Genomic DNA, 144,179 nt, shown 5'->3' on the forward strand with positions numbered 1-144,179 from the left:
ATAATAATAATAATAATAATAATAATAATAATAATAATAATAATAATAATAATAATAATAATTTTTATTTATATAGTGCCAACATGTTTTGCATCACTTTACAATTCTGGGGGTAAATACATGGACAAAAATACGACATACACAAATAGCCATCAAGTCAAAGATGAGGAGTGAGGGCCCTGTATGCTAGAGCTTACAGACTAAGAGGAGAGGGTTTAAAGGAGAAGTCTAGCCACAAACATTTCATACCAAACAGCAGGGGCACAGAGGGAACATAACAAACAATTCTAACTCACGAACTTCTCCTTTAAGTGTATCTTCTTCATCATTTTCCCATACCTCACTTTGAAAGCCATTTATGAATACAATTCCTACAGTGGCCAGTAAATATGCAGCTCTGACAAGCACAAGCAAAGCGGATGCATGCTCATTCTGACTGGTCATGTATGAGTTGTTCTAGGCCTAGAGTTCTTACAGTATATATCTTATCTTTACATTTTCCAAGCTCTATCATCACTGGTGTCCTGTTAGCATCTGGTAAATTATGTGATGACTGGAATTTCCCATGTTTTTTTCAAAAATAAGACCCAGCTTCCTTTTACAGACTTTTTGGAGTTGGCTTAATATATAAGCTGACCAGAGCATCAGCCAGTCAGTGCCAAACTTGTTATGCTTTGGCCCCACCTGCTCAACACGAGTGGTAAGAAGATGGGTGGATGGATAGTGTGTGGGCCAACTACAGAGGGGGGAAGGTATAAAGAATGGGGACTATCTGCAGAGGGGGATGTATGCAGTATGGGGTAAGAACTACAGAGGGGTGCAGGAGGTGTACAGTAGGGAGCCCTAACTACAGGATAACCTACAGTATAGGAGCCTAACATCAGTGGTAAAGCAGTAAAGCAGTGACATGCTATACAGCAAGACTCATGGACATAGACAACAATAGACAGAGTCTGTCCCCTTGAGATGAATGTGAAGATTTACTGAGCGTACTTTGTAAACTGTGAAGAGGTAATTCTACAAGGAGCTGCTAATGTCTTACACTAATGCTATCTACTGGTGTCATGTCACTGTAATGCTTTACAGATCACTTAACAGCAGCTTCCTCTTAGCTTACTTTTAGCCCCAGTGAGAATGAAAACTGCAAGATTTCTCGATTATTTTATAATATATAGAAAAATGGAAAAAGCACCCTTAAATTACTTAAATAATAAGTCATTTTCTGATTCCCTTTAAAGGTTTTGATTACGCCCCCACCCCTTTCCCTTTTTTCCCTCTAGACTATACAGATTAAGATTATCAAGTCTTTCCTGATATGTTTTATGCTTTAGACCGTCCACCATTTTTGTAGCCTGTCCTTTGACCCATTCTATTTTATCAATATTTTTTTGTAGGTGAGGTCTCCAGAACTGGGCACAGTATTCCAGATGTGATGTCACTAGAGCTCCATACAGCAGTTTTACAATCTCCATCTTCCTACTGGTTATACCTCTAGTTATACAGCCCAGCATATGATTAGCTTTCTTTACTGCCTGGTTAGACTGGTGACTCATTTTTGGGCTGTCAGAAACTACTTCCCCTAAATCATTCTCTTCTGAAGTCTTTTCTAACACAGACCAACCAAATTAAAGCAGCTGTTTATCAAGTTTGATCACACAGTTTTGTACTTATATACTACTGTGCATTATTCCTGTAGTATTGCAGTATAAGGCTCACTTCCATGGCAGACCTTGGGGCCATTGGAAGGCCATCTACTGCCATGGCAACCCATCACACACTGCAGTTGCTTTGCATTTAAAGAGATTTGCCCTCTTTTAAGTGCTGTAAGTAGTTAAAAAAAAGTTAAACTTTAAATGACTTAAAAGAAAGTGTGGGACTCCTCAGCTTTCTCTGCAAAATATTCTCTGCCCCTGTGTACACAATACAAGCCAAAAAGTGATCTCTATAGAACAGGTAGTGTTAGCCTATTGTGGGGTCTCAGTAGTCTTGTGAAACAACATATAGACAACAGGTAGATTATTTTCAGGTCTAAAACTGTACATAAAGCAAGCAGAATAAGTGCACTGAAAACATATTCATAAATCATTTCTCCTAGGTATTAGTATGCTGTCTACAATAGACTCTGTTTTGCTCAGGTTTTGAAATAACGTACACATAATAATAGCATTTTTTTTGCTTCCTGTAACACATCCATGTAATATGGTACATTCATTTTATGTGGCCAGAGTGTTGATGGGACATTAAAAGTAGTGTAGTGTGGAAGTGAAATTGCTCAAACCATGTAAAAGCACATTTTATTTGGCTATATAATCTCCTTTTTGGCAGGCTCACATCTCCGTCCAGCCTTTAGATCACATACATTAAAGCCTATCCAAATTTTGTATGACTCCCAAAACTTACAGCTGGGGAAATCACAACCTAAACTGTTCACACAAGGTAGTCAGTGACCAATATCCTCAATATTGCTTGTCAAAAAGTCTTTTTAGCGCAGAATCATGTTTGACTTGCTCTGGGTGTGAGGGAGGATAAACATAACGTTAAAAATGATGCTTTCCTCACACTTGCATTAAATAGTGGCAAGCTCTTCTTTATTTATATGCTACATAAACACCATTTAGTGCCGTTTATTTTGCCTGAGCTTTTGCACATTGGAAAGGTTTGCTAAATAAGGTTAGTAATTTAATGTAAGAAAGCGGAGCAGGAGCTAAGAGCCCAAACAGAAATCTGTGTATACAGAGACTTGTTCTCCTGTAATGAATTTATATTTAAAGTCTATAAATAAATCCCCATGGTGAAATTAATATATATTGAATGTAGAAATGAAAAGAACAAGAAAAACAACTGGTTACTTGGATACAGGGAATGTGTAAGCTGTGTATGACCCCTTTAATCTGCATCTATTCCAGGCTTCATTATTTGCATTGAAAATATATAGTGTGACCTGTGGAATTTGAGGTTTCCCTGAATTAAAGATTGTAAACTAGATGTGGTATCATTGCTGTCGGAATCTAAGAGCAATTGATTCTGGAATTTCTGCCCCATATTAGTATGTGTGCATTCACAATATCACATGCTTTCATTGTTATGTTTTGTTTCATAGTGCTGAAACTGGATAGTGGAAACAATGTTAATAACAGGACATGTACATAGGTGGCAAAAATTTGGCAAACCACTAAATACAGTGAAAATGTTAGGAATCATGTATCAAGAGAGTTACGTAATGCCAAATTTATTTTGTATTTTGTATGCATGCATAGTCATTTTTTTTACATATCCATTCTAGAAATAAGACAACAGTACACCTCTATCAGAATGTGTCACAACAATGACATCACTTAAAGGGGTTATCTCGCACTTACATTTTTTAAATATGTTGCTGTCCTATAATAAAACATAACAAACATCTCATCCTTATCTATCCGTGCACCCCCCAGGGTCCTGCTGGGGCATCTCCAGTGTCGTCCACCGACCACAGCCACTTCTGAGACTAAGGGCCCTATTACAGGGACGATTACGGTGCAAAAAAAATTGTTATATCGTTCGAATTTAAATGATAATCGTTTTGTGGCATTGCAGGCAACGATCGAAAAATCGTTCATATGTCGTTGATCGTTGATTTAGATCTGAACCTAAAATTATTGTTAATTGTTCGCTAATCGTTCACTGTAATTCCACATTTGTTCGCTTAAGTTCTGCATTTTTTTACTAATCGTTCAGTGTAATTGCACATTGCCCATTGTTTTGCTGGGATCAGAAGGAATAAACGATCATAGTAACAACCAACGTTCTGTGTAATATGGTGAATGATTTCAGGTTAACGATAAACAATCTTGTTTGCGATCGTTTATCGTTAGTCGTTACTTCAAAATCGTTAAAAATCGCTCTGTGTAATAGGACCCTAAGGGGGGTATTACACGGGACGATTATCGTCCGAAAAATCGTTAGATCGTTCAGATTTGAACAATAATAGTTTTGTGTAATAGCAGACAACAATTAAACAATCAACAAGAAATCGTTAGTCTATTTTTATCTTTGATCATTTGCAAATCATTCGCATGTAATAAGACATCTTTCGCAGTAGCGACAACAGGACGACCGCAAAAACATAAGTAACGATCATCATTCTGTGTAATTGGGTGAATGATTTCAGGTCGTTCGCCATAGGGGTTGTTTGAGATCGTTTATCGTTGATTGTCAAAAAAAATCGCTATGTGGAATAGTACCCTAACTTGTCTCGGGAGTAACAGCCTGCTCAGTGGAAGTGGTAATGTCCCGCCTCAGTCAGTGATTGATATATTAGACACTTTAGGAGTCATGTATTAATGCAATAATGCCAGGTAAAGGGGTTAGCCTGAGAGTTGAGCAATTCTGGTTAATCAACTTGAGCATACTCAATGTTTGCTCGAATCTAGGTACCCAGGATTAGAAAAAACACAGATACTTTCTCATAAAAACAGCCACATCCCTGTCCCTGTGCGTTATTGCAGTTAGGCCCCATTCACTTTAGTGGAAATGAGCTTCAAAATCCAGACCCAAACTGAGGATAGGAGAGGTACTGTTTCTTGAAGAAAGTGGCCGTGTTTTCCATAACCTGGATAACCCCTTTAACACAAAATAAAAATCTCACTGCCACTATACCACGCCACATACTCTCCAAAGAATGGCTTAGAAAGTTGCAGCTAATGCATGAGTCTTACTCTAATTACCAGTGCTTATGCACAGAACTTGCTGGGTGGGGGATGGCTGCCTCAGCAACCCAATCTTTCGGTCTGGAAAGTTATTTTCTTATTCCCACCATCTTCAGGTCTTTTGGACCATTGCAACATAAATAAAGGAATCTAACAACAAGTTTAAACACTTTCATAATTCTTCTTCTTTTTCTTCTTTCTTCTTTTTCTTCTCCTCTAGGGAGCCCATAGGAGATAGCGGCGGTCTGCTGCCGCAGCTCCTTTTCCGCGGAGTGGTGGCCAGCAGACTGTCGTTATCATTGAAAAATTTCTATACATTTTGAACGTCAAGGATCAGTCAACATTGTGTATGTCCGCTGACCTGCCTTTTAACAGCAGCTATTACACTGAATGATTATTGGCCATAACGGACGATAATCGTCAGGATGCGGCCGATAATCACTTAGTTGTAGTGACAGGAATAATCTGTAAATTTAGACACTATTCTCCATGTAGTGGTAATTAAAAATATATGTGTGGAAGTAGGGAGAGAAAACTGAGAGGTGGCATGAACATTCTCTAACCATCTATCTCACATGTTTAGCTGGACATAGTCTTCATATTAAGTGGTTTTATTAAGGTCAAAACGCTAAGGGTGGTATTACATGGGCCGAGCAGGGCCCGATAATACCTGTAAACGAGCAGCGATCTGCTAGATCGTTGCTCGTTTACTGGGCCTATTACAAGGCCCGATAATCGTTTGACAAGAGCTGCAAGGACATCGTTACCGATGTCCTTGCAGCCCTTGCTAAACTGGCATACATTACCCATCCACATTCCAGGGCTGCTCCTGCTGTCCGCTTCACCCCGGGTCCCGTGCGCGCTCTAGCTTCACAGCGGCCTGTCAGCTGGTAGGCCGCTCAGCCAATCACAGGCCGGGACCGCCGCGGCCTGTGATTGGTTGAGCGGCCTATCAGCTGACAGGCCTCTGTGAAGCTAGAGCGCGCACGGGACCCCGGGAGAAGCGGACGGCAGGAGCAGCCCTGGAACGTGGATGGGTAATGTATATCGTTAGTCGCCGTCCACGCACCGCTATTACACGCAGCGGTGCGCGGTCGGCGCCCGACGAAAATAGGGTCTAACCTATATCAACGATCAGCCGATGATCGTTGTCATCGGCTGATCGTTGCATTTATTACACGGAGCGATAATCGGCCGAATCGGGCCAATTCGGCCGATTATCATTCCGTGTAATAGTACCCTTAGAGTGCTAGACTAGTTTACACATACAGAGATATTCCAGAGGTTACAGAGCTGATGCAATACATGGAGGCATTAGTAATACACAAGTGGCTTATCTGCTTGTAATACAGAGCTGCACATCCTATAATATTCAAAATAGGTGACATAATGTTAAAAATCCCAGCAACACTGCCTCCTGAGAGCCAAGTTGTCTTTGGAGAATCAACTATATTTTCCCTTCAAAAGAAGAACAATTGTTTGGAATAAAGTATTTACATGTTATAAGCATTTAATGCAGATTTTAGAAAAAGATGTATCCACAGCCAGAAAGATCAAAGAGTGCTACATCCAATGTATGGATCACAGATGTTTTTAGTATGTTTCCCAACCAAAATCTGTTTTTATAGAAATGTTTATGCTTATAATAGTGTGATAAGTAGACTATATGTTGCTCTAACTTCTTACATGAAGACTGGCTGGGGAGGTTTACTGGAATATGCTACATGAAATATCTGAGTGTACGATTTGAAAACATAACAATTACACTGTTTTTTTAATAGAAAATGACAAGTACTGAGCCTTGTGCCTAAAAAGCCTAAAGGTGGTTAGATTTTAATATGAAATGGGAAAAAGTATAGGTCCGGCACTCCAAAAATGAATTAAAAATTATAAATTTTATTAATCCATGTTAAAAAACAGCAGAGCAACCTGTGCTGTGTGGCCCAGTGGATTGACGCGATTCACGCATGCGCGCTTAGTCATAATCTCAATTATGACTAAGCGCGCATGCGAGAAACGCGTCAATCCACTGGGCCACACAGCACAGGTTGCTCTGCTGTTTTTTAACATGGATTAATAAAATTTATAATTTTTAATTCATTTTTGGAGTGCCGGACCTATACTTTTCTCATTTCATTTGTCTACTGACGGCTAGCCCCCGTTTGGAACCGTGCACCCTCTCGAATGCATTGAAGTCCAAACAACACAACACCAAGGTGAGCTGATTTCCATTTTTTACTTTTCCATAGATTTTAATATGGTCATCTTGCATTGCAATCTTAGATAATGTTAAAGGAGAAGTCCGGCCAAAAGTATTTTTTAATATGTTATTACTTATGGAAAGTTAGACAAATTTCTAATGTACATTAACTATGGGAAATGCACATATACTGCTATTTCCCTTAATTTATTAGATCATGGAGTGTTAGAATTCTCTCAGAAACCGTGACGTCACGACAAAGAGTGTAATTCCTATGGAGAGTCCAGCAGGGGGCGCACTATATATAGAAGTCAATGAGTACCATTGACTTCTATATATAGTGCGCCCCTGCTGGACACTCTGTTAAATCAATGGATGTGTATGTAAATGTTACAGTGGGGAAAAAAACAATATAATCAGTCACCAATAGTGCAAGTTCCACCACTTGATGAGAGAGGCCTGTAATTGACACCATATGTAGACCTCAACTATGGGAGACAAAATGAGAAAACAAATCCAGAAAATCACATTGTCTGATTTTGTAAGAATTTATTTGCAAATTATGGTGGGAAATAAGTATTTGGTCAGTAACAAAATTTCATCTCAATACTTTGTTATATATTCTTTGTTGGCAATGACAGAGGCCAAACATTTTCTGTAAGTTTTCACAAAGTTGGCACACACTGTTGTTGGTATGTTGGCCCATTCCTCCATGCAGATCTCCTCTAGAGCAGTGATGTTTTGGGGCTGTCGCTTGGCAACACGGACTTTTAACTCCCTCCAAAGGTTTTCTATAGGGTTGAGATCTGGAGACTGGCTAGGCCACTCCAGGACCTTGAAATGCTTCTTGGGAAGCCACTCCTTTGTTGCCCTGGCGGTGTGCTTTGGATCATTGTCATGTTGAAAGACCCAGCCACGTTTTATCTTCAATGCCCTTGCTGATGGAATTTTGCATTCAAAATCTCACGATACATGGCCCCATTCATTCTTTCATGTACCTGGATCAGTCGTCCTGGCCCCTTTGCACAGAAATAGCCCCAAAGCATGATGTTTCCACCCCCATGCTTTACAGTAGGTATGGTGTTTGATGGATGCAACTCAGTATTCTTTTTCCTCCAAACACGACAAGTTGTGTTTCTACCAAACAGTTCCACTTTGGTTTCATCAGACCATAGGACATTCTCCCAATACTCTTCTGGATCATCCAAACGCTCTCTAGCAAACTTCAGACGGGCCCGGACATGTACTGGCTTAAGCAGTGGGACACGTCTGGCACTGCAGGATCTGAGTCCCTGTATGTTACTGATGGTAGGCTTTGTTACATTGGTCCCAGCTCTCTGCAGTTCATGCACTAGGTCCCCCCGCGTGGTTCTGGGATTTTTGCTCACCGTTCTTGTGATCATTTTGACCCCAGGGGGATGAGAGCTCCAGATCGAGGGAAATTATCATTGGTCTTGTATGTCTTCCATTTTCTAATTATTGCTCCCACAGTTGATTTCTTCACTCCAAGCTGGTTGCCTATTGCAGATTCAGTCTTCCCAGCCTGGTGCAGGGCTACAATTTTGTTTCTGGTGTCCTTTGACAGCTCTTTGGTCTTCACCATAGTGGAGTTTGGAGTCTTACTGTTTGAGGGTGTGCACAGGTGTCTTTTTATACTGATAACAAGTTTAAACAGGTGCCATTACTACAGGTAATGAGTGGAGGAAAGAGGAGACTCTTAACCCCTAGACGACCCAGGGCGTATAGTTACGCCATGGAAGTCTGTCCCCAGACGACCTAGGGCGTAACTGTACGCCCTGGGTGTTTCTCCCGCTATGAAGCGTGCTCCGGAGCGGAGCGCGCTTCATAGCAGGTGGGGGCCGGCTGCAATCAGCAGCCGGGACCTCACCGGCAATGACACGCTGCAGCGATCGCGCTGCCGCGTGTCATTAACTCCTTAAACGCCGCGATCGCGGCGCGATCGCGGCGCGACCGCGGCGTTTAAGTGTAAGTGACAGGGGGAGTCCCCAGTCACTTACCGATCGGGACCCCCGCAGTGTGAATGCGGGGGTCCCGATCGGTAAAACGGGCCGCCGAAGGTCTCTCACCTGCCTCCGTGCGGTCCGATTGGCGATCTGCTACACTGAGCCTGCACAGGCAGGCTCAATGAGCAGATCGCCGATAACACTGATCAATGCTATGCCTATGGCATAGCATTCATCAGTGTAAAAATCAAACTAATCTATGTACAAGTCCCCCAAAGGGACTTCAAATGTGTAAAAAAAAAAAAGTTATAAACACTAACACACTACCCCAAAACCCCTCCAATAAAAGTTGAAATCACCCCCCTTTCCCATTATATAAATAAAACATATAAAAATAAATAAACAAATAAACATATAATATACCGTAGCGTGCGTAATTGTCCGATCTATGAAAATATAACAAGCGTCATTGCGAACGGTAAACGGCGTACACGAAAAGAGGGAAAAAAGTGCGTGGATTACCGATTTTATGTTACATTATATATAAAAAAAAATTAATAAAAAGTGATCAAAACGTCCGATCTTCACACATATGGTATTAATAAAAACTAGAGATCATGGCGGAAAAAATGACACCCCATACAGCCCCGTAGGTGAAAAAATAAAACCGTTATAAGCGTCACAATAGGCCCATTTTATTTATAATTAATTGCCAAAAAAAAGGATTTCATTTTAAAAAAATATATAACATTAGAGAATCTGTGTAACCTGCATATGGTTGTGTTCGGGCTGACCTATAGAATAATAGTATCATGTCGCTGTTACCATATAGTGCATTACGTAGACACAGGAACCCCCCAAACGTTACCATATTGCATTCTTTTTTGCGATTTCACCAATTTATATCTTCATAAATAATATATTTGGAATTCCATCATACATGTTATGGTAAAATGAATGACGCCATTACAAAGTACAACTATTCCTGTAACAAATAAGCCCTTACATGGCCTTGTAGATAAAAAACTGAAAGTGCTAGAGCTCTTAGAAGGGGAGGAGGGAAAAACGGAAACACTAAGATCAAAATTTGCGCGGTCCACTGGGTCATTTTGGGCCTGGTCCTCAAAGGGTTAAAGAAGAAGTTACAGGTCTGTGAGAGCCAGAAATCTTGATTGTTTGTAGGTGACCAAATACTTATTTTTCACCATAATTTGCAAATAAATTCTTACAAAATCAGACAATGTGATTTTCGGGATTTGTTTTCTCATTTTGTCTCTCATAGTTGAGGTCTACCTATGATGTAAATTACAGACGCCTCTCATCTTTTAAAGTGGGAGAACTTGCACTATTGGTGACTGACTAAGACCCTATTCACACATCCTGTTCCTGTCCGCAATTGCGGATCCGCAATAATATAGGACCAATGTATTTCAATGGACCTATACACACATCCGTGTTGTGTACTGGGCTGCAATCCGTTCCGCAAAAAAAAAAGGACAGACCCTAGTACGGACAGTAACTGACACATCCAATACAACTCTATGGGGTCTGTATTTTACTGAAGCAATACGGATGCAATACGGATGCAATACGGATGCAATACGGACTGAATTTGCGGATTGTATACTGACTGAAATTTGCGGATTGGAAAAATATACTGACGTGTGAATAGACCCTAAATACTTTTTTCTCCACTGTATGTACTGTACGTTTTGATCGAATACATTTATGGAATACTTTGGGGAGCAAGTGTCCTTTCTCCCCAAAGTATCCCATAAATGTATTCAATGAATACATTTGGAGGACACTGAGCAGGGAGGGAGAGAGGTGCCTATACATCTACCTCCCCCCTACCTCCCTGCTCGGTGTTGGGCACATATACACAATACTACTCCTCCCATCCTCTGCTCATAGTATGAGCAGAGGATGGGAGGAGTAGTACCTGTGCTATCCCCAGCACATCACTGCTGCCACCCACGCCGCTCCTCACACAAGGGGTCGCTTCATCATGCACTGCATGCCGGCCACGTCAGCCCTCCAGATATGCCCTCCAGATATGATGGACAATTATTATATAACTTATTATTATTATACAATTACAATTATTATATTACTTAAATAACTTAATTGTATAGGTTGTTACAGCAATAACAAAATGTAAATATTTTTACTGTTTATGGCTCACACTAAGTTTATGTTCACACTAAGTAAAAATAAAAAGTCTGCTTTTTCTTTTTATAATAACATCCTTTATTGCTGCATTTTAATTGATGTCAATGGAATGCACTGAGGAGAATAGAAGGACGGCCGCCCATTCCACATAGTGTATTAAATAACGCACGTTGTTTGCGCGGATAACAAAATAATGATCATGATAGTTCTTTTCTGACGTCTTTTGCAACCACCGGACGTTATTTTTTAGTTGTTCGCACACAGTTTTTTTTTTCCCTTGTCCTTTCACTGTCTGTAAATTCAATGGACTTTTCAATTAAAGACACAGCCAAGGGCAATCAGTGCACTTGAACTATAATAATTGACCAACGGTCGTCATTGTAATGACATTGGTCCAAAACATGTAATGACTGATGTCATTTTAAAACAAATAAATGGAAAGGAAAAAATGTCATGTGAACATAGCCTAAAACTGACTTTTTTCAAACATAAATACATATATAGTTTATTCTATTTTTCTTTACTCTCTTTTTTTGGCTACATTATAGCCACATAAGTCCCATTAGTGGACTTTAACATGGAAATGTTATTTTTACTGGCATACTTCTACATGCTAGTACATTATTCCTCTGACTAATAATATTGCAAAGGCAGCTGTTAGGGCAAAACCAAATCTTGAGGCCATACTACTTAAGGATTATGAGCTCAACATCTGATCTTTGCCAGGTGCAGCGTGCTCATAAAGACTTTCTATGGTTTAAATCATGTAATACCGTATACCTTGTCTATATATACATTACTGTGCAAAAATTTTAGGCAGGTGTGGAAAAAATTTTGCAAAGTAAGACACCACCCATCGAGGAGGCATCTGATGGGCTGCAAATATTTATTCTGCCAAAACAACCCCAAACATAAAGTCAATCTTATTAAGGACTAAATTTAGCATGAAAAAGTACAAAAAGTCTATCTGGAACTACATAAAGAAACAGAAGGACCTCAGCAGCAACATTGACAGAAGACCTGAGATCTTGAAACAACCTTTTTCAAGTGATCATATTTCAACAAAGAAGAGGGAGTTTTACAAAACAACTGTAAATTACAGCTGTATTTTCATCTCCAAATGACAGTCGTCCAAAAAGATGGTTGTAAAATGGCCAAAAAAGATGTTGTGGGAACATAGCATTAATGTGCTTTCGGGTGACTTTTCACAATAAGCTGTTGTCTGGCATTCTCTGCAAGTTTTTTCCATTGCAGGCTTCATCACTAAAAAAACACAACTCATGATGGTTGTAGCCTTGCTGCTATTATGTCTCCTACAACAACCAGAGAGAAGAGCAGATCATACGTCCGTATCTCTACAGCATGCTTTCAGAGGCAGCAGCATGGAGGACATTACAGAGTAGTACTTATAAGTGAAAGCTGTAAATTCAGTGGTGGAGTACAATGGAACACTTACCACAAACAGCAACTGTCTTTCTCTCTCCAGCCACTACATCTCGCTACTACCCCTCCCCTCCTCCCAGGCTACTGGCTACCTAACCGGGGGGGAGACGACACTTACTATACCTATTGGGCAGACCTTCTTCTCTCCCCCTTCAAATAGTAGTATTACTGTTTTGGGCACTATAGATGGGGAAAGGTAAGGAGCCTAAGATGTTTGTTAAGCAGGTTCTGAAAAAATAAGTTGGGCTGAAAAAAAATCATCCTTACTGTCACTGTCTGAGCTGGATGGACATGCAAACGAGAAGGTCAATGATCAAAAAAGATGACACATAGGAGAATTAGTATCTACCACCATGGGCATTGTATGGGGGGGGGGGACTTAATCTGTATATAGTCTTCTTTAATGTAGTAACAGTATGATCATCATGATGTGGAAGAATTATTGTTCTTTTAAACAACCCCCCACCCCCTATAGAAAATGCTGTGTACTCTTTTGCTTGAGCCTAGGCAACTACCGCTGCTGTGTAATGAAGATGGTGGAAAGCCCATAGATTAATAAATGCTATAGAATATCCTTCACGGTCGTCCCACATACTATGAATGTGGCAGTGTTATTGTTACTGCAGAAATAAGGTTATATTATAAGAAGTAGGTTGGGAAATTTTGTACTACTTGTATTACTTTGAAGTTCTCTTCTATGTATGTGCATATACTTTCCTCCATTAATCAGCACAGAAATGTATGTCTAGCTTGCCTCATCAATTCTCTGGCTAGACACCAAGGAGAATACTTATGAGAAGGTGAGTCTTTTTGATGCAGTGGTTTTCTTTTCTAATGAGCTGTCTACAGATTTGTGTTTTAGGTTAATTTAAAGGAACTGTAGAAGCTATGTAGATTACTGCTAATAATATATTTATGAGAAAAGACCTAGTCTTATGGTCCGCGTAAGAGGCTGGGTGGGGTTCCACAGGAGAAATGTAGAGAGAATGTAGAGATAGACACCCAATGTTTTACTACCAAACCATGAAACAGTTTGATAATACAAATAGTTAATGCATACATATATACTGTATAAATGTAGAGTTAATTTGAATGTACCATCAGTTCACTGATTCAAACGGTGCCCTTGATTATCAAAACCACTGCTCAGTTCCCGAGATATATCAGATGTGGTAAATATGCTAATTGCATCAATGGGAGTAGAAACTAGTGCACTGGGGCATTGGGGCCACCTCCAGTGCACCAGACTAGCTAACTAGAATGTTTTTCTCTGAAACTGGCCAACGGTTTTAATAATGAAGGGCGCTGTTGGAATCAGTGCTATAGAACCAACCAGGTAAGGATAAAAAAAACAGCAACTTAATTTAAACAAGCTGATGGTACATTCACTTTCAGCAGGTCTGATTTATGTTTAATAACCTTAACCCGTTAAAGACCGTGGTAATTTGGTTTTTGTGTTTTCATTTTTAACTCCTTGTGTATATAAGGCCATAGCAGTTGCATTTTTACACCTACGGACCCACATGAGCCCTTATTTTTTGCGTCACTAATTGTACTTTGCAATGACAGGCTGAATTTTTGCATAAAATATGCTGTGAAACCATAAAATAATATATGCGCTGTGAAATTGAAGAAATAACGATATGCAACATGTATAACTTTTATATTAATATATAGTAAAAAAATAAAACCTTTAAAGGAAAATAAACATTTCTTAAAATCGCTCTATTCCCAGGCTTAGAGCACTTTTATCCTTTGGTCTATGGGGCAGTGTGAGGTGTCATTTTTTGCACCACGATCTGTACTTTCGGTATCTTGATTGCACATATGCGACTTGATTGCACATATGCGCAATTTTGCACTTTGGAATTTTTGGAACGCTTATGCCGTTTACTGTGCGAGATCAGGAATGCAGCGATACCAAACATGTTTATTTATTTATTTATTTTTATTTATAAAATGGAAAAAGAGGGGTGATTTGGACTTTTATTAGGGGAGGGGGTTATTTATTAATAAAACACTTTCCGAACCTGCTGAGGTTCGGGTTCGTACGAACCCGGACTCTCGGCAATGATTCCCGCTGTCTTAAACCTCCGTGCAGAGGGTGAATAGAGCGGGAAGACCGCCTGGAAAACTGGGATACAGCCTATGGCTACATCGGATCGGTGCTCTATTATAATGGTCTGCTGCAGACCACATACATGGATTGCCGAGCCGGGATCAGCATCATTGCGACGCTGAACCTCGGCCGGCTCATTAGAACTGATCTCCCCTCCGCGATCGCATCCACTAGACACCAGGGACAGGGGCCACATACACTATTCAAATGCAGCTGTCAACTTTGACAGCTGCATTTGAATAGTTAATTAGCCGGCCGCGGCGGCTAAGACCTGCGGTCCCCAGCTGCACATAGCAACCTCCACGGGACAACGGGCTGCAGAGAGGGCTCACGTTGGGAGCCCTCTCTTATCCCCCTTAACGGCCGCATGATGGGTATACTTGTCATGCGTCGTTAAGGGGTTAAAGGGCTATTCCCGCATCAGGTCAAAAATAAACATGCTGCAGAAGCATATAGCTTTGTGTACCTGTCCACCCCAGTTCCCAAAACCCACACAATTCCAGTACTGCAAGTCCCTGAATGCATTGCTCTCCCTTAGCTCTTTAGCACAGTCCTCCCACTCTGCCTACTGCCCTCCTTTATCACTCCTGCCAGTTCCCTTCCCAAAGTTGCTGCAGAACATCTAATTTAACTGCAGACTACTGCACATCAGTGAAGTTGCTTCTTTCACTCCTTGCCTGCTCAGGGAGATGGTGATGTAGGCTAGAGGGGCTAGTCAGAGATGATAACATCACTAAGGGGACAGGGCTAGAGCTCAGAGACCAGACCCAGCCAAGCCTACTGTGACATCAGAGCCTAATGCGTAGTCATGGGTGAGAGGGAGGAGTCCTTCTGCAGTATTTTCCATTTCCTGTCAGTTGTAAAGCATGAAACAGTCACTGAAGCCAGTACTATTAGTGATGACACAATATTAGTAAGCCACCCGCTCAGTTGTCCCCCTTTCAGGATCCCCAGAAGCTTCGGCCAAGCAGCTTATAGGGATGCACCACCGCTGTAATGTTCAACACGCTCGCTGCAGGGTGAGCGGGCTGGACATCAGTAACAGAATAGAGCAGCAGGACCTGTCAGCGCCCCCTGCTGCTCTATTCATTGTCATAGGCTTTGGACACCCTTTGCCTGCAGCCTGTCAGCAGCCGGGATGTGATCTCTCCAGCAGATGCAATGATATGATGTCATTGCGCCTGCTGGAAGATCTGTCCCGCGGCTCATAGACTGGAGGTCAGAGGATGGAGAAAAACTGCTCCATGCTTAGAAAAGGTGAGTATGTATTTTTTTATGTTGGAACACAAGAGGAAGGGGGAGGGGAGCACTGTATACAGCAGGGGGCATCAATCACTATGGGAGGCTGTATACAGCAGGGGGCATTGTTACTATGGGGGGTGGTCACAACAGGTGGCATTATTACTCCGGGGGGTGTTTACAACAGGGGGCATTATTACTAATTACTATGGGAGCACAACAGGAGGCATTATTATGGGGGCACAATATGAGGCGTTATTACTATGGGGGCAGGCACATTTTTTGCACAGGGGCCCTGTGCAGTCTGTGTCCGCCCCTGTAGTTAGTTATATATTTTGGGTGATAGTTTAATTTTTAAATATCGGAGTACCCCTTTAAGTGTACCAAAAAGTTTATACTCCTTAAAGGGGTTGGCCACTTTATAGTAAAATTGCTCAGTGTACAGTATTAGTCAGTGTACTCACTGCATATACTGACAGCAGCTCCCTGTGTACCTCATAGAGCTAAAATCAGAGTCCCCTGCTCTGCCCTGCTCTGTGGTGTTTTGGTCCATAAGATTGCTAACATGGAGGACCATGTGACCAGGCCCCGCCACCTAGTGTCCACAGGGGACAGGGCATAGTACATGCTCCTCCATGTCGGCCATTTTATCGACTGAAACTAAACAGAGCAGGGCAGTACAGCCTGGTAAAGGGGGCTCTATGAGGTACACAGGGAGTTGCTGTCAGTATATACATTGAGCAAACTTACTAATACTTTGTACTGACCTATTTTACTATAAAGTGGCCAACCCCTTTAACCCATAGCTGCACCAGGACGTTATTGAACGTCCTCGTGCCGCTATGGGAGTTCAGAGGGGGGTCGCGCGGCGACCACCCTCTGAACTGCCGCGATCCCGGGTGCCGCGTGTAGCCCGGGCTCGCGGCTATTAGCGGGCACGGTCCGATCGCCGTGCCCGCTAATTAAGTACTTAGAAGCAGCTGTCAAAGTTGACAGCTGCTTCTAAATACTTCTTCAAACGCATACCTGGTGGTCTAGTGGGGGGATCGCCCCCCTGCGGCGCGATTGCGGGGGGGCGATCCCCGCATCCATCCCGGGCCGGGGTCTGCTCCGTAATGGCGCTGATCCCGGCTCGGCATTCTATTGCATTTGGCTGCAGCAGCCAAAAGCAATAGAACACCGATCTCATGGATTCATGCAGTATAACTATACTGCATGGATCTCTATGAGAGATCAGAGTACATATACTAGAAGTCCCCCAGGGGGGCTTCTAGTATATGTGTAAAGTAAAAGAAAAATGTATTTTTAATAACACAAAACCCCCTCCCCTAATAAAAGTCTGAATCACCCCCCTTTCCCCATTTTATAAATAAAAATAAATTAATTAATTAATAAACAAACATGTTTGCTATCGCCGCGTACGTAATCGCCCAAACTATTAATTAATCACATTCCTGATCTCACACGGTAAACGGCGTCAGCGCAAAAAAATCCCAAAGTGCAAAATTGCGCAATTTCTGTCGCATCAAATCCAGAATAATTGTAATAAAAAGCGATCAAAAAGTCATATATGCGCAATCAAGGTACCGATAGAAAGAACACATCATGGCGCAAAAAATGACACCTCACACAGACCCATAGACCAAAGGATAAAAGCGCTATAAGCCTGGGAATGGAGCCATTTTAAGTGACGTATATTTGTTAACAACGGTTTGAATTTTTTACAGGCCATCAGATACAATATAAGTTATACATGTTACATATCGTTTTAATCGTAACAACTTGAGGAACATGCATAACAAGTCAGTTTTACCCCAGGGTGAATGGCGTAAAAACACATTTCCCCCAAATAAAAGAAATGCGTTTTTTTTTTCAATTTCACCACACTTTGAATTTTTTTCTGGTTTCCCGGCACATTTTAGGCAAAAATTACATCTGCCATAGCAAAGTACAATTAGTTGCGCAAAAAATAAGGGCTCACTTGGGTCTCTAGGTGGAAAAATGCAGGCGCTATGGCCTTATATACACGAGGAGGGAAAAACAAAAATGCAAAAATGAAAACTGGCTGTGTCCCCTAAGGGTTAAATAAGGTGGGGACACTAGTGATGGGGGAAGAAACAAATGAAAGGAGGCAGTTGAAAAAGAGAGTCAGTTTCTGGCTAGTACAGATAATATTTATGCCCTCAACGCCTGGATACACAATACAACTGCACGGGGTACTATTTCTAATGAAAAAGAGCAAGATAATGGTTAGAAAAGAATGATACAATTGGTTATTGGAACTCATTTGGGCTGGGAAGTTGAAGTAAAAGGCTATTATGTGCCCAATAGCTGCCATCCCCCTCCAAATCCTAATAGGTGTTAGGGGGGGGGGGGGGATCAGAGGAATAGTTCTCAGAATCAACTGATAAAAGACACGAGGGCCTCCTTGGTCCTGGCCTGTGATGTCACTGACAAGGTCTTATCTTGCCTCATATCTTGTCTCAGATCTCATTAGAGTATAGTTCTATATTGAGACTAATAGATAATTTTGTTAGTTGATACCGATGAGGCTGATCTTTCCCGAGCTTAAAGCCCCTATTACACAGGGTGATACAGAGGAGCAAATGAGCACTGTCAGCACTCGCTTGCTTCTTGTTCCCCGCTCGCTGCCGTTGCTATTACAGGTGTCGGCAGCAAGTGGGTAGGAGCAGGGGGGGCTGCAGGGAGCTGCGGGGCGGGACCCAGGTGATCTCTAGATCATCCGGGTAGCCCATAGAAGCTAGCAGAGTTCTGCTGGTGCCGCTCCTATTCCACAGAGCAAGAATATGTTAAAAGACATTGACAGACAATGACCAGCTGACAACGCTCACGTCAGCTGATCATTGTCTTCTATTACACAATACGGCTGATAATCTTTTTGTGTAATAGGGCCTTAAGAAGAACTGTGACTTTGGCAGAGAGGGATTGCCATGTAAATGTGTGCATGTGAAGAAAACAGTAGTTTAAAAAAAAAATATTATAAAATTGTGCATAATGGCCATCAAGTCCTTTTGCTCATTATCTTTGATGGCATTTTGTATATCCACTAGTGTAAAGTCAGATTTCAGCTTGTCTATCCATTTTTGAGATATTTATATGATAACTTATTTTCCCTAAGGTATGCAGAAATTTTGGGGTGAAAGAAGAAAGTTCTTTGAAGTACAAGTAAGAATAAAACTTTTTAAAATTCCCTAAGTACTATCTCATTTGCTTTTGGTAGAGGAGGACATTTGCATAATTTGAGTCGTGGCTAGCCAGGTGTGCAGGGCGCGAGACAATCATGCGGCACTTTTGTGCCAAATTCATAAAATCTCCATGAAGGTTATCCCTTAGGCAGCTGAAGAACTTAAAGTCTGAATAAATTCCAGTAAATATTTTCTCTGCCACCTATAAAGATTCTCCTTTTTGTTGGGTAAGCATTGTGATTGTCTTACTGTTTTGCCTAGTAGGATGCACTGGTAAGTATTTGGCTACAGGAATATCCACACATTTCATACATCATACATAATGAGTCTTTTCTTTTTGCATTCTCATATTTTCATGATTTACTATAGTCAGTTTGGGGTGTTAATAAAGGCTCTGTACTTGAGCTTACTGATGTAACCATCAATAAACAGAGTGATATGAGTTACTAGAGGCTGAATCCTACATAATGAAAAGCTACATAATTATATCATTTTTGAATGTGGGTTTTGTAGTTTCTTCTCATGTTCTGCCAACATTTTTTTCTTATTTAAATAGCCATAAATTTACATCATGAACAGATTTGTGGCGTCTATAGTGTACTAGATTAACTGACATTAAAGTGTTTCCTACATTTGATGCAGACAAAAGGAAAATAAGGAAACCCAGATACCGTGAACTGTACTTTTTCTGTAATTACTCAATGGGTGATGGTATTTTCTCATAAGATTGCAGGTACAAATCTACACAATGTGATATCTACAAAACACACAAAACATGTCAATGTAGTTTATATTGGAGGCTCAAATTTAATGAACTTAAGGTGAACCAACACTTACATGTTCAATCTAATAGAATTTAATTCCATAAAGATTTCTACTGTATAATCAGAATAATTCCCTTTCTCAGCCAGTCAATCCAAAGATATAACATGGCAGCAGTGGGACACTCAACTGTTTTCTTGATAAAATGTCGAAAGAATGTCTCATGCTGTCGTCTTTGTCTTTTGAAGGTCTAAAAGGAGGTATTTTGGTAAAAGTTTTAGGTCCTTATGCTATTTATGTATTTTCACCAAAATAACCCCCAAAAATCACAAATAAACACAAAACTTTAATTTTCCTTTTTTTTTAATTTAAATAATTCTGTATAGTTAAAACGTATTAAAAAATGTATACCAGTTACATTCCACAACTCAAAAAGTAAAGAAAGTGACCAATAAGTAGGGCATAGATTGTGCCCTCAATAATTTTGGACTCTAAGGCTATGTTCACGCATTATGAAACACCGGCCGTTCTGTGACCCAGCTGGGTCACAGAACGGCCGGTGTTAGTGAAGATCATCCTGGCCGGTACTGCAGTACCAGCCGGATGATCTTCATTTGTGCTGAATTGGGATTCGGGCACATCCATGTGCGCCTGCATCCCAATTCACCATTGAACACAATGCCAGAGCCGCACTCTCCACTGTGTTACCTGTCAGGGATGTGCGGCCACTATTCAATGAATAGCGGCTGCACAAAACTAACATGTCAGTTTTCTGTACGTCCACTAGCGGTCCTGTCCGAAGTGTGTACAGTGTGTATACACTCTGGCCGGGATTCCCTCTTAATGTAGTGCATGTAAGTTGTGGCAACAATGGCCACGAGACCACGCATCAGAGACAAGTACAATCAGTCAGTTAAATCTACCTTTGGTTGGTATTTGGAAATTATGAACAGAAAGAATTTGTAAAAAAAAAAAAAAAAAGAGAAAAAGTAAGAAAATTCTAAACTTGGTTGACTATCTACTAACCCCCCAAAAACTACAGGTAAAAATCTGCTAAGTTGACCAACATTTATCTATGATGTCTATGATTAGTTTTAGGTAAATGGGAAGGGCAATATTGTTACGTGCTAATTCATATAACTCTAGAAGATGAATCAAAAATATTTTGCTCAATTTAAACAGAATGATTATATAGCAGCAAATCAATGAAAGGTCACCCAGGAACGAGGAAAAGGAATCTATATTGTATCCATTAGTAAATCTATTCCATTCCATTGTTAATATTTGATATCACTTAGCGGCTCATATGTGACCTATTTTCATTTCCCTATTTCTAAGGCTAGTTGTGAGGGGACATGCTATCAGTTCTAAGACATACAGCATGTCTCGCACCACTTCAAACGCGGTCTGAACTCCCATTTATAATAGCAGACTGTGATCTCATTCAGAGAAAGAGAGAATGATCACATATGTTTTATGTCCTATGCTGTGGCTCAATGTAGCAGGGCGATAGTAGAAATGTAGTTGCAGGCCTTTTCCACACTCTATTCCCCATGTATACCACCATCCACTCAATGCATATACAAAATGTATTTACAGTGAAATGTACTGAAAAGTGATGACATTTTAATACAGCTTATAAAATAAAAATAAAAGTGTATATTTGCAGACTCTACTACCAGAGTATTAGTAATGATAACTAACTCAGCATTGGGGACAAGTTTTAGAAATGATCCATCAAGCATGCAATGTATACTGTACACTTAGAAGTAGTGTAAAAGGAGGGAGGGGAAGAAAGACATACCCCCACCCCTCCCAAAAAGGAGCCTCCAGACAAAGGGGGACTTAATCTGACCAAAACATGGTTAACTGAAGCATGAGAACTTGATAAAGAACAGTGCTGCCCTGTCAATGACGGTACACACATGTAAATAAACCAAAATGAGGAACACATTCTCTTGCATGAAAGAAATTACGTAGAGCAGCTGAGCAGGGAAGAAAAATATGCGGTTGAGAATATGTATAACTGTATTTTACTGTAACAACATTTTGTTAAGAGAATAAGCTCTATTCATTTTTTATTATTATGGTGTCATGGATTTACATTAAATAATAAGATTTATTACATCAGCTGTAAAAGTTTGAAAACATGAGGAAACAACAGTTTATGTATGTTCCGAGCTTGTTTACACAGGGATATATTATGGGATAAGCTCGGGCCGGTGTCCTTTTTCAAACATGGTCATTTGGAAACCAAATATAAATATTCTCGGTCTTGTGCTTCATATAAATATTTAGTGGTTTGATTAAATAATTAGACAACAAAGTAGTGAATAAAAATCATTATGAAATATCTTCTGTAAAGAGAAATATCATTAATGTTTTATTATTTTGGCTTCTTGTTAGAACAAAACACAAAAGCTATTTTTTACGAGAACTTTTCTTACAGTAGAACAATGGTTAGGCTGGCCTTCAGAGCAGTTTTTTTGTAATGTTATTAGACTACATTGTCATCTAATATCTATGCCTAACATTCAGTTTTATTTATATGGTTTTATATATATATTTATATTTATTCATCTGTATTGTCATAGTTTGTTTGTTGCATGGTGTTATAGATAAATGTCCTTAAACATAGAAAAAGTAGATGTGATGCATATGATATTCACGACAAAACTATGTCTTTGGGGTAAAAAAAACCCTGTATCTAAAAATAAAAATGCTAAATAATTCTAACATTCTCCCATTATGCTTCAGAGTACACTGTGACATTTGAGAAGTCTGCACTGGTGATATTATACAAACAGATATATGCTCTTTTTTTGGTTGCCAGTCCACAGCATTTGTCATTCTTCAGGGTGGCGGAATCTAGAATCCTTCAACATCTGCAGAAGGTGTCAGTGGAACACAGGCATCAACTCTCTGCTCGGCTCTGATCTTCAGCTCCTATAACATTTAACACAGTTTTATGTTTCATGGATGAAGAACGTGCTGGTAGCTAATGATATCCAGTTGTCCTTGAGCCCAAAAGTTTTTGGACAGGATAAACTAATGATTGGGTCTGATGAAGCCAAGTTACTTAGAATAAAAAAGTGACAATAGCGTTTGCTGTATTCTAGGGTTGTCTGGGAAAAATAAAAAATATGCTGGGCCACAGGAGGGGATATAAACAGAAGTGACACTCAACCATCCTGGCCCAGCACATCACCACTCTGTTTCCCATTGGTATTCTCTGTGTCCGAAGTTCTTGTGATGTCATGACCCTACAGGAACTGTTCGCTTTGGCTGGGTTCTTTGGGTTTTTGCTGTCCATTTAATGGATCCATTGTATGGAAAAAACAGATGAAAAAGCAGACGCATTTGTGTGCATCCATTTTGATGTATTATCCATTGACTTCCATTTAAAAAAATGACCAAACACGCCCTTTTTTTTCACGTACACAAAAACGACAATGTTTTTGTGTCGGCTAAAAATAACGGATGCTTTTTGATCCTTTTTTATAATGATAGTCAATGGAAAAACAGATCAAAATGGATGCACGCAAAGGCGTACGCTTTTTCCATTAAACATTTGTTTAATGCAGCAACGTAACGGAGTGAATAAAGTGCTGCAGAATCTGTTGGCGCTATACAAATAAATATTATTATTATAATAAAGTGGAAGGGACTGAACTAGTGTTGAGCGAGCACTTGAATGCTCGAGTTGAGCATTTTTTGAGTACTCGAGTAATAAACCCCATTCAAAACAATGGCAGGCTTGAACATTTCTTTAACCTGAGAAACAGGAAAAACTGGTAAAAGTACATGAAACTCAAGGTAGACTATCAAGCTCGGCATTTTGGTAAACAGAAGGAGACAGAAGGACATAACACAGCCTACGCTTACAGAAGATCTGGGGTAAGGGCCCTACCTAGCAAGCGAGCGCCAACCTGTAACTTCAGTGCTCGTTTGACGCGCTGACAACGAGTGGATGAGGACAGGGGGGAGGGGGTCATGGGGAGTTGTGGGAGGGGCTCCCTAGATGATCTTTCGATCATCCGGGGAACCACTACTACTAAATGGTGCAACGGCCAGCAGACCATCGCTATTGTTCTATTATTTTTCAACATATTGAAAGACAAGGATCAGCCGAAATCATGCATGTCGGCTTATCAATGCCTTTTAACAGGAGCCATTACACCAAGTGCTTATTAGCCGTAACGGCCGATAATTGGCCACGTATGGCCGAGAATCACTTGGTGTAACGATGTCAGTGCTTGCTTGCTCCTCGTTCCCCGCTCACTGACGGCGCTATTACGCGCGTTGGCAGTGAGCAGGTGAGTGCAGGGGGGCTGCCCAGGTGATCGCTGGATTGTCATAGAAGATAGCAGCGGTCTGCTGCCGCCGCTCCTATTCCAACATGTTGGATGACGACAGACAATCAGTTGTCTTCTATTACACCAGACGATTATCGGCTGTAACGGCCAATAATCGATTTGTGTAATAGGGCCTTAAGTCTTCAAACATTTAATTTGTGGAATGCTGGGAGATGGACCCCCTCTGATCTAAACTTAATGGCCTACCTTGATAACATACCCTCAATTTTAAAAGACTGGATAAGTCTAAAACCTGGAATGTTAGGAACCAGTGTAACGGTCTGGGTAGTATGTTCCAGAATGGTTGTGACACTGCTGCTGGTATAATTATAAAACAATTTGTTTTAAATTCCAGTCATTATACTTGCTTCTTCAGAATTACTTCTCTCTCTCTCTCTCTCTCTCTCTCTCTCTTAGGGAGGGGGCTCCCTAGATGATCTTTCGATCATCCGGGGAACCACTACTACTAAATGGTGCAACGGCCAGCAGACCATCGCTATTGTTCTATTATTTTTCAACATATTGAAAGACAAGGATCAGCCGAAATCATGCATGTCGGCTTATCAATGCCTTTTAACAGGAGCCATTACACCAAGTGCTTATTAGCCGTAACGGCCGATAATTGGCCACGTATGGCCGAGAATCACTTGGTGTAACGATGTCAGTGCTTGCTTGCTCCTCGTTCCCCGCTCACTGACGGCGCTATTACGCGCGTTGGCAGTGAGCAGGTGAGTGCAGGGGGGCTGCCCAGGTGATCGCTGGATTGTCATAGAAGATAGCAGCGGTCTGCTGCCGCCGCTCCTATTCCAACATGTTGGATGACGACAGACAATCAGTTGTCTTCTATTACACCAGACGATTATCGGCTGTAACGGCCAATAATCGATTTGTGTAATAGGGCCTTAAGTCTTCAAACATTTAATTTGTGGAATGCTGGGAGATGGACCCCCTCTGATCTAAACTTAATGGCCTACCTTGATAACATACCCTCAATTTTAAAAGACTGGATAAGTCTAAAACCTGGAATGTTAGGAACCAGTGTAACGGTCTGGGTAGTATGTTCCAGAATGGTTGTGACACTGCTGCTGGTATAATTATAAAACAATTTGTTTTAAATTCCAGTCATTATACTTGCTTCTTCAGAATTACTTCTCTCTCTCTCTCTCTCTCTCTCTCTCTCTCTTAGTTCCCCAACAATTTTATTTAAAAAATACAGTTCTACATTTAATATTCAGTAAGGTTTTCCAGTGTGTGCCCATGTTTGCCTGCTTCTCCTCCATGTTGAATGACTTTATTTCATCTTCATCTTTGTGCTTGTCACAATGCTTCCACATGCTCTTCAGCCAATAAAATTAATATAGTAAACAAAAACATGTGGCATATTAAAACAAAATTTAATGTTTTTGATTCTTCCTTCTATTTGTCAAAAGCAATTTGCTAATTGTATCTCATTCTTTTTCCACATGATCCTTGAGGGTTCTCTGAGCATACGAAGTTCATACAGAATAATGTGTTTACGCAGATTAAGCAATTCTTCTGCAGGCAAGTAATTTAATTATGTGTCTTCCAAATGAGGAACAAGTTGTTATTTTACCGGGAAACAGATGAAGCTTATATTTAATGTTTACTGATATTTGGAAGCTCTGGAGATACAATTGATACACTGATTACCTAATGGAAAATAATAATAATATTGAGACAACACAGCATTTGTGACAAAAAGACATGTTTATATTGTGTTGGTCTAAATGCATTTTACTTGTTTGTTAACTGTAACTTTTATTTTATAAATAGATGGCATTGCATGTATATGCAGTAGAGCAGAATTTAATCTCAGAGACATTCAAGTTAGAAAGAACTGTCTGTTGCCAACATATAAATAGCATTCAGGTTCATAGGGTGCAGTTCTTCAAATGATTTCAATGAAGCAATGTCAGAAGTATGCATCACCTAATGGTTCAGACATCTGAGTTATATAAGAGTACCTGTGGTGAACTAAAAGTATATTCTGGTATGAGAAACTTGTGTTTCAATAAAACCTAGATACAAAACTTACTAATATAGTGTTATCACAAACTGCAAGTTTCTCTGTGCTTTTGTGTGATTCAACCCTAACAGGAAGTTTAAAGGGGAACTTCAGGTAGAGGTTAAAAAAATGAAACTTCTGCAGAAGCATAATGCATTACTTACCTAACTATCCCAGTTTTGAAACTACCAAAAATCCATTTGTTTTGGGGTTTTGTTCTGTATTGTGTTTCTGTACTTCCTGGTTGAGCAGTTGTACACAGTACTACAGGTTCCAGAATGCAATGCTTTCCATCAGCAATTTATCACAGTCCTCCATTTTGCCCATTCCCCGACCAGATCTGGTGCAGAACAACTAGGCTGTGTTCACACATTACAGTTTCATTGTGTTACTGCATTATTTGCCGTACTTCATCATTTCTATGTGGTCCCACCCACACAGCACACTGTATTCTCTACCTGTAACACCACACAGCACGCTGTATTCTCTACCTGTAACACCACACAGCACACTGTATTCTCTACCTGTAACACCACACAGCACACTGTATTCTCTGCCTGTAACACCACACAGTGCTGTATTCTCTACCTGTAACAGCACACAGCACGCGGTATTCTCTACCTGTAACACCACACAGCACACTGTATTCTCTACCTGTAACACCACATAGTGTGCTGTATTCTCTACCTGTAACACCACACAGCACGCTGTATTCTCTACCTGTAACACCACACAGCACGCTGTATTCTCTACCTGTAACACCACACAGCACGCGGTATTCTCTACCTGTAACACCACACAGCACACTGTATTCTCTACCTGTAACACCACATAGTGTGCTGTATTCTCTACCTGTAACACCACACAGCATGCTGTATTCTCTACCTGTAACACCACACAGCACGCTGTATTCTCTACCTGTAACACCACACAGAACGCTGTATTCTCTACCTGTAACACCACAAAGCACCCTGTATTCTCTACCTCTAACACCTCACAGCATGCTGTATTCTGTGCCTGTAACACCACAGAGCACACTGTATTCTCTACCTGTAACACCACACAGCACACTGTATTCTCTACCTGTAACACCACAGAGCACGCTGTATTCTCTGCCTGTAACACCCCACAGCACACTGTATTCTCTACCTGTAACACCCCACAGCACGCTGTATTCTCTACCTGTAACACCACACAGCACTCTGTATTCTCTACCTGTAACACCACACAGCACACTGTATTCTCTACCTGTAACACCACGCAGCATGCTATATTCTCTACCTCTAACACCACACAGCACACTGTATTCTCTACCTGTAACACCACACAGCACACTGTATTCGCTACCTGTAACACCACACAGCACACTGTATTCTCTACCTGTAACACCACACAGCACGCTGTATTCTATACCGGTAACACCACACAGCACGCTGTATTCTCTACCTGTAACACCACACAGCACACTGTATTCTCTACCTGTAACACCACACAGCACACTGTACTCTCTACCTGTAACACCACACAGCACACTGTATTCTCTACCTGTAACACCACACAGCACACTGTATTCTCTACCTGTAACACCACACAGCACACTGTATTCTCTGCCTGTAACACCACACAGTGCTGTATTCTCTACCTGTAACAGCACACAGCACGCGGTATTCTCTACCTGTAACACCACACAGCACACTGTATTCTCTACCTGTAACACCACATAGTGTGCTGTATTCTCTACCTGTAACACCACACAGCACGCTGTATTCTCTACCTGTAACACCACACAGCACGCTGTATTCTCTACCTGTAACACCACACAGAACGCTGTATTCTCTACCTGTAACACCACAAAGCACACTGTATTCTCTACCTGTAACACCTCACAGCACGCTGTATTCTCTACCTGTAACACCACAAAGCACACTGTATTCTCTACCTGTAACACCTCACAGCATGCTGTATTCTCTACCTGTAACACCACACAGCACACTGTTAATATCTGTAACACCACACAGCACACTATATTCTCTACCTGTAACACCACACTGTATTCTGTACCTGTAACACCACAAAGCACACTGTATTCTCTACGTGTAACACCACACAGCATGCTGTATTCTCTACCTGTAACACCACACTGTTAATATCTGTAACACCACACAGCACACTATATTCTCTACCTGTAACACCACACAGCACGCTGTATTCTCTACCTGTAACACCACACAGCACACTGTATTCTCTACCTGTAACACCACACAGCATGCTGTATTTTCTACCTGTAACCAGGGCTGTATTAACAGCTGCTGCTGCCCTAGGCACTAAACCTGAAGACACCCCATCTTCACGCACCTATTGGCGATACCAGACCTGACCAATACCACCATACCCCCCACCCCCCTCGAAAAGACACCAGATTTACTGGCAAGTCTGAACGGGAGGAGGGAAACTAAAGAAATAAAAACAAAAAAATTAGTTTTTTCTGTCCCCCTGCTCCCTGGTGCTGCCCCCCTGCAAGGTTCTGCCCTAGGCACCGGACCACGGGTGCCTAGTGGTAAATACGGCCCTGCCTGTAATGCTGATATTGGAATAAAGTAAAGAACTTTTTGAATTTATTTTTTTTTCTTTTCATTTCCACGCACATATTATGATCTAGCATCTTTTTTCTTTGAGGTTGAGCCTCACAATAAGGACTTTACCCGCTACTATCTTACATGGGATATACTGTTTATGCCTTGTTTTTTGCCCAGGTGGGATTGGCAGTGCCAGCTCTGATCCTCTCTGCCGTTTAGCATCATTTACTTGTGTTACTGCATCATTTTTGTGAAGACGCTGCATTACTGCAATGACATTCCAACACTATTATTACTATTGTTAAAACTGAGTAACTGTCACGTCCGTAGGGGAACAGTGAGCCCTAACTGAACCCAACCCACTGTCCCTACCTACTTGGACGTACTGCCCTAGGTGACAGACCCCAACTGGACGGCAGTCCCTACGCTGCTAAGTGCAGGGCCAGACAAGGAGAAAAGTCAGCAGTCCAAGTCAAACCAGCCAGGTACGTATAAACCACAAATCAGAATCAAAATCATAGTCAGAGAACAAGCCAGAGGACAAATCCAAGATAGCAAAACAGTATAAAATCACAATACAAAAGGAATACCGATTAAACAGGCCAAGGTCAGAAACACTGTCAGGAGCGAGGTACAAAATCAGATAACAAGCCAAAGTCAGGTAACAAATGCAGAGGTCAGGAACATAGGGAGTCAGAACACAGAGTAATGCTGGTGAAGTAAAGCAAGGCAAAACTATCACTGGCAGCTATGGAGCAGCAGCTGCTCGTTTAAATCCACCGCCCCTGATTTGCATGGAGCGCCTGGCAGCTTGTGATTGGCTCTGTGCTCCGGCATAGCTTCGCTCCTGCCCCCAATTGCTGATAGGCTGCTTATCTGCAGCATCAGCCGGCTGGGCGTGTATGGGAATGTCAGCCTGCCTCTGCCTCTGCAGCGCTGCAGAGCAACCAGGTAAATACATGACAGTAACTCTTAAATATGTGACCCTGTTCGCACTGGGTACAAAGTGAAAAATATACAGAACTGAGAGAGTCCTCAAGGAAAAAACATACTATGACCAAAATTTTATAATAAATTATATTTTAAACTAGCATATGTAGAACATAATAGTGTGTGTATAATTAGCAAAAGTAAAACGTCAATAGGGTCATCAGCGCGAGAAGCTGGGAGCCTTCCTGTCTCAAGATGCTTGGTGTAATGTCAAACCCCTTCTTATTTGTAAAAGTGGGGCTGATGTTCCGCAAAATATATTATTAATACATGTATTGTGTTTACATATTGCTTATATAGTGCCAGTAAAGTCTGCAGCAATGACCTCAAACCGATAGGGTTGACAGCCTTATCTTCCAATCTAAGACAAATTGCTACACAAGAAATTTTATAACAAATTTACTAAGCTGCCAGTGTGTACGGCAGCATGGGCTGTATGCTTTATATAATTTTTTAACACTTACATCTGTAGTCTTATGAAATGGTAGAAAAGCAAGCTTTGGGCTGCAGAAAGTGTAAATCCGGGTCATGACCTTTTTTTTTTTTTATCAAGTAAGTATATTCATTCAACTGTAAAATCAGTCTGGATTCTGAGTAAATTCTTTCCTCTGAGACCCAGAATATCTTGTGTTTCTCTGAAAACCAGAGGAGCAGGATTATGTGTATTACATAGATTACAGGTTTAAGTAGTTGACAAAAGCAAGATTTGTTAAAATACAAAGCAAACTGTCTGTAAAATAAGAATGATACCAGTAGTCTTAGGACAACTTTAAACCAGATAATCTTTAATAAAATACTGTATTTCCACATAAGTATGTAAGCTGCTTCTGCTTTGTAACGTTTGTGATTTATTGCTATCTGGTCTGTCATTGATACAATGCTACAATCTTTCTCACTTTTGCTCACATGTACAAATAGTACTGTGTTAGTTTCCAGATTTGGCAAAGGGCAGGAACACAATAGATACCTACGTATTAAAAGGGGTAAATTTAAAGGGGTACTTTGGGGAAGATGCTTAGAGAAAACTCAGGTCCCCCTGTACCTGACTTCTGGGGTTAGGGTTGGTGCTTGGAACTGCCCACCTTAGCCAATGAATGGCTGATCAGGCAATTCCACATGCCATACCTAAGCCTTCAAGGGCTATATGGTAGGATTGGAGGTCCGGTGGTGGGAGGAGCAAGAAAGGTAAGAATAGGTTTTTGTTATGTGTTAGTGCGGTGCTGGAGGGAGTTTAGGTGGAGGACTCTGCCGGGTCAACTGGTACAGTGGTGTGGTAGCTGAGTGGGTCTAGGGTCACTTGGGCGCTTGTCATGGTAGCCTGGAGTGGTATAGGACCCACACCGGACAGTTGAGCACTGCGGTAAGTGAGTCCGGGTACGTGAGAATAGGCCAGAGTCCAATGCTTAGAAAAATAGAATAAACGGGTTACTTAAAAGAACGTAGTGCAATTCAAGCATAATACTATGGTTCAGGATACAGTCCAGTGCAATACAACAAATATAAAATCTTGCTAAAGGTTCAGGTGCTGGTAGCTAAGGTAGAGACCAGGTGCTTTAGGGAGGAAGGTTCTTTGCAGTAGAGAGAGTAGAGAAGAGGGATTTGCCAGAGGGGTCTTATCCAAGGTAGAAGTGTACTCCGCCCTATGCCCCTAGTTGTGAGCTACTCGTCTTAGGTTGGTAATATAAGCCCCAGGACTTATCTGGGCTAAGCAGACTCCCGAGACTTCCCAGTTTTCCTGTGCTGCGCAGTAGAATACGTAGACTTTCCATACCTTTGTTTCACTGGGGTCAGTTTCAGTGACTTTTGAGGTAACTGTCCCGCACTTTGTGGAGAGGTGCCTAGCTGGACAAGGTGTTCACTGTTTGGCTGTCTCACTGTCTCTCCTCCTGTGAGGGTTTAGCACTGCATAGCACTTCTAGAGCCTATTAGAGGAAACTGGCTTGTCTAGCTGTGTCCCTGTTAGAAGACCTGGCAAAAGCCCTGGCTTGGCTTCTGCAGAGACCTGTCTGTTGTGCTCTCTCACACTGAATGCAGACTACAGCCTCGCTAACTTCACCCACTGGGAACTAAGTCCTAACTACAGGGGCTTATCTAACCCTGTCTGTGATTGGTGAGGCTGTGTGTGCAGGGAGAAGGGAAAGAGAAGATAGGCTAAAGAAAGGAGGGAATCTTCCTCATTTTTGGCAAGCTGGAAAAAAGAAATTGGATGAGTTTTGCAACCTGAAGACTGGCACAAGCGTTTTTTATGTGTCACAAAACTTCAGTGCCTTGCAAAGTCCAAGACACAAATTACAAAGTCCTCTCTCATTGCTATAAAGTCCCAACGGTCCTAGCTCAAATTTACCGGACAATACCAGATAGTTGTTGGAAGTGTGGCAGCGCACCTGGCACGATGTCTTACATATGGTGGAGTTGCTCTCTATTACAACCTTTCTGGAAAGTAGTGCTCAGCTTGATTACAAAGATTACTGGTCACACAATACACCATTCCATTGAGCAAGCTTTACTTGCTATTATCCCGGGACCCATAAAATCACCCTCAAACATTCACTATCAGTTTTTCTTGTTTTAGCTGCTCGTACTGTCATACCTCGGAAATGGAAAGAAGACCCTATCCCCCCTTCTATTAAGGAATGGTTATGAGAAGTGGACCATCTCCACAGAATGGAGGAGCTTCTTTCTGATTCCCTTAATTACCATTCAAAATATACTCTCTGCTGGGCCCCCTGGCTCGTCTTTAGGGATTCCGCTGATTATTCTTGAGCAATCTCCCAGATACTTACCTCTCTCCCTTCTCACGCCTCTTCTTGTTTTTTGTTTTTTTTCCAAACCTATTTTTGGGGTTCCATCATACATGTTATGGTAGAATGAAAGATACCATTACAAAGTACAACTACTCCTGTAAAAAACAAGCCCTCACATGGCCCTGTTGATAGACAAATGAAAGTGGTAGAGCTCTTAGAAGGAGAGGAGGAAAAAACTAAAACACAAAAATGAAACTTTGCGTGGTCCACTGGGTCATTTTCGGCTTGGTCCTCAAATGGTAAATGTTAAACTATATGTTTTGGATATCTTTGTAGAATGTTTATAACCCTATTGCATGTTATTCTTCATTGTCTGCATTCCTACACTTGAATTGTACTGTTTTTCTTTTTCTTATTGAAAAATCAATAAAATCTTGAATTAGAAAAAAAGGAAGGAGGGAAAACACCTGAACCTTTGAGTGGTCAGAAAACAACATGTGACAGATACCCCTGGAGAGCTTCAGCTGTGCATAGAATAAGCTACATACAAATGCAGCAGTGACACCTAGTGGGAAAAACACTAACTGCAGTGAATACTTCATCCAACTTGTCTGAACCCGAGGGAGTTACTTTACTCAGGTGCAATAAAGTTGTAGGGGCCTGTACGGGGTCACTACATTAGTACCTACCTGACCACCATTACATAAAAAGAAATGTTATCTTTAATACTATTGTGGTGACTATATATGTATTATATGCCTTCATGCTGCTCCCCATCTTTGAAGGTAGTAAAATTTGTAATGATTAGTACTGTAATATTGATGTCTGCTGTCTCTGGAAACAGGGGCAGATTAAATGTACCCTGGGGCCTGGGCAGCATGTGTGCTAGAAGTCCCGGCTACATTTCAGCACTCCTTAAAGGGGCACACCCACACACAGTTGTACAACTAAAGTAACATGAAGAAAGAACATTTAGGTTTCCTTCAATGTGTGTTAGGAACTATTGTTACACAAAATGAATACAGCATTAATACCAGCTGCTAAAGAATATCTTTGAAAATTATGGAATATGGAATATAAATATCGAATTATAGAGCAGAAGTACAGCAAGAAGAGACACAATAGAGAGAATACACCTTCCAGATACAAAGATCATGTGCTGGATGATCATAAGCATTAAAAATCAGAACTTAGCATAACTAGCAGCTGCTGCAGAAGCTCTTTAACCCTTTAATGATAGGGGCAGTTTTTCACCTGCATATTTTTTGCCACACCAATTGTACTTTGCAATGACAGACTTAAAAGAGAAGTCCAGTCAGGAAGTAAAAAAACATCATTACAAGCAGGTGGTGGGGGAATAAAAAAAACAAATTATCGTCACCTTTTCATGATGCCCGCACAGAGCCATGTCCCACTCCTGGACCCTCCTGGCTGTCTTTTGAGCTCCCTGCTGGCTACGTCACAACCCAGTGACTGACTGGGGTGGAACACCGCTACAGTCACTGATTGGCCGAGCAGGCTAAATATCACCAGTTTGTGACATGGAACCCGGGTCGTGACATATTGAGAACCGAGGAGAAGATGACAGCCAGCAGGGTCCGGGAGCTTAGTGATGCGGGGAAGCGTGGGCACTCGGAGGGGTAAGCACAGTGCCCTTTTTATTTTCCACCCACCCCCTGCCCGTAATTAATTGCCCCCCCCCCCCCTGCCGCAGTTCTACCGAAAAAAAAAAAAAAGTTGTGCTGTGAAATTTTCTTTCATTTCAGGGAGTTTCGTCTTAAATTTGTTCACTCTGATGTAAAACATGTTATGTTCCTCAAGTCAGTACGATTACAACATTAGGCAATTTACTGTGTCTAATTTTTACCTAACTAATAATAAAAATAGATTAGAATAAAAAAATTGCTTTATTATGGTTCTAATAACGCTTAGACTTTTTTGGGCTATGGGCCTATTTAAGGCATCTTTTTGTGCAATGGTCTGTACTTTTTATCGGTATCTTGCTTGTGTATATGCAACTTTTTGATCACTTTCTATTTAAATTTGTCTTGATGTTATGTGACCAAAAACCAGCAATTTTGTCCTTTTGAGGGTATTTACGCTTAGGCCATTTCCCGTACGTAATCAGAATGTGATAATTTAATGGTTTGGGCGATTTCGCATTGCGCGATAGTAAATATGTTTCTTTTTTTCTTTTTGTGGTTTTTATTTATAAAATGGGGAAAGGGGGGCAATTTAAACTTTTAATATGTGATGTTTTTTTAAATTAATATATACAGTATATTGCGTTGATCTATGTAATTGAGGCTTTATTGCTTTAGACTTCTGAAGGGAGCCTGAAACAATAGCTGAGCTGGGGCAACATCAGAACACCACTTAGGCCTCGGCTGAGGGAGGTGTGGGGGGATAATCCTGCCCCTGAACCACCACAGATTTTTAAGGCCATTTAAATGGTTAAATAACTGACATGAATGATTATTTACATCGGCTATTAGACGCGGCCCCGGCTACTTCTAGCAGCCAGGAGCAGCATGGTACAGAGCCAGATCAAGTCCCATGCCCCCTCTGTATCCTTTTAATGGCATATTGGTGTACATTTATGCAATATGTCTTTAAGGGGTTAAACACAGACCTGTCAATCACTTGACTGCTAAAATGAGATAATAAATACTGCTGAAGGGAAAGGAGAAACATCTTCCATGTGTTATGGAGTAGGGGGTCTTACAACTAAAGATCAAATCTAAACACAAATAGCAGCTCCTGCAGAACATTGTTGGAAACAAATCACTTGAGATACTGACATACACAAACACATATCGATGCACACACACATACACACACACACACACACAATGGCTGACAAACACAGATACAGTACATAGATACATACTCACTGACACACATATACATACATACACTTAGATAGAGTAGAAACATACACTCTGTCACACACATACACACAGCACTTAAAGTTTTGTCGGCCCAATCTTTCTCTCTGCAGTCAGGCAATCCACACTGTAACTTTGAGGACCTGCGGGTCATGTGACTTAGGTCCCTTATCATTCTCCCTGTTTGTGTGCAGGAGTATAAACTGGAGGCTGAATTGTCATTCCCCTTTAGTTTCAGCAGAGCCCTATCTAGCCCTATCAGAGTTAACCAGTAAGGGGCATGTGGTAGTGTGCGCTACCCTGGGGGAGGCCATAGCTAGGTTCTGTTGAGGGCTGTTAGAGATTTCAGTCCATGAAGGATAGTCTTGTAGTTTCTGCAGAGGTCTAGTTATCTTGGAGGCTTGAGGTGTGGCCTCTTTGGCTAGACCTGAGGTGTGGTCTGATTGGTTAGGTTAAATGTGCAGCCTAGTTGTTTAGCGCTGACATGTAGAAGTCTGAGGTAAATAGTTAACAGGAGGGGCCTGGCCGAGGCCAACAGAGGTTGAAGGTGAAGCTGGTGTGTATCCCAAGAGAGTAGAGACTTATGAGGAAACATCTGTGTGAAGCAACATTAGAAACAAAGCAGCGGCACTGCACTTTATTCATTTCATAGAATGTACACACAGGGCAGGGAGAGAGCGTAAAAACAGGCTACAGACACTTCTCGGGTAAAACCCTTATTATTTGCCCAGTGGTTAGCACTGTAGCCTTGCAGCGCTGGGGTCTTGGGTGCAAATCCCACCAAGGGCAACATCGGCAAAGATTCTGAATGTTCTTTCTTTGTTTGGGTATGTTCCCACTTAGGGGCATAGCTAAGGGTTCAGCCTAGGGGGGGTTAGTAAGTCTCAGTGTGCCCCCAACCGATTATGTTACCCATAGGGAACCTCAGAAGATGACACTGCTTTTTGAATAATAAAGGGTATATTCTGCTTTATTATTTATAGTAAACAGGGACTGAGAACAGTGGAAAAGACTTTCTATATTTCACATATATAACCATAGCTGTAATTTTCCAGAAACAGCGCCACTCTCCTCCAAAGTTTGAGTGTGGTAGTGCAGTTCAGTTCCACTAAAAGAGAATGGAAACAAGTTGTAAAACCACACACAACATAGAGGCAGCTATGGAGCTGTTTCTTTTTTTGAAATAGCCATCCATCCATCCATCCATCCAATTTTAGGAGTAATACCTCAACACCATGACTACTACCATCATCACAACCTAATGACTAATACCAGGGGTGTCAAACTCGAAGCCCTTCAGATTTTTTAAAACTACAATTCCTATCATGCTTGGACAGACAAAGCACAGGGGGCGTCTTCTCTACATGAAATTTAAGTGACGCATTTGCTAGGCTCGGCCATTATGAAGACTTCTCCTGGCGATGTCTCGTCTCTGCCAGACAAACATTTTAGTCATCTCACTTAGGCACCATCCCTATGTGTATTGCTCTACACTGTTAACCACTTTATGCCCTCCTGTAGTATTTAGACTCAGTTTTAGCCCTCATATAGAACACAGGGTCCCTCTATTCTCTCATATAGTAAAAAGGCCACCATCTATACCCTAACATAGTAGATTATCAACCCCTTTACCTCCATACAGAAGATAGACCCTCCCTGTGCACTCCCCCCATATAGTAGTCAGGACCCTCTGTACCTTTATATTGAAGTTCAGCTTCTCTGTGCATCCATATAGTAGTTAGGCCTTCTGTGCTCCAATATAGTAATTATTTCCCTCTGTTTCCATGTAGTAGTAGTTAGCCCCCTCTGTGCCCTCATATAGAAGTTAGATTCTGCATATATATAGTATTTAGACCTCCATGTAGGCATCCCTTCCAGCACCATCTCAAGTAGGTAATCCCCCTGGTATGTATTCCCCATGCAGCCACCCCCTTTCCCGGCAGTAATCTCCCTGGTAATCCTTCTGGTGGTTAGACCCTCCCCACCACCACAACTGTGAGTAGACTGTACTTCCAAATTAGGTATCCCTTTTCAGTTAGCCAGCACATCCCATACTCCAACCCCCATAGATAACATCCTTCCCAAAAGTTAGCCCCATCTACCCACATAGGTCTTCTCCTCTATAACTAAGGGGGGGGGGGGAGGAAGCCATACTTACCTGTTGTGCGGTTGCAGTACTGTAGTCTTCTGATGTCAACTCTCTCCCTGCTTTGTGAGCGCACGAGCGGCATCACTCATGTCCTGCAGCTCTAAGGAAGGGAATGGCCTCTTGTGGCCACAACAATGATTGGCAGGGTGGAGAGCCAATGCTCTCCTCGCCTTTTCAATCACTGTGTCACATTCAACCGTATGTGCTCCTCGTATCAGGCACAGCATTTGCTAGCCGTGTGGGCCCGCCGGGAGCACGTAGTGCTGGCCAAGGGCCACCTACAGCCAATAGACATTTGTTAAATCTGTCTGCAAAAGCAATAGCTTTTGCGGACAGCATTAACTGGTGAAATCTTTAGTGGGCCCCCGCCTGTGTGGGCCCGGGAGCAGCTGCCCCCTCTGCCCCCACCAAATTACGCTACTGTTCCCACTACAGAATTTATGTGAAAATTTGAAGCAGAGGCCACATGGCGGTCTCTGCTTAAAGTTCCGTCTGTCCCATTGACTCAATGATGTTCTGAATCTCAATCCGCCATACGCCCAAAGAATTGACATGTCAATTCTTTGGGTGGTTGGCGGATTGAGCTTCAGAATTTTATTGAGTCAATGGGACAGGTGAAAATTCAAGCAGAGACCGCCGTGTGGCCTCTGCTTCGAATTTCCACGCAAATTCTGTAGTGGGAACATACGCTTTGTGTGGGTTTCCTCCTGCACCCAAAACATACAGATAGATCAATTTAGATTGTGAGCCCTAATGGGGATAGGGACCAAAATTGACAAACTATGTAAAGAGCTGTGGAATCAGTTGGCGCTATACAAATAACAGGATTATTATTATTATTCCCACAGCTTGAATTATCATTCTTGAGCCGTGATCTGAGCCGTGACAAATAATCCTGCGCCTCTTGTCACACCGTCGTCTACACTTTCATTACAGAGTAAAAATAAGTCAGAGAAGCAGAAATGTAATTACTTGTATCAAACTGATTCATAATACTCTATAAAACTAGGCCTCCAGAATGTGTTGACTCAATGCATTTCAGCATTTATACTGTGCCAGGAAAACAGTATAGCACAATAAACCCTCATCTGATGCTATTGATTTACCACCTAGAAGAAATTAACTTCCATGTGACATTAAGCTGTAAGAAGTAACAGTTAAATGAAGAGGAAACGTCGTCTGTGAAATGATAAAAAGTAAACATTTTAAACAGCAACTTAATTTATGCCTAACATGAAGGTAAATTACGGCCCACTAAGTGTTTTTCTTCCTTCATTATATGCATTAAGGAGCAAACTATTTTCCTTAAGAGAGATGGAGAACTTTGATGCCATTTTTTCTTGAGCACATAACATTTATGGCTTTGATTAATTGCCCTCATGGGGACCATTTTCCAGGCCGCCCAGGCTGAATCATGGTGCTACTTCAGTATGAGGATCAGTGACAAGTAAAGGTGAGTCACAGCACAGACAATAGACTTCCCTTGCTTGTATTTTGACTGAATATTGCTGGCACTAAGGAATGAATCAATATTGTTAGCATGTGTATAACTCATTAAAGCAAGTTAAAAATGTTCCTTATAAAATATTTCCAATAGAATGACAGCAGAGAGAGACCATAGATCATACAGCAGCTTCTTTGTATTAAATGTGGTTAATAATCCATTATGTTTTCAGTGAACTGGAGAAGGAAAAAATGATGCATCAGTATGTGAGGGCCATAGTGGGGCATTTTATTACACTTGGCAGGGACACAATAAAGTTTCTAGCACAACAATCTTTGCAAGCAGACTTTTCCTTTGTGCTAACTCTCTAGTAAAGATGAACGAAAGAGCCGGAAATTTGCTCTGCACAGACTGCTGCCATCCTGCTCTCTCCTCCACATACAGCCGATTGGCCACCTCGGTAAACACACCGCCTTATATAGAGGGGGAGGTGCTGACATCACCCACAATCAGCCCTCCTATCCTATCTTTTCCTCTCCTCTTGTACATAAATTGCTCAGTTAGTCTCTCCCTGCTCTGCTCTAACTGCCTGCTGCCATCCTGCTCTCTCCTCTACACGCAGCCGACTAGCCACCACCATTACCGAACCACCTTATATACAGAGTAAGGAGGAGGTGCTGACATCACCCACAATCAACCCTCCTATCAGCCCTCCTATCCGATCCTCTCTGTCCCTATATTGATCTGTTAGTCTCTTTCTGCTCTGCTCTAACTGCCTGCTGCCATCCTGCTCTCTCCACCGCACACAGCCGACTGGCCACCTCCGTTACCGAACCTCCTTATATAGGGGGTGATGGGGAGGTGCTGATATCACAGAGGGGCCTGCAGCTGATTGGTGAGGTGTTAGGGATTATGGTTAATCTCCTGCCCAGTGATGCTCCAGACCGCATGTGTGGCTGCCATTCAGTTTTTTTGGTGAATTTTCTTAATGATTCAGCGGGAATTCGCTTTGCAGAACAAAGCGAATTGACAGTGCGATTCGCAGTGAATCTTGATTCGCTTAGCTTATCTCTAATTCTTAGCATCTGGCACTATACTTTCTATTACATACCTGCTATGGGTAATGTCCACCTCCAGGGTTAAGTATTTTAGTCCTCCAAGTCAGTCTGAGGCACAATCAGCTTAAAGCCTACAGTTTGCTGTATACAGTTCTTTCCTGCTCTACCACAATACAAGAACAAAGCTTGTTCGTTCAACTTGTGGTTCCTACCCCACCAAATGGCACCGATACACTCAGTGCTTCTAGGGAAGAGAAACCCTCTCTCTCCACTGCAGGAGTCAATTCACTTTATCTTACAAAGATATATGAGTCTGCAAAATATTGCATTGACGGGATTAGAAAAATTAAACTTCCTCTACCCAAGAGGGCTTTGGGAGGTTGAATATTGGTTTTCAACTATACTCATCATTTGTAAAACCAGGTACAAGGACACTTGCTCCCCAAAGTATTCCATAAATGTATTCAATCACAAAGTACAGTACATAACATTACATTACATACACACATCCATTGATTCTATAGAGTATCCAACAGGGGCGCACTATATATAGAAGTCAATGAGTACCATTGACTTCTATATATAGTGCGCCCCTGCTGGACACTCCATAGGAATTACACCATTCGTCGTGACGTCACTGCTTCTGAGAGAATTCTAACACTTCCTGATACACTAAATTAAGGGAAACAGCAGTATATGAGCATTTCCCATAATTAATGTTCATTAGAAAATTGTATAACACCATCAGTAATAACATATAAAAAATAATTTTGGCCGGACTTCTCCTTTAAATCCATATTTAATTAAATCCAAATGCATATATTTCATAAATCCCAAACACATCTAATATACAGAAGCATTTGCAAGATGGGTGACTGAAGTTCTGCAGTTGAGTGTTTAACCTGTGATGGGTTTGACATTAGGATTTTGTTTCTCTAGGACAGTTGTCTGAGAGATGTTGCAAAACTACAGCTCCAGTTAGCAGAGAAATATAAGGAAGAAAAAGGGACTGTCACATTATTTGATTAATTCAGAAGACAAAAAAAGCCTTAGGATTAACCAGTGTAAATATAAGACACCAAACCAGCAGTTCAGAAATACCAAAACTTTAAGTAAAAATGGCTATAACGCAAATATTTCTCTAGCACTAAATATGAACTCATCTCTAATAGCGATATATCACATAGATACTATAGAAACTAAAGGTCATGTTCATATGGTGTAAGACACCATCCGTTCTGTGACCTGGCCGTGTCACAGAACGACCGGTGTCTGAGAAGATTATCCCTATCGGTACTGCAGTACCAGCCGGAAGAACTTCACTTCAGCTGAATTTGGATGCGGGCTCATCAGTGTGCACCCGCATCTGAATTCCCCGCAGCACACAATGGAGTGAGTGGCCGGAGCCGCATGCTGCATTGTGTGAACTGACAGGTTCTCTGCGGCCGCTATTCAATGAATAGCAGCCGCAGAAAACTGACATGTCAGTTTTTTGTGTGGCCACTAGCGATCCCGGCAGGAGCGTATACTTTGTGTATAAACTCCGGCTGGGATTCCCTCTAGCTGCAGCACAATGTAAGTAAAGTATTAATCACAGCCGAGTTGCAAATCTGCAACAATGGCCGTGATTAATACTTTACTTACGTTGTGTGAACATGGCCATAGAAAGGAAACTACTTCTCCAGGTTGTCCTTACTAAAAGGAAAACCTGGGGCTTTTTGTGCTTAAAGTGACTCTGTACCCACAATCTGTCCCCCCAAAACCGCTTGTACCTTCAGATAGCTGCTTTTAATCAAAGATCTGTCCTGGGGTCATAAAAAACAACTTTTAAACTGGCAGCCCCGTGCCCTATGGCTGTGGCCTAGATTGTGTATGCATTAGGCGGCTGGCACAACCTCTCTGTCCCTCCTCCCCGCCCTCCTCATCATTAGGAATGCTCCAGGCAGATTGCCTCCTATTCGCCAGCTGTGTGAACCCGGCACATGGGCTGGATCGATAAGGCACCTATGTAGTTTTCACTGCAGAGGAATAGGAAAAATGGTGAAGAGGGTGGGGAGGAGGGACGGAGAGGTTGTGCTAGCCTAATGCATACACAAACTAAGCCACGGCCAAAAGGCACGGGCTGCCAGTTTAAAAGTTGTTTTTTATGACAATAACTGCATCACCTGCCGAACGGACCCCAGGACAGATCTTGGATTAAAAACAGCTATCTGAAGGTTTGGGGGGGTCAGATTGTGGGTACAGAGTCACTTTAATGGAAAATCTGAGCTTTTAGACATCTAGAAAATAATAAACAGAAGAATATATATATATATATATATATATATATATATATATATATATATATAGTATATTTATTTACTATTTTCTACTTACAGATTAGAATACAATGTGGAAGAATAGCAGTTATAGAAGCTATTTAGAATCTGTAGAAGATTTTGTTTCTATTTATGGCATGAGATACATGTTCTTTGGTTGAAAGGTGTAATGCAATAATCAAGATCTACACTAGGGGGAGACAAATATCACAAAACTGAGAATTTACACTATGGTAGAGAAGTCACTGCAAATTAGTGAATCAACAATAACTGCAGAAAAGGTCTTAGTGTGCAGTGTTTTGCACGTGTGTGTACTGCCAAAAGTCTAATCATAAAGTAGTATAGTTATTGTAGCTAAAGTATGATTAAGGGGTTTTCCAGCCCCTGTGACAAATTTACTAAGAGCTGGCAATGGCATGAAAAAAACACCTAAATCACTCCCAATTTGCTTAACACCCATGGCTATTTGCTGTACATATGTACATCTAATTTCTGCTGCTGAAACACATTGGGGGAGATTTATCAAAGGGTTTAAAATTTAGACTGGTGCAAACTGCACACAGCAACCAATCACAGCTCAGCTTTTTGCTCTGGTAAAATGAAAGAGGAGCTGTAATTGGTTGCTATGGCCAGTTTGCACCAGTCTAAATTTTAAACCCTTTGATAAATCTCCCCCCATTGTGTTTATTTACACAGGATAAGACAGTATACATGTATACTGTATAGGAAATAGCTATAGGAAATATAGGAAATATCTGGCAGGATAGTCAGGGGGCTCCAAAGGGAAAGAGCATGTAGACAGACTTCACTGGGTCATTTTCCAAACATATAAGTTTGGTGATTTGCTGCGCATTAGGGTCTAAGTCTAAACACGCCTATTTTTGAAAAATGACCTGGTAGTATAGGCCATTTAAATCTAATGGGCTATATGTCAGCATCCTGCTTTGGTGGGTTGCCAACATACACTGCCATGGAAGGCATATTCATGGTGTGAATGCATCTTTAGCTTATAAACACAACTTTATACTTCATACCAATTGCAATTATTTGGAAATCTAGTGAATATTTATTGTATCACCACTTGTATCGCAATGTTTACAGGGTAAGGCATGTTGCAGTTGAATTATATTATATTATATAATTATAATAATTATTATTATATTATATTTTTTCCCCCGCTTATATAATCACCTACCAAAGAATGTTGCTTTAATTTTGCTACTTTGGCTCTAATGTTGATAGGAGATAATAAATTCCTTAATGAAAAACATAGAATGCAAAACATTTATTATTCAGCCATAACATAATAACAAAGCACATAGAAATTGATTCAAATCATACAGGTAAACAGACAGAAAATTGTATGAGGTTATATTAGGTACATAAGGAAAGCAACAAAATAAGCGGATGCAGATTATAACAGTTACTGCATAGAAAAATGCTCCTGAACAATTTTCTTTTTCTTCAATAGTCGTGCAGGTTTTAGCTCTACTAGTAACAGAGGTCTTGTTTTATTTTTATTGGGGGGGGGGGGGGGGGGGCATTGCACAATGCCTTTGGATAGTGCAACATATTTCTATGTTTGTTAACATCAATAACATCAATTATTTGCTAATATCAACCAAAAGTCGTCATTTTTTTTAATAAGGTAAGTATCTGGCCTCAATGGTTTAACAAATCTGGGCTGCTGTATGTTAGAAAGTTACTTACATGCAATCAGAATAGCTCTTAAGAGTGCATTCACACGTACAGGATATGCAGCAGATCCACAGCAGATTTGATGGCGCAGATTTAAAGCTGCAGATATGTGAACGCACCTTTCCTGCATGTTTCAGCATAACATATTGACATGTAAGCATGGGAGCTTAGACAGCATATGTGCAGACAGATGTACCCCTCGCCCAGAATTGCCCATCCAGATTCTCTAAGAGGCGCAATCCTCTTAGTAAAGCCAGCAGGATTTGTGCCTGTTGCAGGACTTCCGCAGAAGGGTACACCTTTCCAGTCTGCCGCCTGTTTCCAGTTGTGAACCATGATAAGCTAGGCGCAAATGAGGCCTCCTTTTCGCCTTGCTGCACCCCCCCCCAATCAGGCAAGTGGGGGTTACAGCTGGCATACACCCCAAAAAAGGTAAGAGTCTGCACCTTTTCTGTGGTGTACACCTGGGGAGGATTTTTGATAAATGTGCCTCCAAACGTTTGCTTGTTTTTTTCTCATACGTTTCATGATCCATTTATGAAGCTTTCAGATACCTGGCGGAAACAGACTATTGCATTAGCGATGCGAGCAAGATGAGATCGAAGGGTGGTTCATCCATTAAAAGCTAAAGAAATAAAAAAACACTTTATTAGTAATTGTCAGTCACAATTATAGTTGTACGATGTAAAGCATACCCAATGTTTAAAAAATTTGTACTCGTTTCCTCCCACTCCAAAACATACAGATAGGTGAATTTAGACTTAGATCCCTAAGGACAGGGACTGATTTGAGTTATGTCAATTTATCTACAGTTAGCACTATATAAATAAAGAAATTGACAAGTAGGAACTTATCTCTCCCCGTGCCCGCGGTGAGCAGCTGGAGCCGCCGCGGGACCCCAGTCATTTTACCGCCTCAGTTACTGACTGGCCAGCCCATCAGCCAGGTTGTAACGTGGACACCCCTGAGATGCTGGAGCCAGCGGCTTGCGGCTGCTCCAGCCACCCACCGTGGGCATGGGGAGGGGTAAGTTGTTACTTTTAATCAATCCCCCCCCCTCCCTGCAGGCTGACGGCTTTTAGAAAACGCTGGTCTTCTCCTTTAATAATATTATTATTATAACCTGCATGGTTTCGTTAGATTAAAGAGCCCGATTCGGCCGATTATCGTTCCGTGTAATAAAGGCAAAGATCAGCTGATGATCTTGTCATCGGCTGATCGTTGATATAGGTTCAGACCTATAATCGTCGGGGGCCGACCGCGCATCGCTACGTATAAAGGCCGTGCACGGCCGATGCTGATGATTAGCAAAGTTAAATACATACCTATCCATGGTCCAGGCCTCCTCTTCCTCTGTGCTTCTCCCCAGGTCCGCGCGCTCCGGCTTCAGCTGAGACAAGCCGCTGTGAAGCTGGAGCGCGCGGACCCGGGGAGAACCACAGAGGAAGAGGAGCCCTGGACCATGGATAGGTATGTATACAGTTTAAACAAAGGCTGCAAGGAAATCGTTAACGATGTCCCTGCAGCCCTTGTTTAACAATTAGCGGGCCGTGTAATAGGCCCAATAAACGAGCAGCGATCTAGCAGATTGCTGCTTGTTTACAGGTATTATCGGGCCCCCATTGGCCCGTGTAATACCACCCTAATCCACCCTTCAGAGTGATTGCAAGGTGATTTCATTGCTCTTACTACTTTTATTGAGCCCCTAAGAGTCCCCCCCCCCCATGATGAAAAGCTATTTCTCATTTTTTCCATTTCAAGGGGTGGGGCTGGCTGTTTGATAGTAGCACACAGAGATATTTCCTATCCCTTTGATGGGAAATTACTTACCCAGTACGCTGTTATAGATGGCATGTGGAGTGAGAAGTGTTTACTGATGCACTTCTGTTGCAAGGTGTTATATGAGCTAAATGGAAAGATACAGGGGCACAAAGCTAACTCTCTCTCTCTCTCTCTCTCTCTCTCTCTCCTTGTCCTGCAAATAGCACTTGCTAAGCATCCCCCTACTTCCTGTGCTCCCTGTTGGTGTATCTGTTACTAGGGACCTGAGAACAGAAAATGAGCAGCAGATTGCAGAGAAGTGAGACACCTAGTAGCCAGCACTTTAGATCCCCTTTTCTTGGGTGATCTTGGGAATTCTGGCATAATTTGTGCCACAACAAAACTAGTTTACATGACTTTTAAGTCCCTTTTAGACACATTCTTGCTCCACGTCTGAGAAAGGGGTATGGGTTACCGGGAAAGAGGTTTGGCTTAATTGGGAATGGATGTGGCCCACAAATTTGGCATTAAGTAGGCAGTGCAAACATAGACAATCTACAGATCTGCAAGGTTTATCAAACAGTATGAGCCATTTGAAGACTGTCACCCACAGCATGTAACCGAGCAGGGCCTGTCTAAGTCTGTTAGTAAAAACAGACAGCTGAAAAACTGCTCTGGCTCCCGCAAAGGTCAGAGGACAAATAGGCATATAATAGCCTGTATCTGCTGTCCATTGTTGGTTTTGCATCTGTTGTGCCTAAACTCAATGCATATTTTTTTGTATACAGCTTTATCCTAATGCATAAAATATATACCTGCTAAAAGTATTCTGTAGGGATACCGTTGTGACAGATTTGTTGGAGAAATTTCTTTGACTAAATGTGAGTTCCTTTCATCTGAATTGAGAAAATTCCAGAAAATGGCTGCAGAAATTTCTACAGTCATGGCCAAAAGTTTTGAGAACGATACAAATATTATTTTTTACAAAGTCTACTGCTTCAGTTTTTAAAATGGCAATTTGCATATACTCCAGAATGTTATAAAGAGTGATCAGCTTAACAGCAATTACTTGCAAAGTCAATATTTGCCTAGAAAATGAACTTTATCCCCCAAAACACATTTCAACATCATTGCAGCCCTGCCTTAAAAGGACCAGCTAACATCGTTTCAGTGATTGCTCCATTAACACAGGTGTGGATGTTGAGGAGGACAGGGCTGGAGATCAATCTGTCATGATTAAGTAAGAATGACACCACTGGACACTTTAAAAGGAGGCTGGTGCTTGGCATCATTGTTTCTCTTCTGTTAATCATGGTTATCTCTAAAGAAACATGTGCAGTCATCATTGCACTGCACAAAAATGGCCTAACAGGGAAGAGTATCGCAGCTAGAAAGATTGCACCTCAGTCAACAATCTATCACATCAACAAGAACTTCAAGGAGAAAGGTTCCATTGTTGCCAAAAAGGCTCCAGGGCGCCCAAGAAAGACCAGCAAGTACCAGGACCGTCTCTTAAAAGTGTTTCAGCTGCGGGATCGGGCTACCAGCAGTGCAGAGCTTGCTCAGGAATGGCAGCAGGCAGGTGTGAGTGCATCTGCACACACTGTGAGGCGGAGACTCTTGGAGCAAGGCCTGGTCTCAAGGAGGGCAGCAAAGAAGCCACTTCTCTCCAGAAAAAACATCAGGGACAGACTTATATTCTGCAAAAGGTACAGGGAGTGGACTGCTGAGGACTGGGGTAAAGTAATTTTCTCTGATGAATATTCTTCCGATTGTTTGGGACATCTGGAAAACAGCTTATCCGAAGACGAGGTGAGCGCTACCACCAGTCTTGTCTCATGCCAACTGTAAAGCATCCTGAAACCATTCATGTGTAGGGTTGCTTCTCAGCCAAGGGAATTGGCTCTCTCACAGTCTTGCCTAAAAACACAGCCATGAAGAATGGTACCAGAATGTCCTCCAAGAGCAACTTTTCCCAACCGTCCAAGAGCAGTTTGGCGATCAACAATGCCTTTTCCAGCATGATGGAGCACCTTGCCATAAAGCAAAGGTGATTACTAAATGGCTCAGGGAACAAAACAGAGATTTTGGGTCCATGGCCTGGAAACTCCCCAGATCTTAATCCCATTGAGAACTTGTGGTCAATCATCAAGTGACGGATGGACAAACAAAAACCAACAACCAACATTCTTGTGCAAGAATGGACTGCTATCAGTCAGGATTTGGTCCAGAAGTTGATTGAGAGCATGCCAGGGAGAATTGCAGAGGTCCTGAAGAAGAAGGGTCAACACTGCAAATATTGACTTGCTGCATTAACTCATTCTAACTGTCAATATAAGCTTTTGTTACTCATAATATGATTGCAATTATATTTCTGTATGTGATAAAAACATGTGACAAACACACATAAAAACCAGAGAGCAGCATGTGAAAATATAATATTTGTGTCATTCTCAAAACTTTTGGCCATGACTGTACATCTGCTACCTGAGAATTGACTCTTAAAAATACATATTCTTTAACGCAGTGTTTCTCAACTCCAGTCCTAAAGACCCACCAACAGGTCATGTTTAGAGGTTTTCACAGGCTATATAATTATAGTCAGGGCACCAGTAACTGCCACAGCTGTTCGTTGTATGGAATATTCGCAAAACATGACCTGTTGGTGGGTCTTGAGGACTGGAGTTGAGAAAAACTGCTTTAACAGATTAGGGCTATGTTCACAAAAGAACGTACGTTGTTAATGAAATTAATACGTTTGCATTGCATTTCAATGTAACAACGGCCATTGTGTAAACACAAAGTATACATTAAAGCCGTTTTTAAACTGCGGCAATAGAAAATAAGGAGCATGTCTATTTTCTAAGGCTGCAGTTTGGCAAAGAGCAGCCGTAGAAAATAGTTGTGCACACAATGTGAAGTATGGCTGCCGGCCATACTTTACATTGTGTTCAATGCTTAATTGGAATGCGGGCACACAAAAAGAAAATGTTCCTGCAGCCCATATGAGAGTGTCGGCCGCAGGAAGATGTAATACATCGGCCGTAGTTTGCTGCTGAATACAGCCGCCTTAATATACTACAGTGGCTGTATTACAGTGTGTAAACATAGCCTTAAATGTTACATTATATTAATAGAATAGGGGATTTATTAAACTATTAACAAACAGCAGAGGCACTGACATGTGCATGGTAATCTCTTATTATAGTATTACATGCAAGCTTATGCAAATATTTGCAAACTCGATGCAAATGACATTCAGCTACTTATTACAGCATTAGTTATATTGGATTGAGCTTTATTTTTTAATCTCTTTATTTTTAGCTTTTCACTTTATTAATCTTACCTTTAAAATAGGCACAGTTAAAGCGACTTTTGGAAAGGCCTTTACTGGTTAACTTGAAGCTGTGCGTTTTTCTGTTAAATGATACGACTTTGAACATCTCATATCCAGGGATTAGAACCTCTTTTTCGTTCGGATACTGTGAAAACCTTTGTATTTCAACCCCTAAACGAGTCTGCATTGTAAAGAATGATGATGTGCCAAATTTAGTAGCTACTGCTCGATCTTCAGAGGAAGAGGTAAACTGACCGAACCGGATGAAGCCATGTGAATGGTTGGAAGGTATGAAGTGAATATTGCTCACTCCTCTATATACCACCTTTTTATATTTGTTGGATAGCATCTTCACAGCCATAGTCAGGTAGTAGTGCATGGCTTTAAAACTGAATTTTTTCTTATAATGCCGTACTGAATCGCCCACTTTTCTAGTTGCGTTATTGAAAGCCGAATACAGGCTGCCTGAGTAAGCAACCAGTGCAATCCCATGCTCATCTCTAAAACCTTTTGGAAGATCGCTCATGTTGGATTTGATTTTTCTCCAATGAGTTTTGGCTTTAAGCCAGCCACTCTTAAATGCAACACTGGATTTCATTTCATTTTTTAGTATGCGTGGGATGTTCGTATTCATCCTCATTCTGCATCCTTTATATTGATCATCAAATATTTTAGGATTGTAATTTAGTTCTATCTCCTAGACGGAATGAAAAAAAAAAGTTTATTTTTGTTACCTTGTCAAACATCTTCTGACAAGTCTTAAATATCTCAGGACATAGGAAACCTCCCCCTCAATCCTGCTGGCTGATCTGCATGGCTGGCTTCCCTAGCCTGTTATAAAAGGCTGTACAGTGGTAAGTTGGTTTAAGAGCGTTTTGATTTAAGAGCTCACAGTTTTTCAAAATTGTGCCTTGGTTTAAGAGCATTGCTTTGGTTTAAGAGCTCCCTGTACTGGGTGGGAGGGGGAGTGGGGGAGGGGCATGGTCTGCATAGCGTGGTCTACAGCCCTGTACTCTGACCCAAGAAGTCTCCCTTACCTTCTAAATCATAGCAGATCCACTTCAGGCTGGGGCTTGTATCAGGGGACAGGACTGTGGAGGTAATCTCTCCTCATAGCTGTAACCCCTCTCTCCCTGGACAGAGAGTGCTGCATGTATGTGCCCACATCTGTCCTGCTCATTCCTTCATGTTCCCTGCAGTGTCTGTCAGCCCTTGTGTTTCCCATCCTCTCCATTACTGTACAGTAACTTATAATATCACATATTCTGCTGTTTCTGAATGTTTGTTTCATCTGTTTTACATGTTATTCAAAATAATAAATAATTATTTCTGGGGTGTGGAACCAATTGTCTGCATTTCTATGATTTCTTATGAGAAAATTTGCTTTGGTTTAAGAGTGGATTTGGATTACAAGCACGGTCCTGGAACAAATTATGCTCATAATCCAAGGCACCACTGTATACTGTTGGTGAAACCCAAACCTTACATGGGAGATAGTCACCTTTGACCAGCAGATGGCAGACAGCATCATATACAAACAGCCGTGGTGTGAGAAATAAGGCCCCATTGGTATATGTCGGAATATCATTAAAAGGTATTTAAATGTACATGCCTGCAGTATAGCCAAAGGTTTTAATAGTCTACATGTAGTATATTTGTGGCTACAGTTCTGTCCTGCTAGACTCTTCATCCAGAAGATTAGTTTATATGTTACAATGTTAGCATGTCAGTGTAAGGCCATGTTCACACATGGTACAACATCGGCCCTTCTGCGACCCGGCTGGGTCACAGAATGGCCAGTGTTACTGAAGATCATCCCATCTGGTACTGCAGTATTGGCCGGATGATCTTCATTTCTGGTGAATTTGGATGCGGGTGCACCCGTGTGTGCCCACATCCCAATTCACCGTTGCACACAATGGAGTGTGACATGTCAGTTTTTCGTGTGGCCAGATGGAATGCTGGCCGGAGCATATACTATGTGTATATGCTCCAGACGGGATACCATTCATTAAAATACAACATATGTTTAGCATAAATCACGTCTGTTTTGCAAATTTAAACAACAGCCGTGATTTATACTAAACCTACGTTTAGAGCGCGCACCACAGACCTTCCGGGAAGTTCAGGCCGGCAGCGTACACTGAGGTCACTGGTGCGCGCTTTGCTGGGGAATCCCCAGGACGTCCCCAGAGAGCTCGTATCAGCCGGGGGCCGGACCAACAGGAGAAGAGAGGAAGACAGCCACAGCGGGGAACGAGGTGCTAGGTGAGCTGTGGTTTGTTTGTTTGTTTTTTTGTCTGGGGGCCATCTATAAGGGGAGAGCGCACAGGGGGGCTATATACTACTGGGGGGAGCTCACAGGGTGCTATATACTACAGTGGGAGAGCACAAGGGGCTATATACTACTGGGGGGAGCTCACGGGGGCTATATACTACAGGGGGAGAGCACAGGGGGGCTATATACTACTGTGGGGACCTCACAGGGGGCTATATACTACAGGGGAGAGCACAGGGGTGCTATATACTACTGGGGGGAGCTCACAGGGGGGCTATATACTACTGGGGGGAGCTCACAGAGGGCTATATACTACAGGGGGAGAGCACAGGGGGGCTATATACTACTGGGGGGAGCTCACAGGAGGCTGTATACTACAGGGGGAGAGCACAGGGGGTTATATACTACAGGGGAGAGCACAGGGGGGCTATATACTACTGGGGGGAGCTCACAGGGGGCTATATACTACAGGGGGAGAGCGCACAGGGTGGCTATATACTACAGGGGGAGAGCACAGGGGGGCTATATACTACAGGGGAGAGCACAGGGGTGCTATATACTACTGGGGGGAGCTCACAGGGGGGCTATATACTACTGGGGGGAGCTCACAGAGGGCTATATACTACAGGGGGAGAGCACAGGGGGGCTATATACTACTGGGGGAGCTCACAGGAGGCTGTATACTACAGGGGGAGAGCACAGGGGGTTATATACTACAGGGGAGAGCACAGGGGGCTATATACTACTGGGGGGAGCTCACAGGGGGCTATATACTACAGGGGGAGAGCGCACAGGGTGGCTATATACTACAGGGGGAGAGCACAGGGGGGCTATATACTACTGGGGGGAGCTCACAGGGGGCTATATACTACAGGGGGAGAGCTCACTGGGGGGCTATATACTACTGGGGGAGCAACAGGGGTCTATATACTACTGGGGGAGAGCTCACAGGGGGGCTATATACTACTGGGGGAGCAACAGGGGCTATATACTACTGGGGGAGAGCACACAGGGGGCTATACACTACTGGGGAAGCAACAGGGGGGCTATATACTAACAGGGCAGTCACCCCCTTTGTACCTAATATCAAAGGGCCGGTGAGAGAGAAAAAATGCCAGTTTTCCCGCTAATAAGCAGCAATTCTGTATGTACATAGTTGAACGTTTGTGAAAAGTAACAAAACACGTTTCCTACTGATGTTCAGCTCGGACCTTTAATAGACCCTGGTAAGTGGACGTTCACTAAAAGTTGTTGAGTACCCCTGGCCTAAATGTTTGTATGTAAGCTTACATTATAGCTGTCATTGGTTGTTATATGTCTCAGTAATATCAGACACAATAATGTCTCAGAGAGACTGAATAATATACTGCATAGATCTTATGCATTGTATTTGCTGTTTAATATATGTTACTGTGGCTTTTACATGTCTAATAGTTTGCTGTATGTGCACATGTATGTTGGACTTTGGTGCCATGTCATTCAGAAAAGGTTCTGCTCACTGTGTGGCACAAACCTGCCTTTTTGCTAGGAAGGCCCCTAATCTTGGGAGTAGCGGGAGACACCACTTTCACAAATTTAGGGCACATTTGTACACCATTGTCAGGTGATGTTCTGTGTGAAGACCCTGACAGAGGAAGGAGGCACAAGCTGGTTTTTGGTGTAAAGAAAGGCCTCCTGTTGAGGTTGTTGTGTTGGAGGCAAATTCCAAGGCAAATTCTGATTACTGTGTCAATCGTCTCTATAAGGCCAGGTTCAGACTATGTAACTGTGCGGCTGTATTTGCGGCTGTAATTGTGCGGCGGTATTTTTGGTGGTTCATGCGTACGCTGGAAAGTATAGGATATACGGCTGCACAGTGGACACTATGTATGAATCTACGGCCCGATCGTAAACGGACCCGTAAAAAATGAACAAGACCATTGTTTGCGGCTGGACATGCGGCCGAGGATTGACAGGCAGTCAGTACGGAGTACTTCAAAAATAGCCGGCAATGATGCCGAATGCCGATGCCTCTAATAGTTAATATATTAAATTAATAAAACACATTTTCTTTGTAATAAAGTCCCTTTCGTTGTTCAATAATTTAATTCTAACGAATCCATCATTTGGCAATTAAATATACTGTTAAAATAAATAGATATATAAATAAATGTATATTTATATATATATTTATTTTTTGACAGTATATTTAATTGCACAATGATGGATTCGTTAGAATTAAATTATTGACCAACGAAACTGAATTTATTTCATCGAAAATGTGTTTTATTAATTAAATATTAATTAGTACAGGAAGCTCCATAAGCCGTTAATTCATATGCCGGCAATAGAGCTTTCTGTACTAATCATCACTTTACTTTAATGAAAACATCAAATGTTTCTTCTAATTATGTTATCACAATAGCATTATTAGAAGAAACATTTAGAATTATATGTGCGCTCAGCTGATTGGCTGATCGGCTGAGCGCACATATAATGAGCCGGTCCGCAGCACAGTGACTTCATTGTGCTGCGGACCAGCGAAGAGGACACATCGGGGTGAGTATAGAGCTCTCCCCACCCCCTCCCCAGCACTGCACCCCTCCCAGCAAGGAAGGGGGGGTCAGTTAACCCCTTCCTTGCTAGGATGGGTGCAGTCTGACATCAGTCTGGCCCCCAAGGGGTTAAGGGGGATGCAATACATCCTCCCTTAACCCCTTGGGGGCCAGACTGTAAGCAGCGATCTGTAAAGATGCTGCATACTGTAAGGTGCACAACACCGCTCACAATGATGGGTGTTGTGCTCCTGTTTGTGTGTTTTTTGTGTGTTTCTCCCTTTTTGTTTTTCAGATATTGGTATCCTGTGGATTACGTCGGATTCCGTGGACTACGTCGATAACCAGCGTTTTTTTAATGTTTTTTTTTAATAAAATGGTCAATGAGGGGTGTGGGGGTGTTTTTATTTGAATAAAAAATTTTTTTAACTTGTGTCTTGTCTTTATTTCTTTACTTTATAGACTTAGTAGTGGAAGCCGTCTAATAGACGGAATCCATTACTAAGTTGGGGCCTAGTGTTAGCCGGTATAAAATGGCTAACACTAACCCCCCATTATTACCCCAGTACCCAATGCCACCAGGGGTACTGGGAAGAGCCGGGTGCCAGTGGTCCCGGAGCGTCAAAATTGGCGCTCCTGGACCGGGCGGCAGCAGGCTGGTAAGATTTAGGCTGGGGAGGGCCTAAACCAATGGCTCTTCCCACCCTGGTGTTACCAGGCTGCTGTTGTTTGGTTTTTAACCCGGCTGGTTATAAAAATAGGGGGGACCCTATGCGTTTTTTTTAAATAAATAAATAATAAAAAAAAAACGCATAGGGTCCCCCCTATTTTTATAACCAGCCGGGTTAAAAACCAAACGACAGCAGCCTGGTAACACCAGGGTGGGAAGAGCCATTGGTTTAGGCCCTCCCCAGCCTAAATCTTACCAGCCTGCTGCCGCCCGGTCCAGGAGCGCCAATTTTGACGCTCCGGGACCACTGGCACCCGGCTCTTCCCAGTACCCCTGGTGGCATTGGGTACTGGGGTAATAATGGGGGGTTAGTGTTAGCCATTTTATACCGGCTAACACTAGGCCCCAACTTAGTAATGGATTCCGTCTATTAGACGGCTTCCACTACTAAGTCTATAAAGTAAAGAAATAAAGACAAGACATAAGTTAAAAAATTTTTTAATTCAAATAAAAACACCCCCACACCCCTCATTGACCATTTTATTAAAAAAAAACATTTAAAAAACGCTGGTCATCAACGTAGTCCACGGAATCCGACGTAATCCACAGGATACCGATATCTGAAAAACAAAAAGGGAGAAACACACAAACACACAAACAGGAGCACAACACCCATCATTGTGAGCGGTGTTGTGCACCTTACAGTATGCAGCATCTTTACAGATCGCTGCTTACAGTCTGGCCCCCAAGGGGTTAAGGGAGGATGTATTGCATCCCCCTTAACCCCTTGGGGGCCAGACTGATGTCAGACTGCACCCATCCCAGCAAGGAAGGGGTTAACTGACCCCCCCTTCCTTGCTGGGAGGGGTGCAGTGCTGGGGAGGGGGTGGGGAGAGCTCTATACTCACCCCGATGTGTCATCTTCGCTGGTCCGCAGCACAATGAAGTCACTGTGCTGCGGACCGGCTCATTATATGTGCGCTCAGCCGATCAGCCAATCAGCTGAGCGCACATATAATTCTAAATGTTTCTTCTAATAATGCTATTGTGATAACATAATTAGAAGAAACATTTGATGTTTTCATTAAAGTAAAGTGATGATTAGTACAGAAAGCTCTATTGCCGGCAATATGAATTAACGGCTTATGGAGCTTCCTGTACTAATTAATATTTAATTAATAAAACACATTTTCGATGAAATAAATTCAGTTTCGTTGGTCAATAATTTAATTCTAACGAATCCATCATTGTGCAATTAAATATACTGTCAAAAAATAAATATATATATAAATATACATTTATTTATATATCTATTTATTTTAACAGTATATTTAATTGCAAAATGATGGATTAGTTTAAATTTAATTAGTGAACAACGAAAGGGACTTTATTACAACGAAAATGTGTTTTATTATTTTAATAGATTAATCATGAGAGACATCGGCATTAGTGCAGAGGATCGCAAACCCTGGTAATAGCAATTCATGTAAACTGTGTTCCCTGCTTTCCCAGATGCATCCAGAGGTGTTTGCATCACTTTCTTAAGATTTTATTTGTTCTTTTTAGTTGAACCAGATTTCCAAGTAAATGACCGTATGTTTTGAGCCGCATGTCTATTTTTTCCCACGGCCGGAGTTTCATCCGCACATTTACAGCCGCATAAAAAATACAGCCGCACAGTTACATAGTGTGAACCTAGCCTTAAGGTGTAACCTCCTTCCTTCTTTCCTTTTTCCTTTTTTTTTTTTTTTTCTTCTTTTCCTTTCTTTCTCCTCCCCCTCCTTCCCTTCCCTTTCCCTCTCCCTCCCCCTCCCTTTCTTCCCTTCCCTTATTTCCTTCTTTCCCTTCCCCCTTTCCCCCCCCTTTCCCCCCCCCCTCCTTTCCCTTTACCCCTCCCACTCTTTCCTAGGTGTGTGTGTCTTTTCCACCCAGGTGCTGTATGTATTAGAGGGTAGTTTCGGGAGGAGGCGTCATGTTAGTTGCAAGGGGCATGTATTTATACCCTGCAAGCTCAGTTTATGTTTATCTTTGCCATGATTAAGAGGTGTATTCCTCGCAACGCGTCGGCGTGTTTTTAAAATACTTGTACTTTTTATGATGCCTTAAAATAAAACTTTGGATTTTTACTGAAGAGCTGGAGACAAATTTTTCTCTTTCATGTTGAACCTCCTTCCGCGCCTGATTTATGCAGGTTTATGTGTGGTGAAAGGGGTTAAATTTTTGGGGGCATCAGTGGAGACTCTTGATTGAGTACTTCATTGGAATTTTTTCACTGATCTCCTTGAGTGATTACTGTGTTTGTTGGTTGATTTGTCATTGCCCCAACCAGCCAGAATCCTGCTCCACACTGATGAGGGGCAAATACCCTGAAACGGCTGTCTGTGGATGGATACCTGCCTTGGCAAGCCCTTGTCATGATCGCAATACTCACACCTTGAGTTGACAAAAAGGGGCCACCCTTTTGTTTCCCTATTTATGTTCCAATACTCGCAACTGAGTTGGACTATCTTTCAGGATGGTGTGGTGTTCTCCCCATCATGGAGGCACCCCATGGCAACAGGCTAGAGATATCTGGCTATCCCGTGTTTTGAGACTCGCAACCTGGGCTCCACGGACTCTTGTTTTGCATATTTACATTTTTTGGGGCATCAGTGGAGACTCTTGATTGAGTACTTCATTGGAATTTTTTCACTGATCTCCTTGAGTTCAGTGATTACTGTTCGTTGGTGAAAGGCGTTGTCAGGACTGTATCTTTGTGGAGCGTCATGCGTCCCTCTGCTCATGCTGTGCGGCCGAGAAGGTTCTGATTTTCTTGCATTCTGTTTCTGTGTTTTGTTTTGTAGTGTGTGAACACTGGTTATTTGCTCACTTTGAGAGACACACCCGACTTTACCTGCTGAGTTCTGTCTGGCCATGTCAGGGTTAATCTGTGTTTTGGTTCTGCTGTGACTGACAGGTCTTCCTGCCAGTGGATCTGTTTTGTTCTCAGCTGTCTGTGCTTGGAGTTCAGGGGGATGGTCCAATTATGTTCTGGATCAGAACCCTGGCCTCCTATATAACTACCTCAGTCTGGGATATCTGGCGGATATTGAGCTTGTCTCTGCCTGGTTCTGTGTTTCTATTCTTGCTCTCTTGATTCTGACCCTGCTTTGCCTTTCTGACCATTCTTGTTTGCTGCCTGCCCCTGACCATACTGCCTGTATATTGACTTTGCCTTCGGATTGTGATTTTGTACTTTTGCTGCCCGTTTGTTGTGACCCGGACTGTTGACCATTCGTTATTGTGTTTTGTCTGTCTGTCTTGTCCTTGTGTCCCACCTAGCCAGCGCAGGGACTGCCGCCCAGTTGCTCGCCGCCATTTTAGGGCGGATTGTGGCAAATAGGTAGAGGACAGTGGGCGGGGCTAAGCTTAGGGCTCACTGTTTGTCTTGTCCTGCTGTCCGGTTCCTAACAGAATAACCAGCCAGAAATTTTTTTTACTCCTTACCTGAGGCTAGTATGGACTCAGCACAGGAGTTGTCTGCCCACTTTGAGGGTCTTGCGGCCCTCGTTTCTGAGCTGGCCAAGCAAGTCCAGCTATTGGCCCAGCAGCTACCAGCTACCACTCCTGCCATCCCAGTGGTCACGCTCAAGGAGCCTGACAAGTTTTCAGGGGACCTGAACACATATGTGACATTCAGAGATGCTTGGGTCAGTCACCCCACCCCTAGCTCCCTTGAAGAGGCCATTTCCCTGGCGATTACCATTGATCGCACACTAAGACCACGCCTAGACCACCCCTGTGTCATTAATGTTCCTTCTTCTGTCCCCTCCAAACCTCTGCCTACTATGTTTCGTCCTCTGGTCACCGTGGAGGAACCTCCGGAACTGGGCAAAATTAATAGATCCCTGGCCCGCAAAGAACACAGAAGAAGGAATGGACTCTGTTTTTATTGTGGCGAAAGTGGACACTACATCAGCTTTTGTGCCAAGCGTCCCTCAAGGCCAGATCATCAGCGTCCAGGTGACTACCAGGAGGGTCATCTGGGCGCCCAGGTGGGTGTAGTTAGTGTGTGTCCCGCCGAGGATACCAAGTCTGCTGATTTGTGTAAGGTGGAAATTGGCTCTGTATATCCTGGTGATTGTGCCATATCTGTGTCTTCATGTAATGCTGAAATTGGCTCTGTGTCTGGTACCGATTTGAGCGGTTATGGGAGATCTGTCAGGAGACCAGTTGTCCATCACTTGGAGTCTGATTCTGATGAATGGGAGACGGACGATGAGATCTCTAGCGATGTTGAGACATGTATTGTAAGAGGTCCGTTTCCTCCCAGGTCTGGTTCGTCTGGTGAGGGTCCTGAGGCCCCTCATAAAAGGGGGGGTACTGTCAGGACTGTATCTTTGTGGAGCGTCATGCGTCCCTCTGCTCATGCTGTGCGGCCGAGAAGGTTCTGATTTTCTTGCATTCTGTTTCTGTGTTTTGTTTTGTAGTGTGTGAACACTGGTTATTTGCTCACTTTGAGAGACACACCCGACTTTACCTGCTGAGTTCTGTCTGGCCATGTCAGGGTTAATCTGTGTTTTGGTTCTGCTGTGACTGACAGGTCTTCCTGCCAGTGGATCTGTTTTGTTCTCAGCTGTCTGTGCTTGGAGTTCAGGGGGATGGTCCAATTATGTTCTGGATCAGAACCCTGGCCTCCTATATAACTACCTCAGTCTGGGATATCTGGCGGATATTGAGCTTGTCTCTGCCTGGTACTGTGTTTCTATTCTTGCTCTCTTGATTCTGACCCTGCTTTGCCTTTCTGACCATTCTTGTTTGCTGCCTGCCCCTGACCATACTGCCTGTATATTGACTTTGCCTTCGGATTGTGATTTTGTACTTTTGCTGCCCGTTTGTTGTGACCCGGACTGTTGACCATTCGTTATTGTGTTTTGTCTGTCTGTCTTGTCCTTGTGTCCCACCTAGCCAGCGCAGGGACTGCCGCCCAGTTGCTCGCCGCCATTTTAGGGCGGATTGTGGCAAATAGGTAGAGGACAGTGGGCGGGGCTAAGCTTAGGGCTCACTGTTTGTCTTGTCCTGCTGTCCGGTTCCTAACAGGCGTAAACCAGGCGCAAATGTACAAAGCAAGTGTAGAGTTTTGTGCAATGCCACGCCCAGCGCAGGGCCAGCTAGCTGTATGTGCCTGTGGAAAAGGTGGCAAAGCTTTATTTTAGCAAGCGTACTTGTACGCAAGTCTTGATAAGTGTCCTCCTATGTGTTGCTGTATCGCGGTGTGAATGGCAATTTTCACATTATTTTTCATTATATAGCTGAGCAGTGTAAATCTGTGTGCACATATAGAGAGCAGCATGGTGGCTCATTTGTTCTCACTGTGATCTTTTTGTTCATGCTGCGGTCCTAGATTTAAAGTTTCACTGCTGTTATAACTTTCAAAATCTAAATCAACAGTAGATGTGATATAAAGCAAGTTTGCAATATACAATCATTATTTTTTTTGTTGTTATAATGCTGTAAAACAAAGCAGAACTTACCAGAAATCCAGGTCCAATCTCCTGAAGGCAGATTTTCTGGTGGAAAAAAACAGACTAGACACAGGAATTTCAGCCAGTACAGAGTACAGTCACAGCTCAATGTGTCCAGCAATCACATGACTGCCTTCTCTCTGTGAGCGCTCAGATGGCCTGGGATACACAGGACTTCCTGTTTTCTGACTGTTTCCAGTTTTTTTAGAAAAGAAAGTCAGAAAAAAGGAAGTGCCGTTTTTTCCATGATAACTAAAAATAAATAATGTAAATTGCAAACTTGCTTTATACCACATCTACTGCTGATTTAGATTTAGAAAGTTATAACAAAAGTGACACTTTAAATCTAACAGGGCAACATCTGCGTGGACTTTGTATGCTCTATGTGTGTTTTTTGTCAACACTCTAAAACATACTAAGGTTCGATTATGGAACAATCTAATTATATAGTAGTAAACAGTATAACAAGATCAAAATAAATAAAGGCAGTGAATTTAAAGCACTGAAAAGCTAAATACTGAAAGAGTACCTCTAATTTCAACAAAATTCTAATATAGTCATAATGACATGTGAGAAGTTTGTATTAGTGGGGGTCTAGGTCCTGAGACCACCACCTATCATTAGAATGAAGGAGCAGAAGTGTGCTGTACCCCTTCTATCCCCACTTGAAACTGCTATAGGGAGTGGTATATGGAATTATAAAAATATTAAATGAACATAAATTAAAATACTGTGAATATTGTGGCCTCACATAGCCATCAATCACCTTATTTTATTGTGTTTTATAGATAAAGACATACAATACCTTTGCCAGATTAATCTTTAAATGAAATGTAAGAAGCATAAGCAGAAAAATGTTCCACAGCTTCATTTTATTTTCTTAAATCTGCAAAAACAATTTTATTGTCAGCAATTTATTTATTTTTAGATACATAGCTTATTGTGTGGTAGTCATTTCTAGGTCTGTGAGCAAAACTTGTGGGTGCGGGTGCTGAGAGCCTCTCTATCTAATATTTTAGAGAAAGGGATAGGAACAGTAAAGGAACCATACTACTGCCTACTTAACAGCTGCTGTATGTCCTGCAGGAAGTGGTGTATTCTATCCAGTCAGACGCAGTACTCTCTGCTGCCACCTCTGTCAGTAGAGGTTTTCTGCAGGGATTTGCTACTGCTCTAGACAGTTCCTTACAGGGACAGAGGTGGCAGCAGGGATTGCTGCATCTGACTGGACAGAACACACAACTTCCTGCAGGGCATACAGCAGCTGATAAGTACTGAAAAGCTTGAGGTTTTTTTTGTTTTTTTTAACTAGACATTATTTACAAATCTGTGTAACTATCTGAAAGGTCTGCATGATGTATATAAAAATTCTGCTTAAACCTGGTATTTTTCAAGTTTTGCTGTGCCTGGTTTAAACTATACAAAAAAAAGCCTGTGTCTGCGTTTACACAGACAGATTTATCAGACAGATTTTTGGAGGCAAGGCCAGGAATGGATTTGAAAGGAGCAGAAATCTCAGTCTTTCCTTTTATGACCTGTTCCCTGTTTATTGTCCTGGCTTTGGCTTAAAAAAATCTGTCTGTGTAAACACACCATTAGTATACAATGTGTAACATGTAACATGCCATGTATACAATAAAAAATATTCACTAATAATAATAATAATAATAATAATTTTCAATTAAAATAAATACTTCAAGGCATAATATTTTCTTCCCTTTAAATGGTGCACCCTTGTCCATTTGGTACATTTTGATACATGTACCCCTCTAGGGTACTAGGTAGCGATGGTCCGAACCCGAACTCTCCGTAATGATTCTCGCTGCCTGGCGGCTCCGTGCAGCGGGCGGATCCAGCGGGAGGACCGCCTGGAAAACTGTGATACAGCCATAGCCATAGGCTGTATCCCAGTTTTCCAGGCGGTCCTCCCGCTGTATCCACTGATTAAACTGATTGCAACTGATATTAACTGATGGCAACTGATATTAACTGATGGCAACTAATGGTTTTTCATAAAAAAATGATATAAAACCTGATGACAACTGATGACCTTTTTGCCATCAGTTGTGATATCAGTTGCAGTCAGTTTTTTTACAAAAAAACGGAATTGGATGCATCTTATATATGTAAACTAGGCCTAACAAAATAAGCTAGGTTGTACAATGTTTCTTGCCAACAGACATGTTATGAAGGGAATAAAAAATGTCAAATATTATTGTGTAATGGTGTAGATAGAGAGATTAATCTGACAGATTATTTAAGCCAAAGCCAGGGACAGATTATAAACAGAGATCAGGTCATAAAGGAAAGACTGAGATTTCTCCTCTTTTTAAATCCATTCCTGGCTTTGGTTTCAAAAATCTGTCAGATAAATCTCTCTGTGTAAAGGCACCATTACTAGTCAACTAGATGAACCATCTCACCTGAAGGGATTTCTGGTGCTCTGTTCAAGTCCCTGTGTCTGGTCCTTTAGTTTTCGGGGTGTAGAGTTTGCCTTTTAAATGATTTTACTTCCTCGTTTAGATATAACGTCCCAAGACAAACCATTATCAGTTCAGAAGAACAAAGATTGTGAAACAGATGCTAAGCTGATGAAGAACTGTACCACAATTTCCGCTTGTGATATGATATTCACTACTTGATATGTGCAATAGTTATTGCAGGTAAATGTTAGAGATAGATAAATTTATGTTTTAAAGAATATTTAGACTGCATCCCAGATCAACATATTGTTAATTAAAAATCTTTAAAGTGTCACTGTCGTTATAACTTTCACAATCTAAATCAGCAGGAGATGTGCTATAAAGCAAGTTTGTAATTTACATTCATTATTATCATGCTATAAAACAAAGCTATACTTGTCGGAAATCCAGGTCCAGTCTCCTGAAGGCAGCTTCAACACAAGAATTCTGGCCAGTACAGAGAGTCACAGCTCAATGTGTCACAGAGAAAAGAGAAATGTGCAGAAGACTGCAATGATAGTAGGTACTGTTCAAACAATTTATATAAAGTAACAAGAGATAAAATACATAAAAAACAATGGTATTTGATAGCAAAAACTTTTTAAAAAAACTCAAGTGTCCAAGAATGCCCTGAAACAAGCATTGGTATCCCAAAAAAAGAGTGACGAGTTGGGATAAGGGGCCTCCCGGCGAGGAACCATAAGGGGGGTCTCAGCAACCACGACCGGGTGGTTGCTAGAGGGATTTGTGCATAGTGGGGATAGTAGTGGTTCAGTAACACGAGGAAGCTAAACATGGCTGCTGGAGTTAGTGGAGGGGTGTCACGGCCGCGGCGGCGTCCCGTGTTCCGGGCCACCGCCGCGACCTCCTCCTGCCCCATGCAGCCGCCGGCGTCCTTGTGCAGGGACCCGGCGCTGCTGCTAGTTCGGCCCCTGGGGGCGCCTCACCTCTCCTCCGCTCCTGTCTCCGTCTGTGCCGGCCGGCGCGCGCGTCCCCGCCTCCTAGGGCGCGCGCGCGCCGGCTGTCTCAGATTTAAAGGGCCAGTCCACCCTTAATTGGTTAATTGCACCTAGCACTCCCTATAAATCCCAGCATGCCCTGTCCCTTGTGTTGGAGCCTCTACATGCTTCCCATAGCGTTTGGCCCAGCCCCCTGTTGTTCCTGATTCCTATCCGCTACCTGGTCCCAAGTCCTTGTTCCTGATACCTATCCGCTACCTGGTCCCTAGTCCTTGTTCCTGGTTCCTGCTCCCCTGTCACTCCATTGCTCCTGTGTTCAGCCTGTCACCTGCGGTTACGCCTACAGACCTCTGCCAGCCCTATCTCCTGCCTACTGCTCCTGCCACGCCTCACCTGCCGTCACTAGCAACCAAGCCAGGGGTAGCGACCTGGGGGTCGCCTGCCGCAGCAAGTCCATCCCGCCTTGCGGCGGGCTCTGGTGAATACCAGCGGCCCCTTAGACTCCGCTCCCTGGTGAGGTTAGTGCCATCGCTGGTGACGGTCCAGTGGATCCACTACTCCAGGCGTTACAAGGGGGTGGGCTTAGCTGGGGCGCTTTGTGTAGAGACAAAGGAAATTATCTTAGACGGCGGGAATACCTGTGGGAGGTATTTCAGGTGAGATAGGTGTTAGAGGGGGTGGGATTTTGAGAATAAAAGGAGAGGGAGCTGGAGCTAGGACAAGGGTTTTTGCACTGTGTTTGTAACGGTTTTTATATATACTTTGTTGCAGGTTCAATGTTTATGTAAGGCGGAAATCACGTTCCCCTTTTCATCCAGTTGGTTCCATTTGGTTTGGGGCCCCTTGGCTCGGTTCTGCTAGGTGGCAGGCCGCGGTCAATGGGGGAGGGATTGCCTTGGTGGGTAACCCTCACCCTCACTTTGGTTCCCTGGGAAAAGGAGGGCGTGATTTGTGTCGGGCCTCCCCATGTGTATTTAAGTTGTAATAAAATGCAGCATACGCTGCTAATCTTTGCCAAAATGTGTGTGTGTCTTATTTAATTTTGTATCATGTAAGTTTTAGCTAAGGGAGGGAGTGGAGTTAGCAGGTTCCCCCTTTAGATTACTGTGATCGATGGCTGGTCAGTTGTTTAGCTGTGTAAGATGGTATTACTCATTATTCGTTGCACTTTCTGGCCGGATAGGTGATTAGTATTCACAGATAAAGTTCCTAAGAGCAGAGCAAAAAAACTGTTCAGCCGAAGCTGGATGGTAATCAGCGTGTGATCTTCCAAACCCCATGCCGTGGCCACAGCACGCGATATCCGCCGTGGGTTTGTACAGGTGATTGGCCGCTCTTAGGCATAGGAGAATTCCCACCAGAGACGTAGCAAAATCGCAGTTAGAATTGCCTTGTAAAATGTATGATGGGAGTAGTTGTCCACCAAATTGTGCTAGACGCGTTTCGAAAAGCCTCTTTCCATCTTCAGTAGCGAAATCACGAAATTCAGGAGCGTTAATCATGACTCCCTTCTCAGATGGCCTGGGAATCACGGGACTTCCTGTGTGTAGACTCTTTGAAAAAAAGCTTTATATCACATTTACTGTTGATTTAGATTGTGAAAGTTATAACTACAGTGACACTTTAAAACAAGGCATTGCTATACTTACTGTATGTAGAAGATTTTGGCAGAACCAGCTGACCATTTAATGTATATGGGTGCCTTCCGACCCTCAGAAGGGTCAAGCATGTTGGATTTCAAGTACCCAAACCTCTTGTGTTCAGAAACAACTGTCTGCTTACCTCCCCTCTCCACATTCACAGCACATCGACATTTGCTGAGCTTAATATATGTCTGGGGTTAACAGCAGAAATAACTGATGGCCAAATGAACATATAGCCAAGATATATTGACTGTGTATGGGCACCTTTTTTTAATAACAAAGCTGTGGTCCTATAAGAAACGGAGCCTGGAGTTGGCTGCAGTAGAGATCGCAATCTTGACAGCTCTACAAGTGATCTGAAAGCAATCAGTCGAAGAGCAGGAAAGCGGCTTCTCGTTAGTTGATGGAATCTTTAGTGTGGGCGCTGAAATCTATTGCTATCAGCCGAACATCTGTGCAGCCGCAAACGGACAAATATTGGGTCATGTAAACGGACCCTCAGCTGGATAAGTTAATTGTGTATGAGAGACTCTAAAAGAGAAGATCAGTATTGCAATCTTACTTCATAATCATGGGCAGAACTACTGTCATAGAAGCCGCTATGGGGCCACCACATCAGGGGGCCTAGTTGCACCAGACCTGTAAGGTCCTTTCTTGGTTAGCCATTTTGGACTTGTGTTCTGACACAGACTGGCAAGGGTAGAGCTACCACTGGACAGACATTTTCCTCCTGTACTGCATCTCGTGATTATGCCACCTAGTGCTTGGTTGCACTGACCCCTGCTCCCACAATTGTGTTAGTGGGGTCTAAATAGAAGCCAGCATCAGACCAAAGGTCCTTAAAGCGCATTCCTGTCTCGGCTTGTTATCTCCTAGACATAGGCTGGAGGTCTGACCACCGTATCTATGATAGTTAGACTTTAAGAGTATAAGTAGCAAAATTAGGACTACAACTCCCAGAGTGTTTAGTCTGTCTGTGCAGCCCATACCCTAAACCCCTCTCTTCATGCTGAAGCACGGGGTGCACAGGTTCAACATATAGAGAGGCGGGATGCTGGGAGTGGTGGTTCTAGACACCATCTCCTTGCTGGGATATAGGGTATGAGTTTGTTCTCAGCCTAAACCCATTGTGTAGTACAGGGCACATCTTGCCATCCAGCCACTGCTCTCCTGCACATAAGCACCATAGGGCAAGGGGGGTTGGTTCAAGCTGTGTTATAATAACATTTTCTTTGTTGCCCATAACAGCTAATGAGAACTTAGGGGGAGATTTATCAAACATGGTGTAAAGTGAAACTGGCTCAGTTGCCCCTAGCAACCAATCAGATTCCACCTTTCATTCCTCACAGACTCTTTAGAAAATGAAAGTTGGAATCTGATTGGTTGCTAGGGGCAACTAAGCCAGTTTCACTTTCACCATGTTTGATAAATTTCCCCCTTAGTCTTTATTTGTCACATTGCTGTAGTAAAATAAAAGTTTAGCACTAAGGCTATGTTCACACAGCGTTTAACAGCATCCATTGCATAACAACGGACACTGTTAAATTGCCGGTAACTGGGCTGCATTCAGGACGTTTGACCTCTGTATCGGCTGCAGGAATGTTCTTTTTTTAACATTGACTTGTGGGCACCGTGGGGTGTGCCCGAAAATCAATTAACCATCCACTTTATTGTAATGTGCGGCCGCAGCTGCACTTTACATTTTGTGAACAGCTTTTATTTCCAGATGCTGTTCTTAAGAACGGGTGTTAAAATAATGATGTGTGGGGGCGTGGCTAGCCATGCAAGGAGAAGGCAGCATGGAGCAGGAGCTCCGTACCAGGCCTGAGCAATTAGGGGTTTATATCGCTTCTACAGGTTGCTGAAGAGACAGAAAACAAATAAGAAGGTGCTGCCAGCACCCCAGACCCCTCACACCCCGATTTCCAATTATTTCTCACCTCTCTCCAGCCTGCCCTCGGGCTGTGCACACAGGAGAGTAAACAGACCCGGCAGGGAGAGGCAGCACGCCGACCGATCACAGCTCCGGCCAGGGCCGGATCCAGGTTTTTGCAGGCCCTCGGGCAACAGAGCTTTAGGGGGCCCCTCATTTATCCACTATGCATGAACACTTGAGACAACACTAACATACACAAACACGCGTTACTGGCACAGACATTGACTGACTGACACTGACTGACAGTTTGACAGACACTGACACATTCAGACACTGACACACGGCACTTATAGCTCAGTATTCTCCATCTTCCTCTCTGCCAGGCTGATCTTCACACTGTAATGTTGAGGACCTTTGGGTCATGTGATCAGGTCCTTAACCTTTTCACCAAACTGTGCAGGTCCTGCTCCGTCTCCTGTGTGTTCTGGTGTTCGGGGCTCACCCTGCACTACAGTGAGTAGGCTGAGTATTAAAACACAGGGCCCCTCTCCTTCTCTGGGCCACTAGAGGCAGTGAGGGCCCCGGCACTTGCCCGGGTAAGCCCTGTGCTGACGCCGGCCCTGGCCCCGGCCACACGTGAGACCCCTGTGCCACAGTGTGGCCCTAGGAGCGGAAGTGAGCGGGGAACAGCGTGGCCCCTCAGGAAGTGAGCGGGGAACAGCGAGAGCCGTTGGGGGAGAGAGACGCCACACCGCTGCGCCAGGGACCGGCAGATCAGAGCAGTGGCTGTGGGACTGAGATGCAGCCGCGGGACCCAGACTCTAATCCGCAGACTGGTGAGGGACTGGTGAGGGAGCTATTTTCCCCACACGTGCCGCTCATTCCTCTCCACACCGCCAGCACCACAACCGGACACCGCTGCAAATTATAGCCTGGAGGCTCAATCACACAGCAGAATCCCTATATCTGTGGTGAGGAGACTGAGCATCTCACAGTCACACACAGCACCTGCGGCACCAATCTCCCGATTAACCCCTGCCTCCCCAGGTAGCCACACAGTGACTGCAACGCACATCCCCCCGGCCACAGAGGCTCTGCAGCCCCAAGCTTTGTCTGCCCGTGTCTCTCATAGTGGGCACGACCCAGAGACTCTCCATACCCCTGCCACCCGTGGGGTACTATATATAACCTCAGACACTCCTGGCCCTACTGCACGGCCCATGACAGACTATCCAGTGGCTCCAGGTCCACTTGCCACACGTTCACCGGCCTCCACAATGACTTCGCTGTCCTGTCCTGTCCTGGCCTGCTCCCAGCCTGTGTGGCAACCAAGACGGTAATGAATGATGAGGCTGGGACTTCCTCACACAGCCCCCAGTCACCACAAATGTCAACAGCATTGCCTCAAGGTGAAGCAGCTACCATCCTTAGTGCTCACCCAGAGCTGCAGGCCCTGTTAGCCTTTCTGCCCTCTAAACAAGATATTGAGACTATGGCGCTAGATTTAACCCTCCGTCACATACAATATTGGGTCTAACGAGTTCACATACAATGTGACAGGCGCAGGCTAGAAAAATACCTATAATATCTAATGTTTGCAATTTCAGTGCTCTAAAAGTGATCAGTGACCTTTATAGGGAGGTAATAAAAGAGACTACACATAATCAGGTGAAAAAAAAACATTTACTTAACATAAAACTAATAACTCTGAAATACAAACATTTCAAAACTCCCGACAAATAGTCCCCAGTTCGACTCCCCCCGTTCAAAAAACTCTACAAAGAAAATTTATAGAAACAAACTTAATTTTAGGGTACCTTAAGTACTATTAAACACATATTCAATCAGAATTAGTTCCTGAAGTTTCCCCAGAAAAATTACACTTGCAGAGCAAAGAGCAAGAATTCCACTTCATTTTTGCATGTGTCAGGCAGATTGCATTATGACATTTGTGACATTCATAATTAGAAAGCCTTCTGATTCCGCTTTCCGTGGTGCAGGTGGTGCATCTCCTTATTTTGGGAGGTGGTGCAGGTGGTGAATTTTCACTATCCTCTTCTGGGCGGAATCCTGAGCAGCACACTTTTTTTTTTAATCTGTCTTATTTCTATGAAATATCCTCACACTTTGTGCTATACATTCATAAAACAAGCTAAATAAATAATTGTGATGAATAAAAACATAAAATGCCAAGCTTATTGAGTGTGACGTGTTCACATACAATGAGCTTGAGAGATTAGCGCAGTTATATCTGTCCTCCTGAAGCTCTGCAATCCAACTGTGGTATGAGGTTTCACAGAGCTGCTAGAGACAGGAGACTACCTGGAGGGAGGGGATTTCCTCACAATCTGGTGAGGAAGGAGAAATGAAAGTAAAAGAGATGTGCCTGTCAGGCCTATTGTATGTGACGGAGGGTTAAAGACTGCTTGGAAACAAGACCTGGGAATAGTCAAAGCGGACATTTCCACTTTGCAGACTCAAGTGCATGACCTTGAAACCTTTCAATCTTCTGTCCAGCAGTCGCTTGCAGAAATGCAAACCCAGATTTCAACTCACTCTTCTCAACAACAGCAAATCTTTGCGCACATGGACAACCTCGAAAATCGCAACAAACAAAACAATATCCGGATCCGTGGCCTCCCCAAGGCGACACGTGCAGTGGATTTGCTTCCAACCTTTTTAGGCGTCTTCAACATGCTACTTGGCCGCTCACCAGAAACTCACATAGAAATCGACCGGGCTCATAGGGCTCTGAGGCCGCAAAGTGGTGATCCAACAAAAAAGCTCGCCTTCTCCCTGAAGTGGACTTCGATGGGGCCAAACTTCTATTCTTCCCGGACCGCAATATCACATACCGGTGGGGGTTCCCCTTCGCCTTGTTTGCCCGGAGCAATGATAAGACTGCGACCCTGCGCTTCCCAGCAGATCTGCCAACCTTCCTGCAGACCCTTAAGCTCCCCCATGTTATGCTACCGGAGTGGGAGGCGATCCTGCAAAATCCTATGGCGGCGGGATGGCAACCAGAAGCCTCTTCATCCCAGAATACCTACCGGTTCCAGCCCCCAAGGCCGCAGAGATCCAGGAGAAGACGAAGGAGGCAATATTATTGCACAAATCTCTACTGTGCCAAATTCTGGAGACGAGGACAGACTCTGAGGCGCGCTATGTCTTTCTGCGCTGCACAATAGCCAACCAACTCTATACGATAGCTAGTGTCTATGCTCCAAACCAAGGTCAGCAAACGTTCTTAGCTAAGACTTTGGATGACCTTAATGTCTTCAAACAAGGCCACCTGATTTTGTGTGGAGACTTGAATGCTCCGCTTGTGCCGTCACTGAACGTGTCCTCGGGCCTGTCCTCGTTTCCCTGCAGCAAACGTAACAAAATCAAAAAAGATCTTTATGCGATGCATCTTTGTGATAGCTGGTGACTGACCCACCCGGACACCCGCGACTACACACATTACTTCAATGTGCACCACACTTACAGTAGAATAGATTATATTTTCCTCCACCACCACTTGCTGGATAGGATAAGCTCAACTTCCATTGGCAATATCCTCCTCCCCGACCACGCACCTGTCCATTACAAACTCTCTCTACCCCAGGCCTCTGAAAAATCGTACACCTGGAGACTCAATGAGTCGCTGCTTAATGACTTGTTGTGTCTTGGGGAATTGAAAACGGCAATAAGCCGGTTTGCAACTGACCACAGTTCAGATACCAGCTCCCCGCAAATAAAGTGGGAAGCACTTAACCCCTTAGTGACCGCCGATACGGCTTTCTACGGTGGTCACTAATGGTCCTTATTCTGCTGCCATCAGCTTTTTACGGCGATGGCAGAGAATAAGGCTGCGGGGCCGGGACGGCCCCCACCCCATCCCCCCGGCTACCGGAGGTAGCTGAGGGGTTGGGGCAGTGTGTGGGGTCCGTCCCGGCCCCCCCCCCCTTACCGACGATCGCCGCTATTAACGTTATAGCGCCGGCCGTCGGTAAAGGAGATTACCGATGCCGCCGCCTCCTTTCATCTCCCCCCGCCGTGAATCTACGGCGGGGGGAGATGAAATAAGTGTCCCCCAGACCTCAGATCAGCCCCCCCTAGTAGGGCGATCACTAACCCCCCTCCCCCGGCGGCCATCATTTCCAAGATGGCCGCCGCCATCGCTGTGAACCGACTAATGTCGGTTCACAGCGATGTAAAAGTTAAAATGAATGAAAGCCCCATGCTCTCCGCCACCGGAGGTAGCGGAGAGCATGGGGCAGTCATCGGGGACCCCCCTGTTTGGTCCCGATACAAGCGATCAGCGGTATATACTATATACCGCTGATCGCTTGTACCATGTGCTCCTGGCACTTTTTATCCCCTGTCACCATGAATGATTGGTGACAGGGGATAAAAAGTGATGTCCCCCCACCCCCCAAGTCGCCCCCCACCCCCCCTGTCACCCCTGTCCCCCAGTCACCCCCCCTTCCCCATATACTCACCGGATCCACGGAGCTCCTTCCTCCTCGACGTCCTGGCTGGTTATGAAGTGCGCATGCGCTTCACAACCAGCCAACTCTGAAAATTTAAAGTGACAGAGACCAATTTGGTCTCTGTCACTGAACTATGATTACTGAGATAGGAAATATCACAGTAATCATAGTAATACAGTGAAAATGAATATGTAAAGTAGAAAAAGTGACAAACATACAAAAAAATAAAACACACACTTTTTATTATAGTAATAATTGCAGTTTACTCCCAAATTACCCCTAACCCCTCCCCAGATTACCCGTAACCACCGCACGTTGCCCGTAACCACCGCACGTTGCCCGTAACCACCGCACGTTGCCCGTAACCACCGCACGTTGCCCGTAACCACCGCACGTTGCCCGTAACCACCACAAATTGCCAGTGACCCCCTCCCGATTGCCCGTAACCACCCCAAATTACATGTACCCACCCCAGATTACCTATAAGCACTTCAGTTTATCAGTAACAATCCCAGATTGTCTGTAACCCTTCCAGGTTGCACATAACCCCCCAGGTTCCCCGTAATCATGCCAGATTACATGTAACCCCCCCCCCAGATTGCACGTAACCACCGCGCGTTGCCTCTGACCACGCCACGATGCCTCTGACCACGCCACGATTCCTCTGACCACCGCACGTCGCCTCTGACCACCGCACGTCGCCTCTGACCACCGCACGTCGCCTCTGACCACCGCACGTCGCCTCTGACCACCGCACGTCGCCTCTGACCACGCCACGACGCCTCTGACCACCCCAAATTGCCAATGACCCCCTCCAGATTGCGGTGCCCATGCCAGATAACAGGTATCCACCCCAGATTGCCTATAAGAACTTCAGTTTATCCGTAACCACCCCACATTGCCCGTAACCACCCCACGTTGCCCGTAACCACCCCAGATTGTCAGTAAGCACTGCAGGTTGCCCGTAACCACCCCACATTGCCCGTAACCACCCCAGATTGTCTGTAAGCACTGCAGGTTGCCCGTAACCACCCCACGTTGCCCGTAACCACCCCAGATTGTCTGTAAGCACTGCAGGTTGCCCGTAACCACCCCACGTTGCACCGTATCCACCCCAGATTGTCTGTAAGCACTGCAGGTTGCCCGTAACCACCCCACATTTCCTGTAACCATCCCAGATTGTCTGTAAACACAGCAGATTGCCCGTAACCAGCCCACGTTGCCTGTAACCAGCCCACGTTGCCTGTAACCAGCCAACGTTGCCTGTAACCAGCCCACGTTGCCTGTAACCACTTACTTACTTACTGGTTCTATATTGGTGGGCCCCAAGGATCATTCCCTTTGGTGGGCCCCAGGTACCCCAGTCCGACACTGGCAGTGTTAATAGGGCAACACCGCATCTTCTGGTGCTTTGTACTTTTATTGAACCGATAAAAACAATATCAAGGGACGGAGAGCGTCTGCGAGCACATACAGCGATGGCCCATTGTGTGCCCATCCGGCATTTTGTCAAGAGCGCGCAAGACTCATCTGCAATCAGAGTCACTGGCTGACAGCTGAGCGAGCACGAGCAATTTTAAGGAACTTTTTTTTTCTGTAGAAGGTTTTATTTTTTTAAAAGCCATCAAATAATATAAAAGTTATGCAAGTTGCATATTGTTTTAATTGTACTGACTTGAGGAACATGTATAACATGTCAGTTTTTCCATAGGACAAACAGCGTAAAAAAGAAAAAACTTCACAGCGCATATAATTTTTTTCTGGTTTCGCAGCATATTTTATGCAAAAACTAAGTCTGCCATTGCAAACGCAAAAACTAAAATTGGCTCCGTCCTTAAGAGGTTAAAACATCCATGTGGGTTGTGCAATATGAGAGGACGCCAGGACCTTACTGATTGCAATTGAAGTGACAGCTGTTTCACACAGGAGCTGTGCTTCTATTCCTACTAGCCGTAGTTCTACTAGCATGGCTCCCGTGCGAAACATACATGATTTCAAGAAAGAAAGAAAGGAAAGTAGATGGTGGTTCCCACACATATGCAACAGAAAATAGAGCAACTAAATAAAAATTGTAATCCAAATTTTTATGCTGATAATCACCTCCAAAACAACAGCAATGTAAAAGCACTTAAAAAAGTTATTTGTGATAGCTGGGGGGGAGGTGACTGCCTAGAAACTCCACCAACAGGGATGGGTCGGTGTACTAAGTGGGCCAATCCATGAACAGCTTAAAGGGGTTGGCCACTTTATAATAAAATTGCTCAGTGTACAGTTTTAGTAAGTGTACTCACTGTATATACTGACAGCAGCTTCCTGTGTACCTCATAGAGCTAATATCACACTCCCCTCATCCAGGCTGGGCTGCCCTACTCTGTGGTGTTTTGGTCCATAAGATTGCTTACATGGAGGAGCATGTGACCAGGCCCCGCCCCCCAGTGTCCACCACTGAGCCTGTATATGTCTATGGAGAACACAGTGGACAGGGCATGGTCACATGCTCCTCCATGTCAGACATTTTGTGGACTGAAACAAAACAGAGCAGGGCAGCCCAGCCTGGTGAAGGGGAGTCTGATTTTAGCTCTATGAGGTACACAGTGAGCTGCTGTCAGTATATACATTTAGCACACTTACTAATACTTTGTACTGACCTTTTTTTACTATAAAGTGGCCAACCCCTTTAACAGACGGTTTTCCCCAGCACAGCACCCTCCCTGCACTTACCAACATAGTAAAGGCCCTATTCCACGGAAACGATTATCAGCCGTATTCAGCCAATATCGGCTGTTACGGCCAATAATCTTCCCGTGGAATAGAAGGCAACGATCAGCAGACATCGTTCATGCCGGCTGATCGTTGCAGTCGTTTGTTTTTCAACATGTTGAAAAACAAACGACTGATACAGCAACGATCTTCTGCCGTCGCTCTGTGGAATAGGAGCATCGGCAGCAGATGCTGCTGTATGCTATGGGCTGCCCAGACAATCTAGCGATCACCCAGGCAGCCCCCCTGCAGCTCCCTCACAGCTCCCCCCCAACCCTCCCCGGACTTACCCGCTCGCTGCCGCGTGGAATAGCAGCAAAAGCGAGCGGGGAACAAGGAATCCCAGAAATGCAGACAGAGCTTAGTGGTGGACAGGAATCTTAGGTGCAGGGGTCCTGCCATCTCCTGCTTGCCTATTACAAGGTTCATCAGTCAACAACAATAAAAGCAGATGAGAATAGCAATGTATGTAGTGTATCCTGCTGACTGATATGTGTAGTGAGTGTGCTAGATGTATTGTAGTATATGATCATTGTATTTTTTTTTTTTTTTATTTCTATGATACCAGCCCTTTTTTTTTGGGTGCCTTGCTTAGTCTGGCCTCTCCCCATGGACCTGTCTGGCACGGTTGACCCCGCCAGGAGTACTACTCCCGCCAGCTTAGCTCAATGGATCACCAAGGCACGCAAGCTCCCCCACCACGTCATAAATGTCCATCATCCCTATATGTGCCCATAATGTGTAAGGAAATGGCATCAGTGTATAACCACTAGGAGGCGCCACACCCAGCAGCAGAGGATTGCAGGGAGCAGTGCTATATTATAGTCGGCATGTTCGGTGACATTTTATTTTTTATTTGTCAAAAATTGGTAAATTATTTTAGCTTTTAGTTGACATACAGTATTTGGTAAAATGAATGCATCTTTTATGTTTATAAAGAAATCCACACATCCTCCATCCATTACTAGAATCTCCTTGTTGCCAACAGCAACCAATCACAGCACAGCTTTTGTATTGAGCACTTAAAAAATGAAAGCCACGCTCTGATTGGTTTCTATGAAGAACAAAGGCAGTTTTATGAGTTTTCCTCATTATATTCAGTTTGTTCCTTCCTGGTCAGAAACCAGCATTTATGAGGGAGCCCCTCCACCCTAACCCCATTACCCACCCCAACCCTTAATTTACCTGTCTTTACTGTAATGTGCTATAATATAATCTATAATTTGCTATAACATGACATTAGAGGTTTTTGTACAAAATTGCTGTCAAGATCTATTGCTTGTTAGAGCAAATCATCAGTTTTTTGCTGTTTAACAATAGTTCCCTTTCTTTAAGTACTGTGCAAAAATATAGTCAAAATTACATTGCACAACAGAAAGTATTTTATGCTGGTAAAAGCTTGAAATGTCTCTGACAAATTATCTGGCTTACTGCCACCTTTAAACATATTGGTCGCTGAAAATAAGGATTGCTGCCTGACATTTCTGGCAAGATGTATTAGGCCCAAATGTGTAATTCAAACTACAAGCTGAGTTTTTAATTTATAGTGCCGGTGAAATAAACAAGTAGCAGGTTAAAATCATAGGCAGACATGCCGAACACTTCCTAATTATTGTAGCCCATTTCAAAGTACTCCTTTACTAGTATTAACATAAAATAAATATGTATTATGAGACATTTACTGCCCTTTTTACATTTACTGGCTGCCAATATAAATATAAATTCTGAATTATTAGTCAGCCTGTAACAGAACGCTGCAGTGCAGAAAGAAGGGAAGCGAGAAATTGGCAGATCACCACAAGAAATAGGAAAACTTTGAATAATTAGCTGCTGCTCAAGAAGTGTCCTTCTTCAGAACCTGCTAGGTTATATTAGTCCTGGTTCAAACGTGAGACATACAAACTTATAATACCTGGCACAGCCATCTTTCAGCAAGATTGGATAACCTACTGTGCTGGCTTATTGGCATAAAAAAGTGGTAAATTTGTGACCTTTTTCTACTCACCAGAAAAATGGTAGGGGACAGTAGGCCAGGCTTAGCTGCAGGGTTTGCTTTTTATAATTTAACAGCAGAAACTAGAGTAAATAGAAATGTACACCAGCTTATATCTTCTGTAGTTTTCAATTTGTGGTGCATGGAAAGGCAAAAATGGGCCTGACTTAAGAGGTTCGCACCTCTCCGTAAGTTTGTTGCACTTTAATCTACTGGCGCTCTGTTTAAGATGTGCAAATGAAACAGAAGTCTGAGTTTGGGATCCTAAAGAAATATAAGCGACTCCTGGTGCAAGAATGTGTAGATGAGAAAAACAGCTAATCCATATGCCTAGGCATGGCAGCAAAGAAACTGGAATATGTGATTTGTTTTTGCTTCTCTCTTTGAGATTTGGTCTAACTAACTGCCTTACTAAATCACACAAATTAAATAGACAGCAGCAGTATTAGACTGCAGTACCCAGGGTTCACCAGTGAAATATATCCTGGGGACCCATTAATGGAGAACCAGTAAGAAGCTGTATGCTGACCCGCTTCCATTCTCGATACAACTGTATATGTGCCCACAACTCCATTTTAGTTACACTACAACTCTCAGAATATACAAAAAATTTGCTGGGAGTTGTAGTTTCCCAGAGGACAACCTTTTAGTAAATGGCAGTACCATAAATAGATAAAGTGATGGTTGTGTAGAGGCTCCTAGTGGCTGCAATCTGTGCTTCATAACCATCAGCCCTGAGAGTTCATCAATAAATGTTTCTAAAATGCCAGCAGTTATCAATGGGGTTGTCTGTTCATTTGTACTTCGATTCCCAGCACTTCCTGTGATTCACAATCTTCTCTGGTCAGAGCCTCTTACGCTTTCTTTTCTTCCGCATCTGGCCCAACCATCATGAAGACTTCTCCAGACGACTCCTCTTTGCAGAAATGTTTAGGCATCATCCTCAGCTCACAAACCTCTCATCTGTATTTCTCTACACAGTAACTGTGCCCTCTTTGTGTCTCCATGTAGTATTTAAGCCCAATGTCGGCCCTTAAATAGTACTTAGGCCCCCTGTATGCCCTTCCATAGTAGAAAGGCCACCGTAAGTGCCCTTATATAGTAAAAATACTGCCACCATATAGAAAACAGGCCCTGTCTCTTTATTCATATAGTAGTTATGCCCCTCTGTGTCTTCATATAGTAGATGATATTCTCTGTGCATCTATATAGTAGCTGGGCCCCTATGTGCATCTATATAAAAGATAGGCCCAGCCTATGGATCGATAAAGTAATTAGACCCCACTTTGCCTCCATGTAGTATATTTGCCCTCTGTGCCTCTATATATAGTATTAAGGCCTTCATTGTACATGCCAAGATATATATTAATATCTAATGGTTAATATAGACATTTAGAATTGCAAAACTGCTATAGAAAAAAAATGGGGGGGGGGGGAGTCAGTGGGTCTTATAAAGCGAATGTGCCACCGCCAAGTTTAAATAGACGCAGCTCTTGCCTCTCCCCCCACAGAGGACAGTGCCACTGAGCTGTCTGAGCCCCAGGACCGCAAGCGTCGCAAACATCCTCTAGCCTCGTCCTCAGCCGTCCACTGATCATTCACCTGCTAATGGTGCTCCTCCATGCCGCGTCCTCCAGCCTTGGCCAGCTGCCACACAGCTGATGCAGGGGCTGGCAGCCAAGACTTGCACAGCTGCTGCCTCTCCCCACCACAGGGCACATCTTCGCCCTTCAGCATAAGCACTGGGGGGTGCCCTACAGCCTCGAGTGAATGCCGCCTTCCTCACGCCGTCACCCACTGATGCAGTGGCGCAAAATTTAAAAAGCCGCCTCTCCTGCGGCTCTCCCACCGCCACAAGGGACAACAATGCTGGCCTGTGCCCAAGGGAGCCTTCCACAGGGTGAAGCTGAAGAAGAGAAGTGTCAGCTGAAGCAGCTTCTACAGGAGAGGGTGAGTGAATGTCCTGCACCCGCTGCTTCAGCTGACACTTGTCATGTCCCATATCTGTGCGCTGTCTCTTTCCTCTTGCTGACCTGAGGTGCAGCACTAACCCAGCATAAGTGACCCCCTGTATCAGGTTGTTCTGGGAGCAGTGGTGCCAGGGAGTTAACTCTCAAAGAGCTGTAGCCTTTTACAGCTCATTAAGGGGTTAACTCTCTGGCACCACTGCTCCAGGAACAACCTGATACATTGTGTATACTACACAGCTGTAACTGCAGTTTAGCTCCTATTCACTTAAATAGGAGCTGAACTGCAGTTAAATATCACCACCACTACACAATGAAACAAACTTCCTTCACTGAGTAGTGTGACATTAAACAGCTTTTTCCTATTTTTCCTCCTCTAAAACCTAGGTGCGTCTTATCATCAGGTGCGTCTTATAAAGCCAAAAATGCGGTATATCTTTTGAGCATACCATTTGATCCATCATTTCCACTCTATGGGATATTTAGGCAGAGATCAGATGAATCACACATGCCCAGTGTGTAGGCTTAAAGTGTAACTGTCATTTAAATGTCCCTTTTCAGAAATTAATAAATATCAATACTATAAGCGATTTTAGGAAACTCTGTAATAGGTTTTATTAAGCAAAGTAGTTTATTTCTGTACTAAAAAAGCTGTATCAATTGCTTTCATTGGTATATCTATAAAGAAGGCTTGTGTGAAGGTCTGGGAGTAAAATGATCATAGATGTCCTAGGGATTGGATGTGGATGAAGAGGCCTGTTATTCCCAGTTTCCCCTGGCCAATGTTGGCAAGAATTAAGAAGTTGTCACTGCTACAAAGAAACAAAGCTACATTTATGTTTCTTGCTCAGTCAAGTAAGCCCACTCCCCCATCCCAGCACTTCTCTTTGGCCCCATCACTAGCACTGTACCTCATTCTGCACACATTAAAGCAGCTCTATCTACTGAGAGGTCTAAGCAACATACAGGAGCTTAATAGCAGGAACAGGTAAGGTCTGCATTCAAAAATGCTAAGACTACCTTGTCATAGAAAAGAATGTGAGGTTTATTAATGTAGCTAAGCTGAACTGTGGAAACAATTGAGCAAAATGTTGTGCTTTGTGATGCATTTATCTGCACAATTTTCTATATTGTCCTTATTCCTATTTATAATGTATGTTACATTATATTGTATGATGTTTATCCCACAATGAGCCTTTTACAATATTTTATCAATTATGCTATTGTTTCAAAGGATTTATAAAACCCAATGCAGTCTCCATTCATTTTAGTGTGAGCTGAGCTGCAGTAACTAGGTATGGCCACTACACAATAATGGAGTCAAGGCTTCTGTCTCCATTCTTTTTTTTTTTAATCAGATAATTTTTATTACATGTTTTCACACACACACACACACACACACAGAGGTGTTGGAAAACGGCAACTTTCAAAACACACAAAGAAATAAAAAATACAAAGGTACAGGAGAAAACCATACTTTGCAATAAAAAAAGGTGTACATAAGGGGCCTGTTACTCAATCTTCCGGCTGTAATGTAATGTTCCATAATTAAATCAAATGTTTAGTTAAAAAATTATTTCCATATTTCCTCTGAACCAGAGGCCTTCCTTTGGTGAGTTCAAGCTGTGACACCAATGTATGACCACTGTGAGGAGGCAATTACAGTCTTGATGCTAAAATGTATAAACTGTAGCTATGAATATAGGAAACACAATTCTTGTAAAACCCAATGCCTATAGGCAGCCCTGTAGCGAAGGCGCCAGGAGTAACTCCAGCCAAAGTCAATATTGGATGTGCAAGTACATTTCCACTCTCAATATTCACGCATGAATCTATGAACTGCATCACTGTATGGCATGTTTATGTATACACTGTATGAGACCAGTATTTAGGAACAGTAAGAAACTTTGTAGTGAAAACCTCATTAATGCAGATGATACAAGATTTGCATTAGTTGGATATTTTACCACCTTTATTGTGATAATTGAGATTATTATGTGCATACTATATGGCATTATTAGGCATAGCATTATTCTTTAGGGATAGACTAATACTGCAATTCGGTTACTGTGTGGCAGTCATACGTAGAGGCTGTTTGACAGATTTTCTTAATATGAATGAATATACTGCCCTCTTTTGGAAGATACATTTGTGTAATAAATGACAATAAATATAGGATACTGCCAATCACAATTCTGACAAACTTGGGATGCTGTGTAAATAAAAACACAATGATCTCATAGATCCATATTTTATTCACAGTAGAATACACAGTAGAGCACATATGAGAGCCGGAGTGAGTGCCAGGGCAGACTGTATGCCGGCGGGTGCAGACTGCAACCATTACACTCTGGTCTGCATTCAGTTTGTTACTGTTGGAATGGACACAGTGATGCAATAGGTCCACACACTGAATATTGTATGTCTACAGGCACCAACCACTGGAACCCATACATACACAATGTGATAGCCAATTTATGATTTATTTACAATATTGAATAAACATTCAATAAAAAGGGTTCTTTTCAAAGTAAGAACATTAATGTGCTAGACAAATGGAACACAATATTCATTGTGTAGACAAGGGGTCAGAGCCAGTCCAATTTCAATACAGCTATTTTATCCTATTTAAGTTATTGCACTCATGTAAGAGAAACATATAATACACTTTTATGTGAATGTTAATTCTTGGAAAAAACATAATTTTCAGAAAGTGTATCTTGGAATGGAAATGAGCCGTTGACGTATTTTACATATACGTAATTCATTAACTTTCTCCCCCTGTCTCATGCAGTTTAGTGCACACTGTACACATGGGATTTTTAAGGAGTGAGAACAGATCCCTGTCTGGCACTTTTTAAGGTGTAGAATGAATATTATGCCTGGTTTTATATGGCTTTTTAATGTTTTCCGCTCTAGTTTAGTTAACAAGAAGATGAATGGAATTATGTTTCTGCATATGGGGGCTGGGTTCACACTATGTATATTTCAGGCAGTATTTGGTCCTCATGTCAGGTCCTCATAGCAACCAAAACCAGGAGTGGATTGAAAACACAGAAAGGCTCTGTTCACACAATGTTGAAATTGAGTGGATGGCCGCCATATAACGGTAAATAACGGCCATTATTTCAATACCACAGCCGTTGTTTTAAAATAACAGCAAATATTTGCCATTAAATGATGGCCATCCACTCAATTACAACATTATGTGAACATAGCATTCCTGTGTTTTCAATCCACTCCTGGTTTTGGTTGCTATACAGCCTCACAAATACAGCCTCAAATATACGTAGTGTGAACCTAGCCCCCGGGTACAAACCCACACAGCGTATACACAGCAGATACGCAACAAATACGCAGCAAATACGCAGCAGATGTGAAGGTGAAGATTTGATGCTGTGTTCAGTTATTTAGATCTAATCTGCTGCGTATTTGCTGCGTATTTGCTGCGTATTTGCTGCGTATCGCAGCAGTAAATGCGCTGCTTATACGGTGTGTGGGTTTATACCCTAAAGCAAAAAGTACACTCTTATCATTCACTTTTAAGGATATGATTAATCCAATTATCTGTAGCTGCTTCTCTGCAAATATCAGTGGTCGGTGGTGTGTAGTCTCCACTACCACAGGTCCACAATCTGTGTTTTTTCCATTGCATGAATATGTTTACAACTAATATGAAGAAAATTTGTGATATATGTTGGCAATATGTGAGAAACATATGGCAGCATCCAATTCATACCACATCATATTCTTCAGTGGTATTTATGCTGTCAAACACAAAGAAAAATCTGATGTACCCATTGTACATCAATGAGATCTGTCAGGATTCATTCAAAAGGTTTCAACATAGACCTGTCAAAGCTACATGTCTCTATTAGGAAAAGAAAGCATGATACAGATCTAAAACCTTATCACTTTGAGTTACTTATCTCACTCATACTTACAGATCTCAAGTTACAGAACTCATAGGTACAGATCTCACTCATACTTCTTATGTCTCCGTTCACAATTTTGGTTTATTTAGCTTTCCCCATTACTGCTTCTTTCTTCTTCCTCTTTTTGTTTTTGAATAGCACAGTTCTAAAGCTAGGATTCATGGGGCCCAATAGTAATAAAAAAAACTGTATGGGCCTCATAAATCTTGTACTGGCTCCCCACCCCCCACATACTCACCTGGCCTCCACGCAGTCCATGTTCTTTCATTCTCCCAGACTCCCGGCGCTTGAGTGACATCACATTAGTGCTGGGGAGCTGGGAGAACGAAGGAACGATGCGACTATGATGAGTATGTGTGTGTGTGTGTGATGCCTGCGGGTGATAGGTGCTGCTGCGATCTGCTTCCCTGCTGCTGGGTTGCTGTCCGTCGTATACTATGTAGGCAGACCATGCTTCGCTAAGGGGGGGTTGTGGGCCCCGTAGCAGTTGCACGGTCTGCTTTCATGGTTGCTACACCACTGCCTGAAGGTGCAGCATCTGTCCATTATAGTCCATTGCTGTTGTGTAGCAGACTGAAGCTGCACAACACTTTACTAAGTGGCTCAAGACCTCCAGAAGTCTTTATGTGACCCCCTCAGATGGTCGTTACCGACACTTCCTGATGACTTTCTAGTGCACTGGTAGTGTGGGTCACAACCATCTGGGGGTCACGTAAAGACCTCTGGAGGGTCTCAGGCCACTTACTAAAGTGACACAGCAGGCGCAGCAGCAGCAACAAATTGGTGGAGCTCTGCTGCAACTGCTATGTCGATAAGCAGACATCTTTCTTCATTGGCCCTCACTTACTGAGTGTAAGAAAGAGCCAATAAAAATAGTTGGTGTCTGTATGTGCCAATTGTGTCAGTATGTGGCAGTTGAAAAAAACGGAAGCACAGCAGCACAGACAGAAAAAATAGCAGATGGGTGCACGTCTCGCCAACTGGGCTCCGGACTGGCCCCTGCTCTCTTCTTAGTATGCCAGTCAATACAGGTCCCTCTGAGAGTGGTGTGTGCAAGAGACAATTAACACGGCTCTTCCCCTCATGTGACCTTTTCTGTCATCCCTCCTCTTAGTTAGTACTGACTGCAGTGTGTGCTGTGCAAAGTATCAGCAAATACTGTACATATACATGGGGATATGAAGTATCAAAGGATAGCAAATAGAAGCAAAGGACATAAGGAGTAAGGATGGCTTTAACAGCAGTGTACCGGAGGACAGAAGAATCAACACAGTATACAGGAGTATAGAGGCAGTATACAGAAGGACAGAAGAATAGGTGCTATATACAGAAGTATAGAGGCACAGTAAAGGTGGGTCCACACTGAGGAATCCGCGCTGAAAAGTTCCGGCGGATTCTGTCGCTCGTCCCGCTCGAGGCCGTGTGCATCTCCGCCTGTGGAATAGACTCCATTCTATGCATTACGTCATTCGTGGAAAGAATTGACATTTTTTGGCGGACGGCAGAATCCGCCCGGCCATAGAATGGAGTTAATGAGATAGGCGGAAATGTGTGCATCAGAATGCGCTGGACCTTCTACTGAGGATTGGTGTATATTTTGTTCCAATATCTTGCAACTGATTTATTAAAATGTAGCACTGCCATCGTGAATTTAAAAAAGTTGCAACAAATGCACAAGCATATTCACTTAGTATTGACCAGATATAAGTCGCAAATGATAATCCTGGATTATGTAAATTTTTAGGTAAACAGGCAGATTAAAAAAAAAGTTGCATCTAAAAAATATATATTCGCCCGTCAAATATTAGTTCATAATAGAATTTAGAGCAAAAATGGGTGAAAAATCTAATTATTCACCTACAGGTAAAAATAGGCCCAAAGCCCTTGATGAGTTTCCCCCACTGAATACAAAAAGACATATGTATAAAGTCAATTTACAGGACAGATGTCAAGTACAGCTGAAAAGCAGAATAGACAACATAGGCCAGACCGAATACTTTGTGTCATAGTTGCACCATATACTACTATTTTGGTTATTTTCTGGTTTTGAATACTTATATTGTTCTCTGTGATGTTGCAGGGACTTACTTTTGTAAGTACTATTATAACTCACTCAATTAGAAAAGTATCGGCTCAGAAAGTAGTAGTGGGGAACTCTGTTCTAGTGTGTAGTGTTGATTTTATGTTTGGGCTAGTGGTTCTATTGCATTATACAGCATTGTTTCTTGCACACATCTGTATTCAGGATGTAAGTCCCAGCCTGACTGCGGGACTGATAACCCAAATTGACATCTGTGTAACAGTTGCTGGATAGGTAGAGCTGTGGAGACATACTTCACAGAAAGTTACAGGGGACAAATCAAATATACATTGAGATACATTTTTGTTACTGACATTACTCCGCTCTGCACCTAAAGAAAGATTAATATAAGGGTAGCTTCACACGTACCGGATTCGCCGCGGATTTCACGCTGCGAGTTTCCAGCAAAATTCGCTGCAAATCCATGTAGTTCAATGGGGTTACATACCCGTGGCGGAATTTTCATTCTGCTGCGAGTACGTAACCTGGCCCCTTTAAACCCCGCCACCCGCAGCTCGCAGTATACATTATCTGCTGGGCGCCAGGGCTGCATGTGAGGCTCCCAGCTCCCGTCAGTCCTGCTCAACCAATCAGTGCTGTCGTGCACTGATTGGTTGAGCGGGACTGACGGGTGAAAATATTGATATTACTATAGAGGGGGTGCAAGGAGAGCCATTAACTATGAGGGAGAACACAGCAGGCCATCTTTTATAGGGGGTACTACACAGGAAGCAATCTACTGTAAGTATAGGGGGACTGCACAGGAGGACATATACTATAGGGGGGCTACACAGGGGGACATGTAATATAGGGGACTACACTGAGGGCCATCTACAATAGGGAGATTACACAGGAGGCCATCTACGATAAGAGGACTACACAGGGGGCCATTGACTATTAGAGGACTTCACATGGAGCTATCTACTATAAGGGGACTACACAGGGGGCCCATCTAATATAGAGGCACTACACAAAGGGCCATCTACTATAGGGGGATGGAACAGAGGGGTCCATCTACTATATGGAGATTGCACAGACACTATATGAAAACTACTATATGAAAACTGCACAGGGGAACATTTATTATATGGGGAATGCAGGTAGAGGGCCACCTACCATATGTAGACTTCACAGAAGGAGGCCTTTTTTTCTAGTGGTTTTCCTTGTTTCTCCTTATGACATGGGTTTGGTCATGCTCATTGGTGTGAGGGGGTGCGGGGCAGAGGTTGGGTGGACAGCCCGGAGCCCAGGATACATTTAATCCAAGACAAGGTGCATGGCTTCAGATGCTACGTTGTGCACCAAAACTTGCACTAAAATGTTGTCTAAAAGGGCAGACTAGATGGACCTGGTGGTCTTTTACTGCCGACAATCTTCTATGTTTCTATGTTTTAAAACATTGACAAAGATTAGGTAAAAGGTAATTTAATGTTAAGTAAAAATAACCCAACAGTAACATGTCTAACAAATTGCAATTTATTATAGAGTTTAAGACACTTTAATACATTTAGTTGCATCTTCAGACTGCACCATTGCAGAAGAGTAAAATTGCAATCTCTTGTTTTGACAAAAAAAACCTTCAGCCCCCCAGCTTTTGGTAAACTGAAATTCCCATCATCAAGCTAAAGCTTTAGCTGTGGCATAATGGGATTTGTAGTTTTGCAACAGCTGGAGGGCTGAAGGTTCTCCATCCCTGACTTACAGCATTGCTGCCCAAACACTGTGTTTGCTTACATTGGCCAATTTTCCATATTTATTTTGCAGTGATGACTCTGTAGTTAAATCATATTTAAAAAAGTATGTGGCGCCAAAAAGCCTATCCACTATGAAGCTACTGGTTCTCCCTGAGTGCAGAAGAAAAAAAGAGTTCTATATTGAAGCATTAAGGCTTACAAGTAATGCAACCTTTAAGTGTTATTTTTTAGAGACTTTAAGCAAATGTGAAATGTAAGCACTCATTCTCACTTGGCTTTTATGTTTCAATATATTCAGAAGATGAATACAGAGCATTTTGTGAAACTCAGCAAGGTACAGTAAAAAGGTCTAAAATATCTTACAGTCAAAGGAAGATCGTCTCCATACAGCTACAGCAATTCTGCTGTATAAAGCCTTATAGAGAGAAAAGATTCCAGTCATAATTCTGATCTTTGTACAGTCTATGCTCATTTACTACAGCTAGTATCAGAAACCATGCAGTATCACACAATGGGTCACCATAACACTTTTTGTGTACACACACAGAAAAAGATAGAACAGGTAAAATTATATATATAAAAGTAAGAGCTAGACATATATTCCCATTTCAAGGTAAAGTGACTGCTTGTTTAACTTGTTTGCCCCAAGCCAAGTTTACTTAGTTATTAAAGTGAATGTACCATCACAGGTACATTCCATAACCCTTCCCCTTGGTGACGCATCCCTGCTTGATTTTAATAGAGACCAGCTGCCAAGGGGAGCGGTCTGCCCTAGTGCTCTGAGCCAGGTCGGTGTTCAAGCAGAAAATGACACCCAGCGCAGGAATCCCCGTGATGGTGTTGAGCAGGTACTGCAAAAAAAAAGTACGGTACCTGTGGTGGTACATTCACTTTAAAGAGACTGCTCATCTATTTGAAATAAACTTTATAATTAGTTATTGCTTGCTGGATGTAATGTAGACATAGGCCCAAACTTTTTAACATGTAAAATTAAAACTGGTATAATCTGCCCATAGCAGCCAATCACAGCTCAGCTCTTAACTATTGTAAAATGAGATCTTAAAATCCAGGTCCAGTCTCCTGAAGGCAGCATTTTAGTCAAGAAGACACCCAGTCCCAGTCACCTGTGTGCACTAAAGGATTATCTATATCATAAAAATCAAAGTCTGTCTGTCTGTCTGTCTGTCCTTCTGTCTGTCTGTCTGTCTGTCCTCTATAGACTTCCAAACGCCTGAACCGTTTGACCCCAAATTTGGCCCACAGATACATTGGGTGCCCGGGAAGGTTATTGCGAAGGTCCCGTCCCCGCCAGATGTACAGGAGGGGAGGGGGAGGGGAAAGAGAGGCGCCTCATAGAGATGAATGGGAAAATCTCCTCACTGCAAACACAGGTGATATAATTAGCTGCAGCAGACACGGCAGTTGGAGCCTTAGCAACCAATAGGATTACTGCTTTCATTTTCACAGGGAGCAATGGTTGCTAGGGAAGCTGCCTCACAACATCCACAGTAATAACTGGTAGACACCCTACTCCATCTATACAGTACATGTATATACAGGACCCCCTACTCCATCTATACAGTACATGTATATACAGGACCCCCTACTCCATCTATACAGTACATGTATATACAGGACCCCCTACTCCATCTATACAGTACATGTATATACAGGACCCCCTACTCCATCTATACAGTACATGTATATACAGGACCCCCTACTCCATCTATACAGTACATGTATATACAGGACCCCTTACTCCATCTATACAGTACATGTATATACAGGACCCCCTACTCCATCTATACAGTATGTGTATATATATATATATATATATATATATATATATATATATATATATATACAGGATTCCCTACTCCATCTATACAGTACATGTATATACAGGACCCCCTACTCCATCTATACAGTACATGTATATACAGGGCCCCCTGCTCCATCTATACAGTACATGTATATACAGGGCCCCCTACTCCATCTATACAGTACATGTATATACAGGACCCCCTACTCCATCTATACAGTACATGTATATACAGGGCCCCCTGCTCCATCTATACAGTACATGTATATACAGGGCCCCCTACTCCATCTATACAGTACATGTATATACAGGACCCCCTACTACATCTATACAGTACATGTATATACAGGGCCCCCTACTCCATCTATACAGTACATGTATATACAGGGCCCCCTACTCCATCTATACAGTACATGTATATACAGGGCCCCCTACTCCATCTATACAGTACATGTATATACAGGACCCCCTACTCCATCTATACAGTACATGTATATACAGGAGCCCCTACTCCATCTATACAGTACATATATATACAGGGCCCCCTACTCCAACTACACATTACATGTATATACAGGGCCCCCTACTCCATCTATACAGTACATGTATATACAGGGCCCCCTACTCCATCTATACAGTACATGTATATACAGGGCCCCCTACTCCATCTATACATTACATGTATATACAGGACCACCTACTCCATCTATACAGTACATGTATATACAGGGCCCCCTACTCCATCTATACATTACATGTATATACAGGGCCCCCTACTCCATCTATACAGTACATGTATATACAGGGCCCCCTACTCCATCTATACAGTACATGTATATACAGGGCCCCCTACTCCATCTATACAGTACATGTATATACAGGGCCCCTACTCCATCTATACAGTACATGTATATACAGGACCCCCTACTCCATCTATACAGTACATGTATATACAGGACCCCCTACTCCATCTATACAGTACATGTATATACAGGACCCCCTACTCCATCTATACAGTACATGTATATACAGGACCCCCTACTCCATCTATACAGTACATATATATACAGGCAGGGTCGGACTGGGCCACCGGGGAGCCGGGGGATCCCCCGGTGGGCCCCACCCCCTCCTCCCTCTTGCAGGGCCCTTCCCCTAAGCCAGAGAGGGGCCTCCCGTTTGGAAGCTGCCTGGTATCGGGAGCTCAAGGGGCCCCCTGCTGGCTCCCACACTGCTGGGTGAGTTAACCACCGTATCAGGGCCCGTTCTTTCTGCAATCATGGGCCCTCCCCTCCCCCTGCTCACCTGGCTCCTTACATCAGCTCCGGGCCTCAGCGCTGCCCTCTTCCTGCCTGTCACAAGATGCCGAGAGCAGCAGCAGCAGGGCCTCCTCCATCCCCCCCTCCCCTCTGCAATCACGTGACTCTCCTGTTGCTGTGTGCAGTCGGTGCACAGGAGATGGGGAGAGGCTGCAGGCTGCCGGGCCTGGCAGGGAGAAGATGGAGACAAGAAGACTGAAGCTTCCTGCCCTGCTGAACATGTGAGTGTTTGTGTATATTCTTGTCTATCTGTCATCAGTGTGTGTCTGTACATGTGTCATGTGTTTATGCATGTGAGTGATATATATGTGTGTTTTCTATCATGTATATAGTGTATATTATGTAATGTAGTTCTATAGATAGTTTATATGTGTAATCTGCATGCTTTTGTATCTGTGTATCCATGTTGGTGAGTCTGTGTGTGTGTTAGTATGATTAGATGTATATATGTAAGGTGTGTTGTGTCTGCATGTTTGTGTATGTCTGCAGTATGTCTATTTGTGTATATATGTATACAGTGTGTATGTCTGCAGTATGTCTATTTGTGTATATATGTATACCGTGTGTATGTCTGCAGTATGTCTATTTGTGTATATATGTATACTGTATGTATGTCTGCAGTATGTCTATTTGTGTATATATGTATACAGTGTGTATGTCTGCAGTATGTCTATTTGTGTATATATGTATACTGTATGTATGTGATGAGAAGTTCACACTTTGGAGGTCCAGTTGTGCAGGAGATCCGTGAGGCTTGGGCTCTGATCAGCTGAGGATTCTCACATCACAGATGATAGGAGTTGTAGTAGATATAACAGTAAGACTTTAATCAATGGATGACGGGTTTCATCAGATGAGATCATCAGATATATTGAGGATTCCCTTAGAAACACATTATCCATTGATTTGTCTTACTCCTACGTCTACTACAACACCTATCATCTGTGATGTGAGAATCCTGACTCAGCTGATCAGCGCCCAAGCCTCACGGATCTCCTGCACAACTGGGACCTCCAGAGTGTGAACTTCTTCTCAACTATTGTACCGACTCAAAAATAAAGATATAAGCAGCAGACACAGACACAAGTGGGATAATGCCCCCCTCACCAAACTGCACCCCCTCCGGAGCAGCAGCAGTAGTATCAGTGATAGGTAGGATTATGCCCCCCCTCATCTGACTGCACCCCCTCCGGAGCAGCAGTATCAGTGATAGGTAGGATAATTCCCCCTCACCAGACTGCACCTCCTCCGGAGCAGCAGTAGTATCAGTGACAGGTAGGATAATGCCCCCCTCACCAGACTACACCCCCTCCGGAGCAGTAGTATCAGTGATAGGTAGGATTATGCCCCCCTCACCAGACTGCACCCCCTCCGGAGCAGCAGTATCAGTGATAGGTAGGATAATTCCCCCTCACCAAACTGCACCCCCTCTGGAGCAGCAGTATCAGTGATAGGTAGGATTATGCCCCCTCACCAGACTGCACCCCCTCTGGAGCAGCAGCAGCAGTATCAGTGATAGGTAGGATTATGCACCCCTCATCTGACTGCACCCCTCCGGAGCAGCAGTATCAGTGATAGGTAGGATTATGCACCCCTCATCTGACTGCACCCCTCCGGAGCAGCAGTATCAGTGATAGGTAGGATTATGCACCCCTCATCTGACTGCACCCCTCCGGAGCAGCAGTATCAGTGATAGGTAGGATTATGCCCCCCCTCACCAGACTGCACCCCCTCCGGAGCAGCAGTATCAGTGATAGGTAGGATTATGCCCCCCCTCACCAGACTGCACCCCCTCCGGAGCAGCAGTATCAGTGATAGGTAGGATTATGCCCCCCCTCACCAGACTGCACCCCCTCCGGAGCAGCAGTATCAGTGATGGGTAGGATTATGCACCCCTCATCTGACTGCACCCCTCCGGAGCAGCAGTATCAGTGATAGGTAGGATTATGCCCCCCCTCATCTGACTGCACCCCCTCCGGAGCAGCAGTATCAGTGATAGGTAGGATTATGCCCCCTCACCAGACTGCACCCCCTCCGGAGCAGTAGTATCAGTGATAGGTAGGATTATGCCTCCCCTCATCTGACTGCACCCCCTCCGGAGCAGCAGCAGCAGTATCAGTGACAGGTAGGATTATGCCCCCCTCATCTGACTGCACCCCCTCCGGAGCAGCATCAGTATCAGTGACAGGTAGGATTATGCCCCCCCTCATCTGACTGCACCCCCTCCGGAGCAGCAGTATCAGTGATAGGTAGGATAATGCCCCCCTCACCAGACTGCACCCCCTCCGGAGCAGCAGTATCAGTGATAGGTAGGATAATGCCCCCCTCACCAGACTGCACCCCCTCTGGAGCAGTAGTATCAGTGACAGGTAGGATAATACCCCCTCACCAGACTGCACCCCCTCCGGAGCAGTAGTAGTATCAGTGATAGGTAGGATAATACCCCCTCACCAGACTGCGCCCCCTCCAGAGCAGCAGTATCAGTGATAGGTAGGATAATACCCCCTCACCAGACTGCACCCCCTCCTGAGCAGCAGCAGTATCAGTGACAGGTAGGATTATGCCCCCCTCACCAGACTGCACCCCCTCCGGAGCAGCAGTATCAGTGATAGGTAGGATTATGCCCCCCCTCACCAGACTGCACCCCCTCCGGAGCAGTAGTATCAGTGACAGGTAGGATTATGCCCCCTCATCTGACTGCACCCCCTCCGGAGCAGTAGTATCAGTGATAGGTAGGATTATGCCCCCTCACCAGACTGCACCCCCTCCGGAGCAGCAGTATCAGTGATAGGTAGGATAATACCCCCTCACCAGACTGCACCCCTCCGGAGCAGCAGTATCAGTGATAGGTAGGATAATACCCCCTCACCAGACTGCACCCCTCCTGAGCAGCAGCAGTATCAGTGACAGGTAGGATTATGCCCCCCTCACCAGACTGCACCTTCTCTGGAGTAGCAGTAGTAGTATCAGTGATAGGTAGCATTATGCACCCCTCATCTGACTGCACCCCTCCGGAGCAGTAGTATCATTGACAGGTAGGATAATACCCCCTCACCAGACTGCACCCCTCCAGAGCAGCAGCAGAGGCAGCACTAAAGTAGTAAAAATTATTGTGACTTTATTCACACTCTCTAGCGCGATGTTTCGTTTTAGCTCTGAGTAAGGCAAAACATTGCACAAGACGGAGTGAATAAAGTCACAAGATTTTTGACTACTTTGGTGCTGTCTTCGCAGCTGAATTATTGTACCAAGTCTCCTGGTTCTGTTGAAAGGGCTGCAAGCGGCATCAAGGTGTATAAACCACCGCTAAAGTGACTGGCGGTATTGGGCTTGTAGCATGACCGCCCAAGGTGAGCAGCAAGTTTAGCCACTTACACACATTTGTTCTGCAGTAATAAGCTATGTGCGCTGCATGGTGTTCTCTCACTTCTACTAGTAGATGTATAAAATGGCAGATTACATTTTAAAGCCAGGTTTACACACTGACCACTGATGTGCCTTTCATGATGGTCCTTTAAAGTCTTATTCCAGCCCAACACCTTATGGTGAGGCTAGAATAAACCGTCATGGGTCTCCTCTGCTGGAGATTGTAATAGAGGAGCAGATTAGATGGTCATTTTTTCCTTCTTCTTCTGAGGCTGTGTTCACACATGACATTTTTTATGTGTTTTTACAGCAATATTGTTGGAATTTCATTAAAGTTTCTACATAAATGGTGCAGTTTTACCACAACTGCATAAATCAGTAACGACTGTATAAGTGACTGGCAGTGCACTAGCATTGCTGGTCACATACACAGCTCTATGCAAAGTCTCTGTACTAACGTGAAAGGTTTGGCGCTGATTATGTCTTTATATATTGGGTGGGCCCCAAGAATCAATTTCCCTGGTGGGCCCAATGTACCCCAGTCCGACACTGTATACAGGACCCCCTACTCCATCTATACAGTACATGTATATACAGGACCCCCTACTCTATCTATACAGTACATGTATATACAGGACCCCCTACTCCATCCATACAGTACATGTATATACAGGGCACAACAGGTATACCAAACTGTGACTGGGTAACACTGCTACACCAGACCTGACCAATACCGCCATACTGTGCTGGATAACACTGTCATACCAGACCTGACCAATACCGCCATACTGTGACTGGATAACAACTCCATACCAGACCTGACCAATACCGCCATACTGTGACTGGATAACACCTCCATACCAGACCTGACCAATACCGCCATATTGTGACTGGGTAACACCGCCACACCAGACCTGACCAATACCGCCATACTGTGACTGGATAACAGTGCCACACCAGACCTGACCAATACCGCCATACTGTGACTGGATAACACTGCCACACCAGACCTGACCAATACCGCCATACTGTGACTGGATAACACTGTCATACCAGACCTGACCAATACCGCCATACTGTGACTGGATAACACTGTCATATAAGACCTGACCAATACCGCCATACTGTGAATGGATAACACCGCCACACCAGACCTGACCAATACCGCTATACTGTGCTGGATAACACTGTCATACCAGACCTGACCAATACCGCCATACTGTGACTGGATAACACTGCCATACCAGACCTGACCAATACCGCCATACTGTGCTGGATAACACTGTCATACCAGACCTGACCAATACCGCCATACTGTGACTGGATAACACTGCCATACCAGACCTGACCAATACCGGCAAACTGTGACTGGGTAACACCGCCACACCAGTCCTGACCAATACCACCATACTGTGACTGGATAACACCATCATATCAGACCTGACCAATACTGCCATACTGTGACTGGATAACACCGCTATACCAGACCTGACCAATACCACCATACCGTGACTGGATAACACCGCCACACCAGACCTGACCAATACCGCCATATTGTGACTGGATAACACCCCCATACCAGACATGACCAATACCGACACACTGTGACTGAATAACACTGCAGGTATACAGGACACTACAGGTATACAGGACCCCAAAACTATACACTACAAGTGCACGGGACCTCCACAAAACTATATACTACAGGTATACAGGACCGCAAACTTTACACTACAGGTATACAGGACCCCAAAACTATATACTACAGGTATACAGGACCTCCACCAACTATATACTTCAGGTATACAGGACCTCCACCAACTATATACTACAGGTATACAGGACCCCAAACTATACACTACAGGTATACAGGACCCCAAAACTATACACTACAGGTATACAGGAACTCCACCAACTATATACTACAGGTATATAGGACCCCAAACTATACACTACAGGTATACAGGACCTCAAAACCATACACTACAGGTATACAGGACCTACACCAACTCTATAATACAGGTATACAGCACCTTCACCAACTCTATACTACAAGTATACAGGACCCCAAATATACTACAGGTATACAGGAACTCCACCAGCTATATACTACAGGTATATAGGACCCCAAACTATACACTACAGGTATACAGGACCTCCACCAACTCTATACTATAGTTATACAGGACCCTCAAACTATTTACTACAGGTATACAGGACCCCCGAACTATATACTACAGGTATACAAGACCTCCACCAATTATACACTACAGGTATCCAGGACCCTCAAACTATAAACTACAGGTATACAAGACCTCCACCAACTTTACATTACAGGTATACAGCACCCTCACACCAAATATACTACAGGTATACAGGACCCCCAAACTATACAGTACAGGTATACAGGACCTTCAACAACTGTACACTGCAGGTATACAGGACCTCCCTCAACTATACACTATAGGTATACAGCCCCCCCAACTATGCACTACAGATATGCGAGACCCCTAAAAACTATACATTGTGGGTATACAGAACCCTTCCAACTATGCACTACAGGTATACACTAATTCCCCTGATTAACTCAGATGAAACAATACCTTTAGCTTGGCCTCCTGGGCACCTTAGAACAAATCTAATTAACACACTGACACTTTATACCCGGGCAGCGCCGGGTACATTTTCTAGTAATATATATATTTTGGGTGGTACCCGAGGGCCTTGATCTCCTGGGGTCCCATGACCACCCAAACAGACATACTTTTAGTGGTAAATTGTCTCCTGGCTACAGATCTGCCATGAATTGCAAGGAGTCACTGCTTTTTCACCGTGATTTTACACAAATCAGGGCAAAACTGCAGCCAAGAGACAGTTCTGTACCATTAGAGAACATACTGAAGGACCTTTACATGATGTAACCACAGTTCCAGTACAGTCTGCACTATGGAAAAGGAATACTAAAGTAAAAAATGTCAAGGGGGCTTGGATGTTTTCTTGACTATTTAATATTTAGATATTAATACTGATTGCCATATTTGGTGTCAGGAAGGAATTTTTGCCTTGATATAGGGCAATTGCCATCTGTCTCATTTACTACTTTCCTCTGGATCAACACAGTAGGGTTATAAATTGAACATAATGGACTTTTTTAACCTTATCAACTACATAGCTATCATTGTGGTATAACAAAATCTCACTCTGGTCTGCTAACATTATGTGTCTGACAGCCGTTGCCTGACACTAATGCAACATAATTAAAGTCTTCTCTATGTTCTTTACTTACATGCAGATAGGCGCTTTGGGTCCTATTACAAGAGAAGTACCATACATTTAAAATCATCATTCCTATTATGCACCTCTATTGTTGTACAGTTTTCTAGTCAATGATTCCAGCTGAGACTCCAGAAAAGAAGAAATTATTTATAGGCCAAGTGTCTGTCTCTGTATTCAGCATGATTAATGATAATCATATTCTGTTTATGTTTCTTTTCTTAATGTATTCAATATTTCATTACATTTTGTCCATCAGTTTTCACTGCTATTGTGCACGTTGGAATATAATTAAAGTTTGCTGATGTCGATTCAGATCAGGTTACTCAATCCTCTGACACTAATTGTTGGCTGTTGTTACACTATTTTTTTCTCTTCTGCTGTCATACTGGCCTTGTAGCAGTGCCAATAAATAGATAGCATTGTTGATTGGCATGGTTAATGTGCCAAGGTTTATTTTTAACCCCAGTCCAGCCCTATTCATTTTTTTTAATTAAAATAAATGAAATGTTTTGCAGTACAAGTTTAAATGTTCAATAAAGTGGAAATAGTTAAATGGGCACTGTCAGTATAAAAAAAAAATCATACATAAAGTTGCAGATAAATTAAAGATAATAAAGCAATGGAATCGCTAAGCAGCTTTGAGACCCACTAGTCTGCTGAGATTTAGTCAATATCTATTCAAAAGCCCCAAGAAGAACTGAACTGAATAAAGGAAGGGTAGCTTTAACAGAGACATCTCCAACTTGGCATAAAAAAAAGTTTTCTCAAAGCAGGAGCAACAAAGAGCTGACATGTAGGTAATAGGTCCTTAGGTCCTTAGAATAGATCAGGATAGGTCAAGGTATCCCATAAATGTTTGGCAAAACAGCAGGAGCATTACAGAGACACAACAGTGTTATCAAATATTTATAATGACCTTCCCAGACACTAAAGGTCGTTTCCCACTTAGGCTGGAATCCCACACCACAGTTGTTGTTTTTTTTTTAAATTGCAACTGCAATTTTTTGCCAAAATCAGAAGTGGATTCCAATGGGATGAAAAATATAAAGGGAGGACTTCTTTTTTTCTGTTGGATCCACTTCTGGCTATGGCACAAGAACTGCACTGGCAGTTTTTTTTAACTGTTGTGTGTGTTTCAAGCCTTATGGCCTGAAAGAAGTGAAATAGCCCAAATATTATGTATAAGAATCCTCTACAAAGCCAGTGGACTAATTAGAGCCCTACACGGCCAAATGGAGCCCAATAACATTCATCTGAAACATATGATCATTACAGATGAGTAAACTGGGGCGAGGTTCCGGCTTGTACGAACCTGAACCATTGACATTTGAATCCCAATGTCTTTCCTTTCCGTTGGGGAAGGTGGAGACAGCCCAATTCCCGCCTGGAAAGCCCAGGCGGTACTCGGACTGTCTCCACCTTCCCCACAGAATGGGAAGACATCGGGATTCAAATGCTAAAGGTTCTGGTTCGCACATCTCTAATGATCACCTTCACAGTGAAGTACTGGAAATATAAATGTGGTGGAAGATTGGAGCTGAAGCAACAGTGAAATAAGGCTGTTGGCAAAAACCACAGCTGTGAAAGAGCTATGAAAATTACATAAGACATTGCTAACAGTGTGACTTATGTAATATGCAGGGGTGAGCCGTACTAAAAAATTTGATTTTGACTTGGGCTGAGACATCCAGAAAATACATCTCAGAGGTCCAAATCTGACTGAAATGCAATTTAAATAAATTATTTCATTCACATCCAACTGATCCTAAGTGAGTGGTGTCCCATGCAGAAGTATTTGCCCAGATGGTTCTCTAAGGGTTAAACCTGATCATAAGTAATACCATGGTCGAGAGGTGTTGCATGCTATACAGTCACAACAAACCATATAACCACGATGCCTTCTTCATTATGTGGGATTTTCATTTAGTATATATAATTCTCCTCATGCAAATAGACTTCTCATGCAAATAGTCCTGACAAGGTTCATTTGAGAACGATCCTCCATGACTGCTATTCTTTCATTTTGGTTTATCCTGCTTCCAAACGGCACCTATTGGCCACCTATTGGAGGTTTTCACTTGGATCAGACCTAGGGTCATAGACAAGACTGCTGCCTGGGAAAATATCTGACCTGACAGCATGAAGATTGAAGGCCCTTACTGTGAGCCATAGACCTGTGTGTGTGAGGAAATAATCTACTGTTTTTTAGAGGTAACTGGAAGACACAACTAATAAGGTATCATACAGATTATTACCATGTGTTAAAGTTGTCATCATAGATGGCTGCTAACTAAACAACTCTTGCTTGGGGATATTCTACATTTTTTCAGAATATTTCTGATGAAGGCTGGAGGCCAAAGAGCGTTAAAGGTTCGGGTGGTAGAGATGTTTCGCTTGTACAGTGGAGTTTCCAATTGACAATCCATAGACAACAGCCAAGGAGGCTTAATCATTTTACCAAATGGGATCTGGTTCCCAAAAAGTTATATGAGCATCCCTTTGAGCCACTACAGAATCCATGGGATCACATCTTGTGTAGAAACGACTACCTTTTACCTAAATTTTACTGGTTGCTGTGCACAGTTTGATAAATCTAGGTCTTTGTCTCTTACTTCTTCATGGGAATCTGTTTACAAAAATATTGTGTTCCCACCGATCAGATCTTTTTAAGTGATTTAATGGCTGACATGTGCAATTGGCTCAGTACTTTTTGTACTTTAGATAAATCTATAAAGTATTTTGCAGTTCTGTAGGCTTTTTGCCAAAACAAACAATTCAGATGCCATGCAACAAAACCTGCTTATTGTTCACTGTCTTTCCAAAACTAGAACTGTGCTCATGTGCATAATTTTATCTTCACCATGCTGATACCAGTATTTAGTTCATCAAAGGTCTTATTGAAATAACATGTGTTAATACAATGAGACATCAATGATTCATGTGCCCTACTGAAATAAACCAATAGTTCCACAACCATTAATCATCAGTATATTTTATTAAAATGTCTGCTTTAGGGCTCCTTCACACATAATTTTTGCAGCTTGTAAACAACTACATGAATTTCAAGCATTTTACATAATTTTTAACAAGCTTTTTAGGTGGTATGTTATTAGATTTTAAACATTTTAAAGTGAATGTACCAGCAGTACATTCACTTTAAGTTTTTCACATGGATAGAGCGGTGCCGGGGAGGGGAAGCCAGTGCCAGTATGCTTTTTTGAACTGTGGCCCAATTCCTGTATACAGCGCCGTTCTATTCTTGGTTACCGGCCAGGGCTGAGGCACTGGAGGCGGGCTGACACGCCCCCAGAGGAAGGAACCCCCACCCCCTGTGATGCAGCTTGATTGATTCTAATGGCTAATGACCCGCCTCCAGTGCTTCAGCCCTGGCCGGTGTCCAGCAATAGAATGGCACTGCACGTGGGAACCAGGCCGCCGTTCAAAAAAAAGGACTGCAAGAAAAACTTAACTTAAACTTTAAACATGGCTTTACACAAGTTCTATAGAGAGTCTCCACTTCCATCTCAGGACCAGTACAATCCTGGACATAGTTCTAAGTAACACATGCTGTGTGGCTGACTATATCAACTACGGCCTCATTTAACTGCAGTGCACGGGTTAAAGGGTACCTGGCATCACTTTTATGTCACTTGGACTAGGATTAGGGTGATGGTTTCTCTCTATGCCACCAACTTTGATTGATTGATCTCTTTCTGTTTGGGTTTAGAGAGAGATCCATCAATTTAGGTAACAGTGGAAGGTAGGAGAGTAATGAAGGAACAGATCATGAAGTATCATGCCTGGTTTAGTCTGGTAAGAAAGACCCTACTGCAGGCATCCTCTGTAGGGTGTCTGGGTGCTGCAGGTGAGGCATAAGAAAAAAAGTGAGTACAGTTTAACTGCTTTGTAGAACAGATAATTGCTGATAGGAGGGGAACTTCTGTACATACATGTCAGCTACGGAAAAATGGACAAATTATACCCTATTATCGCAATACTCGCCACAGAGTTAGACTTTGACGTAAAAGGGGCCACCCTGGTATTTCCCTATTTATGTTCCAATACTCGCAACTGAGTGGGACTTAAGGTTGGGGCTACATATCAGGGTGGTTTGGTGATCCCCCCACTGGGAGGCACCCCCTTGGCAATAGGCTTCCCTCCCCTGGAGGGATATCTGGCTATTCCCGTGTTTTGAGACTCGTAACTGAGACTCCACGGACCCTTCTTTTGCATATTTAAATTTATAGGGGGCAATGCATCAGTGGAGACTTTTCAGTGAGTACTCCAATTGATTTTTGTGTCGCTGGTGTCCCTGAGCTCAGCGATTGCTGTGTTTTGTTGGTCTATTTTTCATTGCCCCTGTTAGCCAGAATCCTACTCCACACTGATGAGGGGCAACTTCCCCGAAACGATTGTCTGTGGATGGATGCCTGCCTTGGTAAACCCTCGTCATGTCGCAATACTCGCCACAGAGTTAGACTTTGACGTAAAAGGGGCCACCCTGGTATTTCCCTATTTATGTTCCAATACTCGCAACCGAGTGGGACTTAAGGGGCTACGTATCAGGGTGGTTTGGTGATCTCCCCACCGGGAGGCACCCCCCTGGCAATAGGCTTCCCTCCCCTGGAGGGATATCTGGCTATTCCCGTGTTTAGAGACTCGTAACTGAGACTCCACGGACCCTTCTTTTGCACATTATGAGAGGGAGACTAATGGCATTTCGCAGCGGACAATTCCGCTGCGGAATTCCGCTAGTTTTGCTCAGTGGGAACAAAGCCTTATACTTAACTATTTAGGCTCCCATGGCGTCCCCCTACTTTGTTTCTGCATTCCCCACTCACCCCACAACGTCTATGCAGCCCTGCTGCACAATTATCGAGTAGTGTATGGGCTCAGTAAGTGAGCGTCAATCTAGCAGATGCATTCTTGTTTACAGTCTGGCCCACAGAAAGAGGGTAAGTGTCCTTTTACACGGATAGATAAATCAATTAAGCACTCCTTTAGTGAACGACAAGCAATGTTTTTTTCTTTTAAATGATATATATTTAGATGAAAAGATAAATCACTATGAAAAGTTGTTAAAACTATCATAATATATACTGATCGCTACAAATGACTAAAAAACGAGTATTTACACTGAAAAACTTGTGAACAACTCATAATGATTTTAAGGTCGGGTGAAAAGATGCAATAAATAATATACAAATGATTTTGTTCATCATTTGATTGTTGCCGCGTTTACACCAGAAGGTTTAATAATATCTTGCAGGTGAATAGGCCTGTGTAAAGGGCCATAAGGCAGCTGACTGGTTGGAAGAAGAGGTCTTTAGGGCTGAAGATTTAACTGGTGTTGCAGTACTTGATGTCCTAACTGCAATGTCAATAGCAAATAAGAGTCCTCAGTACTACCATACACAGCACAGCCAATGACAAAGGCACAGAGGAGAAACAAAATGTATTGTAAAGTTCATTATATCCACTAAGTAGGTGTATTGATAAAGATAGTCAATAAAGCCAAAACATGAAATAAAAAGTTTTTATTTTTTTATTTTCTCAAGGCTCAAAAGCGACAATAACTTGCAATACTAGTGCACAGCCATTGCTAAACAGTTTAGTTCACAGCATGGATTTAAAATAGAGTTTTTTTTATCCAATCAAATGCAAATAGTAGTTGCTCTTTATATTGCAATATCCTTTTTGCACAGCAGGTGGTGCTACCAAACCCTTCATTGTTGTGTTGCTGCATAGTATACTCTTACCAGTCCAACAGCTCTGCATTCCAGACAACAGAATAGAATAAATGTAAGCCTGTGTTTTGTATATTGTGACACGCATCAATATGAATTGTTTATACACACGTGCATTTATTAAAGGGATTTTTGCTATTGGACAGCTCTCTTTCAAATTTCTACCATACAAAACAAAGTGACCCCAACCCCACCCCTATTACCTTATTAACTCCTCCCTACATCATGAATGCAGGATACAAAAATGGCCACATTATAAGGCCACATTATAAGGCCACATTATAAGACCACATTATAAGGTGTACAAATACGTGCTGCTGTTTACTAATATCTGCTCTTTTAATGGGTTAAAAAAGGAACCTATAAAGGGAAGTTATTCCATACACCAAGGCTTCCTCGACTAACTATAATACTTTTGCGAAGAAATTAGCCATCTGACTTCAACACTTGTCTGCTAAATGGTTTAGAAATTCCCTTAGTGTCTAGCTGATAAAGAGATGAGCCAGGTAGCCTATGTGCCAGATGTTTGTTGATGTTGATTTCATTGGAAATATAAGAATATCACCAAATGTGTAGTTAGCATTATTGCCTTACAGAGCTTAGATCTTAAGGTGGCCATACACCTTCAATAACTGACGGACGAACTACCATTGGTATGTCAGCTATCTCTCCTAACCAAGCTCCCGTCCTGCCCATACACAGGAATGTTTGGCACGGCTGAGCTTTCCTGTGTTCCTAATGGCTGGGGGAGGGGTAAGTTGCGGCTTATCTCTCCTGAAACAAAGAGGTCGGGTCAGGTGGTAATTTTTCATCATGCCCGACCCCTATCTCCACCGACATAACGTGTTGGTGGTCATTCGGGAGAGTCCCATACACCTGTGGAGTTGAGAGTCTATTTCATACGTGTTATTGTCTTAAAATGTATACTTGCTTTGTGTAACTCTTAGCAAGCAGCTACGGGGAAAGGCCCCTCCCGCTCTGTTACTGACTATGTTCTATGGCAATTTTGTTATTTTATGCTCTTTGCTCTGAGGGTGGTATTACACAGGCCGATGGGGGCCCGATAATACCTGTAAACAAGCAGTGATCTGCTAGATCAGCGCTCGTTTACTGGACCTATTACACAGCCCAATAATCGTTAAACAAGGGCTGCAGGGACATTGTTACTGATGTCTTTGCAGCCCTTGCTTAACTATATACATTACCTATCCACGTTCCAGGGCTGCTGCTGCGGTCTTCTTCTCCACGGGTCCAGCGCGCTACAGCCGACAGGCCGCTCAGCCAATCACAGACCGGGGCCGCCGCGGCCTGTGCTTATCCGGGTGGCCTTTCAGCCGACAGGCCACTCTGAAGCTAGAGCAGGCAGGACCCGGGGAGAAGAAGACCGCAGCAGCAGCCCTGGAATGTGGATAGGTAATGTATACCACCAGTCACGGCCGCGCACCGCTATTACACGTAACGGTGCGCAGTCGACGCCCGACGAAAATTGGTCCAAACCTTTATCAACGACCAGCCGATGATCATTGTCATCAGCTGATCGTTGTACTTATTACATGGAGCGATAATCGGCCGAATCGGGCCAATTCGGCCGATTATCGGTCCGTGTAACAGTACCCTAACTCAAGGTCTGGACTGGGAGTCTTTCCAATAGATAACAGCTAGGGAAGTTGGAGATTGATAAAATGAGTGTAGAATGTGTGAACACACCTGTGTCCTCCTTCTTCTCCTCCTCCTACATTTTGAAACTCTTGTTAACTAAGGGTTGTTCCCATAATAAACAGAATCAGCTTGAACACTGGCTTGGTCTTATGTGTTTGGTTTATATTTGTGGCAGGCTGCAGCTGCCACACTACCAATTTGGCAAGACCCAGGTATAGCTGAGAGACTTTTATTCTAAGTCTCACCCTAATACACCTTATACTGGCACGAGTGGCAGATATGGTCAAGCAAGGTCAAAGGTGTATGGGGACCTTAACAGCTGCCTTTAACAGCATTTGGAGACATGCTTTAAAGCAACCACATGGGCCATAGAAATCAACAGTCTGGAGCAAACCCATTGGGGGAGATTTATTAAAGGGTGTAAAATTTAGACTGGTGCAAACTAGCCACAGCAACCAATTACAGCTCAGCTTCCAGCTCTGGTCAAAGGAAAGACGAGCTGTGACTGGTTGCTGTGGCCAGTTTGCATCAGTCTAAATTTTACACCCTTTGATAAATCTCCCCCATTGACTTCTATGCGGGGGTTTCAAGGCATGCTCTGTAATCTGTGCAGAAGTCAGTGTGCAGGAGAACTGTTACCATAACCTTTTGCGAATCGGTGTGATCCTATTTGTGATTATAAAGAGAAGAATGCTGAAGGGTGAAAGAATTTTGCAAACTCACGCGCTGATTGGCTGACCACATACCAGCCACATGCAGATGACGGTTCATGGCTGGCCACATGCAGATGACGGTTAATGGCTGACCACATACCAGCCACATGCAGATGACAGTACATGGCTGACCACATCCCAGCCACATGCGGATGACAGTACATGGCTGACCACATCCCAGCCACATGCGGATGACGGTTCATGGCTGACCACATACCAGCCACATGCAGATGATGGTACATGGCTGACCACATACCAGCCACATGCGGATGACGGTACATGGCTGACCACATACCAGCCACATGCAGATAATGGTACATGGCTGACAACATACCAGCCACATGCAGATGACGGTACATGGCTGACCACATACCAGCCACATGCGGATGACGGTACATGGCTGACCACATACCAGCCACATGCAGATAATGGTACATGGCTGACAACATACCAGCCACATGCAGATGACGGTACATGGCTGACCACATACCAGCCACATGCAGATGACGGTACATGGCTGACAACATACCAGCCACATGCAGATGACGGTACATGGCTGACCACATACCAGCCACATGCAGATGACGGTTCATGGCTGACCACATACCAGCCACATGCAGATGAAAGTACATGGCTGACCACATACCAGCCACATGCAGATGAAAGTACATGGCTGACCACATACCAGCCACATGCAGATGACGGTACATGGCTGACCATATACCAGCCACATGCAGATGACGGTACATGGCTGACCATATACCAGCCACATGCAGATGACGGTTCATGGCTGACCACATACCAGCTACATGCAGATGACGGTACATGGCTGACCACATACATGGCTGACAACATACCGGCCACATGCAGATCACGGTACATGGCTGACAACATTCCAGCCACATGCAGATGATGGTACATGGGCTTTGTCCTGAAATGTGATCTCTACAAAACAGGAAGTAACAATAATAGGCTTAGTGGTCAGAATGAAAACTGCAGGATTTCTAATTTCTCTTAAAAAAAGAATAGAATAACCAGAACTCAAGACCTGCTTCACGTGTAAAGAATATAATTCCAAATATACAAAGGAATATTAATCCCAAATACATAATATTAAATAAATTTGAAGCAAACTTACCTGTGGTCACTAAAACAGATAAATACATGGTTTGTCTTAATAAATAAACCTGCTTGTGAGTACATGCTCTTAAAGGACTACTCCGGCGAAATTTTTTTTTGGCTTATTTAACACACATTACAAAGTTATATAACTTTGTAATGTGGTTAAATACCCGGTCTGGCCCCCTTCCCCCACTTTCTGACCCCCGACCCCCACCCCGGAAGTTAAAGAATGTATACATTACCTATTATGGTCGTCACGGTCCTCTTCTCTGGTGTCGGGTGACATCAGAGCTGGGGGGCGGTCCGGGTCTTCTTCCTCTTCGGCGTCTTCATTGAGAGTGAATGGGAGAGAAAAGGCTGCTGGTGCACATGCGCACCAGCAGTCTTTTCATTGGCTGGAGCGCATCACATGGCTTCCAGCTTGCTCAGCCCTGATTGGCTGAGCTTGCTGGAAGCCATGTGATGCGCTCCAGCCAATGAAAAGGCTGCCGGTGCGCAAGCGCACTGGCAGCCTTTTCTCTCTCGTGGACCCGGAAGCAAGAGACATCGCTGGACGGCGGACGCAGGTGACGGTGAGGCGGACAGCGGGCGAATGGAGTGGCGATCGTCACCGGAGGGATGGTGAGTATGGTGTCTGTGTGTGTCTGTGTTTGTTTTTTTGGGGGAGGGTCCCGCCGGAGTTGTCCTTTAAGGTCTTCGTTGTAAAACAGCATTGTTAACATACAGAACAACACTAGTTACAGACGTGCCATTTCTTCATTTTTCAGGTTGAAAACCTCAAGTAAAGCCTATATAATCCACGATATGACTATGAAGGCTGTCCAGGTAGCCCTGCTCTTATTTACTGTGTGGGAAATAAACTCCACTCCCACTGGCCGCCTCTCCTGTTATAAGAAGATCCTAAAAGATCGAAACTGTCACAATATCCCTGAGGGAGTAGAAGATCTTCATCCCTTGAATGGGAACCTCCAGGACCATTTCTGGGAGGGAACAGGATGTGAGATGGTCTGTTACTGCAATTTCAATGAACTGCTCTGCTGTCCAAAGTAAGACTGGTCCTGTCTTCTATACTTCTGTTTATTTCATCTTCCTATAATTATTTTGATTAGAAAGTTTCTATAGTAGAGGGACATATTCAGGTTATTCCGACATGTGGTGTATATTCAGCTATTACAGGCCCACAGCAAATTCCATTTCCTGACATTTTACTTTTTAATGACCTTGTTCTTTGTATTATATAACACACAAGACATTTCTCATTGCAAACTCAAGCCCAAATTTATTATTTTTATGACATATATAACAACAACCTAAGAAAAATGCTGAAAGGGCTATCTATAGGAATGATGAGTTCTGTTGGTGTACATAAAGATAAAATGTGGCCACCATTTAGAGGGTAAACAGCTCCTAACCAGCTCAGTGTAAGTAACTCTACAGTATATGCTTTGCCTGATTAAATAAGAAATTGGTGCTTGAGGTTGGTATCAGTTATATTCTATCAATCAATGTACTTCTGTATTTGTTATGCAATTTAGATTTTATACCTAGCCGAAAACTAACATTGAAGCTGGTATAGATTTTCTGAAGAGTACTGGAGTTTGTGAAAAATATGTGCTGTGCTCACATAAAAGGAAGCATTACTCAGGTATATTATCTATCTCAGGGTAGCAGGATACATAAATTCAACGATTAATAACTGCTCGATGTGTTCCCTCTGAGCACCTTCATTATTCTACTTCAGTCAAAATATGTCATTACAGATCTATTCTTAAATTTTGTATTCATAAACTAGTACAACTGGAAAAAGGTCTCTTAAAGAGAACCTTTACTGGAACAGTAAAAGCAGGAAAAGTGGCCATATTCTGGAGGACCTCAAATTGCCAGGGGACTGCAATTCAAATTAAGCAAAGGCCAGGACATTATACATTTAAAGGGGTAATCCCATCTGGAGAAGTTATGCCACATCCAAAGGAAAGGGCATAACTAAGAGATTGTGTAGGTCTGTCTGCTGGGACCTCCCCACAATCTCAGAAATCCCTACTAATTGGAGTTGTGGGGTGGACATGTGTGCTGCCTTTCCATTCATTCTCTATGAATCTGCGGAAGAGCTTTGCATGCCAAAAGCTTCTTATAGTTACTATAAGAAGAGGAGGCCTCCCTGGTCCTACTATCTACTTCTTCCAAGAGTTTAGAAGGATCTGCCAAGTCCAGCGATTGAATACTTAGTCAGCTACTTTACCAAAATTCCCCCAGCCCAGAACCATGTGTTTAAGTTCTTGCTCTTTGTTTTGAACTGCTCCTGTGAAAAACTGCAGTACCATGACAATGACTTTTCTTACCACCAGCTCAAATGGTTCTGTTTAAGTTGTATCTCCATTTTTTATCCCCTCAGCTATGTTCTGCCCTATAAGCCCCTCTTCCTAGCAAGAAAGATCCTGAGCCCTCTTTGTGGAAGTCCTTTGAAGGGAGCCGTAAAATGGACATACCGTTACAGACAGCACTGTTACCCACCGCTCCATGCTCCAGCAGTATATTTATATCCCTTATGGCAGTCACTCTATGTCACTGGGCAATTGGTGTGTGCCGATGAGGTTATTAACAATAAGGATCCTGCAGATATTTAAGAAATGTTTTTTATCTTCCTGTTTTGATGGTAAATTCATCAAAGTTGCTATATAAACCACCCAGAGCACCACTTGATTTACATGTGTATTACCTAGCTCTGTTTATGAACTCTCCCTATTGCCTTAAGGGTGGGTTCACACATAACGTTTCCGCAGCGGATTTCAGGCTGAGAGTTTGTACCGGTACGTACCAGTATGTACTGGGCTGCGGAGGGTGAAGGGGGCTGCATTTTACAATTCCGCTGCCAGTATGTAATCTCATTAAAAGTGACAGTAAAGGGATCCGCAGTGGATTTTGCGCCAAACTCGCTCCCTGAAATCCATCGTGGATACGTTAGGTGAGAACCCACCCTAAGGCTATGTTCACACTGCCTATCTTTCCGGCCGTAGTGCGAACCGCGAATATACGCACGTAGTTTTGAGGTTGATGCGTTCGCTTGAAAGTATACGATATACGGCCGCACAATGCACACTACGTAAGAGCTTACGGGCGGATCGTATACGGCGCCGTGAAAAATGAACAAGACCATTGTTTGAGGACAGAAATGTTCCAACTCACGGCCGTGGATTTCCATGCGGTCCCGTACAGAATACTTATTTCTGAAAAATTTTATGTGATTTTTAGATCCAAAAGGTTCTGTGTGTTTTATTGGGCTGGGCGAAGATTTCCAAGTAAATTACCTGTTTCAGATCGCTTCAAAATAACAAGCTAGGGAAGAATAACTCTACTATGGGCGTATGTTCGCGGTTCGCCCGCATGTTCGCAATCCGGCCGCATGTCTATTTTTCCCACGGCTGTACTTTCAGCTGCACATATACGGCTGCGTACGAACTACGGCCGGACTCATATGTAGTCTGAACATAGCCTAAAAGGGTATTCTGGGAATTCAAAATGCTTTGGAGTGAGGGTGCTTTAAACATAAAAAACAATGCATACTCACCTACCCCAATACTAAGCCCTACTGCTCAATACTTCCAGTGATTGGCTGAGTGGGTAGTACCTTCACAAACAAAGCATCAGAGAAACTAGTAGCAGTGGTGATAAGCTTAAAGGGAATCTGTCAGCACCTATGGAGGGGGAGTGGTGATGGCTTTGTGCCGCCTCACCACTACCTCCTCCCAGCTTCTATTGAATATTCATGGCGCCCGTCCCCAGGCCTCCTAGCGACGTCATCTGTAGCTTCTTGGTTCAGTGTAGTGCGCGCACGCCCCCGCAGTGTGATTCGCGTGTCAGAGGGGCTCAGGCGCACTGAGGGTCAAAGCCTATGCCCTCAACGGCTTCGCTCAGTGCCGCTCCGACGCACTACGGCGCAAATCACGCCGCGGGAGCGTGCACGCACTACACTGAAACAAGAAGCTACAGATGACGTCGCTAGGAGGCCTGGGGACGGGCGCCATGAATATTTAATGCAAGCTGGGAGGAGGTAGTGGTGAGGCGGGCCAAAGTGCGGCACGAAGTGCGGCACAAAGCCATCAACACTCCCCTTCCATAGGTGCTGACAGATTCCCTTTAAAGAGTCACTGTCGTAAAAAAATTTTTGGCAGAAATCAATAGTCCAGGCGATTTTAAGAAACTTTGTCATTGGGTTTATTAGACAAATATGCCATTATTATCCAAACCTTATTGCTGGGGTTAAGGGTGAAAATGAAGGCTCCCTTACGGCCGTATAAGATGGCCCGATCAGTAATGTAAAGGAGCGCCAATCTGCCAGAACAGGGTTCATTTACTAAGCCTATTACACAGCTCAATTATTGTTATCATTAGTGATGTCCATGCAGCCCTTGCTTTAAAAGTGTAAAATAAAAAAGTTTATATACCTGTCCACACTCCTGATGTTCTCCTTGCTTCTGCTTCAGAGACAGCCTTCAGAAGCAAGGAGAACACCAATGAGCATGGACAGTTATGAATAAACATTATTATTTTTGTACACAGTCATCGTTGTCATGATTTTTAGTTTGGAATAGACGACAATGATCAGCCGATGATCATTTTATCAGCTGATCATTGCCTTTATTACACGAAGCAATAATCTCCTGAATCGGTCTGATAGGGCCCTCAGGGTCCTATTACATGGGCTAATGGCCACCTGATCAATAATGTAAACAGGCCCCAATCTGCTAGATCGGCACTCATTTACTGTGTCTATCACACAGCTTGATTATTGTTTAGCAAGGGCTGCACGGACATCATTAACCTATTAGGGACATATGACGTACACGTACGTCATATGTCCGGAAAAGGTGTTCAGAGCGGGGTCGCCGCATGTAGCCCGGGACCGCGTCAAAGTTGACAGCTGCATCCGATTACCATATGCAGCACTTCCCTGGTGTCTAGTGGCGGAGATCGCTCCTCCAGGACGTTGTCCCGGAGGAGCGATCTCCGTGTCTATTACCTGCCGGGGTCCGCTCCAAGATGGCGCTGACCCCGGCTTGGCACTTGGTTGCTTTCGGCAATCAAGCAATCAAGTGCCGATCTCATCGATCTATGCTGTATAACTATATACAGCATAGATCAATGAGAGATCTGAGTGCATATACTAGAAGTCCCCCAGGGGGGCTTCTAGTATATGTGTAAAAAAAAAAAAAAAAGTGTTGTTGTCAGTAAAAAGCCCCCTCCCCTAATAAAAGTTTGAATCACCCCCCTTTCCCCATGTTATAAATAAAAATAAATAAATAAACATGTTTGGTATCAACGCGTGCGTAATTGCCCGAACTATTAATTAATCACATTACTGATTTCGCACGGTAAACGGCGTCAGTGCAAAAAAATCCCAAAGTGCAAAATTGTGCATTTTTGGTCGCATCAAATCCAGAAAAAATTTAATAAAAAGTGATCAAAAAGTTGTATATGCGCAATCAAGGTACCGATCAAAAGTACACATCATGGCGCAAAAAATGACACCTCACACAGCCCCATAGACCAAAGGATAAAGCGCTATAAGCCTGGGAATGGAGCGATTTTAAGGAACATATATTTGTTAACAATGTTTTGAATTTTTTACAAGCCATCAGATAAAAGAAAAGTTATATATCATTGTAATCGTAACGACTTGAAGAACATGCATAACAAGTCAGTTTTACCCCAGGGCGAATGGCGTAATAACAAATACCCCCCAAATAAAAGAAATGCGTTTTTTTGTTCAATTTCACCACACATTGAATTTTTTCTGGTTTCGCAGTGTACTTTATGCAAAAATTCAGTCTGTCATTGCAAAGTACAATTAGTGACACAAAAAATAAGGGCTCATGTGGGTTTCTAGGTGGAAAAATGCAAGTGCTATGGCCTTTTAAGCACAAGGAGGAAAAAACGAAAATGCAAAAATGAAAATTGGCCCCGTCCTTAAAGAAAAGCAATCACCTGAAATTAACTGTCCCTATAATAAAAGATTCTCTCTCCCTAAGTCTATTCCTGAAGATACAGACTGCCTGTGCAGTCTGCATCTTATGCTTTTACCTAATCCTGTATAGCGAAGAAGTAAGGCCGGGGGCAAAAGGAGTGGGCAAAAGGCAAAGGCAGTCTGTATCTTCATGAAGTTTATTTCTGAAGATACAGACTGCCTGTGCAGTCTGTATCTTATACGTTACCCAGTCCTCTGCAGCGGTGCAGTAAAGCCGGGCGCCATCTTGATTAAGTCCTTTGTGTTCCAGCGCTGGAACGCACCACTGTGACATCATCAAGATGGCCGCAGCCCCGACCTTACTGCTCCGCTATACAGGATTAGGTAAAAGCATAAGATACAGACTGCAAAGGCAGTCTGTATCCAGGGCCGGCCTTAGGGTAGATGGCGCCCTGTGCAGAATTTGCTTTCGGTGCCTCCACTACCACCACCGCGAGCCCAGTGCTAATAAATATTACCACTATACAGTGATCACATTGCCTTCATACTAAAGCTGAACCAATGATACCACTACATAATACTGCCACACCATGACCACTACTACTACTACCACCACATACCCTATAAGAGAATGCAGTTACATTCAGTGACTCACAGGAAGCATCGTCATTCACTTTTCCTTTTTCCCTCTATCCAGCCCGGGACATCTTGAATTCTTCTCCTGACCATGAATTTTCTCTCCCGAATCTGCCAGAGAAACAGTTTAGGCTCCTTGCTCCAGAACATAATAATATTTAGGTCCCCAATGTCCCTATATAGTAGTTGGCCCTTCTGTTACCCCATATAGTTTTAAGGCTCCCCTGTCCCCCCACATAATAGTTAGGTATGCTGTCCTATATAGTATAGACTATATAGTGAATCCCCCCCATGTGCAGCATCCCCATATATACTGAATCCCTACATGTGCAGCATCCCCATATATACTAAATCCCCCCATGTGCAGCATCCCCCATATATACTGAAACCCTACATGTGCAGCATCCCCCATATATACTGAATCACTACATGTGCAGCATCCCCATATATACTGAATCCCTACATGTGCAGCATCCCCATATATACTGAATCCCTACATGTGCAGCATCCCCATATATACTGAATCCCTACATGTGCAGCATCCCCATATATACTGAATCCCTACATGTGCAGCATCCCCATATAAACTGAATCCCTACATGTGCAGCATCCCCCATATATAGTGAATCCCTACATGTGCAGCATCCCCATATATACTGAATCCCTACATGTGCAGCATCCCCCATATATACTGAATCCCTACATGTGCAGCATCCCCCATATATACTGAATCCCTACATGTGCAGCATCCCCCATATATACTGAATCCCTACATGTGCAGCATCCCCATATAAACTGAATCCCTACATGTGCAGCATCCCCATATATACTGAATCCCTACATGTGCAGCATCCCCCATATATACTAAATCCCCCCATGTGCAGCATATGTAGCAGTCCCCCACATACTGACTCCCCCCCATGTGCAGTATCCCCATATATACTGAATCCCCCTACCATGTGCAGCATATATAGCAGTCCCCATAGTGATCCCCCTCCATGTGCAGCATCCCCCATAGTGATACCCCCTCCATGTGCAGCATCCCCCATAGTGATATCCCCTCCATGTGCAGCATCACCCATAGTGATTCCCCCTCCATGTGCAGCATCCCCCATAGTGATTCCCCCTCCATGTGCAGCATCCCCCATAGTGATACCCCCTCCATGTGCAGCATCCCCCATAGTGATACCCCCTCCATGTGCAGCATCCCCCATAGTGATGATACCCCTCCATGTGCAGCATCCCCCATAGTGATTCCCCCTCCATGTGCAGCATCCCCCATAGTGATTCCCCCTCCATGTGCAGCATCCCCCATAGTGATACCCCCTCCATGTGCAGCATCCCCCATATATACTGAATCCCTACAAGTGCAGCATCCCCAAATAAACTGAATCCCTACATGTGCAGCATCCCCATATATACTGAATCCCTACATGTGCAGCATCCCCATATATACTGAATCCCTACATGTGCAGCATCCCCCATATATACTCAATCCCTACATGTGCAGCATCCCCCATATATACTAAATCCCCCCATGTGCAGCATATGTAGCAGTCCCCCACATACTGACTCCCCCCATGTGCAGTATCCCCATATATACTGAATCCCCACCCATGTGCAGCATATATAGCAGTCCCCATAGTGATCCCCCCTCCATGTGCAGCATCCCCCATAGTGATACCCCCTCCATGTGCAGCATCCCCCATAGTGATTCCCCCTTCATGCGCAGCATCCCCCATAGTGATATCCCCTCCATGTGCAGCATCCCCCATAGTGATTCCCCCTCCATGTGCAGCATCCCCCATAGTGATACCCCCTCCATGTGCAGCATCCTCCATAGTGATACCCCCTCCATGTGCAGCATCCCCCATAGTGATTCCCCCTCCATGTGCAGCATCCCCCATAGTGATACCCCCTCCATGTGCAGCATCCCCATATAGTGAGTACCACCCCCCCTCCCCCATAAGAAAAAAAACAAACAGACAAATACTCACCTCTGACAGTGCTCCGCAGCAAACCTTTTTTTCCCCCTGAGCTCCGGTCCCCAGAAGCTAATCAGCGAATAGCTTCCGGCGGTGGGGTCTTCCTCCTTCCTCCAGACTGGTGACGTAGCAGACGTGCCTGCGCGGAGGACGTCTGCTATGAATAACACAGCCGCCCCTAAAGGCACAGAACAGCCTCTTGTGACAGCAGGCGTAACGCTGCCTGCGGTCACAAGAGTGATTGACAGCGCGATAAGCCAATGGCTGTCAATCAGGGCACCCGATTTAATTATAAGCATGTCAGTCATGCTCATAATTAACAGGGTCGGCGCGGTAGCTGCCGCTGGCGCCCCCTTTTCTTTGATTGGGTGATGCGCCCTGTGCGATTGCACAGGTCGCACACCCCTAAGGCTGTCCCTGTCTGTATCTTCAGGGACAGACTTATAGGCCCAGTTAGGATAGACATACACAGCGATCTCGCGCTGTATAGCGCGGGATCACTGTGTATTTACAGAGCGGCGGCAAAGGCTCATGGGAGCCCTTCCCGCGGCTCAGCATGCCGGGAGCTTCCTGTCGCGCACCGACTCTTTTCAAAAGAGCCGGCGCAATACAGGAAAAGAAAATGTGTATATTGCGAAAACGCGGCCATAAAAGTAATTAATTCTAATTACAAATATTAATAAAATAACAATTTTAATCTAATTATTGAAAAAAATATATATTTTCGCCCATAATTGGTTCTCTTTAAGAGGTTAACGATGTCCATGCCACACTTGCCCTAGACTGTTCATACATTACCTGTCCACGCTGCCGGTTTCCTCCTGCCTTCTGCTCTCTTCCTGGCACCACCTTCTCTGAGCTGACAGGCCGCTCAGCCAAACATTGATTGGCTGAGTGGCCTGTCAGTTTAGAAAAACCGTAGCATGCGGTGCCAGGAAGAAGAGCAGAGGCATGAGCAGACCAGGAGCATGGACAGGTAATCTATGAACACTATATTTAATCATTAGCTGTTGGCCGTACATCGCTATTACACCTAGCGATTTTAGGTATGGACCTGAAGAAAAGATCAGCCTATGATCGTTTCTTCAGCTGATCATTGTCTCTATTACACTGAGCGATAGTCGGCCGAATCAGCCTGATAGGGCCCTTAGACTCTGTGTTCCAGTGTAAAATCATTTGTAGGCTTAGGATACATTACTCTATGCACCAGAAATGTGACAGTGGGAAGATGGACGTGCTCAGAATCTTCATCTTTCTATTATACTCATTCTGCTGGTAGGGTAGCTTGTATTTTAGTCAAAAAGCCCACAACTCCACATAAAAGACGGTGCAGGCAATATTTAGGAGGAGTGCTTTTACATAAACCCCGCAATATTTAATGGATTGTGGAGCTATTATACTAGTTTCTTTGAGCCTTTCGATCCCTTCATACTGAACAAAGGGGATGCTCATTTATTCGTAAAGACAATTAGCTTTGGAGTCTATCAGTAAGGGAATTGCTCTAAACAAACTGCGGCTTTTCCTGCTTCAATTGTTTCATAATTGTTACCAGAAGATTTCAACTATTGACCTCAAAAGAATCAGGGCTAGAAACCTATTGAATATTATATATGTATTGAGCTTACTTTTTAATGACAATGTGGGTAATGTAAGAAAGCCCACATGCAATTAATTAAGATTAAACCTAATAAAATGTACCGTCTTCAGAACTGTATCCTCTCAAGCTGGCACAGAGGCTTAGTGGAGGCAGCGTCTTTCCCATATACCAGCAGTTACAGTGAGGCTATTTGGCTGTGAGAGCACAACTGAAGTGCTATTATGTTCTCACAATGATGCCTCTGTTCCTTTCCCCTAAAGCATCAGCTCGTGAACATGCCCAGAGAGCAGCCAGCTTGTATTAGCTTGCTGTCTACTGTATCCTGAAGTGCCAGAACTTTGCCTTCACAAGCATCAACTTCAACAGGCTTCCAATAATACCTCACATCCAGCAATATGATCCACTTTCATAAAATGTTTGCATTGTGTTAACTCTTTCTGTGCCTTTTTGTTTTCTAGAGATATCTTCTTTGGGCCGAAGATTTCTTTTGTGATTCCCTGTAACACCCACTGATAAAGCCACATTGTGCCCGAGAAGGACAATGACTGAAAGTGGGAAGACTTCAATGTGAAATACCTCTGCATCCATTACTGCTTTCTATCACTACCTTCTTCCTATACCAAACAAGTCCACCTCTCCCTAGAGACAGTTCGACAAACAATGAGATTACTCAGTATTTTCCTGTGGCAGATAGCCAAAATGCATTCTGTACAATAGATAGTTCTATACAACAGGATTTGATCTAACAGAAATAAAAAACAGTTTATTCATGAAAAAGGTGAAGTTTAGAAATACACAGCCAAATATTCTTCCTCTCCTATCTCAAAAATAACTTTCTCCAAAGTTCCTGCTTGTATCAACAGATTATAAAAAGAGAAACAAGACCCTCCACCTCCCTCCCCCAGTCTTAACAGCTATTGTAGCCAAGCTGAGTATCTCCTAAGATGGTGTATGATATTTACTGCATACAGTACAGGATTCACATATGCAGAAGCAAAGCTTTGTTCATTTTACCAAATTAGTTCCATCTTTAATGGCGCCCATAGCTGGGAGTTTCAGACACCCCTAGGCCAGACTGTAATTTCCAAGTGGAGTCCTGTTTACCTTCTACATGACTTTTGCTTCTGCCTATAGCAAGCTTAAAGGGTTATCCAGGATTAGAAAGAAACACCCAGATGACCCCTTTAAATGTGCTGCTGTCTTTGCCTCTTTTTTTTTACCATTCGGAAACCTAAAACACACTGCACTATAGGGGATATGTTGCCATTAGGTGGCTCCTTCTATTTCCATTGATAATACAGTGCCATCTTGTGGGCAAATTCTTGTGGTAAATGGTGGCTGCTTGCTTAGAAATAACCTGTGAGTATTGTGTGTTACATATAGCCACAATAATCCTGCTTACGTCATCCCTTATTTATTCTTTATAGTTATGTATAATAAATCTTTGGAATGCAGAACTTGTGTATCCAAGGTGTATAACCAACTTTTTGTACTATTGTATTCATAATTAACTTGTTACATGTAGGGGCCCACATCATGGACACTAATGACCCCTGCTGGCAAAATGTATTCAGGTGTTACTTTTTGGTGCTTTCAGTTTTTGGTCTGTACTGTTCCTGGTGCTTTCAGTTTTAGGTCTGTACTGAGGAAGATGGATCACTAAATTCAGTAAATAAACAATTTATTTGCAACAGTAATGTGTAAAGTACCTGTAAATTAGATACATATGATTAGGCTGTAAGGGCCGTATTAGACGGCCCTATAAATATAGGAAACAAGTGCCAGATTGGAATGCTAGATTGGAGCTCCTTTACTCAGCCTATTGCACAGCTCGATTATCGTGCAGCAAGGGCTGTATGGAGAGTGTTAGCAATGTCCGTACAGCCCTTGTTTTAAAATTTTAATAATAAAGTATATACATTACCTCTCTATGCTCGGCGGTGCCCTTCTGTCCTCTCCACGCTCCTAGCAGCCTCCAATGGAACTTCAGAGCGGTCGCTGAAGTGACAGCCCACTCAGCCAATCACTGGCTGCGGCGGTCCTGTCCTGTGATTGGCTGAGCGGCCTATCACTTGAGAGAGAGAGTGCTCTGAAGTTCCACTGGAGGCTGCAGGGAGCATGGAGGAGACAGGAAGACACTGGGGACGTGGACAGGTAATGTATGAATTGTATTATTTTTATACACAGTCATCAGCCGCTGATTTTAGGTTAGGACCTAAAGGCACAATCAGCCTGATTCAGCTTGTGGGTGGGACCACAAATTGAAATTGAAAAGTGTGAACACAGCCTAGGTGTTCTGCAACAGCTTTGGACTGGCAATGGGCAGGGTGGAGGATTGTGATGAACATCTCAGGGAAAGCATTTTATTCTGTAACCTGCAGTACTCAGAAACTTCTCAACCAGGAAGTATATCCACAAAATACAGAAGGAAGAGCCCCAAAACAAATGGATTTTTGGTAGTTTCAAAACTGGGTTAGACAGGTAAGCAATGCTATACGCTCCTGCAGCAGTTTTTTTTCTTTTTACCTCTACCTGGAGTTCCCCTTTAATGACATGTTAGAGAAGGACTGTGGGGCTTTATGCCTTTTAATGAACTTACTATTGGTTCTGAATGTATTCAGAATTTCAGCATGCATAACTCTTTGTTCCCAGGGGAGTCTGGCAGTGCCTTATTCTCTTTTCTTCCAACCACATACAGGGTCAGTTAGCGGGAGTCGGGAAGAATAACAATTAGTGTTCCTCTAACAGCTAAGATATCTGGGCATTTGGGGGATGTAAAAAGAACTTAGCACCCTTAAAGCAAAATTCAGGGCACCCCACAGCAAAAATTCAATAAAGGACCTTCTTGGTGCTTGTTTATGTTAGCACAACAGTTATGGAGCAGGGGAATATATCCATTGTCATTTGCCAACCTCCTCCATTGTATTAGACAAAAGCTTCTTGATCCTCCTGTTTTGTTATGGTGTGGTGCCTAAACATTTGGGAGTTCTACACAACTTGGATGGACTCAAAAGCATAGCACTCTATAGCAATTGGTCAAAGCCTATTTATTTCCAATGGCGTCTTGGCAACTGCAGTAGGTGGCTATGTTCACACTACGTATATTTGAGGCTGTATTTGGTCCTCAAGTTTGATCCTCATAGCAACCAAAACCAGGAGTGGATTAAAAACACAGAAAGGATCTGTTCACACAATGTTGAAATTGAGTGGATGGCCGCCATATAATGGCAAATATTTGCTGTTATGTTAAAACAACGGCTGTTATATTGAAATAATGGCAGTAATTTACTGTTATATGGCGGCCATCCACTCAATTTCAACATTGTGTGGACAGAGCCTTTCTGTGTTTTCAATTCACTCCTGGTTTTGGTTGCTATGAGGCCTGAAATATACAGCCTCAAATATACGTAGTGTGAACCCAGCCTCTATGTGTATGATACAGTACATGCTCCCTTGGTTCAAAGGCAGTCTAAATTATCTGGCTTAATATTTTCATAGTTAAAGAACTGACAAAATACCATCTTTTATAACTGTCTTTTTCCCATGCTGTCCTACTCCACTGTTACCAACCCTATTATTATGTTTTAACAGATAAAATATAGTACAAAAATGGATTAAAAATGTAAAAATGGGTAGGGAAAATGTAACAAACTGTAAAAATGAAATGTGAATGATGTGTGCTGTTTACTGTGAATGACCCAAACCTAAATCAACAAATTCATGTTTATACTTTGATAGTAGTACAGTAATACATCTGTTCTCGAACATAATCGGTTCTGGAAAGCCAGAATGGAGTAGTTCGAGAACTGAACTGTGTGTTCCCATAGGCAACAATGTAAATTTGTTTAATTGTTGGTACTCTGTGTACCTGGCCCACAGAGTGTAAAGGGTTAAGTGGTGATGCAATAGCATTACCACTTACCTCCTCTGGACTAGCAGTAAGTAGTGGTTTCATAGTGCACCACTACTTACTGTAAAAGAGCAGGGATTCCTATCATAATGATAGAAATCCTCGCTCTAAACCTGTGGGGGGCAGACAGAAAGGGGCTCCCCACCGTGCATTTATGATGACCTCGATCTCCTGCACAGTGATGTCCTCCTTTTTAAGGCGGATGCTGGAAGATACTGTTTGTGTTTTGGGGTTGACCCGAGCTCCATGCACAGTGACATCCTCCCGCTCAAGGCGGCCGGCATGTTTTCTATGCAGCTGAGCACGCCGGCTGCCTTGGGGGGGAGAGTGTAACTGTACATGGGGCACAGGTCAACCCCAATACACAACCAGCATCACCAAAGCACATCTCCCTTAATACTACCAGCAGTCTTGTGCAGGAGAATGAGAGCAGTCCCGAAGCTCCTGCACGGTGATGTCCATCTTCTCCAGGCGGCCGACATGTCTCCTATGCAGTGCCAGCCACTTGAAGAGGTAGGGAGTAACTGTGCAGGAACTCCAGGTCTGCTCTCATTCTCCTCCTGCACAAGACTGCTGGTAGTATGAAGGAGGATGAACTTGGGGGGGGGGGGGTGCTATTTATGTACTGGGGGTGACCCGAGCTCCGTGCACAGTGACGTCCTGTGACGTGCAGAGGACATCACTGTGCAGGAGCTCTGGGTCACCAGAAATGCCAGAGGGAGCCCCTCTATGGCTGCCACCTACCAGCTTAGAGTAGGAATTCCCATCATTATCATGGGAATCGCCACTCCTGTAACCTTGGTGCCTGAACACCTCGCTAACTTTCAGCTGAACAATAGTTTGGATACGGAACAATGATTTTCTTTGGATACAGAACAATGTACTGAACAAAACTTCAAGGGGAAATGTGGTTCTGGGAACCGAGGTATTACTGTATATGACGCATATACCAAACGAGGAAGATCAGACATCTAAGAATTTGAACAATATGTTTAAAGAGGATGTACCATCAGGTCACAGGTGGGGAATAGTGGGTAATCTGCCTGGAGCATTCCTAATGATGAAGAGGAGGGACAGAGAGGTTGTGCAAAGTTAGGGGACAGATACTCCCGTTTGGCATGGGGCTTTCTTTGATGAACTAGGAAATCGTTAGTGTCTCGTAGGGCTGGGGATATACCGTAAAAATACAGATACAGTCTCTGGTGTCGGTTAACCAACCTCAACCTCGCCAGGACGTTATTTGCGGTATTTCTATCTCCCTGTCTAAGGTCTACTCTGAGCTGTAATCGCTGCACAGGTTAGTGTGCTGTATGTGTCAGAGCACTTCTCGACCCCCCCAGCGTGTCAATGCGCACCGCGACAACCCCCCGCCACGGCTTAACAGAGTGCCCCTCCCCCGGCGGCCCGGAGTGTCAGTGCGCCCCGCAACACCCTGCTCAGTACAGTGTGTCAGTTCGCTCCCTCCTGTTCCTGCGTGGGATGGCTTGACAGTACGCCCCCTCCCGTTTCCGCTCAGAGTGTCAGTGCGTCCCCACCCCGTTCCTGCTCAGAGTGTCAGGGTGCCCCCTCTCTTTCCCGCCCAGAGTGTCAGTGTGCCCCCCTCTTGTTCCCGCCTGGAGTGTCAGTGCTCCGCCTTCCCATTCCCGTCCAGAGTGTCATTGTGCCTCGCAAACTCCCTGTGGCTTGACAGAGCTGTGCCGTGTCAGTGCGCCCCCCCGGCATCCTGCATTGTTAGTGAGGGCACTACAGGTCCCAGAATGCAGTCTGTGCCTCCTGTACAGTAATACAGCCCTATCCCTATGTGCCCCCTGTAGAGTCTTACACCCCTATCCCTATGTGCCCCCTGTATAGTAATACAGCCCTATCGCTATGTGCCCCCCCCTGTATAGTCATACACCCCTATCCCTATGTGCTGTCTGTATAGTCATACACCCCGATCCCTATGTGCCCACCCTGTATAGTCATACACCCCAATCCCTATGTGCCCCCCTATATAGTCATACACCTCCATCCCTATGTGCCCCCTATATAGTCATACACCCCTATACCTATGTACCCCCCCATAGTCATAAATCCCTATGTGCCCCCTGTATAGTCATACACCCCTATCCCTATGTGCCCCCCGTATAGTCATACACCCCTTTCCCTATGTCCCCCTGTACAGTCATACATCCCTATGTGCCCCCCGTATAGTCATACACCCCTATCCCTATGTGCCCCCGTATAGTTATATACCTCTATCCTTATGTGCCCCCTGTGTATACATGTCCTGTAGTGGCTGTATACCTGTGTATACACTTCCTGTAGTGTGTACATACTGTAGCTATATACCTGTATGTGCATGTCCTGTAATGGCTAAATACCTGTATTGAAAAAAGGGGTGTGGCTTGCAAAAGGTGTGTGATAATTATCGTTTAATTATCATTACTGCAGCTACATGTACTATCAACCGCAATATTGATTTAGGCAAATATCGCCCAGCCCTAGTTTCTTGTGATCCATTGTTCTTTTGAACTAGGTTGATGATGCACTAGGGAGTGCCGCTATCTTTTTTATGAATTATATTGTATGTCACTGCATTGATAAAAACAGATAAAATTGTAAAGCACAAAAGTGCATACGTAATATGAAGGCATTTTTTATGAAAATATATGTACAAAATATATGAAAATAGCCTTAATACTATCAATACCAGAGAGGAAGTATTCGTTAGGGGGCACTTTATTTATATATATATATAATTTTTTTTTTTTTTATTAAAGCCATCACAATAATATACACACTGGGTGATCCAGAGATTTAGGTCACCAACATTAACCCAGTACATACCAACAACATGGACTAAAATCCCCAGAAAATGAAAGTGCAACTTCTAAAGGCTATATCAAGATAGGGAGAGTTTGTGCAACCTATAGCATAATTACATGCTAAACAAGAAATGTAACTCTAAACCATTGAAAGCATATTTAGTCAAGCTTGACTTGGTGGAATAAGTCATGGGGAAAGCGTTAATAAAACAGTCTGCTGTAAATAGGGAAAAGCAGCCTCCACAGCTACAGTCTTAATAGGATGAGTTTTTTCAGTAGTAGGTGAGTAGCACAAATACTTTCCCACTGTACCCTTATAGAATTAAATTAACATAAGAATTCATTATTACTATAGATTAGCGAATCTACAGTAGTAACAAAGTGAAGCCCTTTATTATGCTCAGCATTTAGGCTGCTCCTTTTAAACTCTGCTCCGGGTGCCTGGAAAAGCTGGAAACTTCTACCAGGACTGTATCCAGCTTTTCCAGGTACAGAGCAGAGAGGAGGAACCTGAGCAGCCTGAAAGCCAACAGCCGAGCGTAACGAAGGGCTTCGCTTTTTTACTACTATAGATTCCCTCATCTCTAATTATTACTGAGTCGTTTAAAAAATTTCTAACCCTAAAAGTACAGCTACATTATGTCATACAGCAATACCAGCGGTCACGGTAGCTTCTTATACATCTATCTGTGTAATCATACTGATGTACTTTTTTTTCATCTATTCTCTTTACCCCAGCACTGTCAGTATGTGCCAGCTCTTATTTATTTTTCTCCAGACCAGATTTTTTAAATTAGATTCTTTAAGGCTAAAACTGGCCGTACACATTAGACAAATTACTTTCTAACCATCTAATGTGCACTGGGATCTCCTGATTCTCCCTGAACTGCAAGGTGTTGGAGAAAAGAATGGCAGAACATGTTAATTTTCAACATGTACAATCCCCTTTGTTCTCATTAGAGATAAGCCACCAGGTATGTTTCACCTGAGGCTCCCACTTACCTCTACTAATGTTAATGCATGCACACTCAAGTGAATTGACTGTGCACGTACATGTTGGTGTGGAATGGCAGAATAAGTGTGCAAGCAACAGCTATCTAAGGTATATGGAACAAATAAAGTTTATTAAGGTACACTTACACCTGGTAATGTATTAAATCCTGCAATGCATTACTGTTGATGTATGTGTTTGCCATAATAAGCTTTATTTGCAAAGACTAAATAACCCCTTTAAACAAAGGACAAAGTAAATCATGTGGCACCTCACCAGGAGAACAAACATAATTGTAGACATTACACACAGCAATCTGATTTTATCTACTATTGTTTGTAGTGCAGATAAGAGTAATAAGGAGACAACTGACTACAATGTGCAACAACACAACATACATTTCAATAGGTGTTCTCTGGCTGTGCAATACATAAAGAAACTTGAAATTTAAAGGGGTTTATATAAATGAGTGAAAGGCAGTGTTTAGCTTTGCAACCAATGTGTTGGTGCATCCAAAATTAAAAGGGAAGCGATAGCCAAATGAGTATTTCTAGCAATTGCCGATAGTCAGCCCGTCTAAAAGGGCCTTTAGTGAAAAATATCCAATCGTTTTGCAATTACAGCTCCAATTCACAGTCCTGTGTCTCCAGACTACATATAAAACCTGTTTGGTTCACATTGCATTTATGCAGTACATCACAGGTATCAGTCAGCATCCCTCCAAGGATGGGATGATGACAAATATACTGTCGTACTGTAGCAAGCCCCATTCATTTCAACAGTCTAAACATAGTCAGCTTTTGTTTAGTTTATGTTATCGCTTATCTTTTACCAGAAAACCAGTGTAAAAAAAATTATACATTTTGGTGCAACATTGTAAATGTTTTGCACAGGCACACATTCACCATTTTTTAGGGGGGCTAAAAAAAAAAAAAAAAATCTGCCAGCAATTTTTTTTCTGACTTTTTTTTATCCCCTATAGAAGCCTGAGATAATAATGCCAATGTTTCTTGAAACAAACAAAAAAATGTGCCTGCTGCGATTGAACAAAAACTGCAAATGCGCTGAAAAACACCAAACAAAAAAAAATGTCATTACAGTTAATATCACTCTCGATGTAGCGTTTTTGAGCCAAATAGTTTTTTGTTTTGTTTTTTTGAACGCCTAGTCTGAGTTCAGTCGAAAGGAAGTTTGTTTACAGGTTTGTTTGTGGTTTATTATTATGGAGACACATAGAACTGAATAGGAGCTGCTGACACAATTCTTAATTTAAATGAAGACTGTTTGCAAAGTTGCTTCCTTTTAGATGCACTTGAACAATAAAAATGGATGTGGCACTTAAAACAAGTGCAAATAAACTACTATAGACTTCCAATAAAATCATATTTGCTGAGCAAGCTCAAAAAGCAACGCTGCATGAGGTGTATGGAGTGCTGACCATTTATACAAGTCTTGTCCATATATAACTACTCCTCCTCATTGGGCACCATGACAACATTAGGAACTATGATCTATTATTTTAGCAATGTTAATAGAAAACTATAGAACCCCTTTAAAAATATGTCAAGCAGCATAACTTCTTATTTATAATTTGGACATGATTGACAGCAAATGTTTCTTACCAAGGATTCTCAATGATTATTCTTACAGATCATAGCAGTCAGTGTCATGCACAAAGTAAATATCCCTATGGATTAGGAAGTAAAGGCAAATCTCTGCTGTTACATCAAATACCGTTTCCACAGAAAGCACTAAAATAACATTGAACCTTTTTACAAATGTCAATCTTTTCAAGGATTTTTATAGCTCTCCGGCAAATGCAAATGTCCATAAAACATAACTGCATTTTCTTCTAATGGAGACCCCCGTCCGACTTGTGATCTGATTTGTTTTTTTCATTCTTGACTGAGCAGATAAAATATGTAAGTGTGTCCTTTTCATTCACTGGGAGCGTTCTGAAGTGACCACCAATGATCTAAGGAAAGAAAAAGAACAGTCAGATACATAACGTGTCCATCAGATACATAACGCTGTCCATGCGTAACAGCTGGATGAATTTAGCTTAGTAACATAAAGTACTTTATGGTACGTTGCTATGTTTTTCACATCTTGTTATCGATATACATTAGGTGATGTAAAAAAAATTGATATATCTATGCACTGCAAGTCAATGCACTTACCTATACGCCTTCCAACATGAGATTGCACATGGCTAAAGATCTGTTCACATCAGGTCAGAGACTTTCTTCAGATTTATGTGCGCTGAGTATTACACAATGTAATGTAAGAGGAAAGCTCTGATGTGTGCAACTGTATAGCTATATACTTCTAATAGTAGTAAAAAACAACACACAACATATGTTTTTTTTGTGTTTTCTTTTACATTATAAAAACAATATGTTATAATTCAAATCATAAACAGCAAGGGGAATTCTTGAAAACAGCAAGGAATTAAAATAATAAAAATCACAAAGTAACTAATTCTGCAATGCTACTACTTACTTCAACAAGCTGTGCTTTATTCAGACCGGGCCTTGCCTGAAGCTTAAAATGCCTCTTATATCTTCTCAGCGTGTTTACCTGCAACTGGAAGAGGTCTACCTAGAAACAACAGAAAAAAATAAAAATAAAAAAACTGAAAAAAAAAAAACCCAGCTGATTTCTCAAAAAAAGATCAGTGAAAGCAGGGTTATTGCAAAGGATTGTTTTTTAAGTCTTATGATGTTATCTTGAAAGTTAATGCTGGAAGTGGCCTTCAGATCAGTGCACAGGAAATTTGCTTTCTTTACCCTAGACCAGGCATGTCCAAACTTTTTTCGAAGAGTGCCAAATTTGATGAAGTGAACATGTGCGAGGGCCGACCATTTTACATGCTACATGCTATATGCTTTATAACACAGGCAGATAATAGCAAGCTGGATACCTGGGGGGCCGTAAAAGTACGGAACGCGGGCCGCAAATGGCCCTCCGGACGGACTTTGGACATGCCTGCCCTAGACACTTGTAGAAAATGTTTGATTTATTCTTCATTTAACCAAACATTTTGTATTTTCTTAATATGTATGTGAAATACATCTTTGGAGAGGTCAGCAGCTGCACCAGGCTTATTAACTTGGTATGACCTGAAACGCATGCAGAAACAGCAGAAGGACCGCAGTTTTAATGTTCAGTTTATAGATTTTTTTTTTTCTAAGTCAAGTCAAGGTGAATTACTGGATACATTCCACTTCTATTAGCTCTTTGATGTATTAGATTATGTAATTAAAGCCCCTATTACACGGGCCGATGGTGAGGATCAACCCGTTCCTTTCCGGCACCATTACACGTGACAACAGCGAGCCCAGGAAGATGTGGGAAGGGCTCCCCAGACTGTCTGTCTAGCGTCCAAAAATTTCTAACGATGGAGGGGCTAGCCAGGGGTGGGCTGGACTGCTGCTTGAGGGGGCGGTTGTTCCGTCTCCAGTGCTCCTAATGGCTTATTGGCAGAGGATTTCAGAACAAACAGCACGCGAACGGCACTGAGGATGAAGGTAACAGACTAGGGAGCAGGGTGGATTTTCATTTAACCTGCTGATTGTGCCCATACACCTTAGATAAAAGGGGAACTACCATTCTCTACCCTGATAGCTGTTGTAAGGGGAGAGTGGGAGCCCCCATACATGTTAGATGGTTGACCGATCCTGCCAAAATTCAGCCAACTTTAAGTTGCATGGCAAGCTTTGGTCTAAGCAGGGTTCATTATTTATCTGTAAATGGCGGTATATTGTAGGCATCTGCTGTGGGGGGGTTTTGTGCGTAATATGAGGCTTTAAATACATGGGGGGGGGAGATTTATCAAATATGGTGTAAAGTGAAACTGGCTCAGTTGCCCCTAGCAACCAATCACATTCTACTTTTCATTCCTCACAGACTCTTTGGAAAATGAAAGGTGGAATCTGATTGGTTGCTAGGGGCAACTGAGCCAGTTTCACTTACACCATGTTTGATAAATCCCCCATGGTATCTAAACTTATATTAACATCACAGCTAAGTTTTTGTTTGTGAAAATATCAATTACTCCAAGCCAATTCTGATATAAAAGACAAGACATGACACTACATTACAGAGACAAGAGACAGGTCATCTGAGGTTATAGGAGTGAAGGGGTTGCATGATGTATGATGGAACTGTACTTCATTGACCAGAAAATAGGGTTTGATGCCACAAATGCTCATTTTTGCCTGCATTATTGGTAGGTCTATAGCCAGCTGATGACTTCCTACTAACATTATACTGTATATATTCACAGCTACAATGTCTTCTCTGGACTTTTCTTTGTACAGTCAGTGCTTTAGAAGTCACACTATCAAACACTGTCTTCATAAGCCTTGCCTTACAAGAGAAATGTTTCATCTCAGCCCCAGAGTCTTTAAGTAAAGACAGACAAAGCCTATTCTTCACAGCCAAAGAAATTAAGGCCATGGGGCAGTGTCATTATTTCTTGCTCTACACACTACTGAAGAACAGTGACACTACACTGTCATTGGGAACTTTCAAGGAACAAATGGACAGAGTGGGAGCTAATAAAGAGTAACTGCAGCCGCTCCTTTTATGACACGTACCTCTGGGGTATCAGCATCGTGAACTGGGGAGTCTGCATCGTCATCGTCACTGCCCTTTCTTTTCCGTCTGTTTCTCACACTCTGAATTAAGTTCTTGTGGAAGTCACAAATATAAAGGTGTCTTGCCTAGGGAAAGAAAGCAGAACATGTATAGTAAAGATTCAATAAAGTAAAAATCAACATCATTTAGTAAAAGACAACTTAAAGGGAACCTATTGTCACTTTCATGCTGCCTGAATAATAAATCACTGGGTGGTCCCCGGTGGCCTCTCCTTACCGGTTTTAATTGATAAATCTCTCCCTATACCCGCAGAGGATCATCCTGATGACTTGTGGTTCAGGCAGAAATAAAAGGGATTACAGGTTCCATTCAAAACTTTTGTCTAGAAAGGACCCTGAGTGCTGCATATATAAAAAAATAAAGCACATCCAGCTGCCCCAACCCCCCACCACTACCATTCCGATGGCTCCTGGTGCTCTACCCTTCTTTAGATTACAGGAAATATTAAAGTATTGTATTGCCCCCCAGAAACTATACAAATTACCAATATACACTTATTACAGGAAATGCACATAAAGTGTTTTTTCCCTGCACTTACTACTGCATCAAGGCTTCACTTCCTGGATAACATGGTGATGTCACGACCCAACCCCCAGAGCTGTGCGGGCTGTGGCTGCTGGAGAGGATGATGGCAGGGGGACACTTGAGGGACACAGGGCACTGGGGGGACACTAAGCATTTCTTTGCCAGCAGCCACAGCCCGGTGTCTTTTGGGGGTCAATACAATACCTTAATAAAAAATTTCGCTGGACTTCTACTTTAAGTTCAAACCCAGCAGGAAAAGCCCACACTGCCAATCATGGACTGAGGCGCATCACTTCTGCAGTCAGAGAGACTGACTAGAGAGCTCCTGCATGGTTGTTATATCGAAAGTAAGAAGAAGTGGAGAGCACCTGGCGATCAGGGCAGGCAGGTATGCTCTCTTGATTTTTTTATTTTATTTTTTATATTTCTAGAACCAACATTCCTTTCCAAAATAATCCTCCCCAGACAACCCTGTTGAACGGGAACTATCAGCTGGTTAGACGAATCTAACCTGTTGATAGGACCCGGGACGCTGAGGAGGAAGGTATGTATCTTATGTTCCTCCTCGGTGCTGGTCCCGCGCTGTTAGTCTGCATAATTTTCCCCCGGGAGCACTGCCTTGTCCCCACAGTGTCACCCAGCCTGCCCGCTCCATTATCAATAGATTGGGCAGGCTGGATGACGCTGTGGGGACACAGAAGTGCTCCTAAAAATGCTCCCATCCAAAGACTGCGCTGACTAACAGCGCGGGAGCGGCACCGAGGAGGACGGTAACAAACATACTTTCCTCCTCAGCGTCCTGGGTGCTATAGGGTGCTATCAGTCTAACCTGCTGATAGTTTCCATTTAAATATTTTAATATTAAACATACTTTCCTCCTCAGCGTCCTGGATGCTATAGGGTGCTATCAGTCTAACCTGCTGATAGTTTCCATTTAAATATTTTGGCCAAAGGAAGTTTATATATATTTTTTTCTTTTTAACTAGGCTGAGATCACATTAATCTGTTAATGGGAACAGATCTCAGAAGGATAAAGCTTCCCTTTGAGGAGTATTATCCTTCTGTCTTCACTAGAATCTTTTCACATAGTAAAATATGTCATAAAAAGGTAACTTATAATTGAAAATATAGACTCTACAGACTCAAATTGTGAATTCTGATTTATGGAATTCAAATATCCTCTGAGAAAACTGATTTCATGAAAATGTACTGTCTTCCTTATATAGCTATTGCAATGAATGACCCCATTGTATATACCTAAAAAACTTCTCACTTTTAATGGCAGCGTAGGCTTTGTATTATCACATACACTTGCACATGCTACAAAAAGACAAAAAAAAAAAACAAAAAACGGAGACAAACATTTTGTTTTGCTTGATCCCTTTTATATTGTTATATTGAAAAGTATAAATGAATGATATTTTCAATAAATAAAAAGCATTGTCAGAAATTTACCTATTGTTTAAATTAAGCATTTTCCAGAAGTTTTGATGGTGTTTATTTATTCCCAATAACAATAACATCCCATTAGGACATCTAAAGGCCCTATTCCATGGAACGATTATCGGGTGTATTCAGACGATAATCGTCCCGTGGAATAGAAGGCAACGATCAGCCGACATCTCTCATGTTGGTTGATCGTTGCAGCCGTTTGTCTTTCAACATGTTGAAAAACAAACAACTGTGATAGCAGCGATCTGCTGCCGTCACACCCTGGAATAGGAGCGCCGGCAGCAGACCGCCACTATCCTCTATGGGCTGCCCGGACGATCTAGCGATCACCCAGACAGACCCCCGCAGCTCCTCCAGCACTCACCAGCTCGCTGCTGCTGCTGCGTGTAATAGCAGTGGCAGCGAGCGGGGAACAAGGAGCAAACGAGCGCTGACAGCGTTTGTTTGCTCCTCAGTCGGCCCGTGGAATAGGGCCTTAAGACTCTGTTCTGAACACAACACTTGAGGTGAATGTCCGTATACATGGGCCTGACACATACCCAAATAAGCACTATTTATTTTTATACTGTGCTAAAACATGGTTGGCTAAGCTTGATATGTTCAATGCTATCTTTTTCCTATCACCTAAAAGTAGTCTGTATCCATGTTTTCCAGGCAGCTCTATGGCTGCATCCATCTTCTCCAGCCTCTAGGATTCAAATATCAAGTGTTCAGGGCCGCATGAACCCAAACTTACTGTAGGTTTGCTCATCTCTAATACCTACTCAGGTGATCTTGACATCTGAATCAGAAAAAAAAAAAAATCATCTGCCCGAAATAGAGATATATTACTAAACTTTCAGCAGAGAATAATAAACCTATAGGAGGATAAACTAATAATAGTAACTTTAAAGGGATTTTTTTCATCTCACAAAGTTATCCCACAGCCACAGGACGCATGTATGTTTTGCTATTTCATTTTTTCTCTATAGGAGCTGTTGAAACAGCCGAACACTATCCTCATGGACAGACGCCCCTGCCCAGAGATCAGATAGTTATCCCCTATCCCGCTGCGATCGTCCGGGCAGCCCCCCCTTATTGTATGTGAGTGTAATAGCACAGGTAGCCAGCGGGGAACAAGGAGGAAGACCGACAAAACAGCAAGGAAGAGGTCACTTGGTAATTTGTCAACACCCTTCATTGGCCATGACCGACAAGCTTTGATGCACGGCCTACTTAAATGTGCTGTGAACAGACGCCTAAAAGAAAGTGAAACCTACATGTGCTGTGTTTGTTGCCCTATTTCCAGACAGACAGGATTTTCACCTTCATTTTCCTCCACAATCCATATTTTCCTGACCACACAATACAAAGCACATAGAGATCTTCTGTCACGCTTTACTGTAAGTGTAAATGTAATGGAGCCAGGCTTACCAGCACACAACCTGCCAAGTGTATATCTGCTGTATAGTTATTACGTAGCATGCCGTTCACTAGGAAAATCCCAGAATCCCAGACAAAAGCCTAAGCTCCCAGCTTACATGTGCGGGAATTATTGCAATGCTTGCCAACCTAGCGAAATGAGAACGAAGCAAATGCAAAGCAATGTAATAAAAACTAGTCAGGATAAGATGGTCTGTCGTGTTTACTACAATCTGCTAAAGCTGGGGAAATGATCAGGTCTTCCTATAAAAATAGCGTGGTATAAATACATTTACAAACCAAAGGAAAACGGTGCCCCCAGCAGAGTAACATGACCCCCCCCCTTCCTGATGTAATAGGCCCCTTGGGGCCAGGGTGCAAACATGGGTGAATTATTCACAGTCTGGCACCCGGGGAACTATCATTTACTCTGCAAATTCTACCTGAACACTATGTATATTGATAGCCCCAATGCCATACATCTGTTAGGAGGTGGACACTTATAGCCTTGCACATTGCTATTACAGTCTTTATTAAACCCGTTCCCCATGTGCTTCCTGCAAAAACAACTCCGTTCAGCCTGGGGACACAAGCCAACTTTGGTCAGATTACCGCAAGTCTCATTCAAGTCATGTACCTAATATATATAAGTGAGACGACTAGTCACAGTGGACACTTCTGCGGCTGTCCCATCCATGAGACTTACACAAATCTATGCACTTTCAATGGAAACATTACAACAATCCCATCAAAGAGCTTCTCCAGGGGGAGGTTTAGATGAGGTTGTTTATATCTGCTTGGTGGGGGTCCGGCTCCTCACTTGCCACCCGGCCCAGCTCTCTGGTGACTTTGGCTGCTATTGCAGCCATTCCACTCACTTCAATAGAAAGACTACAATAGCATCTACAGCCGTCACCCAGTGTACAGTACTGTGCAGGGGCCACATCACTCTCACTGCCTTCATTCAGCTGATCAGCAGGAAAAGGAGACAGCCCCCCCCCCTCAGATATTGATGGCCCATCCTAAGTATAGGCCATCAATCAAGCCTAGAGGGCCCCTTTAAATGCATGATACAGATTTCTCAATCTCCAATAAATCTTGGCATGTGTGTGACTATACCGAAATATACCTGAGCTAAACTCGTCTCACCGCTGTCTGTCACCATGCCAGATTCCCTTTAAACTTTCTGGGGCTTAACCATGGCAACAGCCGACTAGTGCTGTTCCTATGTAATATTGGAGTCTCCGCAGTTTGGTGGCTGTGTGACTTAGGCCTGGGCTACGGCTACCCAGGATCCCAGTGTCACATCCCAGCTAATGTTAGTGAAGGTGGTTGAATCCACACCTGCCATTCACTACTAATTGTGATTCCTGCGTGTAATGTCCCCTGCCCAATGCTACATGCAGCCTCCCATACAGAGCAGCACACTATACAGAGCAGCACACTGTACAGAGCAGCACACTGTACAGAGCAGCACACTATACACACTGTACAGAGCAGCACACTGTACAGAGCAGCACACTATACACACTATACAGAGCAGCACACTGTATAGAGCAGTACACTATACAGAGCAGCACACTATACACACTATACAGAGCAGCACACTATACACACTATACAGAGCAGCACACTGTACAGAGCAGTACACTATACAGAGCAGCACACTACCCAGAGCAGCACACTATACAGAGCAGCACACTGTACAGAGCAGCACACTACCCAGAGCAGCACACTACCCAGAGCAGCACACTACCCAGAGCAGCACACTGTACAGAGCAGCACACTGTACAGAGCAGCACACTATACACACTATACAGAGCAGCACACTGCAGTCACATCCTGTGGGAGCCCTAGAGGAGCCGCGGGGAAGAACAGCAGACAAAACAAGTTTCAGCTCTCCCAGCCAACTTCTCCCACACCAACAAAGGACTACAAATCCCAGGATCCTGTGCGGCGGGGGAGCCAGCAGACTGCAGCAGTCACCATTGTCAGTCACAGAGCAGGGATCGGGCTGGACTTCCTGCTGCTGCTGCCAGTAATCCCCGAGCACACGGACATGGCTGCTCTCAGGGAACAATAGACTGCATTCACCTGTGCGGCACACGCGGAGGAGGCGGCCACGTCACACAGGGCAGATATATACATATATACACAGACTATGGGGCAGGAACAAAGGCCCCCCAAGCGGACAGCACCGTGTAACACCCCGGCCATCTGCTCCACACAAAGGGGCGCACTCCCGAACCCCGAGCACAGCGCCCCCTGCAGGCCAGCAGTCACATGAAGTTTCCAGTGACAGGAAGCAGCTGGCTGACACTCACTCATTTACAGTGTATCACAATGGTGTCTAGCTGTGTGTGTACTGTGTACAGGGGATGGCTCTCCTCATAGCACACACACACACAGCCAGACACATGCACACTATCCGGACATATGCACACACAGCCGGGATCATACACATTGATCCAGACATGCACACAGCCAGACATATGCACACACAGCCGGACACATGCACACACAGCCGGACACATGCACACACAGCCGGACACATGCACACTATCCGGACACATGCACACACAGCCGGACACATGCACACACAGCCGGACACATGCACACTATCCGGACATATGCATACACAGCCGGACACATGCACACTATCCGGACACATGCACACTATCCGGACACATGCACACACAGCCGGGATCATACACATTGATCCAGACATGCACACAGCCAGACACATGCACACTATCCGGACACATGCACACACAGCCGGGATCATACACATTGATCCAGACATGCACACAGCCAGACACATGCACACTATCCGGACACATGCACACACAGCCGGACACATGCACACACAGCCGGACACATGCACACTATCCGGACATATGCATACACAGCCGGACACATGCACACTATCCGGACACATGCACACTATCCGGACATATGCACACACAGCCGGGATCATACACATTGATCCAGACATGCACACAGCCAGACACATGCACACTATCCGGACATATGCACACACAGCCGGGATCATACACATTGATCCAGACATGCACACAGCCAGACACATGCACACTATCCGGACACATGCACACACAGCCGGACACATGCACACACAGCCGGACACATGCACACTATCCGGGCTCATACACTGCGGCTGACTTGTCTAGTTTGTTGTTGTCCTCCCCCTCCTCCCGGCCTCTGTCTCCTGCAGCTCTGATCCCATACTCCCCACCAGCACGGCCCGCAGCGGGCACACATCGGGCACCCCGTCCCCCACCAGCACAGCCCGCACTGGGCACCCCGTCCCCCACCAGCACAGCCCGCACTGGGCACCCCGTCCCCCACCAGCACAGCCCGCACCGGGCACACACCGGGCACCCCGTCCCCCACCAGCACAGCCCGCACCGGGCACACACCGGGCACCCCGTCCCCCACCAGCACAGCCCGCACCGGGCACCCCGTCCCCCACCAGCACAGCCCGCACCGGGCACACAATGCCACTTACTGTCTTGTCCAGGTCGATCTTGACTTTCTTCTGGGAAATGCTCTTCTGGATCCTCTTGCTGAAGCTGGCATTGCCCGCTGGCCGGGCGCACCTCTCCCCCTCGTCCCGTAAGCAGCAGATCTGCCCGTTTAGGGGCCCCAGAGCCACAGAGGGGACCGGCGGGGCTGCAGCGGCTGTGGGGGAGGTCACCTCTCCGCCACTATCCCGGTGTGAGTCCTCGGAGGAGAAGCCGTTCATGGTGGTGTCTTTGTGTGTACGGTGCAGTGCGGCTCCGGGGATGGCACGTAGTGCTGGTAGTAGTAGTGCTGCTGCTGCTGCGGGGTCTGGCAGCGCCGATCGGCCGTGTATACTCCCTGTGTACCTGGCACTGGCATGTGTTTATAGTTTCTGGGCTTCAGTGCATTACATTCAATGCAAGGTTACTCAGGCCCCGCCCTCTATCCCGCAGGCCCCGCCCACCTCCACTCCCCTTACAAACTGCAACACAGCACACACTGAATAACAAACTTGTGCCAGGCTGCCCGGTGTTACTGCGGGCACAGGCGGAGGGGCTGCCCGGTGTTACTGCGGGCACAGGCGGAGGGGCTGCCCGGTGTTACTGCGGGCACAGGCGGAGGGGCTGCCCGGTGCTTACTGCGGGCACAGGCGGAGGGGCTGGCCGGTGTTACTGCGGGGCTCCCGGTGTTACTGCGGGCACAGGCGGAGGGGCTGGCCGGTGCTTACTGCGGGGCTGCCCGGTGCTTACTGCGGGGCTCCCGGTGCTTACTGCGGGCACAGGCGGAGGGGCTGCCCGGTGTTACTGCGGGCACAGGCGGAGGGGCTGCCCGGTGCTTACTGCGGGCACAGGCTGGGGGCTGTGTGGCACATGGATCTCCCCTGTGTGTATGGAGACGTGTACTGTCTGGCACATTGGGCAGCTTTGTCCTCCATGGAACATACAGTAGGACTGCGGGATCTGTTCAGACAGTGCAGTCAGGGAGCGCTTTTAGCAGCGATATTATAGAGTTTTGCTATAACTGCAGTCCTGTTACTGGGGAAGACTTACTTACAGGGCTTGTTCTCAGCAATCCTCACATGTCACCTGCCAGTTATGACATCAAGTCTGAATGGACCCAATGACTGAGCCTGAGAAAGAGGAAAAACAGGCAGCTAGCATAGCACAGCACCCCCTACAGATCTTTCCCAGTATAGCACCAGTTCCATCCGGGTGACTTCCTCCACACCCGGCTGGAAGTGGTGGCGTCCTGTGAGGCAATGCTTACACCATGCACCTTCATTCTCGGGATTAATGACGTCTCATTGGTTACAGAGAATCCATAGAAAATCCAGTCTAATGTGCTGGGAGCAGGTCATAGACAAGGGGAAGCAGAGTACATTCATACTCCATATAGAATAATTCCAGCACAGCTTCTCATGTATTTATTTCAATCTTTGCTCCTTCTGGACTTAGTGACTGACATCTCTGTATGCTAACTAATACAGTAGTGGCTGTCAGTCACTGATTAGGACCGCCCACTTCACTACTAAGCAGAATGAGGGGAGAGTAAAAAATAAAATAAAGTTATGCAATAAAACTACAGTGGTACCTTGGTTTAAGAGTAACTTGGATTAAGAGCATTTTGGTTTAAGAGCTCACAGTTTTTCAAAATTGTGACTTGGTTTTATAGCTCCCTGTACTGGGTGGGAGCGCGAGTGGAGGAGGGACATGGTCTGCATAGCGGGGTCTACAGCCCCGTACTCTGACCCAGGAAGTCTCCCTTCCAAATCATAGCAGATCCACTTCAGGCTGGGGCTTGTATCAGGGGACAGGACTGTGGAGGTAATCTCTTCATAGCTGTAACCCCTCTCTCCCGGACAGAGAGTGCTGCATGTATGTGCCCACATCTGGCCTGCTCATTCCTTCATGCTCCCTGCAGTCTCTGTCAGTCCTTGTGTTTCCCATCCTCTCCATTACTGTACAGTAACTTATAATATCACATATTCTGCTGTTTCTGAATGTTTGTTTCATCTGTTTTACATGTTATTCAGAATAATAAATCATTATTTTGGGGGTGAGGAACCAATTGTCTGCATTTCTATGACTTCTTATGGGAAAATTTGCTTTGGTTTAAGAGTGGATTTGGATTACAAGCATGGCCCCGGAACGAATTATGCTCGTAATCCAAGGCACCACTGTATATATATCAATGTGCTCAGCTTCTTCTGCTCTTGCAGACTGGACTGCATTTTGAACATAGCAATTTACCTTTTAGGGTACAAACACACACACCGTATACGCAGCATATTAGATCTAAATAACTAAACACAGCATCAAATGTGCACCACCAAATCTGCTGCAGATCTGCTGCGTATACAGTGTGTGTGTGTGTGTGTGTGTTTGTACCCTTAGGGTACAAACACACAGACTGGATCCGCTCAGCTAATCAGTGCACTGCTGCGGGGCAGCGCACTGATTGACTGAGCGGGACGTCCAGACGCCGGGAGCCCCCAAATCAAACCGAAGCATGGAGCAGATACAATATGCTCTGGCTGGCAGGGGGTTAACAGGGCGGTCTCCTTACATACTTGCAGCGGGATATCAATCCCGCTGCGAGTATGGGCCCTTTTACACAGGAGGATTATCTGACTGGACTGGATTTGAAAAGAGGAGAAATCTCAGGCTTTCATGTATGACCTGATCTCTGTTTATAGTCTGTTCCTGGTTTTGGCTTCAAATCTTTGGTAGATAATCTGTCAGATAATCTTTCTGTGTAAATGGACCCTTATGCTGCGTTTACACGAAACGATTATTGTGCGAATTTGCACGATAACGATCGAATTCGAACGATAATCGTACGTGTAAATGCAGCGAACGATCGAACAACAAGCGAGAAAGCATTCATTTTGATCTTTTAACTTGTTCTTAAATCATCGTTCGCAAAAAAATCCCCGATCGTTCCGTGTAAACAGTCGTTGCGCGAAAGTCCGCCCGCCCGCAGCCTGGCCCGCCGCTCATCCGCAGCCCGGCCCCACGGTCAACCGCAGCCCCCTACGCCCTGATCGCCACCCCCGTAGCTCCGATCGGGCCAATTATCGTTTCGTGTAAACCCAACATTAGGGTGCGTTTACACAGACAGATTAATCTGACAGATTTTGGGTAGCCAAAGCCAGGAATGGATTTGAAAAGAGGAGAAATCTCAGTCTTTCCTTTATGACCTGATCCCTGTTTATAGTCTGTTCCTGGCTTTGGCTTTAAAGATCTGTCAGATAAATCTGTCTGTGTAAACGCACCATTACCATACAAACTACAGGCAAGGGATCCGCAGCAGATTTCGCAGCAAATCCGCAGCAAGAATTTCGGTGTGGATCTGGCCTATGTGTTTGTACCCTAAAGGGGTATTTGTATCTCATAATTAAAGGGGTGCTCAGGAGATTGTATTGCTGTCCCATCCCTTATGCTGCGTTTACACAGAAAGATTATCTGACAGATTATCTGCCAAAGATTTGAAGCCAAAACCAGGAACAGACTATAAACAGATCAGGTCATAAAGGAAATCCACTCCTGGCTTTGGCTTCAAATCTTTGGCAGATAATCTGTCAGATAATCTTTCTGTGTAATCGCACCATTAGCATAAGCAATCATCAGATTGGTGACACCTCTGCTGATCAACTGATTGAAGGGGCTTCTGAACTAGTGCAAGTACTGTAGGATAGGTTGCTGCTGTGCACTGATTGGCTGATGAGGAGTGAGGGGAGCCAGGAGCATGTATGCTCGGGGTCGGGGCTGCGGGCGGTTAAAGGGGCTGAGGCAGATATTCGCAGCGGAATTAAAATTCCGCTGTGGGTATGTGACCCCATAGTACTTCACTATACCAGGATCCGCATCGGATTTTGCTGCAAACTCGCAGCGTGAAATCTGCTGCGGTTCCGGTACATGTGAAGCTACACTAAAGGGGTTCTCCTGGCAAAAAAAGACTGATGAGCTGTGCACAGGATACTTCATCAGTCTCTGATCAGCAGGGTTCCCACACATCAGCTGTTCACACTGCACAGTAAATGGGGCTGGAAGCAGTTTCTCCCTGAGTAGAGGCAGCGACTAGAGATGAGTGAGACTTGAGCATGATCGAGTGCGATCGCTTGGCATTTGAATACCGGTGGCTGACGAAGTTGGATGCTGCCCTAAGGAGCCCTGAAAAACATGGATACAATCTATGGCCTACCCTACCGAGCAGAGACTGATGGAACTATGGATGGCTCATCAGTCCATACGCTTATACGTAGTAAATAAACCCTCACAATATATTAGACCTACAGCATGCTGCATTGTGGAAAAAACACCATGGAGCCAGCAACTCTAATACAAAATATGATAGCACATCACTGGGAAATATATATGCATTTACACAGGGCCAAGATGTATGGGATGTGTAATAATTTGGCTGGAGCTGCTGCACAGCACATTGTTTGTATGTAAAAACAACTAATTGTAAATAAAGCTACTTCAGTACATCCGGTACATCCCAGAACATCTACTGGTAAGTGTTACTGGTACACACCGCACAGCGGAGAGGGACACTGATCATAGGGGGGCACTGGTCATGTTCGGGGGCCATGTAACTAGCTGACATATGTAAGACTGATCTGTACAGGACACCGATGACATTAGTGATGGCCGCCATGGATATCTGTAAGGAAAAACTGCCATCTCCAAGACCCAGCAGCCAGTAACCTGTAGTGTTATATATGGCCACCAATCATATCATACATAGCTCTCTAATCTGGCCCATAGAGTAATATAGGGTGTCTGCAGCCTCCTCAATGGCAGATTGTGCTGCTTTATACAGGCTGGATTTTAGGAGGAGATTTATCAAGCAGTCTTCCAGTAGCAATGGCCTTTGTTGCCCATAGAAACCAATCACAGCTCAGGTTTCAAGTTTTCATGAGCTCTGGTAATATGGAAGCTGAGCTGTGATTGGTTGCTGTGGCCAACAGAGGACATTCCTACTGTGTAAAGGAAATGGCATCAGTGTATAACCACTAGGAGGCGCCACACCCAGCAGCAGAGGATTGGCAGGGAGCAGTGTTATATTATAGCCACCATGTTTGGTGACATTTTATTTTTTAGTTGTCAAAAATTAGTAAATTATTTGAGCTTTTAGTGCACATATTTGGTAAAATGATTGCGCCTTTTAAGTCTATATAGCAATCCACACAGCTTTTGAACAACGCTCTTAAAATATGAAAGCCGCGCTCTGATTGGTTGCGATGGACAACAAAGGCAGTTTTATGAATATTCTGCATTATATTCTGTCTGTTCCTTCCTGGTCAGAAACAAGCACTGAAGATGAAGAGCCATCCACAGAAGGAGGAGAGGTATGATGGTTCCTGGATGTTGGTGACTGGAGGGCCCGCGTTAAGGGGCTGGGGGAGGCCTGGGCTGGGAAGGGCGATGGGAGGGCCCGCATTAGGGGGCTGGGCTAGGCGCCACGAGGGGGGGTGTTAGGGGGCTGAGGTTGGCCTGGGAAGGACATTGGGAGGGTCCGTGTTAGGGGGCTGGACTTCAGGGAGTCCACATTATAGTAAAGGACAGGAGGACACACCACACACATTGCTATTCTTATCTGCTTTTGTTCTTGTTGCCTGATGAACATTTTAATAAGCAAGCAGAAAATGGCAGGACCCCTGCACCTAAGATTCCTGTCCACCACTAAGCTCTGTTTGCATTACTGCTAAGCCTCACCCCTTTGTTAAGCCCCTTCTCCTAGCTTTGAATTTAGCCCTTTGGTTTTGAACTAAATTGCTCTTCTGATTGTCACCCCAGCCTTGACCATACTGATAAGGAGTCTTCCTTTCCTCCAAGTTCAGACCTGCAGCAACTATGAGGAGGTTGGGCCAGCTAGGAACTAGAAGATGAAGGATATGGGGCTGGCTTGATACAGGACTCCAATCTTATGGCTTGCACCTCTCCTGCTTGGTGCTGTCTGAACTCTACAATTTCTTTAACCAATGTCTTACTATATAAGTGCAGGGAGGGAGCTGTCAAGCTGTTCATGGACTGGCCCACTTTGCACACAGGCCCATCTGGCATTTGCCCAACTTGCCAGATGCGCAGTCCGGCCCTGCATGGCTGAGAGAGGTTCTCTGTTAATAATGACAGAAAAGATTAGTATGAGGCATGAGGCAGTTCTGAAAGAATGTTTGCAGTGTGGTGTTAGTGGTGGAGTGGTTACAGCATGCTCCTGTGGGATGTGTCTGAAGCTATGGCATGGCATTTTAGTTGAATGGCTATAAGGAGAAAGTGACAGCTTCAGTGTGAGCTCAGGAAGAGTCTGACACAAACTTTTATATGATGTAGTGCAGGGGAAAGAGAGGACTGTGCATGTTCTCAGGAGAATTCCTCATTGGCCTGAGTAACTCTTAAGCCTAGGCTTGTCCATTGAAAGAGTGTTAGTGCTTGGAGACTGAAGCTGCCTGCCATTGTGAGATGGTGGGTGGTCTAGAGGCTGGAGCAGGTAACCACATGCCTCAGGAATTGTTGTGCTAAAGGTCTTACTGGAGATCTGTAGGGACCTTGTTCCTTTTCTGACTGCCAGCTGAAAGGAAAAGGTGTCACATTCAGCATTAGAGGCCCAATGCTAACATTGGTGTGCTTAAAGTGAGGCTCACAAAATAGTGGTTTTTGGCACCAAGAAATAAAATAAACTTGAACCGTGTGGTGTCTAAAGTATCTTTTATTGGTCATACATACAATAGTGGTCAGTCAAAATGAAAGATTTGTGCTGGCCATCTTTTGTAAATTACCTGCAGTCAACTATTTAGTAAAAATTACATCAGACTATGCCGAAAATATGATTGGCTGTGTTTGATGCTTTTGGCCGTGGTCGTGTGTAGAGATGAGGATCGCCTAGAAAACTGGGATACAGCCTATGGCTATGGCTGTATTTCAGTTTTCCAGGCGGTCCTCAGGCTGTATCCACCCTCTCCACGGAGCGGGCAGACAGCGGGAATCAGAAGCCGAGAGTTCAGGTTCATACGAACCCAAACCTCGGCAGGTTTGTTCATCTCTAGTCGTGTGATATGATCGGCTGAATGTTGCTACTCCCATGGATGATTGAGTGGCCACATGGCGGCTGATTAAAGTCCCGTGTGTGGCCAGCTTCCGGTTTGAGCATATCCATTGTGGTAGTGTCTGTCGGCTGGATTATGGACAGACAGTCAGTAGTCTGGAGGTTCAATCAGGTCACACTTTGCCTAAGGGAAATGTTGAAGTTCTGCAGGGACCCCATAGTGATTTGGAAGGGTCAATAAGTTAGATGAGAGTTAAGCATCCAGTTAATTGGTATTGTTGAACAGTATATGGCACAAGACTGGCTTCCTTGTGACCTGTCATCAGGCCTTAATAATTTGGTCCGGGAACACTAATATACTGAACACAGATCCCACCTCCCACCTGGGAAATTGGTGTGATTAATTCTTGTGTCATCTTGTGCAGAGGTCGGTGTGAAGCTAAGGGTCCCCATACACATTTAATAACTGATGGACGAAAAATCAATTGTTCGCCTGCCAGTTACCTCTCCTGTCCGCCACCTTTCCTCCCCATACACAGTAAAGTTCAGTATGGCTGAGCCTGAGCTCCTGTGTTCTCTATGGGGAGGGGAAAGATAAGCTGCAGCCATTTGTTGCCCTTTGTTTGGAAAGGCCCAATACACCTTACACTGCCGGCCAAACCTGAACACTGACCTTCTTTGTTTACAAGCCTGGAGTGATGCTCTACAGCTCAAAAATGTCCCAAAATAATGTGTAGGAAATGGCTGAAAGTTTTATGAAACCTGTCTTTAGTTCTTTCAGTGTACCAGTAACCGCTAAACGTATTTACCTAGACTAGAGTACATTGTAACCACCAAGGTCTGTGTACCTTCCAGAGTGAACCGAAACCATCAAACATAATGTGCCACTTATAACATGATTATAATAATAATAATAATAATAAAGAAATGTTAGTTGTTCAATCATTGTTCAAATGGACCCTCTAACGTGCTGATTGAAAAAAACATATGGTGCATCAACTAAACAACACAAAGTTATACTTGCTGCGGTTCATCTGACAGCTCTCTGCAGAAAATGTGTCAGAAAACAACTGTTACATCAGTCATATGACCACCTTTACTAATGACTCTAGTGCTGTCCATTGCTAGGCTACAGGCTGATACAGTGAAAGCATGATAATATGCTGCATACATTTATAAATAGTATAGTATAAATAGTTACATTTTTAGAATTAGTTAGAATTTATTTAGCAGACCGCTTGGGGCAGTGTTCACCAAGTGCCACCAGATGTGAACTGCCAGATAAGAGACAGCAGGCAACCGAGGTCTGTTATATGCAATGTTTACATAATTATCACATGAGCCAGAATAGCCATGTCATTATATATATGTTCAGACCATACATCTGCAACAATGACTCTGCACATAATGCAGCTGGCAAAAATGTGTCTTGGAACCAACGCTAGAGGCAACATTTAATATATAATATAGTGGTACTTTGGTTTAAGAGTAACTTGGTTTAAGAGCTCAGAGTTTTTCAAAATTGTGACTTGGTTTAAGAGCATTGCTTTGGTTTAAGAGCTCCCTGTACTGGGTGGGAGCACGAGTGGAGGAGGGGCATTGTCTGCATAGCGGGGTCTACAGCACTGTACTCTGACCCAGGAAGTCTCCCTCACCTTCCAAATCATAGCAGATCCACTTCAGGCTGGGGCTTCCATCAGGGGACAGGACTGTTGAGATAATATCTTCATAGCTGTAACCCCTCTCTTCCCGGCCAGAGTGCTGCATGTATGTACCCACATCTGTCCTGCTCATTCCTTCCTGCTCCCTGCAGTCTCTGTCCGCCCTTGTGTTCCCCATCCTCTCCATTACTGTACAGTAACTTATAATATCAAATATTCTGCTGTTTCTGAATGTTTGTTTCATCTGTTTTACATGTTATTTAGAAAAATAAATCATTATTTTGGGGGTGAGGAACCAATTGTCTGCATTTCTATGATTTCTTATGGAAAAATTTGCTTTGGTTTAAGAGTGGATTTGGATTACATGCACGGTTCCGGAACAAATTATGCTCGTAATCCAAGGCAGCAATGTATATGCAAAATATACTAATGCTCTGCTGTGTATACTCTAAAAACTCTGTATGGTCCTTCCTTCCTTATTTCCTCTCACATCTTTCATGTCAACCACCCAAACATAGGCAATTTCTTATGAATCACATAAAAAAAATTATTGTCACATGGTACTGAATTCAAGTCTGATCATATCCCTATATGTGATTTTACCTATTGCTTCCATCACATTATTTGGCCCATTGTCACCTGTGAGAGTATTTCAATCAACCATCAAAATGGACAAACCCGTTTCATGGCTGAACATGCCTGTTAAAGCCAAAGACGTGAGATGTTAGTGGATTCCACCAACAATAATAATGTCCACAAAAAGAGACCAAATGTTTTATAACTACTGACAGTGACTAGGCAAGTTAGGTGTCAACCAATTTTATTGTCTTTCTTAAAGGGATACTCCGGCGGGGGGGGGGGGCTTTTTTTCGATCTGGCCGTGGAGGAGGTGGCTGAGGGCAGCAACGTCCACTCACCTCCCCGGTTCCAGTGGCGGGTCCCGTATCGCGGCGCTCCGGTCCCCGCTGCCCAGCTGCTTCCTGGTCTCTGACGCGGGCTTGAGACGTGACGTTTCAAGTCCGCTCAGCCA

General features: G+C 43.7%; 3 protein-coding genes across 4 annotated transcripts; 1 reads left to right on the top strand and 2 right to left on the bottom strand.

The window, feature by feature from the left end:
* Positions 1-43,882: 43,882 nt before the first annotated feature.
* LOC138797526 (ecto-ADP-ribosyltransferase 5-like) lies at positions 43,883-62,691 on the bottom strand. The gene is made up of 4 exons (XM_069977807.1): positions 62,547-62,691; positions 60,929-61,009; positions 49,147-49,834; positions 43,883-44,664 (listed from the first exon to the last, which is right to left on the bottom strand). The coding sequence occupies exons 2-4, from the start codon at positions 60,992-60,994 to the stop codon at positions 44,651-44,653; spliced, it is 768 nt and encodes a 255-aa protein (XP_069833908.1). The 5' UTR covers positions 60,995-61,009; positions 62,547-62,691; the 3' UTR covers positions 43,883-44,650.
* Positions 62,692-74,083: 11,392 nt separating this feature from the next.
* Positions 74,084-116,846, top strand: SCRG1 (stimulator of chondrogenesis 1). Of its 2 annotated transcripts, none has more exons than XM_069977809.1 (3): positions 74,084-74,125; positions 105,756-106,034; positions 115,627-116,845. In XM_069977809.1, the coding sequence occupies exons 1-3, from the start codon at positions 74,121-74,123 to the stop codon at positions 115,679-115,681; spliced, it is 339 nt and encodes a 112-aa protein (XP_069833910.1). In that variant the 5' UTR covers positions 74,084-74,120; the 3' UTR covers positions 115,682-116,845. The 2 variants fall into 2 exon arrangements, with proteins under 2 accessions (XP_069833910.1, XP_069833909.1); XM_069977808.1 differs by lacking the exon at positions 74,084-74,125 and adding an exon at positions 88,961-89,326 and having other exon boundaries at positions 115,627-116,846.
* Positions 116,847-121,783: 4,937 nt separating this feature from the next.
* Positions 121,784-134,847, bottom strand: SAP30 (Sin3A associated protein 30). Its single transcript, XM_069977811.1, has 4 exons — positions 134,443-134,847; positions 127,478-127,603; positions 125,379-125,477; positions 121,784-124,851 (listed from the first exon to the last, which is right to left on the bottom strand). The coding sequence occupies exons 1-4, from the start codon at positions 134,677-134,679 to the stop codon at positions 124,729-124,731; spliced, it is 585 nt and encodes a 194-aa protein (XP_069833912.1). The 5' UTR covers positions 134,680-134,847; the 3' UTR covers positions 121,784-124,728.
* Positions 134,848-144,179: the final 9,332 nt, after the last annotated feature.

This window comes from Dendropsophus ebraccatus, chromosome 7, assembly GCF_027789765.1.
Source record: "Dendropsophus ebraccatus isolate aDenEbr1 chromosome 7, aDenEbr1.pat, whole genome shotgun sequence".
Classification (NCBI taxonomy): Eukaryota; Metazoa; Chordata; class Amphibia; order Anura; family Hylidae; genus Dendropsophus; species Dendropsophus ebraccatus.

Excerpts from the sequence above, each read along its gene's own strand:
- LOC138797526 (XM_069977807.1), bottom strand. The coding sequence starts at position 60,994 with ATGAAGCTGTGGAACATTTTTCTGCTTATGCTTCTTACATTTCATTTA. Across the intron at positions 49,835-60,928 it reads TAAAGATTAATCTGGCAAAG|GAGATAGAACTAAATTACAA; the intron begins GTATTGTATGTC and ends CATTCCGTCTAG.
- SCRG1 (XM_069977808.1), top strand. The coding sequence starts at position 89,286 with ATGGAGACAAGAAGACTGAAGCTTCCTGCCCTGCTGAACAT. Across the intron at positions 89,327-105,755 it reads CTTCCTGCCCTGCTGAACAT|GTTGAAAACCTCAAGTAAAG; the intron begins GTGAGTGTTTGT and ends TTCATTTTTCAG. Across the intron at positions 106,035-115,626 it reads GAACTGCTCTGCTGTCCAAA|AGATATCTTCTTTGGGCCGA; the intron begins GTAAGACTGGTC and ends TTTGTTTTCTAG.
- SAP30 (XM_069977811.1), bottom strand. The coding sequence starts at position 134,679 with ATGAACGGCTTCTCCTCCGAGGACTCACACCGGGATAGTGGCGGAGAG. Across the intron at positions 127,604-134,442 it reads AGATCGACCTGGACAAGACA|GCAAGACACCTTTATATTTG; the intron begins GTAAGTGGCATT and ends TTCTTTCCCTAG. Across the intron at positions 125,478-127,477 it reads ACGATGCTGATACCCCAGAG|GTAGACCTCTTCCAGTTGCA; the intron begins GTACGTGTCATA and ends TGTTGTTTCTAG.